The sequence below is a fragment of the Cryptomeria japonica genome, chromosome 11, assembly GCF_030272615.1.
Source record: "Cryptomeria japonica chromosome 11, Sugi_1.0, whole genome shotgun sequence".
Lineage (NCBI taxonomy): Eukaryota > Viridiplantae > Streptophyta > Pinopsida > Cupressales > Cupressaceae > Cryptomeria > Cryptomeria japonica.
In genome coordinates, this window is record NC_081415.1 from 732345175 (window position 1) to 732489353 (window position 144179).

At 37.8% G+C, this 144179-nt stretch overlaps 1 protein-coding gene across 1 annotated transcript; it reads right to left on the bottom strand.

Annotated features, from left to right (window-relative positions):
• Window positions 1-54747: 54747 nt before the first annotated feature.
• Window positions 54748-116014, bottom strand: LOC131072107 (uncharacterized). Its single transcript, XM_058008166.2, has 3 exons — window positions 114705-116014; window positions 55611-56162; window positions 54748-55466 (listed from the first exon to the last, which is right to left on the bottom strand). Exons 1-3 carry the CDS (start codon window positions 115581-115583, stop codon window positions 55356-55358), a joined length of 1542 nt encoding a protein of 513 aa, XP_057864149.2. The 5' UTR covers window positions 115584-116014; the 3' UTR covers window positions 54748-55355.
• Between the last annotated feature and the right edge of the window lie 28165 nt (window positions 116015-144179).

Here is a 144179-nt window from a genome sequence, read left to right on the forward strand (position 1 = left end):
CGCATTTTTTCTCTCTAACCAAGAGTTTCTGCGTAACCAAAATATATGTGTTATGGAGTGAATCATGTATGATTGTTATCTATTTGTTTTAGCTTTATATTATGTTATTGCACTATTCAGTTTATGCATTACAGTAAAGTTATTATTGAAGAAAAGTTTTGGAGTACTGATTCACCCCTCCCCTCTCAGTACATTAGCTTTCCATATTGGGCCTAACAAACATAACACTGACTATGCTCTAAGTCGAGCAAGGATAAGGGTGACATAATTGGGCCTTATGACTATCTCCAAAAAAAATCCATCAAAATAATATAGGCATGCTCAGACCTGTCCAGAACCAGGTGGAGTCGATGCCTTGTACCTGCAAACCTCCATCACTGAGAACACACACACACACACACACACACACACACACACAGATATATATATATATATATATATATATATACAAGCACACCAATGAAGGAGAATCATGACGTTCTATGTCTCACCGTAGCAAGTGACGGAAAATAATCCCCTCACACCCCATACAGACTCAACAAATTAATAAAAACATACACAATAGATATTTCATACATTAAGCACATATGTTAGTCCATGATCAGTAACATAATAAAAACCTCATCTAATATCCATATGATATAATGCATAAATAACCAAAAGTAACATCCAAATAACATAGTAATGTCCTCTCATGATAAAGTATCATCCAAACCACATATATCAAAAGGAAGCATCCACTGAAGTAACACTAGGTAGCATAATAAAGTCTGGTCAAGGGAGGGGTATTACATCCTCCCCCCCTAGAACTAGGCTTACTCCTGGAAGCCTACAAATAGGTACGAGTAAAGATCTCTCATCCACGTCGCATCCTCCCAAGTAGTTGAAGTGTCATCATTTGGGTCCCATAGAACCCTTACCTGCTCTATGGTTTGACCCCTAAGGGTCAAACCTCGATGCTAAAGAATGTGCATGAGATCCAAAGAAAGTTGGCTGTCCTCAACCTATAAAACATTCCAATCAAGAACATGTGTCACATCAGGATGATATTGACTAAGAATAGAAACATGAAAGACATTGTGGATGCAAGATAGGCTCGGTGGCAAGGCGAGATGGTAGGCAACAGGTCCTATCCTCTCTAGGATCTCAAAAGGGCCAACAAAATAAGGCGTCAGATTATAACCCTTACCATAACAGATTGGACTCTTTCACGAGCTCACTCTCAGGAATACTCGGTCCCCAATGGAAAATTGACGATCCACCCTGTGAATATCGAGATACTTATTTTGTCTATCATGTGCTGCCACCAAACACTCGTGAATCCACTCAACCTGTTGCTCCATCTCTCGAAGCATATCTAGACCTATCTGCACCCCGTCCTCTAAATGATCCCAACTTTGAGGAGTTCGGCAAGGATCACCATACAATGCCTGGAAGGGAGACATACCGATAGAGCTGTGATATCCATTGTTATATGCAAACTCCACTAGATAAAGGTAGTCTTCCCAACACAACTGTTGATCCATAACATACATGCAAAGCATGTCCTCCAAAACCTAATTCACTCGCTCAGTTTTACCATCAGTCTTTAGATAATAAGCTGAACTAAAGTTCAACTAGGTCCCCAAGGCATGCTGCAGTGATGTCCAGAATGCAAACGTGAAAATAGGATCTCTATCTAATATGATCCACCGAGGGATTCCATGCAATCTCACTACACCTTCCATGAACACTCAAGCCACCAGTGTTGTTGTATAAGAAGACCGAATAGGGGTGAAATGAGCAACTTTGGTCAACCTGTCAACAATGACCATGATGGCGTTATGACGATGAGAAGAGACCAGCAACCCTACTATAAAGTCCATAGAGATAATGTCCCACTTCCAATCTGGAACCAAATTAGGTTGTAATAGCCCTGCATGGTGTTGGTGCTCGGCCTTCACTTGCTGGCACTCTAAACATTAAGAAACAAAGTCTGCAATATCTCATCTCATACCAACCCAATGATAAATTTATCTCAAGTCAGCATGCATCTTCTTGACACCACGATGTGCCAAGTAAGGTGCACGATGGGCCTTAGTCATAATCAACTTATGAATTCTCTCCAACGGAGGTACAGAGATCCAACCGAGATGACAAAGAAGGCCATCTGCCTCAAGGATGTATCCATAATACCTACCTTCCAATGGCCTCCCTGGTTCTGACTCATCTCTAACCTCCTGATACCATATGTCTCTCAAAAGGACCTTAATAGTTTGATCCCTCAAATCCACACCAAGGGACAATGTTGCAACCTCATGTTGTCTTCGACTCAAAGCATCTGCCACCACATTCTCTTTCCCATGAATATATCGAACCTCAAAATCATATTCACAGAGGAACTCCATCTACCTACATTGTCTAGCATTCAGGTTTGGTTGAGTAAATATGTACTACAGACTACAATGATCACTATAAACCGATGCCCTAATAGGAAACGTCGTCACCTAACCAAACAATGAACTACGGCTGCTAACTCTAGGTCATGGGTAGGATAGTTCAATTCATGATCTTTGAGTTTACAAGACTCATAGGCGATCACACAACCATCCTGCATCAGTACTACTCCTATGCCTTTCAGAGAGGTGTCTATACAAACCATGAAATCTCTAGCTAGATCAGGGACTGCCAAAATCAGTGCACTAATTAGAAGCTCCTTCAGAGTGCGAAAGGCTACCTCACACTGCTCCGACCAAATAAATTATTCCCTTTCCTCGGAAGGGAAGTGATCAGGTGAGCTATCTAGGAGAAAATCTAAACAAAACTTCGATAATATCCAGCCAAACCCATAAAACTTCAAACCTTTGAAACACTAGTTGGTGTTGGCCAATCTACAATAGCTTGTATCATAGAAGGATCTACTACTATCCCTTCTCTTGAAACCACATGTCCAAGATATTTCACCTCAAACTAGAAGAACTCTTACTTTACCAAATTGGCATTAAGTTGATTCTCTCTCAAAGACTGCAAAACTTGTCTCAAGTGGTCCTCATGTTCCTCCATGGTTCTAGAGTAAATCAATATATTGTCTAGGAACACGAGGATGAACCGATTCAAGTAGGTACGCAAAACTTCATTCATCAGGCTCATGAATACTGTGGGTGCATTCGTCAATCCAAATGGAACCACCGTGAACTCATAGTGTCCATAATGGGTACGAAAAGTTGTCTTATGAATATCTGCATCATGGATACGCGATTGATGATACCCCAATCTCAGATCGATCTTAGAGAGCACGTTGGCTCCCTTAAACTAGTTGAAAATATCCTTTATCCTTGGCAAAGGATATCGATTTCTGATAGTCAATTTATTCAGTTGTCAATAATCAATACATAACCAATGATAACCATCCTTCTTTTTCACAAAAATAATGGGTGCACCCCACAGTGAAACACTAGGGTGAATGAAGCCCTTGGGTAGAAACTTCTCAATCTGCAATTTTAACTCACTCAACTCCTGAGTGGTCATTGAATACGGAGCTCTCGAAATAAGTTCTGCTCCAAGAACTAACTCAATGCGGAAGTCTATGTCTTGTTTCGGAGGCATACCGGGAATGTCACTAGGGAACACATCGACATACTCATGAAGAAGAGAATGACTATCCAGAGATTCCTCCCTACATTTCTACTCATCCAAGTCCTTGAGAGAAACTGCAAACAGATAGCACCCCTGATGCATACACAGCTTAAGTTGCATAGCGGAGATCATACAGAGAGATATAGGTCTCTGAATCCCCACTATATCCACTTTCCTGCCACTATCATCTATGCACTGCATTGTCTTCTGTCGTCAGTCAACACAAGCTCTATATGATGCTAACCAATCCATCCCCAAAATAACTCCATACGACCCCAAAGGAATAACATGAAGGTCAACTGTGCTAGAAAAGGGTCCTAAGTCCAACTCACATCTCGAGATGAAGGAATCTACGACCACTTGAGAATCGGTAGCCAACTCAACTTGCCACCTATCCGCCTGTCTAGCTGACACGAGCCCACACTGCTCCACAACAGAAGAAGCTATAAACAATTTTGAGGCTCCCGAATCAAAAAGTACAAAAATAGATATACCACCTAACACACCTGTGGTCTCAATTACGGTTCCTTGATGCTCTGCCTGACGTCTATCAACCATTGCAAATACTATGTGGGGTTTGCCTGCATCCCCAATTATAGGCTTTGATGCTACAAGTCTCTGACTCGCTGCCTGTGATGATCTCTAAGGACAATGCACAACTATGTGACCATACTGACCACAAGAAATGTTGCAAGGTGTGCGCCCTTGGTCTCCTTGTGTTTTGCAGCACAGCGCTCGGGTTTATGACATGGCTTAACCACCTCCTATGGATTCTATAAGTCTAGTGGTTGTATTGGGCATTAACAGGTTGATATTTTGGTGCAACGGTAACTTCACTTGTAACAAGTGGTATCAGAGCTTGGTTACAGGTTCAAACCCCTTGCTTGTGTTGGGGGGAATCGTTGCAAGGTGTGTACCCTTGGTCTCCTTGTGTTGTGCAATGCAGCGCCCGGGTTTGTGACATGGCTTAACCACCTCCTATAGATTTTATAAGTCTAGTGGTTGTATCGAGAATTAACAGGTCAATCTTTTGGTGCAACAACAACCGTACTTGTAACAGGGAAAATATCCTCCTCTACCAAACCCTCTACCTCGAGCACACTGGACTGTTGAAAATTGCCTCTACTAGAGGTCTAAGGTACACTTCGTTTGGCCCATTGCCAGTTTAGGTCCTTCCTGTACTGAGGATTGCCCCCATAATGCCCCTAAAGGTTCTTATTTTTTGGTTGGAATCATTGTTATTGTTAATGTCCACCCTTAGTAGCTGCCTGAAAACTCCTAGAGGGTCCTGCAACCTAAGACTGCCTATCTCTGGTCTCAAAACTTGTTGATGGTGCGCTACCAATTTGTACACCAACCTGCCCACCTAGAGTTGAGGTCAAATTATGTTCCACCAACGGAGCCTTTGTTATAGCTATCTCCATAGTTTTTGGCTCAAACACGCATACTCCTCCACTGATGCGGTCATTCAGACCCCTAATGAAATGATGCACTAACATCACCTCATCATTTTCGACACCTGCATATTGTTTGAGCTCAAAGAATATGTGATCATACTTCTCTACAAACATAGTCAACTATCTCCACTCATGGAACTTGTCTACGCGATGATGCCTCCAATGGTCTGATAGAAATCAAGCTCTGAATCTCTCCAGAAATAACTTCCATGACATTGAACCTATAGCCACATTAATCTTTTGTTCCTCCAGTTGGCACCATGTGGAAGAAAATGCCTTGACATGCATAATAGTGCATCTCACCTTGGTGTTACTACCATACGAATGCATGTAAAAACACCTATCCAAGTCAATCAGCCAGGTCTCGGCCTCCAATCCAGTGCCAGAACCATCAAAAGTAGGAGGACAGGGTCGCAGAAGATCCCTCATGTGAGCTGTTAAAATAGCCTCCTGATCCACTACATCATCTCTCCTCCTAGGAGATCTCTCTCTCTCCCTAACCACGTGCACAAACTGATGTGATTCCCAATGTTGAACATCCTCCTGTTGAGCATTCTCATGTCCAGGTCCTAATCGAGCAAGGACCTTCTGAAGCAACTGACGCAACTGGTCCCCCTCTAGATCTTGTTGAACACTAGGCTACCCTCTATGTCGACCACTATGCTGACTTACACCCCTCTTCTCACTCAGGTGATTTGACTGATGTTTCTCTTCCTCAATTCTCTCATGGGAAACCTGAGGTGAAGGGTTATGTTGAGTGGCCATACGACCACATCCACGACCCCTACCAGGCATCTTCCTAAACAAAACAAGAACACAAACAAACAAACAAACAAGAACACCATTACAAACAAGAACACCATTAGGAAGGTAAACACACTAAGGTTAAGAAACTAGGCCAATTGAATGGGCTCATATGAAACCAGAGTACCCAATGTTAAAACTTGGGCTCTGATACCAAATGTAACACCCCACCAAGAAACCCTAAAGGATTAAACTATCCAACTAGAAAAAAATGAGCAAATATTTTTTTTACGCTTAACAAGTATGCATTTACTTAAAAGCATAAGTTTAAAGTTTATTGTACAAGCGGAAGACTTCTACAACTTTCCCCTAGGGTTTCTCTATGTGGTTACTCAATTTTAACCATGCCACATTTAAATACACAAATCCATCTAAGATTACATCTAGTACATTCATGCATTAAAGTAAATTAAATTACAAATTAATTCCATTTCAAAAAAGTAAAGATTCATACAATACATTTCATACCATAAAGATTTTGAAATAAATGAAATAGTTAATTGTTTAGAACCATTGTTTCTCAGTTGCAGAAATAAAATCCTATCCACTAAGTTTCATTGTTTTTACATCATAATACATCACGAGTAGATCATGTTACATCATTTGCCATGTAGGCATACATATACATTAGTTACATCAATACATAAGGATACAACAAGGTAGATACATAGAAACACCATCTAAAGATACCGAGTTGACCAGCTCCATGAGAATAAGCTGGAACCAAAACAAAGCCATCCATGCAAGACTGGTACAAAATTCATGATGGAAGGAAAAAGCACTACCACCCAATCATGTGGACCGAAAGGACCACCCCTGCATGCTAAGAGATAATCACAAGGCCCTCAAGCAATACAACCAAATAGTACATGGTTTGAACTAACATCACTGGGTCTACCACACATAACATAATAATAGAATGACCTCAACAAGAAAGTACCAGGTGCTTCTAACACAAAACCAACACAAGTGTACACAAGGGAAGAGTATAATCATATAGATTGAGATAGGTTATCCTAGAAGGTCTCCATAGACCCTAGCCCCCATCCTGGGTTATCCTAGTAGCCTCTCCCAACCCCTGACCCCTATTCAAGACTCCTATGGTGCCAGCTTACCTTTCGAGAAGACAAGGTAGTTGAGCATGCCATTACAAGCCTTCCCACTACATCCTGAGTCTATACAAGGACTCAACCATGAGTGGGGCACATTAGTCTTGTTTAATGTTATAAACTACCCAACCCCCTAATACATTATTAGGTTATCACTTTTTAAGTCAACTTCCAATGGGTTATCCTGGCAGCCACTTTGGGCCCTGGCCCCCACTTGGAAGTCACTCTCCCTTAATGACACTTAACCTACTCAAGGTTCTATCCCAACTCATAAAGTTAACATGGACAAAATTCAACACAAAGGAATGCTAACCACAACAATTACATCTTCTACAAGGGATAACTTGACTAGAAGGGATACAGTCAACATATGGTCAACTCTCTATCACATGACCACTTAAGAGGTAACAATTACAAACCAAGTACAACATTACCATAACTTCCACATATGGTAGCCAAAATATAAAATGAAGACATGAAACTACATAACTCGCACATTCCCTCCTTTTTAACATTAACAACTAATTTTTTTCCCAAGACAGAAAATGAAGCCAAGTATTTAAATATCCCTAATTAATAACACACTCAAACAATATTTTAATACTTAACTATATAAAATTTTATTTTTAAAAATAAAGCATTAAAATAAACTTGATTAACAAATAATCTTAATAATGGAAATTAAAAATAAAGCATTAAAATAATCCATTCCTTCGATTTTGGAAATCAAAAATGTTGTTTTTTTCTTTTGATGGTAATAAAGCCCCCGAACCAGATGGTTTTCCCATGTTCTTCTTCCAAGAATTTTGGGACATTGTCGGGAAAGATGTTTCCAACGGGGTCAAGGAATTTTTGGGGGCCATAAGACTTTTGAAGGAAATTAATGGCACCTTCATTTCTCTTATTCCCAAAACCCAAGGTGCTAACTCCATGGACAAGTTCAAACCTATCAGCCTATGTAATTCTTTCTATAAGATCATCTCCAAGGTTCTTACTACCAGAATTCTGACTATCCTTCCTTCTTTGATTAAACATCAACAAAATGGTTTTGTCCCAGGAAGACAAATTCTCAACTCCATTATTACTGTTCGTGAGAATATTCATTCTCTTGTTAGGGCTAAGAAACAGGGTCTCATCCTCAAGCTTGATCTCTCTAAGGCCTATGACCAGGTTGACTAGTCTTTTCTTGTGAAGGTTCTTGTGGCTTATGGTTTTTCCACCAAATGTGTTGACCTCTTCAGTCAACTTATTACCTTAGCCTCTTTTGTTCTTCTTGGCAATGGCTCCCCTTCCCCCTTCTTTTAAGCATCTAAAGGACTAGGGAAAGGGGATCCCATCTCCCCTATCCTCTTCATTATTATGGTTGAATGTTTTGGAAGGTCTATAGAAAATATGGTTATGCGAGGTTCTTTTAAGGGACTTCAACCCTCTTCAGTTGATCTTATCTGCTCCCACCAACAGTTTGTGGACGATACCATTGTCATGGGGGAATCAAATATTTTTGAAGCTAGAACCTTGAAGGAAACTCTTTGCAAGTTTGCCTCTGCTTCTGGTCAGCTCATTAATTGGGTCAAAAGCGAATTTTTTTTATCAATACTCCAAAGAGAAGACAATAGAGAATCAGCAAAATCCTGGAATGTCGGATTGTAGATCTTCCTGCCACTTATCTTGGTCTCCCTTTGGGCATTGCACCTCTTGATTCTTTATGGAGCTCTCTAGTGGACAAATTTCATAAAAAGCTAGCTTGTTGGAAAGGTGCCCTTTTAAGTTAGGCTGGAAAGCTTCAACTTCTAAAAGCTTCTCTTCAAAGCATACCTATCTATGCCCTAAGACTTTTCAGAATTCCTATAAGTATGTTGATGCAATTGAGTAAACTCAAAGAAAATTTCTATGGTCAGGGGTTGAGGACAAGAAAAGAATGTCTCTTGTGGCTTGGGAACAGGTATGCAAACCAAAAAGTAAAGGAGGTTTGGGACTGAGAAGAATCCGGACCTTAAATGAAGCTCTCCTATCCAAACAAGTTTGGAGAATTTTCCACTCAAATAATGAATGGTGTAAAATCTGGCGAAGTAATTACTCTCTTTTTTCCTCCTCTCTTTCCTCTTTTGTCAATTCTGAAATCAACATTAATGGGTCCCACATTTGGAACCATGCCTCTAAGTGCAGAGATAGCATTGCTAAAGGGGTTACTTGGAAAGTTGGCAATGGTAGGAAAGTTAAATTCTGGGAAGACCCCTAGCTTTTTTATAAACCTTTGACTGATATCCCGGAATGGGCCCCCTATGCCTCCTCCTGTATTAGATCTTTTGGTCCTCTAGTTGAAGGGTATTGGACAGCCAATAATTGGCAGAACATTGAAAGCATCCACCCAAGCCTCATTAAGCTTAAGACCCATCTGTCTTCGGTCTGGTTGAATAAAGAGGAAGAATTCCTCATTTGGAAATATGAACCCAAAGGTATCATTACTATCTCTTCAATGTATGGTGTTTTTTCCCCTACGCCTCCTGATAATCCTTTTTGGTCTAAAGCTTGGATAAAGGGTCTGAACCCAAAATCAACTTTTTCTATTGGACTATTCTTCAAAATAAAATATTGACCTTAGATAACCTCAAGGGAAGAGGATTTTCCTTTCCTAATAGATGTGCTCTTTGTCTTAAGGAGGAAGAGTCAGTGAACCATCTAGCTATCCATTGTTCCTATTCTGCTTAGATCTTGGAAAGATTTCTTAAGAGTTTTAGCATTGATTGGGTGTTTCCTAATACTATCAGTGAGTTGTTCTACTCCTGGAATTACCATTGATCTAACTCCTTTTTGAGATCTTTGTGGAAGCTATCACTCCCTCACATTCTGTGGGGACTATGGAAAGAAAGAAACAATCATATCTTTAGGGACACCACTCTTACTCAAGATATTGTGTTCCAGAAAATTCAATGGGCGATTTTGGAGAAAATTGGGATCATTGGGGGCCCCTGTTTTTCGACCAACCCTCTGGAATCTCACATTTTAAGCTCCTGGAATTTGAAGATTGCTGGCAGTTCTGATCCTAAGCAAAACAAAAGACTTGAAGCAAGGTGGCAAACTCCCCCTCATGGTTGGTCCAAAGTCAATTTTGATGGTGCTACAAAAGGTAATCTGGGCCCTGCGGGATGTGGAGCTATTCTTAGAGATGACAAAGGTATATGCAACAAATTGATTGTTGTTCCAATAGGAAGTCAAACAAACCACAAAGCAGAAGCAATGGCAGCACTCCAAGGTATTCTTCTCGCAAAAAGATGGAATTGCCCCTACATATGGATTGAAGGGTACTCAAACAACATCATCAAATGCCTCAAGGGGACCTCTAAGCCTTCATGGTCTATTAATAACATTATAAAAGAAGCTAAAGACCTCATCAACACTTTTGAGAAAATCTACATATCTCATATCTACCGTGAAGCTAATGTGTCTACTGTCTGGGCAGCCAACGCGGCGGTTAATCAAGATGAAATGATTACTTGGCAGGGTGAACAAGGCCTCCTTAAGGAAGTAAGATTAATCATTCTCAAGGACCGATATCATAGCATCCCAAAGATCTTTGATGTACAAACTAATAATGAAATGGATTAAAAGGAGCGATTCGAGCAATTATAATATTGTCAACACTATTTATTATAGCACTCAATCTATCACTTCCCATGCTTTTTAGGTAAATTTGGTAGCTCCGAGAAAATTTTGGTCTAAAGTTCTCTGCAAGTATCGACATTCTAATCTGAATAGAAAAAATGTGGGTGGAAACAGATGTCGATACGAGCCTAGCAGCTACAAGGAATGGAAGCAAAAGGAGGCGGACTAGAATATACTGCAGAAGGGTGGTTTTTCTAAATTTATGGAGAGGCTTCATGGATGGGACGCCATAGTCACCAATTTCTTTTGTAAAAACTAGAGAAAGGGTATTTTAAAGATGGGAGACCAGTCTATTGTCATAGATGAAGACCTTATTGTCCAGGCCATGGAGCTCTGAAGGGAAGGAAGCATTTACTACAGAGATAGAAAAGTGAGCAAGGAGACCATTGATAGATATCTGGAAACTGAAAAGGAGAAAAAATGCCTGGTTAAGCTAAGTAAAACTTACTATCCCCCTAGGGATTTTGTCAAACCATGGAGGGAGCTCCTTTTTGTTATTATGTGATATATTACTTTAGATGGTAGATTGACTAAAGTATACGGTTACCATTTTGTTTTGTTGAATCATTTTAGGCATGACGAGAAGGTTAACATTCCATATTTTCTGTTATGTTCTATGAATGCCACCATAAAAGCCTATAAAGAGAACCCTACGAGGGACACTGCCATGCATCAGGGTTTAATGGTTCTTATTTATGACCATCTCAAGGCTAACCAAATAGCCCACCCGCAGCCCTCTATTTCTGAGTCTGAGGAGGATGGGTCGGACTCTATTTTTTCCTTTGATGAGGGCTCTGATAGTGATCCAACGAGTGAGTCTGAGGAGAGTATGGATGACTCAGAAGTCAAAATAGGTAAGAAGAGGAAACATTTGAAAACCAGGCCTTCCTTCTCAAAGGGAGAGAAACCCAAAGACAAAATTCTCCAGATTAGCTCCTCAGAGGAGGAGGAGGGCTTGGAAGATTCAGAGAAGGTGAAACCCTAGGGTTCTCTGAAAAAGAAAACTAAAGTCCATACACAGACCAGAAATAAACAAAAGAGAAAGGATGAGAATGTGAAGGAGCTGGAGGATCATAAGCAGAAAAAGATTCTGGAAGCTGACCAGAACTTGGAGGAGGTGACCGCTGGAGAAATTCTTAGGGCTGATGACAAAGCTAATGTTGGTGACACCCAAAATAAGGAACAGGACAACTCTGGAAAGATCGATCTCTCTGTAAACCCACCTCCTTAAGGTATGAAATATTTCATGGACACCATGGAATGGTTATGCACCAGTTGCAAGAAAGTTGTGGATGACAACAAAAAACTCAGCCATAGAATCCAGATTCTGGAAACTATTAACACAAGGGAAGGGAAGACTATGGCCGATTATATGGAGGATTTGACAAATACTGTTGCCAAAGCTGAAAACATAAGAGACTCCTTCAACCCCAAATTTGAGAAAATCAAGAAAGACCTACTAGAGAGGAAAGCAAAAGCTAATGCTATGGATCAACTATGTCGGAAACTGTCAGTAAAGTCAGCAAAATTGAGGAATGTCTCAAAATTATCACAAAGCAAAGCTTGAACATTCTGAAGGTCTCTGCTAGCAATACTAAAACTCTCATCAGCAAATTGGATGAGGAGAAGGATACCCTAGACATGGACCCTAACACTGAAGGCACAGGAGATGTTCAAGGACCCAGAACCAGAACCAAAGGAAAAAAGAAAGAGAAGAAGCCTAATAAGGACCTGGATGAACTCAAAGTTGTTGCGGCCTCCTATGACCAGCTGGTGATTAAGGTAGAGGACCTTCTGAAGACTCTTTAATTGTGCAGTGTATTCCTGGTTTCCATTGTTTTGTTGTTCCTATTTTATGATGTCTTTTCTATTTACTGGCTTTTTGACCAATCGTTTTGTATCTGGTTTTTATGTTTTGGAACTCTATGATGACATTTCTTAATATCCTATGTTAAAGGTTTCAGGTCCTGAAAACCTGGTTTTCTAATTAATCAGAACAAATAATCTTAATAATTAAAAATTCACTTATGCTTTTTTTTACAAAAAATCATTTATATATATATAATCCTTTTTTTTAAATCAAACTGCATTGATCAACTTGTATGTATGTATGTATGTATTTAAAAATAAAAAATTATTTTTAAAAAAAACTTTAATTAATAACTATTTTAACCCCTTGCAAAAACCCGCATGGCTCTCTGGGAAACCATAGGCCGTGGAGACCCACGACTGTACCTACAGTCGTGATCTCCACTATGTGGATGCCATAGGTGTGGCTACCATGGTTGTGGTATTCCATAGTCGTGCACACGGGGGGGTTTGTGGGTAGAGCCTCGGCTCCCCACGCCCGCCCAGAACACAGAGCCAAAACAAAAAAATTTAAATAATTTTTTTAATAAAACAAAATCCAATTCATTTTGTTTAAAACAATCATAATTATAATCATAATAAATTTTATGATTAACTTTTTTTAATAAACAAACGGAGTCTGCAAATACAGACAACATTTCAACAAAATAAAATTTCATCAAGCACAAGGGTTTTTTTCTTTAAAAACTCAATATCAAAAGAATCCCTTAATTTCTGGATACAATACCAGAGACAAAACTTTAAATTTTTTTATTTTTTTATCAACACCAAGAAACCAACAAAACACATCCAAAAACCCCATTTATAAATTTCTCTATTCTTCACATGTAATAATCTAGAAAACCCAGATTTAACAATATAACATTAAAATTATAATTTCCTAAGAAGAAAACTATGTTCAACATTAAACAAATAAATTCTTCAACAAACAAATAAATCACAAATTTTATAGAAAAAACAAGCACATGGGGATTCTAGTCCCTACCTTCAAACGCACTCCTGGAAGTGAGATTTGTAGAAGAGTCACCCAAATTCACAACTCAGCACACACACCGCAAACCCCAATTCAAAAAAAATCCAAAACAACTTTTGCTCAACTTCTTCGAGAAAGCAAGTCCTTTTCCCCCCAAAATCATCTGCCCATGAACAACCAACAAAAGGAATCCCTTATTCCGGAATTGTTCCAGAATATAATGGGGATTTCTCAAAAATCTCCTCGGGGAAAGGAAACTTCCCCAAAACACAGCGCACACTCAGAAGGGAAAAATCATTTCCTTTTTTGAAAATGATTCCCATTAGTTATTTAAAATTTCAAGGAATCTAAAAATTCCATAAATTTAAAAATTTAATTAAATTTATCCCTACAAAATAATTTAACCTCATAAATAATTTATTAAATATTTAATGAATTCTTAATTTTAATTTTTTTATTTAATAACTAAATATTAAATAATTACCACATAAAGTATTATATGCACTTAATTACTAATACTTACCCATAATTAATTATTACTCCACATTAATAATAATTAATTAAATTAATCTACAAACTCGAGTATTATTTAACAATAAAATAACAACACATAAACATAAACCAAACTAAACATATTACACACATACCAAAATCAAGGCATCGGTTTATTGCCTAAGTGGCGAACCAATGAGGCTAACATAACATTGACTATGCTCTAAGTCGAGCAAGGTTAAGGGTGACATAATTAGGCCTTATGACTATCTCCAAAAAATTTCCATCGGAATAATATAGGCACGCTCAGACTTGTGGAACCAAGTGGAGTCGATGCCTTGTACCTCCAAACCTGCATCACCGAGAACATACATACACATATATATCCAACATATACAGGCACACCGGTGAAGGAGAATCGTGACGTTCTGTGTCTCACCATAGTGAGTGACGAAAAATCATCCCCTCACACCCCATACAGACACAACAAATCAATAAAAACATACACAATAGATATTCCATACATTAAGCACATATGTTAGTCCATGGTCAGTAACATAATAAAAACCACATCTAATATCCATATGATATAATGCATAAATAACCAAAAGTAACATCCAAATAACATAGTAATGTCCTCTCATGATAAAGTATCATCTAAACCACATAAATCAAAAGGAAGCATCCATTGAAGTCACATTAGGTAGCATAGGGCACATCTTTAATAATGGCATTGTGGGCTCAGGAGGTGAGATTTGTGGAGAACGATCAATCTGGTGGAACCTCCAGTATAATGGAAAACCTCTGGCCCTACTACAGGGATGCTCGGCTAAAACCTGGGTTGCCAAAGGCATAAATACTATTACGAACATTATTCACAATGGGCAACTCCTCAGTTGGTGTGATTTCATGGACAAATTCCACATCCCTCCCTCCCACCGCAAGACTTACTCAATGCTCAAAGATGCATGTTCCTCTCTTGACCTCTCCAAGCCTTGCCATTCTAATACTTCCAGGTTCCTCTCCTTTCAGTGACCTAATGTTAAAGCCAAAGCAGTGTATGTTGTCCTTGTTGATGATCTCGCTATTCTCTCTCATGTTGAATCTTGTTGGAATTTGAATCAAGACCGTAACTACTGGCAAAAAGTCTTTGCTAGCCTCTGGAGTAGACTTATTGAACCTAAGAAGATGTCATTTTGTTGGTTGTTGTTAATTAATAGACTTGCCTTTAGGAAGCCTGATGACAATATTACCATCTATTCTTGTTGTAAATTGCCTTAGACAATCTCACATATCTTTTTTGAATGCCTTTTTACCAGGGAGGTCTGGAATACTTTTGGTTTGTGCATTGATAATAATGTGCAATGTCCAGGGTCTTAAAAAAGCAGCAAATTTGTTTTGGTCTATTTTTTCTTCAGAAGTTTTATGGCTTATTTGGAAGTTCGGGAATGATAATCTATTTAATGGCAAAGATATATCCCTTACTGAGTCTCTGAGGAGACTCATTGTTTATGACATTGGTGTGCAGGTTACAGTGGCTCTGAGACTAGCACGGAGAAAGTTTGATAACTTTCTTCAAGATGGGCATATGCTAGAGTTTTCACTCGGGAAATTTCACATGGTTTTTCCTGGACAAGGACTTCGGTGGAAAGAACAACATTTGAAGAAGGCTTGGAGAACTTCATGAGAGAGATGTAGGCCTAGAAGGACAAAAAAAAGCAAGCTTTTGACATCCCTATGGCAATACCTGTGGTACACCCGTATGTGGATCCTATCCTATGGGGCAGAGAGTTGAAGTGGAAAGAAGGACCACTAGGCTGGACAGCCTGGATCAAGACAGTGGGAGACTCCACCTCCCCACATGGAGACATTAGTTTCTAAAGGAATCTTGTTCAGTCTCTCGATTTCTATACTTTGTACAGCTGGACATCATCCTATATTATTTTGTACCTTTTTCATTGTGAGACTTGGGTGATATTTTTGAGGTTTATATATGGGTTGCTATGGGTTTTTTGAGCTACTCTCAATCTATGTGACACTTTGTATTTGAAACTCTTATATTTAATAAAAAAAATATAATAATTATTAAAATACATAAATAAATTTAAAAAGTTTTAAACATATAATTTATTATTTATATATTATCTTTATTATTTAAACTGGATTAAAATGATATATTATAAGAAGTATCAAAATATTAAAAATATAAATAATATTTAAAAGTTCTAAATATATAATTAAACATTTATACATTATATTTAAATTTAATATAGCTTGCACCCTAATATTTTAATTTTAGATATTTATTTTAATTAATTAATTACATATATGGATTGGATAAAACATACCTAATACATTTAAAGAAATAATATTTCATTATTAACCAAGAAAAAAAATCTTCATAAATTTAATGATAAAATATATAAATATAAATTAAATTAATTTCAACAACTTTTAATTATTATTTGTAATTCCATAAAATAAATTTTAAAATTCAATCTAAATTGAAAATAAAAATAAAATAAAATAATAAAGTTAAAATGTATAAAAATTTAAATAGTAAAAAAATTTTAAAAAATTAATAATAAATAATGTATTTATTAAATTACTAAATAATTGAATTAAATAGTAAAATTACTTTTTAATTTATTAAAATTAAAATATTAATAAAATATGTATCTAAAAATTAATTAACATGGTTAAATTGCCAAATAAATTGTAAAACTATTATAATATTAAAGATAAATATAGTTAACTTCTTAAATAAATTAGCAAATATAAAATTATTAGAAAATGGAACATCAATATAGCTAAATTATTAAACAAGTTAAATTTCAAAAAATAAAATTGTACTTCTAGTAAAAATATTTTAAAAAATAAACCATATTAAATTGTAAAATTATTATTTTTTAGTTTTATGTTGAAAATGACAACTAAAATCAAACATAAGAGATATAATTAATATTTTATTATTATTATTTTTTAAAAACTTTAAAACTTATTACCATTTACCTCTATATATAATAATAATATTAAAAATTTCATATATACATATATAATAGTTATTAAAAAAAAATTAAACATATAATTTATTATTTATATATTATTTGTTATTTTGAAATAAAATAAAATAAAATATATTCTAAAAAATATTATTAAAATCTTTTAAAAAAAAACAACCTTTCCAACATGCATAGCCAAAAAAATAAACCTTTATAAATTTAAAAATCAAAATCCTCTAAGGATGAAAGAATATTGATGTATCCACAAAAGCAAGGAACGAAAATTTGATGAGTTGTTCCCAATGTACCATTCACAAAAAGTAAAACAACAACAATATCAACGCAACTGGTAACTATGGAAGATGGTGACTCGGGGCAAGAAATAACGATAATGAAATATCTGAAATGACCACTATCATTTGGATCATCTTGCATTTGCTCCCTTCTATTGTACACCCTTGATTGTCGAAGTCAAGTCGTTCCTCTCAAATAAGGGAACACCTTCGACATTTATAATATCTTTTACACAACTTCTTTCAAAAATATGAATACAATACAAAAATAAGAACTTAGATCCTCATTTCTTATTAAAAAAATTAGTAAAAAGAATTGATACATTGCACTGCAAATAGTAAACTTTAAGCTTTTTAGTGTGATTGATGACGCTAGCACGACACGTCCTTTGGTACCATGTGGGCTGGGGGGAGACTAGACCTCATGACCAATATATCCTTTGGTGCGATGTGGGTGGGGGGAAGATAGTACCTCATGACCGACACGTCCTCTGGTATGATGTGAGTGGCAGTACCTCATGACCCTGTACTAAGAAGAGACTATACCTCATAATCTCATTCTTTACCACAAAAAGCTCTCGATATTAATCTCCCCTAGATCTTCAATTCCTTATTTAGCCCATCATTAATTGAAGATAAAGAAGAGTCCTGTGTTGGAAGCTAAGACTTATTGTGTTACACAGAATGACATGAAGAACCCACAAGTTAGCTACCTACATCAAAAGGCAAATATTCACAAAACTTTGTTTGTGGGCAAGTAGACATTAATGATTAGCATCGTAAGGACAAAAACATTACTTCAACTTGGCAAATGGAGAGTGAAATACGTAACCTAGGTAGCATATATTTCGCGTGGGAGTGATTTGTGGTGAAAAAGGGCAAAACAAAGGGGAAAAGGGAATATATTATTGTTGTACTTCCTTATAATGTAGGAAACATTTCTCTCATAACTGAAGAAATACACACATAAATGCTTGCCAGATTTTCAACACTCATAAACATGTGTGGTACACACTTTTTTACTGCACTGTAGGTGGATAATATTAAATAATAATACAAATATCATTTAAATCATTATAATACTAATGATTTTTTTTAAATAGTTATAAAATGTAAGTCTTGTAAAAGGACAAAATTTTGAGCAGTACTGAATACAATGTTTGAAATGATTTATTAATGACAATATATTAAGCAATGAATAATTTAAAATTTGTTCTTAGATTTAAAATAAATTAAGCAATGAATAATGTTAATAAAGATTATATTATTCAAGATTTAAAATTAGTTTTTAAATATTTTAAGAGATTAAATATAATGATTAAGAAATGAATTTATTTTTTTAATTTTCTATTAGATTTAATGATATTTTGTTGAATCTTTTAATGAACTTTTGTTTTAAAAAAAATTACAAATCTTATAATTTTATATATATATATATGCATATTAACATTGCTAAATATAATGTTTAAATAATGAATTGATATTAGTAATTAATGACAATTTATTAAAGAATGTATAAATTATAGTTTATTTTTAGATTTGAGATTGATATAATAATTTAAATTATGTTTTTTTAATCTTAAAGTTGTTTATGTTATATAAGAGTTTGTATAAATTATTTAATTAATATTAATTAAATTAAATTATTAAAATAATATATTATTCAAGATTTAAAATTAAATCTTAATTTTTTTAAGAAATTAAACATAATAATTCAAAAATGAATATTAAATTTAAATACATTGTATTAAATTTTTAATATACATTAAGAAGTTTTGTTTTCAAAACAAATCTTTCTTTTAATACTATTATAATTGCATATATTCATTATGAAATTCTATTAATAAAATCTCTAATTTGACAAGTGTCACGTAATGGCATGTACTTACCTTTTTTGTATTGTAATAGTAGCATTTGTTTGTTGATTGGTTGATGAGTCACAGTAGGCTAATCAAAATAAGTCTTACCACATAGTAAAGGATTTCATACCTCTAGAAAGAATTTCATTTATATATTGGTAGTGTTTGATCTTGAGATAAATTTTATAGAAGAATTATCCGCATGGTGCACTAAACTAGTGATTGAGAAGGTTGTAAAGATATTGAAATTATGTGGCTACCTTCTAAGACTCAAACACTATTTAAAAATAAGTAGAAGTTAGAACATAAATAATACTATTTTTATACTTGTAAAGATGAAACATAAAGAAACTTTAGAATATTGTAAATTAGCAATATATGAAGTAGTTAATATCTCAAAATAAGTGATTATCTAGGAAAACTACCTAAAATGGAATGGTGAGAAAATAAGATGAATTCAATTTTAATTATTTGGTCCTACGTGTATGTTTGTAATTTAAGTACTTTAATAGCTGAGGGACATATTACATGGGCAATACCAATGTTTTGACATCTTTCGTCAAAAGTGGTGTAGTCTTAGTGGGTTAACTCACTAAATAAGTATCTAAAACCAATCAACCATGAAAAAAACATGATCCTATAGTTCAAGTAATATTTTAATCAACAAATCAAGTAATAATATATAACAATTCAATGCTTATATTCATATTTTAAATTTAATATGTCGTTAAAATTTTAGGTTAGAATAATAATTATCTTTATTGCAATTTTACAGTATTATTTTTATTATTATAATAATATTTTTTCAACTATTAGAAATCAAATTTAATTCTTGCTAATTAAACATTATTCTTTATATTATAATTACTATAAAAAAATTAAAATATTGACTTTTCTTTACATCATAAAGCATTTTATCTATAATCTATTGTCATTGTTATGGCTTTTAATATTTTTATACTTATAATTTTTTATTTTTTATTTAAATTTCAATATTATATTATCTTTTGTTAACTATTTTGATAATTCTCAGGACCCAATTTACTAGATTTTCATTAACATCATTCTTGTGTTTTAAAAATCTACTACTAAAATGTAATGTCTAAGAATTTAATATCAATTTAATTATCTCTTACATACTACAAGTGTATCTAAATATTAAACTATACATAACAATATTTATTTCTTAATTTTTTTTGTAAGTAATTATGTTCTATTATTTCATTACAATAATATCACTTATAATTGGTAGCAATGCATAGATTATTTTTAAAAACTAAGTACAATTCACATTAATTTTTTATATAAATTAGCCTAAGATGTATTATTTGAGTCACAAACATTGAAATTCAAATTTAATTTATCATTTTATTTTTTTTATAATTAACTTGGCTTTGGGATCGTTCCCTATTTACATTAATAATAGAAAAGTGTTTACATTTCTACAAATTTAGAAGAGATCATAGTTTAGACCATTATTAAAAAAATGGGGATCACCCATTGGTACAAAACATATCTAAACCTAACCTATAGAATCTAAACACTCCAAACTATAATGCAGCAACTATAAATAATAGGATATGAAAAACCTAGACAATAATTTAATCCATGCCCAACCCATCCATACCTTCATCCACCAAAGTTCTCCCTAAGGGAAAAGGCCTAAGCCACACGGTCCAAATCGGTTGCATTCGTAATAGTATTCAAAAATTTAACCCCTTAACAAGCCCTTACCCTATATTTCTCCACATTGTCACCAAGATCCTCACCCAAGAAGGGGATCCACTACCTGCTAGAGGGAGGGACCACCATGGGCTAGATGCATTTCTATGATACCCATATCCCAACACCACATGACCCACCACCTCATTTATCCTCACATGCCACTTGATGAATACTAAGAGGGGGGGTGAATTAGTATACCAAAAAATACTGAACTCAAACACTTTATCCGTCTAGCAATAAACCAGTATAACAGTTTAACTAACAAACCAGTTAACACAAATGCAAACCAAACAGAAAGTAAGGCATTCACCCACAGAAGCACAATCACCATAACACAAGAGATTTTGACATGGAAACCCAAATGGGAAAAACCACGATGAGATGAAACTCACAAGTAACTATCTGCAGAATAGTAACCAGGCCGGTTAAGGTCAGACCGGTTAAGGTCATACAATGTTCTTTACCAGAACAGATCCTGTTAGGAATCTCAATCTTTGTTAGGAGATAAGTACGATTAAAGACTACCTTGTGAGAGGATTTCAAATCCACGGGTGTGAATCACCTTGTTAGAGGATTTACAAAGGCTTTTCTGGGCCTACCCGGTTAAGGGTTTCTGACTTGTCAAAGATGTGAGTAATCAACATGTGAATGATCTAGCAAATGGCATAGTCTGCTTGATTAGATCCATGGTAGCTCATTGCTAATGCATTTCAGCATTACTTCAGTCTTCAGTAAATCCACACTCTGTTACAGCACACAAACTTGATCTTCTCTGTTAAGATCGCACATACAGGAACTCATCAACCACCAAAAACCCTAACAGCTACACACATACTAAAACCCTAGACATGATGTCCTTAAAAGGAATTTGATTTCATGTCGATCCAATAGGATTACATTGCAAGTTCCTAGGTTCATTATATCTAGACACATTTGGTAACACGACACAAAATCATCGTCAAAGTGTCGATGGATGGTAACTCGTCACAAAAATATATCAGTTGGTAACTCATCACAAAGTATTACCAGTTTACACAACTTTACTGATTACCCGTTGGTAACTCATTGCAGAGTATTATCGATTTAACTATTAAACAGATTACCGATTTGACAAAAATGAAGACTGGGAAAATGATAACTATCGCTTTTAGTTCCTTTTCTCTATTCCGCTTGAGATCCTTGAACCGCTTGAGGTCTTCATGCCGCTTAAGATCGGTAAACACTTTCTGCAAAACACCGATAGTCTAAAGACTACAACATAATACCGGTTGAGCATAATTCATACATTCAAAAGGTGATCTCATAGCAAGTGTGTGTCCATCAATGACAATCACAACATAATCATCAAAAATGCCAACAATCTCCCCCTTTGGCATTGATGGCAACACTTAGGAAAAATTTTGACATCTAAGTGTTTTACAAAAAAAAAATGCCATAATAAAAAATACTCCCCCTAAGCATAAACACTATCCCTTTGCAGAAAATACAATGTATACTACTCCCTTACAGAGATAAACATGAGAGTATACATAGCATGCATAAAAAATTTTAAATACCAAAATACTTCTCCCCCTTTGCCAACAATGACAAAATACAGCTGAAAAACCCCTATTTCTATTAGCTGAATAAATGTTTATGACAATAAAGAGTGAAACTTGTCAAAAACAAATTTAAAGTCCTGCATAAATTGCTTCATGGATAAGGACCATGACTCAAGTAATGAGGTAGCAACCTCACTCTTCGTTTGCATCTGGGATACCTATTCCTCCATGGCGTCCAAGGTACTCATCTCTTGAGTAACCATCAAGGCATCCAGATTGAGATAGCACTTCTAAAGTATTTGCAGTCTTGGTAGTAGAACCAGTTGTAGTTCCTGAAAATCCCTGGTTCAGTTTCTGATCTCCGAATCAATTCTTGCAGCCTAAAGTTGAAACCGGTGAACGGTTTGCCCATAAGCGGTAAAGGAATCATATGGCATCTTGAAGGTGCTTATGAATGTCTACAAATCAGTTTGCAATTTGTCTTTCTGGGCAAGCACATCATCATAGAATAGATGGGGTTGACATATCTTACTGAGCAGTAATTTCCCCTCATCCATTGCATCTCTGATGTCCTTCTGTGCCTTCTATAGATTGGACCGGAGCTCATGTAACTTTTTCACCAAGGCAATGTTCAAAGCCTTTTGATGCTCCTTCTTGGCATTCGCTTCAGCAACCTCTTCTAGGCTTTATACCTGGTCCTCCACAACTATGCATAAGAGTTTCAACTGAGCCAGAGAGGAATCGATACTAGGGAGGTTGGTACCAGGTATCAAACCGGTAAGAGTGTCCACCGTAGCTTGGATCACGTCTTGCTCCTTCTTCCTCCTTATCACCTCCAAGCATTCTTGAGAAAGCTTAATGCTCTGCAGCAGCTCTGATTCGTTTGTAGATTGGAGATCAATGGGACTAGTAATATCAGTCGGTTTGGCTTGACTATCGGTTGCCTTTGGAGTCTCCACTTGAGTGCTTTGTGTCACTTCTTCCTTCTCTTTAGCTCTTAGCTTGTCTTCTTCTGCCTTCTTTTTCTCCTCTTCCTCTGTTTTTCTTTTCTCTTCTTCTTCTTTCCACTTCACTTCGTCCTCATCCTTCTTCTTCGTCTCCTCTTCTTTTCTCTTCTCCTCTTCCTGCTTCCTCTTCTCCTCTTCCTTTCTCTTCTCATCTACCTATTTCTTTTCTTCTTCCTTCTTCGCTTCCTTCTTCTTCTTCTCTTCCTCTTGTCTATTTTCTTCTTCCTTTCGTTTCTTTTCCGCTTCCTTCTCTTGTCTCTTATTCTCCTCTTCTTTTCTCCTGTCCTCTTCCTATTTCCTCTTTTCTTCTCATTTTCTCTTTTCCTCTTCATCTACCCATTTCTTATTTCCTTCTTCCTATTGCTTCTTCTCTTCCTCTACCTATTTTTTTTGTCCTACCACTTCAGTTGGTGTACCCGGAGTAACATCTTCACCGTTCAAGACATCAACATCAATGGGTTTCATTTGATCAGTGACCAATACTCCTTCACTGTCATACGCTTCATCCGGTTGATTGATTTCGGGTTCTTGCTCAGCTTTCTTGTTGTCTTCTGCCACTTGGTGCAACTTTAGAGCAGATTGAGCAAGGGAGTGGGTATCTTTTACCACTTCCGGGACTTTCCCTTCTAGCAACAGGAGTCTCCTTCTTCTCATGAAGAAGAGGCCCTTATATCTTTCCACCACTTAATAAAGTTATGTTTTAGGCACATCAAGAAAGTATTGTGCAAATACTCCCTCTCTTATTTCCTGTTCCTTCTCTATGGCAATGCATCATTTGTTATCTAAAGAATTATATAAAGAATCAGGTGTCTCAAATTTAATTTATGATGGCCACCGGTCATTAATACATAAATAATTAATGACTTCCTGTTCAACTTTTTCCTTCTCATCATCATTAAAATCATCAAAGCACTCTTTCAGATCACCAAGCACTTTTCTTCTAATATTCTTAATAGTTCTTTGGCAATGTGTCAAAGGTTTGTAGGAGGAAATATCAATATTTACTAGTGCAGATGTTGCCGGTTCATTCTTTGTCTTTTTCCTCGTTTGCCTAGTCTTCTTAGGTTGTTCTTCAGACACAGTGTCCTCTGAGTCCGGTGTGTTTTCTTTTGTCTTCCGCTTTCTTTCAAAAACTTTGGCAGGTGCAGCTTCCAGTTTCTTCTTTGCTAGTGACCGCTTGGTCACTTTGGGACTTGTTGCAGTAACTGGTGCCGATACTGAAGGCATTGCCTTTCCCTTCTTTACTAAAGGTTCTTCAACCGGTGTAACCCTTTCCAAATAGGTGTCGGTTCTCTTTGTCTTTGGATTAAGGGGCAAGGCAAGTAGGGTAGAGGCATACCCATCTAGCATGTCATATATTACCTCATATCCCATGGGTTCCACTTCTTCCTGTCTAGGCTCAACCGCCTCCATTATGCACTCATCAACTTTGATGGTGAAGCAGATGTCATCTTCATATTTCTTAACAATATCACCTGATATTCTCACTCTTTGGCTCATTTTGCATCTGAACTCATCAAAGTATTTGATCAGAACTTCTAGATAACCGGTTCCAACCACTTGAAGGCTTTCCTTGATTTGCTTTGTAATCGGTTGGTCGGCAAACCACTGAATATCTCTGACTCCTGGGAAGTAACCTTGGAAGTAGAAGAACAACCCAACCAATAGTTGTCCAAACTCAAATCTCAAGGCATTGTCCTGTTTAATCAACTTCGGGTTCACCAGAAGTTGCCTTTGCATACAAGTCCATAAGTCAAATGATGCATCTTCCATGATCATCCTGTAGGTAGCATTTACCGCTACACTAGAGACAGAGTTGATCCTGCTAGCATAAAATGTCCGGTAACCCATTACCATGCAAACATATTTGACTAGATCATCCTTGATGGGATTGATGGTCATTCCCCGTTGGTCGCTCACAGAACCAGTGAGCTTGGTCATTTCCATCTTGCTAATCTTCCTTAGGGCTGGCACTTCACCAATGTTATAGAAACCGGTGATGACATGAATTGCTTCTGGTGTGATGTCATGTGTTCGCTCTAAGTACATTTTATCACTGTGCACTCTGCTTAGAATGATGAGGATGTGATCATTTGAAAACTCTTCAAGGAAATAGACTACATTGTGAAGCTTCTTCTTTTCCAGGATGCTAAATTCTGATTTAATCTTATTATCCTTCCCACAGAACAAACTCAACTGAGAATGGATTACAAGAGATCCTAAGTCTTCAATTTTACAGTCACTATAATTGGAAATGCCTTCCTCCACTATAACACCAGCGGGTATTTGAGATAGGGCATTGTATTTTGCCTTCCATTGAATGAATTCTACTAAATCAACGGGTGCACTAGAGCTAGAGTGTGATGCGAAAGCCATGATAAACGGATAAATTTGAAAAATACCTTCGTAAATCAAAATTTATGGCTTGCAAATTATACTTCGCCACACACTCCTTCGGTTGCTGAAATGCCGCTTTGTGTTCTACACTTGACCGGTTGATATTAGCTTCTGAATCTTCCTCAAGGTTTTGAAAATTCTTCAAATCGCTTTTCGTTGCTCAGTGCTTAAAAACTTCTTCACTAGAGAACTGATAAGTGAAAAAATGACTTGAAAAATCCTTTTAAACAAGGTCTTCACCTACCACAATAAATGCTCCACTATTAGGGCATAAACCCTAATTTTCCTTTTACCATTTCCGGTCTTCTGCTAGTTGACAGGTATCACATACTGGTTAAGGTCTTTTACTGGTGTAAATCGGGGGTTCTAAACATTTCATCGTTTGCTCCCCCTAAGCTTTTCTGATGCTTAGTTTGTAGGTTTAGTGACTTCCACACTAGGTGCAGAAACTGGTTCTTATTGAGACACTTCTTCTGGATTCTTCTTCCAGGTTTTCTTCATATCTGCTTGAACAGTTTCAACATCAATTTTTCCTTCCGAAGTGACCGGTATATCATCCGATATGTTCTTTCTCGTTTTGCAGAATCTTGTTGTATGACCCGGTTTGTTGCAATGATAGCAAATCATTCCAGGTGATCTCCAAGGTCCATTGTTGATGTTTCCATTCTTCCTTCTGCATGTTGCAGCAGTGTAACCACTACCATGACAGATCAAATAGGTTGCTCTCCATCTAGTTGCCGCTTGATAGCCACTGCTTCCTAACTGATAATTATAGGTATTAAACCGATTTGGGTTCTGGTTCCCAAAGGGTTCAGAAAAAACTCCTTGACTCCTTTCATGATACCTTTTGGTGTTGTGCATGACAGACCTGCATTCAAATTCTCTATGCCCAAACTTGTTGCATGCATAACATTTACCATTGAATCTATTGGGTCTAGGCTTATCATTTAGAAAATAAGGAAAATTATTGTAAGCCTTACTTCTACATACATTAGCAGTGTGTCCTTCCTTGAGACAATTAAAGCAAACAGGTTTAAACTTTTGCTTACCTTTATCCTTTGGTGTCGGTTGCCTCTTTGATGCTCCATCTTTTGTTCTAGAGGTCTCACCTTCCTCATAATCAGAGAAACCAAGTCCATTGGTATTCTTTACCGGTTTAGCTGATTCAAGCTTCTGCTCTAGCTTGACAGTGCTCTTATTGAATTTGGCAAGTATTTCCTTTGACTCGGTGAGTTCTTTGGAAATAGCAGCATTGGGTTCCTTTAAGGTTGCATTCTCATAAATAGCCATATGTAGTTCACCTTGCATTTCTTCCTTTTCCATTTTACTTTCATGAAGATGAGCGGTAAGTGCACTGATCTCTTGCTTCAGCTTGAAGATCTCATGATCTTTGTCTTTTACCAGATCTTCTGCTTTCCTCCGATTCTCAAGCTCTTGACACATTCTGATAGTTAGTCCTTCAAGTTCCCTTCTTAGGTTGGCATTGGACTCATTCAGTTTTTCAACTTCTTGAACTAGGGCTTCCATGTCCGCTTCATTAGAAGAACTGTTTTCAGTTAGCTCCATCAGTTTTTCAACATGCTCTCTTCTTTTTGCCTGAGAGGCCTTATATTTGACTTTAAGTTCATCATAGGCTTTCTCAGTCTGAGTGAGCCGATGAGTAAGTTCCCTCACAGTGTATTCCCCCATATCTCTTTCCAAGTGGTTAGACTTATAAAAAGGTTGGCTTTGATACCAATTGATGATTACTAAGAGGGGGGGTGAATTAGTATACCAAAAAATACTAAACTCAAACACTTTATTAGTCTAGCTGTAAACAGGTATAACAGTTTAACTAACAAACCGGTTAACACAAATGCAAACCAAATAGTAAGTAAGGCATTCACCCACAGAAGCACAATCACCATAACATGAGATTTTGACGTGGAAACCCAAATGGGAAAAACCACGGTGAGATGAAACTCACAAGTAACTATCTGCAGAATAGTAACCAGACTGGTTAAGGTCATACAATGTTCTTTACCAGAACAGATCCTATTAGGAATCTCAATCTCTGTTAGGAGATAAGTCTGATTAAAGACTACCTTGTGAGAGGATTTCAGATCCACAGGTGTGAATCACCTTGTTATAGGATTTACAAAGGCTTTTCTGGGCCTACCCGGTTAAGGGTTTCTGACTTTTCAAAGATGTGAGTAATCAACAAGTGAATGATCTAGCAAATGGCACAGTCTACTTGATTAGATCCATGGTAGCTCATTGCTAATGCATTTCAGCATTACATCATTCTTCAATAAATCCACACTTTGTTACAGCACATAGACTTGATCTTCTCTGTTAAGATCGCACATACAGGAACTCATCAACCACCAAAAACCCTAACAGCTACACACATACTAAAACCCTAGACATGATGTCCTTAAAAGGAATCTGATTTCATGTCGGTTCAATAGGATTACATTGCAAGTTCCTAGGTTCATTGTATCTAGACATATTTGGTAACACGACACAAAATCATTGTCAAAGTGTGGATGGATGGTAACTCATCACAAAAATATATCGGTTGGTAACTCAACACAGAGTATTACCAGTTTACACAACTTTACTGATTACCAGTTGGTAACTCAGAGTAATACCGGTTTAACTATTAAACAGATTACCGGTTTGACAAAAATGAAGACTGGGAAAATGATAACTGTCGCTTTTAGTTCCTTTGCTCTGTTCCGCTTGAGATCCTCGAACCGCTTGAGGTCTTCATGCCGCTTAAGATCGGTAAACACTTTTTGCAAAACACTGATAGTCTAAAGACTACAACATAATACCAGTTTGGAACAAATATCAGTTGAGCATAATTCATACATTCAAAAGGTGATCTCATAGCAAGTGTGTGTCCATCAATGACAATCACAACATAATCATCAAAAATGCCAACACCACTTTGATTGAATGAGCTTTTTTACCTCTCATTTCATGTCAATGGACTTCTTTCCTAGAGGTAAATCATCACCACACAGGGTTGGGAAGAGATGGTAGTATTCACCTTGTAGATATCACCATTTCAAGTAGGAAAAGTGTGGCTCAACACTATAAAAATAGCCTCCAACACAATCAATGACTTGGTTCTAAAGATCTTATTGAGTCACAAGTTAGTAACGATCCCATTGAAGGCCATCCACCTCAAGTTTGCATAGAGGAACATGGTAGGCTCCATCAGCCCTATAAAGAGAAGCATTGACCAACCATATAGCACATTGTCAATATAGTAGGATTGAAAATTAAAGCCACTATAAATACACATAATGATGCCACCTTAAAATCAACTAATGGGAGTACTTCACATGCACCCAAACATTCATCACTTCATTGTGCTCAAATTGGGGCACATTAAACTCCTCACTAGGTTATTATTTCCTTATACTCCTCTCCAAAAATGCTAGGATCAATTAACTAAAGATACCTCAATTTCTTCATTCTCCAACACATCAGCCTCTTTATTAGCCTTCCTATACACATAGTGAATCTTGAATTCTTCAAACTCATCCAATAGACTTGTGCATTTCACCATAATACTCCTAAGTTTTCAATTGTAAATTTTAATTGGCCTCAAAGAATTAATTGTAATTAGAGAATCTCCTTCCACAAATATTATTTTAATTCCTCTTTTAAGTCCATCCTCTAAACCAAACCAAATAGCTTGCATTTATTCTTCATTATTGGTTCCCACAAGCAATGAAAAACTCATTTTCAAATCACCCTTACATCTTCATCCCTAAATATTCAACTAGCCTGAAACTATCCTTTCTTTCCCTTATAAGTATCATCAAAGTTCATTTTAATCCATCATTTCTCTAGTGGGGACCATTCAAGGTTGTACCTCTAAAAATCTTTATCGAATTAATTCTACCACCCCCATGAACAAGGGGGATTTTGAGACCCAACCAAATCTTGGTTATTGTATTATCCCATGAGGAAAAGGAGCACTTATTTAATTGTGTTGTAGCACCGATGTTCACCACTTCTATTATTGCATTCTCCAACTTCCTTAGGAATGCATCCAACTCTAGATATTTTTCATGAAAAAAAAATTGGTTAGATTTCCTTCCACAACTCTAAGATTATCAAAGGAGCCACAATCCATAGGCTTCCAAAGATAGATGTTTTTTGAATAAATTGAAACCAAATATTAAAAAGTGATCTAATATGATCCAATGGAAAGGGACATGAGTACTGCAATTTATTCATCACAAATTTCCAACAATCCTCAACAAATTTGCACCAAAGTAAAATATGGTATGTGGATTCATCTTCCATCTTGCACAAAAAAACATCCTTGTGGATGAAGAAGCCCAACTTCTTCAATTGTTCACTTTTGAGGATTCTTTTTTATAGAGCAACCCACATGAAGGACCCAACTTTGGGAAAGCAGTATTTATTCTAGTAGAGGTGAGTGGGCCAATCCATTTTTTCCTCTATGCCTTCCTTCACTAAGTAGCACAACTTGACACTATAATTGCCTAACTTTGCAAAACACCATTTCATCACATTCTCTTCATTAAAAAAAAAATCCTTTTGTTTAACTCAAAATTTAGATCTTAAACTTGTTGCCAAGGTAAGCCTAAGTTCCCCATTTCTTTCCACTTCCGCTTTGTCCTCCCTTCTTTAGAAAATGTGTCAATCTAATCCCTGACATGTACCCCATAGAGGGTCATTATTTTGTCCTTTATTCTATAAAGTCTTGTTTGCATGTGCTAATTTTGGGCCACTATCCCACAAGAAATTTCACTTTCCTACCATTCTTGATTTCCCACAAACAATGATCATTGATAATGCTTCTATAGCTAAACATGAATTTTCAAATCATTGAGCTTTTTGGGGGTGTTAGGATTAAGGTGTCATCTACCTTATAAATCCTATGTCATATTGCATGGTTCCAAAATCCTTGGAAAGTGTCCCAAGGCAGTAAGGACGTATTGGAAAAATATTTTGTAAAAAAAATTATATTGCTTGTAATGCATTCATAAGGGGTGATGGGTTCCACTAGCAACAATAAAGTTGGGTTATGAATATAATTATTTAATATTATTTTTCCCCCATGTGGATGTCTAGAATGGGATAATTAATAACATGAGAAGGGAACAAATGAGTGATCTTTGGAATTCTCCAAGTGGGGACTTGGATGAGGCAACATGTGTCTCTTGTTATTTTTCCATCTATTACAATTAATGTATTTTTTATCTTGCAAGATTGGGCGCCCAAGTTGGAGAGAGAGTATTAGACCCAAAATTTGTGTCCTTTTAAATTATGTTGAGGTAATCCAAGGGTTGGAGTCATTTAGAATGAACAACCTTCTTTTGACACTTTTTTGGTGGTTTTGGAGATCTTGTCATTTTATATCAACAACTCTTTAGATGTAGAAAGTATGAGGAATAGTTGAAAGTAGTTACTTTGTGGGAACAAGGACAAGTGGGAGGCATAAGGAAATTGTTAATAAGTGCACAAGTGTTGCCATGCTGGAGGAAAAGAGGAGAATGGGAGTGAATGTATTGCAATAACATTTATTGTTGATAATGCATACTTGACCTCTCTTTTGGTGGAGCTTTTTCTTGCAAGGGTTTCTCCATGTAAATCTTGTGTTATGATGTTCTTATGTTTCTGATTTGTGCCTCTTTATTTCTATCTTATGGTGATGATATTCTTTATTTATTATTGTTATAAGTTCACATAAGGTAGTGCTAATAAGCATGATGTGTAGGTTGATTTTTGGAATCATCAAGAAGAAGGATCAAAGTATGGTTTTCCACATTAAGGCAATTTAATTTAATTTTTTGTATTGATTATAGAAAATAAATTGCTTTACAAAATAGTTATAACTGCATTAGCAATTCATGTCATCCTTCTAACTAGGCATCCACATCATAAAGTATGTATAGATCAGACCATTGATACATGGGTTTATACAAAATACCAATCCGGTACTACACTCCTAAACAGACATATACAAAAAGCATATGCAGTCCTCAACATCTAAAGAGGCATATACAAAAATCCATCCATCTATACAAGAACATCCACCATGAGATAACCTCGAACTAGATCCATGCAATCCATCCTAGGGGGCCTTCCATCCAGACCAACCTCGGATCATCCATCATTCTAGTAGAGTGTACCATTTGATGGTGAACTAGCTCCCCATTTCCTCTGATATCCTCCATAAGAGCATCTAGGGCATTGACAAAGGGAGTCCTTTTTGTATTCATTCTCCCCCGGGTATAACCATGAGAGAGCTCAAAGATAAATAATCTTGTATGCCCGTCAGTAAGGAACTTGTGAAATTTCTCCTTGTTCAGCCTGATAACCATAGTAACATGCGAGAAGATAAAATGAAAGGTGAGTCTATGAAAGACTTAGTAAGGGCCCTTTCTTCCCCTTGAAATATTTTTATATTTCTAATTCTCCATAAATACCAAAGTATTTCACAAGATACAAAATTCCAAAAAAGATTAGTGTCTTTCTTAATGCCTCTAATAAATCCAATAACAACATCAAGTATGTTAATATGCATCGGTAAAATAGGCCCAAAAATAAGCCAAAATTCCTTAGCAATAATACAATCAAAGAAGATATGCCTAATTGAGTCCTTCACTTTACAAATATTACAAAGATCATCTTTATTATAATCAAATCTGATAGGTAGTTTATCAAGAATTAACAACCATCTAAAAGTTTTCTTTTTAGGAGCCAAAGGAGAGCTCCAAAGAGCCTTAAACATTTTTCCCCATTGAGCAGGGGATAGATCTGAATACCAATTAGCATTAACATGATTAAGAATATTAACATTATACAACAAAGTTCTATAGATAGAGATTGATTTCACATTACAAAGTGGGCTGCCATAAACCCATGAAAAGGATACAAACATGTCATCATTCACATTGCATCCTTTAGGAAGCTGTAAGATACCACATGCATTGCACATAATGTTATATGTTCTTATATTAGACAAGGGAAGCTGATATTTATTGGAAAGATCATCCCATGAGATGAGAGCACCATTAATAATAATATCTTTAAGACAACATATACCTTTGTTGGCTCATTTCTTGGCCGAACACCCTCGAGTGAGAGCGAGGGGTTTACCATTGTGGATTAAGTTCCACCAAATTGATCTTTCCCCACAAACTTGGTTATCCCGGCTGATCCAATTATTGCCAATACTAAGCCTAACGTTTTCCCATGCCTTCCAAATAGACTTGAAGACAACAGAGCCTACAGTAGAGACTAAGAAGTTTCCAACTATAACATCACTAATAGGAAGGGATCTCTGAGATTTAGCCTTCTTGGGAACACCTAGTATGATGTTGTTTTGAATGAGCACTTTCCAAGGTTCATTGCCTTCCAGTGCATGGAAGATCCATTTAGTAGCAAGTGTAATCCCTTGCACTTTAATATCCTTGAGACCTAGTCCTCCAATAGCCTTATCCATACAATACCACTCCCATTTGACTGAGTGCATTTTTGTGTCCTCTACCATCCGACTACAAGAATTCCCTGATGATCGTCTGCAACTCATTGATTTGATAATTACTAAACATCCACACAGAGGCGTAGTAGATACTATAGGATGACAAAATCTTTTGACAAACTTTTACTCTCCCAGCAAGTGAGAGGTAGTGTTTATTGCATTTGGTAAGCTTGGTTTCAATATTGCCCTTAATCCATAACCACATATCTTTGAGACAAGGAGAGATTGCGAAAGGAATCCCCAGGTATCTGACAATTGTGTTAGGTCCTCCCCATTGAAACTCATAGGTGGTAAGCCAGTCTAGTGGTCGCTCAAACCAACTAAGAAAAGTAGATTTGGCTTGGGAAATCTTTGCTCTTGAAGCGTCACAGAACAAGGTGAGACTGGCAGATAAAGAACTCATGTTTTCATTGGATAGTTCAAAGAATAGTGCAGTGCCATCTGCAAACTAAATGTTAAGCAATTTAGAATTATCTAGAAGGGAGATCCCTCTAACTTTAGGGGAGAGATAGTTATCCCTAAGCAGGTAAAATAGAGCATCTGAGGCTATTACAAAGAGGGCGGGGGCTAGAGGGCACCCTTGCCTAATAGACCTACTAAGCTCGAAAGGCCGAGAGATAGAACCATTAACTTCAACCTGGGCATGAGCATCCTTAAGGAGTACCTAAACATATTGATAGAAAAATTCAAGGAGACCAAAAGCTTTAAGTATCATGGAAATAAAGTTCCATTCAATCCTATAGTATGCCTTCTCAAAGTCTAGCAGAAACATGGCCACCTTTTGATCTGAAAGTCTAGCCCCCTCCATAGCCTCCCAATTGGTAATGAGGTTATTTAGGATGTATCTCCCTCTAATAAATCCGGTATATGTGGTACAAATAAACTTAGGTAGGATATTTTATAGTCTAATAGAAAGCATCTTTGCAAAGATCTTATAGGATACATTAAATAGTGTAATAGGATGCCAATTTTTTATAAGAGCTTTGTCCCCTTCTTTAGGGATGAGTTTGATAAGGCCTCTATTAATGTTAGCACCCATAGACCTTGTCTTACTATCTTCCTTGTAGACCTCAAGCAAGTCATCCACAATCCAACTAATGTTAGCCTTATAGAATTCAATGGTAAGCTCATCCGGCCTAGGGGCCTTATCATTATGCAGAGAGTTGATGACTCCTTTGATCTCCTCAACCGAAAAAGGTATACAAAGAGTTTGGCCTTCTTCAAGAGACATAATATTGGGGACAAGAGACCAACAATTGTCTCTAGCAAGCATGGATGCGAGAGAATCCTATGAGGAGAAAAATCATATTATAGAAGTTAAGGAATTCAGCCACGATATATTCTTCTTCAAAGACTTCCCTATCGTCCACCCATAGCTTGTCTATCTTCTCCTTGATCTGCTTTTGCTTCAGTAGTTTGAAGAAGAATTTAGACCCTTTATCTCCTTGAGACAACCACTGCATCCTAGCCCTAGTCCTAGCTCCAATGGCTCTTACATGTTGCATTTTTCTAAGCTTATCTCTAGCCACCACCACCAAGTGAGTAAGATGTGAATTGTTGGGATCTTTTTGAATGTCCTCCTCTACCTTATGTAGATTAGAGAAGAGGATAAGCTCCACCTGTCTAGCATCCGTGGCCTTCTTCTTGCCAATGGTACTTACAAGAACCTTCTGCCAACTAAACACTGAGGTGTTCCACCTAGAAATATTAGAGATAGCTTGAGAGTTCCATTTATTGAACAAGCTCACAATATGAATAGTAGCCAAAACATTAGGATCTTGCAATAATTTACTATTAAGAATGAATTTGTTGTCACCTTTGCTACCAGCATTGATAGAACTCCTAAAGACAATATTGGCAAAAATGGGGTGATGGTCAGATAGGGAAGATGGCCTCACAATCACCGGGAACCCTTGTTGATATGGGACAAAGGAGAAGGTATCCTTATTGGCGTAGAATCTGTCCAATCTAGAGAAAATCTTGTTCCTATCTTTTTGGTAATTGCACCAGGTAAACTAGATTCCCTTGTAAGATTGTTTTAAGCCATCCAAGGGGTCAAAGAGTCTCTTGATACCTTTCAATCTTTCCCAATGTAACTTCTCTCCCCCTTTCCAATCAGCATTGGTTCCCCCTAACTTATCATCCTTGTGTTCAACCATCTTAAACTCTCCCCCCAAGATCCATAGGATATCTAGAAGGGATGCAAGCTATTGCCAGAGGTCGAATATATCCCTATAATCATTGGGAGCGTACACAGTGCAAAGCGAAAAGGTAGAATCACCATCCCCAAAGGTGACCCATATAGCCCTATCGCAAGGGAGACCCTTGAGAAAAGGATAGAGTTTCTCCACTTGGGATTAATAAGAATAGCAGTCCCCCCTTTGTCTTTCTCATGTTTAGTGCAAAATCTGAGGGCATCTCTCCACGCAAAATTAAGATTGATCTCCAATGAGAAACTAATGGCTTTAACTTCCTACAACAAGGCAAAGTCCAAATCCTTATGTTGGTTAAACATCCTTCTCACCACATATTTTCTATCAAGGGACTCCAACCCCTGGATATTCCAAGATAAGCACTTCATGGTAACCAAACAATTCATTATCATTCTTTTCAGCTTTAAAGCCACTAAAACACTTGGGGAAGATGGACTTCTGGTTGGAATTTTTACACAGCGGAGAGTGCTATATCTTATATCCTAAAGGCATGCCTCTCTTCCTCCTAGTGATGGCTTCATCCTCAGAAATATCCTCATCCAGATAACCTTTGTCCCTAGTCCCTTCACCACTAGTGACCGAAAAGTTGGATCTCAACTCAGTCTCAATCTCAGACTCTTGAATGTCTATTGAGGAGGCTTCCTCAGGGGGATCACCCTCAGGTAGACCTAACTAAGAAGGGAAATTAGGCTTAGTATTGTCAATCATTGGAACAATCAGGATAACCTCATAGAAGACACTGTCATCATCAACCAGGGAGTTAGATTTCATAGGGACAAAGCCCGAAGAGGCAATGGTTTGAGAGGGAGGGAGGCAATCTCCATCCCCCTGAAGATCCCCATAACCAGTCTACACTATGGCTGAGTCAGACAAATCAAACAAGACCCGAAATTGATTAGAGTCAAGAGCAGAAGGAGGATCACTGGGGGGAGAGGAGGTTACATCTCTCCTTCTAAAATCATAGCTTCCTCGATCAATCCCTTCAAAATTCTTAATAATAGATTTAACATGAGAATCCTTATCAGAATCATTCATTAATAATACCTCAAGCGGGGGCCTACTAGCATCATCATCCATGGGGGCCTCGACAGAGCATGGCTTCTACTGCCCTCTAGCCCTTTTTTTTCCAATGCCAATTGTTGGGAACTTTTCCTCTTAGACCTCTTATTCTTTCTAGAAACCACCTAAAAGCCAGAGCCCTCAACTCCCTCCATTTGGGAGATGGAAGCAGAAATAGTCGAATGGGGGGGGGGGGGGGGGTCATCATTAAAGGAGCCAAAGGCGGAATATTTTTCAATAATAGGGAGGTTCATAGGCTATTCTTTCGGAAAGCCAGCCACAAAGCTATTAATGGCCTTTATGAGAGAATCCAATTTATCCAAAATAGGAGGGGTTCCTTCAGTTTTAGCAATTGAATTGGGGGGAGCAACATCACCTGACTTGGAAATGGTTTCAGAAGGGTTTACGCTATTTATTTTCTTGGCCGAAAGGATAGAGCATTATCTTCTTATGTGGCCTTCGCGTCTACACAGAAAGAAAGAGTTTGGGCCTCCTAGGGTTTCGATAAAAACATGTGAATGTGTCACCTTGGAGTTTTATCTCAATAAATCTTGGAATATCAATGCCAGGGTTAATGGAGACTATGACTCTAGCATCCAGGTGGGGGACAAGATTCGATGAGTGATCAACCATAATCACTCTATCAAAGTCTTCCAAATTCTGGGGAATAAAATTCTAGAAGATGGGAGGCAATTTCTTAATCAGGAGCCAGCGAGGGCAACAGAGAGCCAAAATATCTTCATTAATCGCATCAAAGGACCATTTAAGGGCCCTGAAAGTGGTTTTACCAATGGCCCAAAATTGTTTTTGGAGGACCTCCATCTATGACTTATTATCATTGAAAAAAAAAATGAATAAACCTTTCTTAATCATTCTACAGAAGGAGAATTTAAACCATAATCTTTTATTCCAAAAATTTTTCATCCAATCATCTAAAAACTTTCTAGCCGAACATCTATCTAAATCAGTAATAGCAAAGAAAATGGCGATATCTTGAAGCCTGATATTTTCCAATTCAATAGTCTTGGTCATAGAGTCATTAGGTTAAATAGAACATGTATAAAGAGGCAAGAAAGGGCCCTTACCTCGTCCCACATCTCTATCTCGCACCCAGAGGAAGAAGCACTTACCAGGTCGAACTTGGCTTCGAGGGGGACCTGCACAGAATATCCAACAATGGCATCTCTGAAAGACTTGCCAATAAGACCTTATTCCACCAACTTTGAGGTCATCGGTTGGGCCAAATTAATGCCCATCCCACTTGAGTCCTCTCTCATCGGGCATTCAATGTGAAGGCCTCCTTCACACACCTACAATCAATCTGAGCAAAGGAAAAAGGCCAGGCAGAATAAATGCAAAAAGGAAGGGTCGCAAAATCAAAAGGAGTAAGGCAAGAAATGATACCAACATGGAGGAGGCCTTACCACCTCCTCCACACGTAGGAGAAGACCCCAACGCCCAACACAACCAGACGGTCCACGTCAAACCCTAGGTTGCAGAGCCTGCTCACCAATTTTTTCCAACTTGAACATTCTCTAAATTGAGAATCATCATCTCCAATTTAATTTTTAGAATTACATACAAGTTTTAGGTTTTCATGTTGTAGTTGTCCAAGCCTTGTGTCTCATTCTTTGATTAATTATTTGGATTTAGATTGAATCTCTCAACCTTCGGTATTAAACTTGCATATTTCACAAAATTTGGTAATAGAGTTGAAGGTTATTTGGTTTTTGGTATTCCTCTATTTTGATTTCTTATCTTGGAAAGCTTTTGGGAATCTATTAGAAGGAACTGAAAGTTATTTAAGGCTTATGGGATTGCAATGAATGTTCAATGAGTTAACTTTGTTTTACAAATGTGTGAAATTGGTAACCTTAGATATTGTCATTGTGATCTATGTTAAGCATTGAAAGCTCATTGTTATGGATATTCATGGAGTTGGTTATGTTTTGGTAACTTAAAGCTCTATTTTGATAATATGTATGTATCCTCTTATTTGGTAGATTTTTTCCTTTACCTTGAGGTCATGTGTAATGAGAAGGTGTTCGAGTTGGATAGCTATTCACATCTTGGTTACATGGAGAAATGTTGGAGCTATTTGGACTATGGAATGAAGTGCTTGTGTTGGGTTCATAGTTTTAGCCCTTGGTTACATGAAAAGCATTGGAAGATAAGTCACTAACCTATTTACAAGTTGTAGAACTAATGATATGTTTCATATGTTTTAAGCTCCTAGACAACTTAATTTTCTTGTTGGAATATAGATTCTCTTGTTTTCATCTATTGATTTTTAGATCTATGCTTATTCTATTGTTCATATGACAAGTATGATTTGAATGTCTAGATGTTTAAGTGGGTTTCAAATTCACAAAGATGGTTTTGTACGTTTTATATGTAAAATAAACTCCATGATATGTAGATATGTGATAAGATTATATTTAGGGTGTTTTAAATGAAGGCGGTTATAGGTTTGCATGATTGCTTAAAAGGTTCTTATTGATCTATGGTTACTCCTATGTGGGTTTGTCTAGAAAATCAGATCTAGCATTGGTTTTGGTGTTTGGTTCTTGGAAATCCACATGTTATACCTAATTATCTTTGTTCTGCATGATACCGATGTGGGGATTGAATCTTTTAGGTATTTGATATTTTAACACTGACTATGTATTTCTCCTTTGAGATGTTGCATATGTGTAGATCTTGTAAATTATATGATGGGAATTCTATTTGGTAGGCATTATTGATGGTCACCATTGTTACATTGGTATATTTTTTATTTAACAAGTAGCAAAACAAGGGTGTTGACCCTATACAAACTCAGGTCGAATAAGCCATTTATAGTAGATCACAAACCATTGTCAGGGAAACATAGGCCAGAACACACCACTAACACACTAGTTGTATAGTCAGAAAACCACAACAAGAGTGGGGAAAAATGCCCACAACTTAGGGAAGAGTATGGGAGAAAGAACTACCTTTCTATCTACAACTAACAACAATTCAAGCAATACTATTGTTTGGACCATCATTACAAGTATTAGATTGTGTTGATTACAATGAGAAAATGATTTCTTGGGAGTACCTAATATAGTTGTCCATATGAATCTTAGCAATAGATTATGGTTCATGAGAAGCTCTGATCACTTTCAATGGATTTTTTATAATGGTCTTGGTCATGATGACGTGTATAACTTGGTGTCACTTTCAGTGGAAGCTTTGTGGAGTTACATAATATGTTCTATTTCTTTTGTTTCAAGATTTTGGTTCTAAGATGTTGCAATGTGTTATGAGTCATGGAAAATATTTGATTAGAAGATGAAGAATATTTTGCAATGGGTCTTGGTGTCATTGTGGAGCTCTTGGATTCTACATTTAGATTGTAGTGAGAGTTTGACATCTTTGATTCTATTGACAAAGGGTGTGCAGTTTTGTATCCTCTTTGGTTTGAAAATCATGGTTTAACTCCTGGGTTCTTTAATTGTATTGGGGTGATAGAGGATTTTTAGTTAAGAGATGATTATCATGATGATTGGAGAGTTGGGTTACATAGTACAGTGGGAGATTTTGTAGTAATGTGAATTCATCATTTGATGATGGATGGTTATCTTCATGTGTTTGAAGATGTTGATACTTGGTTTAAGTGTGATTTTATATTATGTCATTATGTAATCTTGATTACCAATTAGAGTGTTGGCGTGATGTAGGTTTTCTTAAACATCGTGATATGTTCTTTGGAGCATATGATCTTCCTTTAACGAGATGTTAGATCATGATTTCATGATATGTTCTTGATATTATTGTTGGAACTTTGACAATGGTCTTTTTTATTCTCTTTAGTTTTGAGTAGTAGTCATTTGCTTGGAGCTTTACGATTTTGTCAGGTTGCATTTAAAGTTAGAATGGATTGATTGGTGTATTCTCATGGAGACCATAGAAGCTTGGGTGAAGCTACATATGAGATCTCATGTATTTGGGATCATGTATTGATATGGTTACTCTTTGATGAGGATTTTAATAGAATGACCAAGGCGCCTTCACTTGGTTATGGATGTGAATCCATTATGGACGTTAATAGAAGATTGTCATTTATTGTAAGCTTTTAATGCTTGGTGTTGTGTTCTCATGACAATCTTGTATCCAACTCTTGGCCTACTCAATAGTTGAATGATATGAGAGGTATTTCCCACCTAATTATCAAATGTATTATTTACTTTATGTCTTGTCTTCTCATATGAATTAGTCTTGAATATAGTGGTTATGAGGACTAGTTGAGAAAAATGTGCATGGTTTTATGGATTTTCATTGGTCTCCCTATTGTTGGTCTTGAGTTATGGATCTAGCTCTAAGGACTTATTTAGAGAGGCACAAGAAGTGGTATGTGGCTTTAGGCATATTCCCTTTGTTGTGGGAATTATTGGTTTGTTTGATCTACCTTACAATATGAGGTTTACATCTATTAATGCCATGTTTCATTTGATCTAAATGCTACATGTTAATATCATTTCAGTATGGGAATGGTGAAGGATCTTACATTACATGGACCAGTACATGTTTTTTATTTAAAAAGCAGTGTTAACAAGGGCATTGACCCTTAACATAGACATAGACTATAAAAAAGAAAGAAAATCCCACATGCAAAAAGACAGCACATCGGAGCAAATCTGGGATTAACAAGTTTGAACAAAGGAAATTTGTCCAGCCTTCAACAACAAAGACCCACCTCAAGAAGGGGTACGGAGACCTGATCCAAGAGGGGGTGGGGAGGACTTCCCCTTCCGCCTACAACAAACAACAGTCCAGGCGATACTGTTATCGGGGCCATCAAGAGATGACCAAGCGGTAAAGAACTTGCTTGTAAACCATCAATGAAGCAAGCAGCAGGTTGTTGTGAGACAATAGTCAACAGTTGCAGAACAAGAGATTGCAGAACAGAAGGTTGTTGCCAAGCATCAGAAGAAGAACTAGTAGGTGTAGAGAGAAGTTGCAAATCCGAGGCAACAGGGTCTGTTGGGGCAGGAGGAGCCAAAACGGTGGAATCAACACCAACATCAGCACTAGTAGAAGGCACCTCAATCTCCTGAGAGGAACCATCCAAATCAGATTCAGCAGCATAGATGGTCAAGTGATCAACAGTAGCATCCTTCCACCAAGTAGCAGCGCCTTTGTGGCGTGAGATAGAGCAATTCAAAGCAAGATGGCCCATAGAGAAACACTTTCGACAGTGGAAGGGAAGACTCTCAAAGTCTATCTAATGTGTCCAAGGCCAATCACCAACCATAAGAACCACATCTCAAGAGAGAGGCAAAGAGATGTCAATATCAACAAGGATGGGAGCAAAGGTAGTGTGGCCCATAGAAGACATGGCATCATCCACCTTTAAGAATCGGCCTAAAGAGTTACCAATAGTCTCATAGCAAGAAAGCTCCCAAAAATAGAGAGGGAGATTTCGAAGGCGAACCCAAATTGGACGCACATTAAGCAATTTAGTGAGAGGGTTGAACGAAGTTGTTCAAGGCTCAACAGAGGGGATGAACTCCCCAAGCCCACAGCTTGCCAGAAACCAGATCCCTATCAGTCGAAGAAGTAAAAGAAGCTATAAAAAATCCCTTAGCACAAGGAAAAAGGTCAACATTATGAGCTACCAAAGGCCTCCAGGAGTCACTCATCCAACGATGGAGGTCAGGAAGTGAAGGCCAGAGCTCAGAGAATCTACAAACTAATGCATAGCGTTGGTAGAACCCAATGTTGTCCACAACATCTTGCCCACAAACCACCACAGGGGAGGATTTGGCACAGGGAGGCCACACAAGAAAAGCTACACTTGCCAGCAAAAGAAGGCCTGGGCGGAACCATAGCACCAGTAGCAATCAGTTGAGAACTAATGTCAACAGCACTCTCCGGGAGGGCATCCACGAGAGGGGATCATCTTCCGAAAGGGAAGCTCCCACGCGGGGAGCACCAGAACCACCACCAGTAAGCGAGAAGACCACCGCAGGAACAAGGGAGTCACAGGGAAGAGGCAACGCACAGAAAGCGACAGTTGGGTCCCTAGAGAAGCCAACGCGCAAGGGGGGGAAGCAGAGCTAGCGAGGAGGAAGGAGGGACACCGCACCCAGATGAAGCAGAGGCACCACACCCAAGCAACAGTTGAAATGCAGAGGCGGAAACCTGAGCGGGAGAAAACATTTCAAAAAATCAAAGTTTGAATTGTAGGTTCTTTCATTGGTGTTGTTCTTCTTCCTAAATGCTTGTATTCACATGGTTGAGTGCGAAGAACTTGGAAAGCTCTAGTTGTGTGAGAGGTATTGCAACACATTTGTTTGCAAGATGCATATATTCATTGTGTTTCCTTGAAACTACATTATAGAGGAATTAGTCCCATCCTCTATGTGAAAGTGATATAGATGAATTGGTATTCTTTGATCTATTTCAGATTCGGCATTGCTTGTGCAGTGGAAGTTTCTAGATATATGTTTGGTTATCCCCTTTGATATCTTGGTTTGTTGATTATTGACGTGATGATGACTTTTCATGTTTTGTTAAATTAGGATTATGACTTATGCAATTAGGTGGGTTGACCACTCATTTGGTTGTAGTGTTATCAAACAAAGTAGAAATCCTTAAAATAGAGTATGGTTGTCTATCAAAGTATAATTGAGATTATATGTTTTTGTAATGTTAAGTTGCAACTATCCTATTTGAGATCTATGGAAAATGTAGAAATATGGACAAGGAAGAGCTTAAACATGGCACATTAAACCATTTAAAAAGATTAACCTAAAAATGGGGTATGAACATTAATCAAGATAAAGAAGGTAGAGTGAATTTTCATCACACGTTATAATAGTAACCACCGAAGTAGACATATATAGAAATGTATAGAGAGGGTATGTAGGTTTTTCACCTCTTAATATGGTATAAACGCTTGCCAAAGCATAAAGATAGAGAGATTTTGTTTAGTGCTATGTAGTTGCTACCCTAACATATAAACATTGAAAATGTGAAAATAGATACAAGGCATGTGAACTATTTTTCAAAATGTCTCCTCAAAAGCACATATTAAACAAATTTGTTGAAAAGAGCATGGTAACTTTTAAACAAATGTAATCAGCAGATGTAACTACCCCATTAGATATTGATGCAAAATGTGGAGCAAAGTATTGAATCCCACACAACTATAGCCCCTCCCTATCATATAAGTGGCCTTATTGACAAGGTTTTGACCATTCTTAATCAAACAAGCATTTCCTCAATGCCAACTTGATATCTACACTCTTGTCGTGTGTTTATTAAATCTTTGGTTGAAGCTTCTCACTTTGATTATGTTGAGAAACTAATTTTAGAAATATTAAGGAAATGTAATCAAACTTGGTACTTTTGCATGTAATACAATTCTTGATGCATATAATAAAGGAATAAAATAGAAAGGCATGGAAAATGTCCTATTAGAGATGTTGGAAAGAACTAGATTCTAGACTAATGTGAGGATATCTTTGGAAATAACATTGAATTTGAATTGATAGAAAACTACTATGAGAAATATCAATGCATTGGTGTTTTGGTCGTATAATAATTTAATGTATGCCTCTGGCAAGAGACATTTATATAATAAAAAGAGTGGACAGATGGAATATACTTAACAATACTCTTACTTTTGAATTGGCAAACAAGAAACTCATAAACTTCCTAAATAAACACATCGATGAATCCAACCATCACCCAAAGAAACAAATTGATTTTATTTTTTTTTAATCAGTAATTGGCTAAAGCCTGAAAAGCTTTTGACTAGAGCTATGAACCAGTGGGGACACAGTAGGGGGCCCCATCCCCATTACATATCTTTGAATTATTATTATTATTATTATTATTATTATTATTATTATTATTATGTTTGATTAGTTTGACCCCAAGACCTTCCCCATCCTATGGAAGGCCAAGAGTCACAGCTTAGAGTTCCACTTCAGATGTCTCTATTGGGAATTGAACTTGGGTCTCCACAGTGAGAACCCAATGTTTTAACCAGTTAAGCTCAACCCCTTGGATGAAACAAATTGAATATTACTCTTATCTTCAAGGAAATTTATATACCAATCTATATGGCATGTATAGTGTCAAGATGCATGAATTGAAATACTAATTTGTAGACTAAGTTGATTGATTACATGATGTCACAAACTAATGCAAGAGCATATGAGTGTATGAACAATTGTGCACAACCAAAAAAAATGTCTTCATTAATTAAATTTATTTGTTGTGATTTTTGCTTGTCTTGCAGGCTTGATCTCGTACACTCTTCTTACACCTTCCAGCACATTAAAGGTTGAATATTAAACTTTGGAAATTTAATGGTTAAAATGTTTTGGAGATCATTGTTTAATTGTTGCTCCTTTAATTAAATTTATTTGTTGTGATTTTTGCTTGTGTCTCGCAAGCTTGATCTCCTAGACTCTTCTTGTAGCTTCTAGCACATTGAAGGTTGAATATTAAACTTGGAAAATTTAATGGTTAAAATGTTTTACAAATTATTATTTTAATTGTTGCTCCTTTTTTTTTTCATCATTTTCAGGATGGCAAAAACGAAAACACCCTAGACAAGTTTTTGGCACATTTAATACTTCATTTTTCTCCATTTGAATTCCTCAATGCCCCTATTTTGGTTCTTGGTCAAACCCATGCACCTAGAAGTGGAGTTGAATTGAAACTTAGCAATTTTGAGAAGATAGAGGGGAATCTTGCTTGGCACTTGCAAGAGTGGTTATCTAAAAATTCAAAGCACCTAGGAGGGGAAAACAAGAAAAATGGCAGATTTGAAGAAGTTATGGAATGTTCAAAATTCCATACTATGGTATTGATGGAAGCTGGAAATGGTGAATTTGGATATGATGAAAGAAGACTATAAAGAGGGAACTCTGGCACCTAGATGAAGAGATCCCCAGTAAAATTTGTTAGAACTTAGAAATGAGAAGCTAATTGGAATGTGTTAGTTTCAAATTTTCCATGAGTTTCCTATAGTTGTGATTGTATTGAAGACAAATGCAAGGTTTGAGAAAGTAAATTTGCTTTAGTGTTTCTTGTATCTAGTTGTAGAAAGTGAAGTTTTATGGTTTCCTAGAGATTTTGGCTTGAAAATTAGCATGGTATTGCTAATAGAAAAATTATGACCTAATTGCAATCTTATAAATGAAGGTGGGAGCATCTGTTGCCAAAAGTTATACAACAAATTGAAGATGTTTGCATATTTGTAATATTTTTTTAAATTTGGCCTATCAAGAGATTGATGTGCACGTGTAATTTTAAATGAATTGAAATTTTGAACTATTGGGTTCACATATTTGTCTCTTAAGTATTCATTTTTTAGTTGAATAGATTAATGGTTTGAGTAGTGGTTGTGATAATCAACACTCTATCAGTCTTGGTCTTTGATTTACATCACAAACTCAAAATCTTGAATTGCCCCTTGTTAACCTTCAACAACATTTCCATTTCATAATTTCATTTGACCAATTATCAAAATGTTTTTATCTCTTCTAGTAATCTTTCTTAAAATGTTAAAGCTCTAATATAAACACATTTTGTGAGATTTTGCCAAGATCAAGGGCACAATGAAAAGTATAAAAATAGAGACAAAAGAACAACAAGAACAAACTGTATTCTCATCAATATGAAAATGATCAACTAGATTCATCAATACAATGAATATAGGCCTGCTTATATGCAAAGTTATGATGCCAATAGCTAACAAGATGAGAGGGAGGGGTGCGGGGGGGGGGGTGAATCATACAAACTTAATCTTCCATAAAATCAACAGATTCAACCTCGGTAACTTAAACTTCAGCAATATAAAAACTGCTAAACATGCTATCTCATAAACACATAATCATCATAACACATATAACACCAAATTTAACGTGGAAACCCAAATAGGGAAAAACCACTGTGGGATTTCAGTCCCACTAAGAAATATACTCTTCTAGAGTATGCTCGGTTAAAAGCAAATCCTATTAAATATTACAAACACATTGCTAGATGTGACCCGGTTAAGGGATTTCTCTCAGATCTGTTAGGATCTTCACTTTGTTAGAAGTGACCTTGTCAAAGGATTTCAAACACTCATTTAGAATGTTACCTTGCTAGAGGGTTTACAAATAAGACTGTTAAGTCCACTCGGTTAAGAGATTTTCTGTCACTTACAAAATAACAGTAATAAAAATATATCTGCAACTTCACATCTAAAATGCTAAAACAGATTCTATTTGCTCAAAACAATCTTGTCATAGGACTTATCTTGTCCCTCTGCTGGGCTCCCTACTCTGTTATTCAAACAGGTCTTCAAGCTTCTATGCTCGGTAATCACTATGTAGCATCCTTGTGCTTACACTTGCCCGCATGCATTGTTCATCAATAATTTCTTATTTATAAACAATTTGCTAACCACTGAATCTCCTTGATCACATTTCCCATGATCAATTTTAGCTGTCAGATCTTCAATCTTGACTAGGTTCAATGTATCCTTTGATCTGAAAAACGTTTTATCTCGCCTTGGAACTTGCATACCTTCCTAGGAACTTGTGCTAGGTTATTGCGGTTCAATCTGCGCTGTAGATCTTCCTCCTGATTTTCCATTGCCGTAGATCCTTAACAAACTTCATGCGCGGCTTACCAATCATTTATACATCTCCAGCTCATCAGCATCCTTCATTAAATAATGTTTTTATCCATCCAATGTGATTTGTCATAACTTGGTTGCAACTCGGTAAATACTGAACTTTACTCAGTAGACATTCCGCCTTCATTAACCGATATCGATAACATTAGGGTTTTATCGACTAGGTTTCTTAGGGTTTACCGACTAGGTTCTTTGCTCGGTGACATAGTATAGTATTAACCTTACAATCAACAACATATGTAGGATATCAAAACAATCTAAACATCATGATCTCATCATTATCTAACTCGGTAATAGTTGCCCATTGAATATCCTATTTCTCCCCTTTCTTATCACATTCTTTTTATGTCTTTTACTGACATCTTAATTCTCTTCAAATCAATCTTCTCAAGATATGGCAACATCATACTGAATCAGAAAATCAATTTCTTGGCATCAATGACAAAATAATGTTATAAAGATAGTTATCATCTTTTTTCAGTTATATCAAATAATCTTCAACAACCTTCTCAATATCCTTAATGAATATCAACAATCTCCTTTCTATTGAAATGCCAACATTATATAGGCAAGGCCATATGGATGTACGAGCACACAATCATGACATGTGGCTCAATGAGAAACAAGGGTAGGTAAGAAATACTAGGGGTAGGTAGGAGAAATAATATAATATTCCACAAGAGATGGATAACCCACTGAATGTGGAGTGTAACAGCAAAATAAGACCACAAAAGGTGGAATTTCTCCTACAAGCTCTATCCCTATGTGCACACTTCCCTAAGTGTCTCAAATCCAAACTACGAAGAGATGCATTATCCTAAGTTAACATAAGTAAAGTGTAATAATATCCATAATGAATATTTATTTACACCAACACCCCCTCTTAAGTGCAACTTAGGGGAATGAAGACTCAAGTCAACAATGCAAGATGGGTCCCGGCTACTAGGCCATGATAGGTACCCATGTACAACATGCAAATGCAAGCAAAACTATGCAATGCAATCTCTCACAAACGGAGAAAGGGAGAAAACTCAGTGGGAAAAAACTCCCCCCCAAAAGAGAGATGAAAGTACAAAAGACTCTCAAAGAAGAAGGACAAAACCTCAAAGAGGAAAAAGTTCCCCCCCCCCATAAGAGAGGAAGGAGAAGTCAGCTGACCCCCCCAATGACACATCTCGCGCCCCCAAGAGAGCTCGCAACTGTTAGAACTTACTCTCGATGAAAGGTTTGGTGAATATGTCTGTAACCTGCTCCGTTGTAGGACAATACTGCAAATCAATGACCTGCCCCTAAATCAGCTCTCGGATATAGTGCATATGAATCTCGATGTGTTTGGTCCACTGTTGTTGGACCGGGTTCTTTGAGATAGCAATAGCACTTTGATTGTCGCAATGTAGAATTGTCGGTCGTGGAGTGGTGAACCCAAACTCTGTGAGAATCTGTTGAAGCCAAATAGTCTCAGTCGTTGTGTTAACAGCTCCTCGATACTCAGCCTCAGTCGAAGAGAGAGCAATAGCATGTTGCTTCTTTCTCTACCAACAAATGGGGCCTGAACCAAGGTGAAAACTACAACCTAAAGTAGACTTATGATCATCAAGATTGCCAGCCCAATTGGAGTCTGTGTAACCAACCAAGTGAAGTCTTGTGCTTGTTGCATAGTGAATCCCATAGTGATGTGTACCCTGGATGTAATGGAGAATGTGTTTGGCGGCTTTCCAATGAAGCTCATGTGGTTCTTGCATGAAGCGAGAAACCATGCCAACTGCAAATGAAATATCAGGGCGTGCATGAGTCAAGTAGATGAGACTACCCACAAGCTGACGATACAAAGTGGCATCAACTGGTGGAGAAGAACACTGAGCCTCAAGCTTGACTCCTGAAAGAAAGGGAGTCGACGCAAGCTTACAATCAGCCATATGAAAGCGTGCAAGTAGATCAAGAGAATACTTGGGCTGCGATAGTGTAATCCCGAAAGGTGACTGTGAAATCTCTATCTCGAGAAAGTAATGCAAAAGACCCAAGTCGGTCATAGAAAATCTGTCATGCAAAGCAGATTCGACCCTGCTAATGATGGATGTGGTACTCCCTGTAATGATCGAATCATCAACATAGAGCACAAGTATCAAGTGAGAGTCATCCTATCGCAAATTGTAGACATTCGGATCAGAATGACACCTGGTGAACCTTGCGGAGAGAAGAAAGGAATCCATCTTGGCGTACCAAGCCCTAGGGGCTTGCTTAAGGCCATAGAGAGATTTCCTTAGTCTGTAAACCAAGGAAGTATCCTGGATGAAACCCTGTGGTTGCTCCATATAAATCTCCTCATCAAGATCACCATGAAGAAAAGCACTCTTCACATCCATTTGATGTATAGCCCAACCATGAGTTGCAGCAATAGCAAGTGTCAAGCGAATGGAGTTCATTTTGGCTACGGGCGCAAAGGTCTCAGTATAGTCAACACCTGCAACTTGAGAGAAACCTTTCGCAACAAGCCGAGTCTTATACTTATCCACACTACCATCCGCAGCATACTTGGTCTAATAGATCCACTTACATCAAACCATCTTTCTCCCCTTAGGGAGATGGACTAAATCCCATGTGTTGTTCCTCATCAAGGAACTATACTCTTCCTCCATAGCTTGGTCCCACTCAGGAACCCCTAATGCCTCCCTAAATGTTTGTGGATGGGAAGCGATAGCAATGAATGCATGTGGAAGATCTTGATGTTGTGATCAAGTTCTCCGTGTATCTAAAGGATCCCCAACAAGAGAACCCGCAGACTCAAGTGTCTGTCGAGCCCAACGAGATCTAAGGGGAGGTGGAGAACGAGGCTCCTCAACTACAAGTGGACCCTGCGGAGGTGTAACCTTGCGAGTCGGAGTTGAAGGAGTCTCATCATCTAAATCACTAGCATCACTATCCACAACGGAGGAAGGTGGAGGAGGTAGAGAGGCTAAGCTAAGAGAGCTTTCCTCAAAGTGAACACTCCTCTCAATGAACACCTCATGTGTCTCAGGATCCATCAATCTGTATGCCTTAACACCCTCAGGATATCCAACAAATATTCAAGGCCGACTCTGAGGTTCCAATACCTTGCGTTTCTGCGGAGGTATGTGAGCCCATGCTAGACACCCAAAGACTCTGAAATGTCTCACAATCGGTTTCCTACCAACCCAAGCCTCAAAAGGAGTAACACCTTGCAAAGATTTGTGAGGAACCTGATTCTGGATGTGTGTGGCACACTGATAGCCTCTGCCTAAAAAGCGGGATCAAGAGATCGTGCATGAATCATACAGCTAGCCATTTCTTTCAGAGTTCTATTCTTGCGTTCTGCAACTCTATTCTGCTATGGAGTGTATGCTACAGAATGTTGAAGATCAATCCCCTCAAATGTACAAAAATCCTCAAGTCTCTTGTTCACATATTCCCTTCCATTATCTGTGCGAAGAATCTTGACCACTTTCCCGGATTGCTTCTCCACACAAGTCTTGAAGTCCTGAAACCTGTCAAATACTTCACTCTTATGAATGAGAAAGTAGACCTAAGTGAAGCAATCCTAGGTTCCAATGCCTTGCTAAATGAAGGAGCTGGAAATGGACCTGCTACATCGTTGTGAACAAGTTGAAGAACTTCCAAAACTCTCCAAGCTTTCCCTTTATCAAACTTCTCCTCGGGATACTTGCCCATGGAACAACCTGAACATACACCCTCTGAAAAACTGATTCGAGGTAGACCTGTGACCATGTCTTTAGTACTGAGTTGTTGAAGATAGCGATAGTTGAGGTGACCAAACCGCTCATGCCATAGCTTACTTTTGGAATTTGAAAGAGTAAGGCCCTAGAAGGTGAACTTGGCACAAAGTGGGAGAATGAATAAAGCCTTAAGTTGTCATTGACTTGTCCCACTGCTACCAAGGCATCATCATCAAGTTCCTTTACCACAACTGAACTTAGTGTAAACTCAACCTTTTTCCTATTCCCATAGTGAGTGATTTGGTAGATAGAGAGAAGGTTGGTAGACAAGTTAGGAACATAGAGAACATTCTCAAATGTTCCATCATCCATGTCAACTGAACCTTTCCCTTCAACCTCTACTTGTGTATCATCACCTATGTAAATGTGAGGTACCTTAGATGGCTCCAATGAAGAAAACTGCTCCTTTGTAGAACCCATGTGATATGAGGCACTTGAGTCAAGTATCCACTGTTGTGAAAAACCTGTTGTAGCCACAAATGCTTGCCCTTTTCCCTTAGAATGTAAGGAAGAGGAAGGAGATGAATCCTTCTTTGTGTAGGCAGATGGAAAGTTGATGTTTTTCTTAAGAAGATTAGTTAACTCATCAACTTAGTGCATGTACAATGGGCCACTTGCAAAAAATTGACAAAGTGCACTTCTAATTTCAATTTTACAATTGTCTCAATAAGGCCAAAAGAGACTCAAACTAACAGTGCAAGAGATCTAAACTAAGATCCAAACAATTTACAAGTACCAAATAGGCCAAATAAGACCAATATCTGAAAGTACAATTTCCACTTAAAATCTCTAAAATATGATCATAGATTATGAAAGTAAATGAAAAAACATGCACTTTCAAAAAAAACGACACCTGAAAAGGAGGTCGTATGAGCTCAAACGAGGCATTTGAAGTTGCAGAATTGAAGATTGGGCAAGTACAGCTGAGAGAATCTGAAAATTCTGAAAAACCTGTGCACCAAAACTAAAAAAAAAAAAAAAAAAAACCACACCACTGCGAAGAGCACGAAAAATTAGCCCAAATCAAAAAAAATTGCACCAAAAAAGGAGCAAAATTGAGCAAGTTATGGGCCTCCAAAGTTGACCAAAAAATCCAAATTGTTCAACGAAGAGGGGTCTAAAATTTTCCAAAGAAAATGTTGACTAGGCACTGACTGTAAGTTGCTAACTGGGCAGAAGGTACGGATCCAAAAAATAATTTTCAAAAAATACATATATATATTTTTTCTCAAAAAAATCTTTTCAAACTGGAAAAAAAAAAAAATTCTTTTTGGAAAAAAAATCTGAAAATTTTGTACCTTACCACCCGAATTGGGTAGAAAATTTCCTCCACATCCAAAAATTGATTTTCACCAAAATAGGTCAAATTTATACTTGATTTTTATGGAAACGGTCTCCCGGACGCAATAGTGAGGTCAAAAACGTTCCAAGATGCCTCCAATAAACGCAATTCCTCGGATCCGAAAATAGAAGTCTTCCACAATGTTTCCAAAAACCAATCAATGAAGCACGAATGGCTCTGATACCATGTGAGATTTTGCCAAGATCAAGGGCAAAATGAAAAGTATAAAAATAGAGACAAAAGAATGACAAGAACAAACTGTATTCTCATCAATACAATGAATATAGGTTTGCTTGTATAAGCAAGGCCATATGGATGTACGAGCACACAATCATGACATGTGATTCAATGAGAAACAAAAGTAGGTAAAAAATACTAGGGGTAGGTAGGAGAAATAATATAATATTTCACAAGAGGTGGATGACCCACCGAATGTGGAGTGTAACAACAAAATAAGACCACAGAAGGTAAAATTTCTCCTACAAGCTCTATCCCTATGTGCACACTTCCCTAAGTGTCTCAAATCCAAACTACGAAGAGATGCATTATCCTAAGTTAACTTAAGTAAAGTGTAATAATATCCATAATTAATATTTATTTACACCAACACATTTCAACCTTGACCTCTTGTTACAAATTTTGTAAGATTCAATGAACAACTAGCATTGTTTTGTCTACCTTTACTTCTAAATCATGTAGTAAATGTGAAGTCAATACTTTTATCTAATTATACCTAAACTCAATTTTCAAAATGAGTGTTGTTACCTTTTAAAAATTAAGCCCTTGAATCTCTTCAATCAGATGTGTCATGCTTTCTAAAAATTAAACCCTTGAATTTCTATAATCAAATGAGTGTTAATAACTTCTCAAATTAAACCCTTGAATCTCTACAACCAAATGATGGACTCAATAAATGAATAAAAGGATGTTGTTGAGTTATTCAAAACCAAAGCAACAATACCTTGATCATCTAATTGCTTCTCACTAGCAACCAATCGATCAATCAAATCCTTTAGTTAGGAAAAATATTCAATTATTAACCCTCCTTATACAACTTTTTAAAAAAATATCTTTCAAATGCAATGCTAATATAGCTTCCAACACATAATACTTAGTTTTGAGATCCATCTACAATACTATGCCACAATGGTATTTTTTAGTTCTAGTACCATTGTGTTAAAAGTGGTAATTTTAAGAACATTGAAGCCTTTTAATGTCATTTATCATAATTCTTTAGATCGTGTGCTAGTATGTATTTGTTCTTTATTCAAAATGAATTACTCCAAGATCATGGATTATAAAGCTTCGTGGTCAATTTTGTCAAAAGTAAAAGAAAATGTTGCATACCAAACATACTACCACAAAACTACCCCTCCGACGACCAACAAAAACAATTAAATACATAAAACTGAACCTTTTCAAACAAAACTTTCACCACTATCATCTTCGCCGAAGTAACATGGACAAACTAACAAAAATTTATCCGAAACAACCTTCTTTTAAAAAACCTAAAGAATTAAAACCTTCTCGAGCTTATAGAAGGAAAAGATTTAATAAATTCTTTAGTTTATAATAAATAGTAAATAATAAAATTGTTATCTACAAACTACAGAACAAAAAAAAAAAGAAAAAAGTTTCTCTTGCTCATGACTTCGTCAAATTTTATAAATTCATCCAACCTCCACCTGCTGGGACTTGAACTATTGAACAATACCAAGTAGCGTTGGATTGAGGTCCCCCAAACCTCCACGGTCACCTTGCCAGTGTCCTACAAATCACCATTTACATATTTATTGCAAGTTAAATATCCGCTTCATTGTTTTTCCACTCGTCTCAAGTGCCTTTCACCTTCTACAAGTTGTGTGCCATTCATCATGCCCACATCAATGCCTCACACTCAAACACCAAAACTTGAAGCTATTCCCTCGCTTTGCCCTACACCTGTGAGCCCGTTTCTCTCTTACTTCTAGTGCTAATAGATTTAATGGGCTAGATGAGAAGAATTAGTGCAAAAACCACAACTAAGAATCCTCCTATCTCTGCTACATCATTTAACAACACATGATTCTAATATTGTCATCCCTTTTCCTTTCTGGGCTATCATCATTTGGGGAGCCATCCTTGTAATCTAGGATTTGCAACGGCCAATGATTTCTATAAATACCCAACACCAAATCTGTCATGCCCAAAACAAATAGTCCTACACCTACCAACACTTATAAGTCTGTGCACAACACTTGCTACCATTGTTGTTCTTACAACCTCGGGATTCAATGCTCCCGAGACAATTAGATTTTACTTTCATCTTTGGATTGTTATGTAACCTACTGTTCCTAACTCTGCATCTTTTATCGAAAAGCTGTTAAAATTTCATGACTTGCGATTTCACATAAGTGAAAATGAAAAAACTAATCAGCAGTGCGGTTATTCTACAGCTGCAAGCATGATTACAAAAAATGTATCTCAGTTCTACAGCTGCAAGCATGATTACAAAAAGTGTATCTCAGGGACTTATCGCTCATCAAGGAAATTTCCCCGTAGAATTACATCTCTTTGGTACATTTTTGGCCGGCAATTGCCCTTCTCAGCAACTGCATATATGAATTACACGTACATAAGAAGTGTATCCCCCAGATAAAAAGGGGAAGCAAAGAATCAATTCAACTAAAATTTGGGAAACTGAGCACAAAATGGTGTGCCCAAGGTATTTAATAAATCATACAGGAAATAATTCTCTCCACCAACGATGTAGATGCACAACAGGGACCAGGTGCCAATGGCAAAGAAAGATAACAGTAATAGATGTTATCTTATTGAAGAAACCCATTGCCAATGAGCCAGACCATCAAACTGAGCCAGGCTGAATAGGAAATGGATCTTCTAGAACCAAAATTGTTAGGTAAGTTACAAAGGTGCAAAGGTCCTCAGAACTACCTAGAAGAATAGTTTTGCTCCATGTAATGCCATCTGCACATCTTAAGATAATGCCAAATTCAGTTCAAGCAAATGCCAATGCAGAGCTAATCCGTCTTTGTTCGCATGGACCAACCGTTAGTTCTCGAACTTTATTCTTTGTTTCTGTCGCCCGACAGCATTGTCTTCTTGGCATCTGATACATTAAAGCAACGATTTACAAACATATATTAGCATGTCTGTTTACTATATGATACCATCCGCATACAAAGAATGACACCAAAAGTAACTTTATGCCACAACTGAAGGAAAAGGTCAGATCTGATAATGAAAACCATACCCAATGCCAATATTCATCTATGGGTTTGCTGACAACATGGATCCTCTGCACTTTATCCTGGGGTAGAGCCCTCGAAAAGCAAATGCCCCTTCCTTTCAAATTATCTCTTCCCTTGTCTCTAGTGTAGATGCTTGAAGTCATGTTTCCTGCTTTATGGATATCCTCCAAAAAGAAAAGGAATGGCATTTTGCAATAAGATCTCTGTGGTGTTCTAGTATCAAAATCAAATTCAATACTAGTGTCTAATTTATTCCATGCTGTGTATGTGCGCTCAGAACGTTCTAGTTCTCGGGGAAGGACAATTTTTGGAAATACTTGAACAGCATAGCCCAATGAAATAGAATAAGTCAGCTTCTCTCTATGATCATAGCAAATTGATCGCTGTAAGAAGCTACCAGGATCTGTCCTCATTGCTTTCATGAGAAGTCTCAAGCCATCCATTGAATTATGTTGAGGAAAAATGTGATCGATTGCTTCCACATGGTGAAAGGATACAAATGGGGTAATTGGATGGGCAGACAAAAGCCCATGTGCATTGCCTCGAATATCCCACTGTTAAACATGGCCATGAACAAATACTATAGGTTAACAATGAAACTTGCACATCCAACTTATAAATCATGACAAGAAACAAATACAATAACTTAACGACCAAACTTAAAGCAATAAATGAGACACACAAAAACAGAAACTTTAAGAATTTACAATGATCAAAACCCAAGAAGCAAGTTCAAAATGCAGACCGATGGCACCTTTCATGAATAAAGTGCCAGATGTAGATTAAAATTATACATTAAATAACAACCCTAGAAGGATATTTCCATTATTATAATTTAGGATAAAATTTTGTAGCAGCTCCAAAGGTTTTGACGGATAGTTTAAATGTGGGTCACAATGGAGAGGCAATTTCTCCATTTTTTATGCCCCAATTTGTCCATAAATCCTGGTTAATTCTAAAACGGCAGATATAAAATACTAGCCAAAAGCCAAAAGATAATAAGTGCCTACTGTTCAAATTTTTACCTCGAGTTGTTCTGTTAGTGATGGCACAACAGTCCCAACAAACAGATCCAGATCTGTGCTCAGCGGGAACATCATCTTGGAGACGACATAGTTACATAGGAAAATAGGGCACAGTTATGTAGGAAGTCTTCTTTGAGATAAGTGCCTAGTTAGCTATTTGAGACATAATTGATTTGTCATGTAACTTTGTCTCAACAATTTTAATTAGGAGTTATTAGTTGTTGGACTATGTTTATTGACTAGTCAGACAAGTCAATTATTTAGTTACGCTGAGTGTCATTTTAGTTATAAGCTTAACTTGGAACTTTACTTGACAACTAATCTAGTTTTGGTTGGTTAGATTTATGGTGCGCTTGTGTATTTAAAGGGCACATATTCTAATTTTAATCATAATGCATATAGAGACTCTACTTAAAGTAAAATTTCATACTTGTGCATGTATTTCTTTTCAGTTTTAACAGATTCAAAGAAGATGGATTCAGTTTTGATAGTTCAGATCTATAATAATTTGCTGTTTATATTTTCAATACCTTGTCTTTGTAGATTAAAGTACTCAGATCTGATATATCCGTTGGACTTATCAATTTAAGTTCTTTGTAGTTAAAAATAAATTTTCGTAGACTACATTTTCTGAGTGTAGAATCTACCATGGTTTGAAAACTATCATGGTATCGGAGCACATAATCTCAAATATTCCAGATCCATGTATGGAGTGGGCTCTCCCTGTAAGAGAAAGCCGTCAGAGGATTTCAGCAGGTGTGATGCCTTGCTTTGGTGATAAAAGTGATCCAGACTTGCGAGAGGTTGTAGATCTTAGTTATTTCCAGTTGATCTATTTGGTTTCAGCATGTTCTAGGAGCTGCACATTTGACTAACCTCGTTCTCAAAGGATGTGACCATCTAGAAGGCACTTCCAACTTAACACTTTGGAAGTGCAGATTGCAGATGCTACTACAGAAGGTTGGTCTTTGGAGTTTTGTGGAGACAAAGGGTGAAGCTCCTACCGACTCTGTTCAGTTGGACATACATAACAAAAAATTCAGCCAAGGTGAAAAAAATCATCCTAGATTCAATGAAACTTTGATACCTCCAATCATAGAGAAGAAAATAATGAAGGAAATGTATGGTGCCTTGATCACCCTTTGCCAAAGTGTGACCACTTCTGCAAAATGCTGCTAAAGAACGGGCTCAATACTACTGGTGCCCATTGTGCTATAAATGGCTAATCTCCATCTTGGGATCTATTTGTTTAAGGTGTTCATGCTCATGAGAAGTTTCCCACTTTTGAGAAGCTTTAGGATGATTTCATCCAAGCAGATACCAGACTAAATGGGTTATCTCCATCTTGGGATCTAGTAGTTTGGATTTGTGCAATATCTAAACTTTATAATCGATGACATATATGATGAATTGATGGGAACTTTTTGAATTAAAAATTCAACAAAAACTACTCTAAATCCTAACCTTTACTGTTAATTTTGGTAATGTATGTGTATGATCTGATCCTTATAGATAGCAATGAGAAGCTCATATAGCATGCCGCAAGGGGTAGTTGATCCCTGAGTTTGATATGAAAGACTTCAGCCTTATGCACTAAAATTTTGGGTGTTGGAAATATTGTCATTGATGTCAAGGGCACTCAGTTGCGATTGTTAGATTTCATCATCAATGTCAAAGGTAAGATTGAGATTGTTGGAATGTCGCCATTGATGTCAAAGGAGTGAAGACAAGGTCGTCATTGATATCAAAGGATTATGGCCAAGATTGTTAAGTGTCATCATTAATGTCAAAGAAAGAAGACCGTCACAATTGAAGAACTCATTGAGATGGAAGAACGAGATTGTTGGATTGATTATCTATGTTGTCAAAAGTAAATAAACGAAATAGTTCCCATCATTATCATTGATGTCAAAACCATATGGACGAGATTGTTAGCAAGATAAGCATTTTGTAAATAGAAGAAATGGTAAATCTTAGAAGGCCTTAGGCCACTAATCAATGGACAGGTTGGTAATATACATGACCAAGCAAAATCAAATTACAATTATGAATTGATGAAGAAATGATCATATCTACATTATAATCTAGAATAAAATATCAAAAAGACAAAAGACAAAAAAAAGAGGAAAAGACGAGATAAATAAGACAAAAGTGTTATTTATTAAAGATAAAGTGATTATGTAAATAACAAAAGACATTTTTTTTTATTAAAAAAAGCATTTAATGAAAAAGACAATAAGTCAAAGTGCTGCATAAGACAAAAATAATGAAAATGTATTCTAAAAAGCTACGGTTAGTAAGAGTTAATAAAAACATTAGAAGACAAGGCTGCGATTACATAGGCAGAAATTAGTTTCCAAAAGCTGTGGTTTATAAGTCTAAAAGGCAGTGATATTATCATGAAAGGAGCAACAATAGAAATGTTTATAGAAGATAAAATGGGCTGCGATTCTTTAAAGACAAAAAGAGCAGTGATTCATAAAGTTATTAAAAGGTTTGAGTTTAGAAGGCAGCAATAAATATTTTGAGGATGATAAAAGGAGTTTAGAGGGCAGCGATTAGTGTGAGGGATAGTTTATAAAGGGTTGTGCCTCTTCTAAGAGTTATCTCTTTTCAAAGAGATACATCTCTTCCTGGGTTCATAAAGTTATTAAAAGGTTTGAGTTTAGAAGGCAGCAATAAATATTTTGAGGATGATAAAAGGAGTTTAGAGGGCAGCGATTAGTGTGAGGGATAGTTTATAAAGGGTTGTGCCTCTTCTAAGAGTTATCTCTTTTCAAAGAGATGCATCTCTTCCTGGGTATATGAAGATGTAAAAGGCATTTGAAATTCGTGTTGAGGGTGTGTGAAGAAATAAAAGATATATCAGATCTAGACATTCAGACCTGTACATGAAAGTAATAGAAGATCATCAAGGCAGACATAAAGAGGAATTGAAGGCGGATTTCTGAGTATGAGAGTAGATTGAAGCAGATTTGTGACAAGGGTTCATGCAAGGTTAAAGAAGAATATATGAAAACATGATAAGAATATGAACATACAGATATCAACATGCATGTACTCTTTATTGTGTTCTTATGTGCATGATTATTGGAAATTAGTAAATAATACTATTAGGAAATCATTATGCACCATGTCTCCAGGCTTGATCTAGAATAATCAACAGGTGATCGAATTAGGGCTTTTGCATGCTAAATGGGTTAGAAAATAGAGCTTGGTAATATGATTGACAAGTGAGGGGTTATCGTCCCACCTTGTATAGAATCTGAGGTTTTCATCCCAATCCCAATTCATGTGCAGAGGCAAATCAATTATCCAAGCATATCCAAACTAAGTTCCACGCCCTCCTTAAATAAGAAGCTCGTGTTGTGTTAGAAGACCTGATCTAAAGTCAGCCCAAGGAACAAAAACAAGAATTTTTATTTAATTTTACTAAACGAAATGTTTAGCAAGTCATCCTAACCTGATATAGGAAATTTAAATAATTTCATTTATTTTAAATTTCCAATTTATTTAAAATTAAAAGAAAACACAAAGGCAGTTGTTATAAAACGCCGCTTAGGGCTGATTGGCCTCCTTTCTTATTGGGGTCATTACAATCCTCCCATCCTCTAATTGCTTGACCTCAAGCAATTTCAAATTGGGATTTTCGAAAATCTCTATCCCCTCCTAAGTTGCATCTTCTAGTGGTAATCCCTTCCATTTCACCAAGTATTCGAGAATCACCTTGTTCCTTAGCCTCTCCTTTCTCATGTTCAACATCATGTCAGGTTCAAATATTAGTTTGCCCTCATAATCAAGTATTGGTAATTCCATTGAAGGGGTAATTTGTTGTCCAAGGGCCTTCTTAAGGCATGAAACATGGAGTATTGTGAATTCTGATGTTAGGTGGTAATTCCAGCTCATAAGTGTTGATGTGTTTTTCATGCACATGCGAAAATAGAGTAAAATACCAAGGTATCTTATCCTCTCTTGAACAAAGTTTCCCGACTACTGAAGATCTCACCGAAGGATCAATCGAAGTAACTCCAAGGTTCTTGTATGTAGGGTCTCTACGTGTGGATAAGCTTCTCGCGGTATGATGTGATTTTGCTGGAATCACAAGAGGACTTACATTCGACTAACTAAGCGTTTGATTTGCTTTGGATATCGTTGGAATGTGGGACTTTACTGGTCCTTGATTTTCAAAAAAGGAAAAAAGGATAAGGGTTTGAAAGGATCTAATTCTAACACTAAGAATGTAGGAGCAATGGATGACCTTTGATAAAACTCTAACTAAGTCTTGCTTTGACATGCTAGGATCATCTCCAGAAGGTTAGTGCGATCTTCTAAGGATGGCTTTATGATGTTCAGATCACCGCTACAAGCATAGACACCGTCAAGTTCATGCATATCAATGAAGATGCGATAATTGAAGTTAAGCTTAAGTTGAATGATTCCAGATGACTACGCAAGGCAAGTCTGCAATCAACAAACCGCTCGTAGTATGGATATACGAATTTCACCATTGATCATACAAATTTCTTCCATTCACCTAATAACATGAAATCAAATTTGAGAAGTATAGAGACCATGCAAATTGTTGAATCAACCCATAGAATTCACCATTTCTTCAATTAAGTTTACAAGTCTTTTGCAACAATATCTTAGCAACAATCTTTGCCTTCTCTTTCTACTCTACTCTAACTATTTCCTACTCTCTGACTATTAACTATTAACCAACTATTCACCGACTATTAACCTTTACAAATGAGGAGCCAGGGCTTTATATAGAGAGCCCTTTACAAATTGACAGCTCTAATTGACTTAGAATCAATGGCTAGGATTAAAGGATAGAAACCCTAATTAGGGTTTGTTATAACAAACTTCCTTAGCCAATGAGAAAATTACATTCCAGGAGTGAGGACCAATAGGAAGCAGGGGTAGTGTTGTGACCATTTCACACATCGCCCCATTAGGATGGGGACCCCCTCTTTTTTCTTAGGTTTTGTTTTTCCCTTAGCTAGGTTTTCTCTCTACTTGTTAAGTTTTGAGTGAGTGAGTGGTCGTCTGGGCTGGGTTGATTAGGGTTTCCTTCAAAGCTCAGTGTAGTCTGGATTTGGGAAGTCAGATGTTGTCTACCTTGAACCCTAAGGTTGTCGCAAGAGGTGTTTTACCTTTCAAAGGAATAAGGATGGATAGAATGAGTGAAGAAGTGGTAGGTCTCAACTCAGGGTAGGTCTGGATTGACGGTTTTCTTGTCAGAGTCTTGTTTTCCTCCCGGTCAGAGCCTATTAAGCAGAGTCAATGGCCAAGGGGAGACTCACGAGGTGATTTCAGGGACTGGAATGCATTTTTGCCTTAGGAAGAAGGTTTGAAGCGATAAAATGATGGAAGTTAGCCTAAAATAGGAATTTCGCTCCTGACCCTTCCAAAGGGTCCAGAGCGAATTCCTCTACAAGACACTCCACCTTGACCCAAACTATGAGCTAACCCATTCCTACGCTTGAATGAAGGTAAAAACACTTGTTTGAATGAAGAAAGGTGAAAATAAAACCAGGACTTGAGCTCAAAGAGGAATTTCGCTCCAGACCCTTCCAAAGGGTCCAGAGCGAAATTCATGTAAACCTTACTTTCTACAAAAACTGGAGCTATATGTCAACCTAAAGGATAAATTTGCATGATCATGATGGAAGGAAGCCTAACAAAGTGTGTCCAAGGCATGAAAAGGAGGAAGCAAGTGGAAGATTAGCTCAAAATGAGAATTTCGCTCCTGACACTTCCAAAGGGTCCAGAGCAAAATTCCTAAAATCCATCTTTTCCTCTCAATTTTGTGTCTAGCCAAGTGTGGATCAAGATCGAAGAAGTCCTTAGGCATGGCTTTGAGTTGCTTATGATCACCAAAAGTGAAGGAATTAAGCTAAAATTAGAATTTCTCTCCTGACCCTTCCAAAGGGTCCAGAGCGAAATTCTTGAAGGACACCTATTTTCCCTTGGAGATGGTCGAATCCTTGGTTTTTATGGCATAGATAGGTATGGGGTGACATATCCTGGCCTTTTGAGGTGGATTGGAATTGAAAGAATGGAGAAATGTGCTCAAAATTAGAATTTCGCTCCTAACCCTTCCAAAGGGTCCAGAGCGAAATTCATATTTCCTCTATTTTGCTCCTTAGCTTGACCAAGTTTGGAACTTCTAAGGCATGGTTTGGTAGGTTTTGATGCAAGTTTGCCTTAGAGAAGAGGTTTTAGACTTTGAGATGATGAAAATCAACCTCAAAGAGGAATTTCGCTCCTGACCCTTCCAAAGGGTCCAGAGCGAAATCCTCCATTTAGCCTTCTTTTGGCCTTAAAAACCTAGTTTGACCTTGCCTAGACCCAGTTGGATGGAGGATTGTCTAGATCGCGATGAGAGGATGTTGAATTGATCAAGTCTGGAGGAGAATGAGATGAAAGGAAGTAAGAAACTAGCCAAGAGTGAGGATTTCGCTCCTGACCCTTCCAAAGGGTCCAAAGCGAAAATCCTTGAAGACCTCAATTTCTTCCTTCTCTAAGCCAAATTCTTAGTTTCTAAGACATGTTTGGAGGTGTTTTGAATGTTCTAGCCTTAGGGAGTGACTTGAGGTGGAGGAGATGAAGGATTTTGGCCAAGAAAGTTAATTTCGCTCCTGACCCTTCCAAAGAGTCCAGAGCGAAATTCTTCAAAACACTCAATTTTCCCTTAGCCAAAGTCAAGACCAAGATGGAGATGAAAGGAGAATGATCTATGTTTGCCTCCCAGAGAAGATTGAAGGTGAAAAAAAATGGACAATCAAGCCCAAATCAAGAATTTCGCTCCTAACCCTTCCAAAGGGTCCAGAGCAAAAATCTACCTAAACCTCATTCGCTTCCTTGTTTGACCAAATTTTGATTTGCAAGGCATGTTGAAAGGAAGAATGGACATATTTTTGCCTTTGAAAATGTTTTAAGGCATTGAAAAGTGAGGATTTTGACCAAGAATGGAAATTTCGCTCCTGACCCTTCCAAAGAGTCTAGAGCGAAATTCCTTGCAAACCTAGTCTTTTGACCTTGCTTAGGCTTAAAACCTTGTTCCTTGGATGAGAAATGGTGAAATTTATCTTGTAAGGAAGAATGAGATTGAGAAGATGAAAAATCGAGTCAAGAATGAAAAATTCGCTCCTAACCCTTCCAAAGGGTCTAGAGCGAATTTTCTCAAAACCACCTTTTTTCCCAATTTTGTGCTAACTAAGGCGAGTTCAAGAAAGAGAAGTCCTTAGGAATGATTTCAAATTGCTAATGATTATCAAATTTGAAGGAATTGAGCCAAATAGTGAATTTCGCTCCTGACCCTTCCAAAGGGTCCATAGCGAAATTCCTAAAATCACTTATTTTCCTAGCAAAATCAAGTCAAACTTAGGTTTTTATAGCTTGGATGAGTGAGGAGAAGTGTTTTCTTGCCTTTTGAGGTTGATTCAAGTTGAAAGGATGGAGGAAGAAGCCTAAAACAAGAATTTTGCTCCTAACCCTTCCAAAGGGTCCAGAGCGAAAACCCTAAAAACCATCTTTTCCTCCAAAATGTGAGTGAAGTCAGGCCTAGACCTAGGTGAGATAAGCTCTTTTGATTGCCTATGAAGGATTTTTGATCATCAAAAGTGCGGATTTTGAGCTAAAACTTGAAAATCGCTCCTGACCCTTCCAAGGGGTCCAGAGCAAAATTCTAGATAGGTCTTGTCCCTGGCTAGGTTTTTGAGCGAATTTTCCTTTTTAGGCCTTGTGAAGATCAAACCAATTTTGCCAAGTTGAGAAGTGGATTCAAAATGAGGGAGTCTAGATGAGTTGAAGTGAAGAAAGTGAAATTGAGTGTGAAATAGCAAGCAAAGAGTGAATTTCGCACCTGACCCTTCCAAAGGGTCCAGAGCGAAATTCACAAAATGTCATGTTTTCCTCCAAGGTAATATTGAGCCAAGCTAGTGGTCAAGGTGAATGGACCTTGGAGATTGCCTTAGAGAAGGTTGTCAATCAAACAAAGGTGAGTTTTGACCTAAAGAAGGAATTTCGCTTCTGACCCTTCCAAAGGGTCCAAAGCGAAATTCTCATTATCACCTAATTTGCCCATGCGAGAAGCTAAAAGGATGGATCCCTAAACTTTGTTAAACTAAAGCTAGCATATGCTCACTTTCAGGAGGATTTTGAAATAAAAAAATGGGGTAATTGAGGCCTAATCAAGAAAATCGCTCCTGACCCTTCCAAAGGGTCCAGGGCGAAATCCTTGGAGATGCCTATATTTCACCTTATTTGGGCTAGACAAAGACATGATGACCAGATCAAGGTTGTGAATGTGCTGTAGTGGCAAATCAAGGTTGTGAAGATGATGGTAGATGGAGTAAATAAACCTAGGTTGGAAGTTCAAACAAGCCTCCTTGAAATAATTTAAGCCTTCCTCATACTTTGAACATTCTAGTGCCTATGGAGAATGTGCCTTCATCAAACCTTGATCAAACTTTAGCATCCACTAGGCTTACCTATATCTTTTCACTAAATTTGCTAATTAAATCTCATTTGGGGGACTAAGACAGATTCGCATGAGCTAAGGCACTTATAAATTGATTAATTCATTTTTTCTAAGCCTTAAAATAAAAAAAATCAACCTTTAGGCTTTGAAATTATCCTAAAAATCAAAAAATCCCCACTTTAGCGCTCAAGACATCTTATTTTTGCTTTATAATCAAGTCGGCCAGCTTGTAGAGGGGTTTTTATTTTATTTATTTAAGCATTTACCAAGTCGGCCTAGTGAAAAAATTAGGTGAGCGCCCTATAAAGGAGAGGTGTGTTTCGAAATCATTAATCAATTATTCATTTTCTCCTATGCGAATTTAGAGAGCAGATCTGAAGGTGCGAATTCCAGCAGATTTAGGGGTGCGAAATTGAGCAGATTGAAGGCAAATTTCCAGATTTTGAAGAATACTTGAAGGCTGGTTGAAGGCGAACTCCTTGCTGGAAGCTGATTGAAGGTTAATTCATCCAAGGGAAGAGTCTGAATTCAGATCAAAGACCTCTTATCCAGCAAATTCTCATTTTCCTTTATCCTTTTTCAAGGTTGATAGCTACAAATCAAGGAAAAGGTATGTATAATCGGATTTTTGAAAGCTTATTCAAGATTTGATTTAATTTTCCATATCAATCCTTTGTAAGGTTAAGTCTTTCACAATCTGATTTCAATTCACAATTAATATTAATTTAAAAATTCATAATTCTAAGGATTTATCACATTATTTTCAAATTAATATTTATTTATTTCCTTGAAAAGACTTAAATCCCATACCTTAAGGTATTATGCTCAAACCTAACTTTAAGCCTTTTGTGTAGGTATCAAATGACAACCCCCAAAGCCAGTGGATCCACTACCTAGCAGGCTCTCATCAAGGAGGATCAGAAGAATGATGATTTGGAGACCAGGATCATGTCCAAGTGGAGCAATATCGAAGACACCAATCTAGGAAACTTCAATGTGAAAAAGTTTCAGGAAGCACCTTACATCGGCAAGTCGTCACCTGTTGTGAAGAGGAAAATTGAGAGTGGCATCATCAAGGCCGCAAGTTTCCCTCCTGCAATCAAGTGTCACGAGTTGATGATCGAATGTGCCCGACACTATGATTCACATTCAAGGATGATCGTAGCTGAGGATGGTACTATCTTAGGCTACCTTTCAGAGGAAGCTATAAGTGAAGTTTTTCATCTCCCAGAGCAAAGAGATATGATCTACAAAAGTCTGGAAGGAGCTAGGTCTATCTACGAGGATGATCCTGATTCCTGTCTAAACTTCATCAACAAGAATTGGTTGCTCAAAAGCAGACCTCACCTGAACAAGATTCCCAATACGCCGCACAGAATTGATTTCCAGGAAGAATTCAAGGACTTGATAACCATGCTCAATCAGGTTACTGGTGCCTCTCAAGCCTTCTTCTTCGACAAATGGATGTTCTTCTTCATACAAGTGATTGTGCAAGGAAAAGGAAAGCTCAATTGGGCTAGAAGCATTAGTAATAACTTGGACGTGCAGTTGAGGAGGCTAGCCCCTACCAAGTCATTTCACATGAGTTCATATGTTATATATTCCTTAGTTGGGAGTTTTGAGTATGCAAGGCTACCACACAGAGGAGTTGTTGGAAGAGGACCCAGAGAAATAAGAGTTTGTGATTCTTATGTTCAACTACATCATCCGCCAAGGAATGACTACAAGCTAATCAATGACACCTTCACAATGTATATCACCTAGACATTGCAAGGAGGGATTCATCACCGATTTTTTGCGGAGGCACAAGAACTCGTGAAGAAGCATGGTGCATGGTTCATTCAGTTTCCAAAATTCACCTATATAAGGGTCCATGGATGCCCTTCACCTCCCTATATGTTGCCAAGGTATCCTACAGATAGGATAATATTACTTGAGGTGACCAGACAGTTGGCAGCCTATGCTAGAGCATCAAGACATAAGCATGGAAATGGAATCCCTATACCTATTCTACTAGGGAGTTCAATTGAAGTATGTCCTAACTCTCGAGCCACAGAGGATGCAAAAAAGGAATTATCTCTATATTCGGTCACATCCTTTGCCTCAAGGGAGAATTTTGACCCTCATGGTCACATGGAAGAGATGGTTGGGACGAAGTACAAGCATGAGTTTCAAGTAGAGGACTTCTGGATGAATGTCCAGGATGATGTAGAAGTCAACAGAAAGATGCATTCCAGATTACCCTTGGATCTCATCAGGAAATGTAAAATTTACAAAGTAGCCGATCAAGCCCAGGACAGTGGTAGATATCTCCAATCTTCCTATGAGAAGGAAGATAAAGAAGTGAAGGTAGATTGGAACAAGCCCAAAGTTGCAGACTTAAGAGCATTAATGGATCCCTTTTTAACTTGCACTCGCAGATGGGTGGACATAAAGCATCAAAAGTTGAAAGAGCAGAATGTATCTATGACATTCACCCTGGAAACAAGAACAGAGGAAGGAGAAGCAAGTGTGAGTGACAATGCTTCTCATTCCAAGGGATCAAAGAGAAAGGAAGGACCTGAGAAGAGAGAACCTTCCAAGAAGAAGCAAAAAGTGAATCATGATCGTCCACCGAGTACATCTTCTAGGAATGAGAAGGAAGCAAGTCAAGGAGAAGATCAGAGACAAATAGTGTATGAAATTGATGAGTCTATGGAATCCATGGTGCAGAATGATAAACAAGGTAAAGGACAAACACCTCAGCATTCATCGAGTCAATCTCTCCAAGTTGGTGCTAATGAACAACAAGAAGAAAAGAATGATGATGAAGCAACATCTCCTTTCAGGGAAGATAGACCTCTGCCTAAAGAAATACAAGTGAGGGAAAGGAAGTCTTCCATTCCAGATTGGCTAAAAGAAAGGCTAACAAGGGTAGTTGTGGTCGAAGAGGAAGTTCTCATGAAGAGATTGAAAAGAGGAAGGCCACAAAGATGTCAAAGGTAATTAGAGATGAAGCAGGATCCAGAAAAGTACAAATAGCTACACCAGTGGTAGACAAGTATGAGGATGAGATTCTAGCAGAAGAATATGATCTAGAGACAGTTGATCTTGGTCCACTTACCTCCGAGCAGGCTATGGAAGAAGCGACTGATTCAATGAGAGCACTTAATGACAAACTCAAAGAAGAAATGGAAAAGAATAAGAAGCTAGAAAGAGAGGTCAATGCTTGGAGGAATTATTTTAGCCATCTTAATCAACCTTTGAGACGACAGGATCCAGGAATATCTCCTTTGCATGCACTTCCTCTTGAATCAATAAATGAGGCAGAAAGGGTAAAGAGCTTGGTCCAACTCATGAGTTCTTGGATTGATGAATCTTACAAGGTAGCCATTGAATTTGCAACAAGAATGATGAAGACAGTCCATCAAGCTATCCAGGTCCTTGAGATCATCCATAATCTAATGATAAATGTGGATGCATTCACTCACACTAGAGACGTTATCATCCCAGTCTTGCAAGTGATAAGGAGGACACCGAGACAGATTCTAGCACAAGAGAAGATAATGGATGGAGAAGCCCATAGCCTTCTGCAGTGGTCAACTTTGCTCCAGATGAAGGAAGTTCTTTTCGAAGATATCAATACCAGATGCAACCGAGTCGAAGACACCATCCACCCTATTCAAGACAAGGTGTTTGATGTATTGTGTACAATTCTTGACAGAAGGATAGAGATCGAGACAGATGTGGATGTCCAAGAGTTGGAAGGCAGGATCAAGAGCATTTTCTACAAGGAAGAGAACATTGTCATAGAAAGGCAGCGAGATCAGATGAATGCTACTATGTTCCTAATTGAGAAGACAAAAGAACTTGAGCCTGGATGGGAGGCGACCCTTCTCACAGCTTTTGATCAAGTCCTTCACTTGGAAGAACGAATGAAGAATCTTCCTAAGATTCCCATTGCTGAGATTGAGAAGATTACGTCTAGATTCATTGAATATGCTAGAAAAGAGCATACGAAAGGGAACAAAGTTCTAGATGAAAAGTTGTTATAAAATGATGTGGCAACTTAATTCCTATTGGGCTAAGTCTCCTCGTTATTTGTGCCAATTCCTATTGGCTATGGATTGATAATGTTTATCTACATGGGGGCTTTTTGTAACAAACCCTAATTAGGGTTTAGGTGTCAAAATCTCAGCCGTTGATCTTCTTTTGATCCAGGTCGTTCATTGTATTTGAGAGTTCTATATAAGCCCTCACTCATTTCATTTCAGGGAGAGTTAGAGAGAGATTTAGAATTTATAAGTTTAATATTGTCAGCAGTAGAAAAATAAGTAGTGAAGAGAGAAAGTTGAACAATTGTTGTTTTATTTGGCTATGAGATCAATGAAATATTAAAGTTATGGTGTTTTATTGCAATTCTTGTGGCTATTTTCATGGTTGTTTATCTTCTTGAATCACTCTTAGTAGAGATAGCATTTAAGTTTTAAGTTTGAAGGACGAATGTTGTGCTTGATCTTTGATAATACTCATATTCCAAACTACTAGCTCCTTAATGATTGTAAGAACGCCCTGTGTGGTCAACTGGAAACATTGAGATTGTTTAAGAAGTTCAATCATTGTTGGAGGCATTGATATGTATCTTACTGATAGTATCTATCCTCTTGGTGATTTGAAAATCATTGAATCCCCTTTGAAGATCGCACCAATTCCAATGGAGTTGTAATCTTTTGGCAATACTGAAATTGGTAGAGTTCTATCAAGACCAATCATCACTGAGTCATTCTTAGGATTAGTTTAAGTATAGCCTCCTTAAAACCTTTATCTTTTGATCTTTTTGAAACATCAGTTAGTTCTAAGAGAATCCTGTTTCCTCATTAGAAAAGTAATCACACGAACAAGCTTTCCTTGAAAGCACGTAAGGCCCCTTGTAAAACAGCAAACACAACAACCACCAGTGCTTATCCACGAGTAGAGATACTACATAACAGAACCTTGAAGTTCTTCTGATTGATCCTTCTACGATATCATGAGCATTCAGGAACTTTACTCAAGAGAGGATAAGATACTTCTGGGTATTTTATTCTATATTTGGTCATGTACAAAAGACACATCAACAGGTAGGTACACCGAATTTTGTGCCGCCTCCGATGAGCCAAGTACATTGAATCTAGACATGCTGAGGTGGACCAATCTGACTAAAGGAAAAGTGACTGGGATGCCACCTTGTCTGACGTTTGTATCTTGGTTGATCCTCCTCTGTCCTTGATGTGAAGAATGATGTACCTCCTTGACTTCCATGTGCTTGATGAGGCTTCCTCATTGTCAAGTGTTCTTTCTCTAGTAGCATACCTCGCCTTGAAGTATCATTCTTCGTTGTCATCATGTGGTAGAATGAGTTCTTGAGGCTAGCTTGCAACTCCTCGAACACTTGAAGTCTTCCAACGCTTCAAAACACCTTGAGTCCTCCTTTATGCATCCGGAACGTCCTTGATGGTGATGGGCTGGAAGAGGTCGTCCTTGCCTTGGCCTGGTCTTCTTCCATCTGCAAAACCAACCAAAAGGTGATTAAGGACACATAATGAATTCATTTAACATAGCATTTTCTACCTTAAATCATCAATAAGAGTTATCAAAATGAAGTTAGCTTGAAATCCTTCCTAGGGACAGGCCCCATAAAATTTCACCCTGGACCTTTTGGAAGGGTCAGGAGCGAATTTTGCATTCCTGGCCTAAATTCTTCTCACTTTGTGACCATGCTTGCTTAGATGCATGCCTAAGGATCCCTTTAATCTTAACCAATACCAAGTTTGAGGTAAAATTGGAGCAAGATGGAGTCTTTAAGGATTTCGCTCTAAACCCTTTGGAAGGGTCAGGAGCGAAATTTGCATTTTAGGACAAATTCCATCATGTTTCTACTCCAAAATGCCTTCCAAGGCAAGCATACGCTATCCTTCTCCTCACCAAAGGCTAGAATCCACAACTTGACCTTCATCATGAGCAAACTAGGTGAAATTGAGAATTTCGCTCTAGACCCTTTGGAAGGGTCAGGAGCGAAATTCTTGATTTTGACTTGATCCTTCATTTTCTTCATTCTAATTTACTTCAAAAGACAAGAATACCTCACCCCTCCTTCAAGCATGCCATAGGAATCAACATTTTGGCTTCACAAAAGGAGAAAACAGGTGCTTTGAGGAATTTCGCTCTGGACCCTTTGAAAGGGTTAGGAGCGAAATTCTTCTTTTAGGTTGATTTCTCTTACTTGGCTCCACTCTTCTCACTTTGTTCTTCCTTGACTCTCCATTTGGATCCTTCTCTCATGTTTACAACACTTTGTTTGACCTCAAAATCGCTTGCTAGGAGAAATTTGCTAAAAAAAAATGGCCAGGGACAGGACCTATCTAGGATTTCACTCTCGACCCTTTGGAAGGGTCAAGAGCGAAATTCTTGATTTAGCCTAAAATCTTCATTTCTGGTGGCTAAAATCCATCCAAGGGCAATCCTAGGGGCACCTCCCAACTTCTCTCACCTTGGTCTAGGCTTGGCTTGGCACAAGTTTTGGAAGATAGAATAGGTTTTAGGATTTTCGCTCTGGACCCTTTGGAAGGGTCAGGAGCAAAATCCTTGTTCTTGGGCTCATTCCACCACTTCAATTTACCTCAAAGGTTAAAGAAACACTACTCCATTCCTTCCTAGGCCATAAAAACCAAAATTTTGACTTGATTTGCAAGAGAAATAGGTGATCTTAGGAATTTCGCTCTAGACCCTTTGGAAGGGTCAGGAGCAAAATCCTAGTTTTTGCTCAATTCCTCCAAATTTGTTGATCACTAGCAACTCAAAGTCATTCCTAAGGACATATCCAATCCTATCTCACCCTGACCCACACTTGACTTGGCACAAAACTGGGAAAAAGAGTGGTTTTGTGGAATTTTGCTGTGGACCTAGGCCAAGGACAGGACCTATAGGGAATTTCGCTCTGGACCCTTTGGAAGGGTCAGGAGCGAAATTTCCATTCTAGGTTGATTTTCACCATTTCATCGCATCAAACCTCTTTTCAAAGGCTAGAACACCTAAAGGTCACTCCAACCATGCCTTAGAAGTCCAAAACTTGGCCATATCAAGGAAGATAATGAAGGTTATGTGAATTTCGCTCTGGACCCTTTGGAGGGGTCAAGAGCGAAATTCCTACTTGGGATCATTTCTCACCTTTTTCCTCCCTTTCTTGGCTTGAATATGACTTCTTACGCCTCCTCCTACCATCATCAAGTAAAATTGCTCTCAAAGTGGCATTTATTTCAAGGTCTAATTGAGAAAACAAGGTCATTCAAGAATTTCGCTTTGGACCCTTTGGAAGGGTCAGGAGCGAAATTCATATTTAGGCTCAAATCTTGACTTCATTTCTTACATTTCTTCATCCAAACAAGTGTTTTGCCCTCAATAATGCCTAGGAATGAGTTAGTTCTAAGTTTGGGTCAAAGTAGAATGTCTTATGGAGAATTTCGCTCTGGACCCTTTGGAAGGGTCAAGAGCGAAATTGAAATTTGCTTTGGACCCTTTGGAAGAGTCAAGAGCGAAATTTGACATTTTGGTCTCTCCGTCAAGATTCATATATGGAATATAACATTTAAGTATAAGTGATAATTTAAGTTATATTCCATACTGTCAGGATGTTTGAGAGTGGTTTCAGACCTCCAGGAGTTACAATGCAAAATCTAGTTTTTGGAGGATTCTTCAATTTTCCAAACTTAGTCGAATTTCAGGATCAGGATGACATTCCAGACTTAGCCAAATTTCAGGACATTTGAAGATCAGGACGACATTCCAAACTTTATCACTCACCAATTTGACCTAGCTCAGACCTTCAAAGATGATATTCACTCACCAAGTTTCATTGACCTCCTCAAACTCAAATAAGACACAATTAGCAACAAGAGCAAAACTTTGTCCTAAGGAAGACTTTCAAAGATGACCCTAACCCGGAGCATCCACTGACTCACCTTTAGCTAAAACAGAGCCTGCTCTCTTAGTGATCCCTCTAGCAACACTCAACATGCAAAGGCTAATAGACAAAACCCTAAAAGACCTAGAAACAAACCCCAGAAAGCAAAAAAAATAGGGGTCCCCATTTGCAATGGGGCGATGTGTGAATATGTCACAACAATAAATCACCTGCCCATTCTTTCTTGTGACCTTGTAAGGTCCATAAAAACATGGCTTCAATTTTTCTACTCCACTTCCCTTGATTGAGACTGTCATTAGGGCTGCAATCTTAAAGACATCATGCCTCCCACCTCAAATGTCCTTTCAGTTCGATGCCAATCAGCATACAACTTTTGTTGATTTTGAGCCTATTGCATTTTTTCTTGAGGGACTCCATAATGTCTTTGCTTTGCTGAACCAGATTTTTTGCACTTGGCACTCTACTATCAATAAGTAGTAAATCCACAAATCAAGTAGCATCATAACCATAAAGTGCCTTAAAGGGGATCATGCCAATTGACATATGATAAGTTGTGTTGTAACCAGCGATGTAAAACTCGACGATTTTCTGCAAAACTCGCGAGCCCTAATCGGGCGCAAGGCACTCGCAGGAAAACTCAACGTAGTGCTTTTTTCGTGTTTTGCTCGCCGAAAATTGCATTTACCCGTCCAAAAACGCGGCGGTAAAAAATGAAAAAGAATATGTATGTTGCAAAAGTAAAAAAAAACGAAAAACCTATTTCGCATGCCATTTTTTCGCAGCACAACGGCTGGTGCAAATATTCACGTGATTCCTCCACGACGACGACACAAAAAATCACTATTTCCATCCAACTAGGCCATTAAAAATTTGCGCGATAAGGTTTCGGATTCAAACAAGGTTTTTTTCCTATCATTAAATAATTTATTACACTGCATTTTTAACACTGATAATTAATTTAACATTGCATTTTTTAGATCTTAAGAGTTAAAAGACTGTTAAAAAATTAATAACAGTTTTACACTATTATTTAAAAATAATAGTTATTTAATACCGTTAGTCTGTTATTATTTAATAATAGTGTTACTGTTAAAAAATTAACACTATTATTTTTTAATAAGAGTTAAGACTGTTATTTTTTAATGTGTTACTGTTAAAAAATTATTAACAGTTTTACACTTATTTAAAAATAACAGTATTAAATAATAGTTATTTAATACTGTTATTTTTAAATAATAGTGTAAAAAATTGTTAATAATTTTTTAATAGTAACACTATTATCTAATAAGTTATTTAATAACTTATTAACACTATTAATTTATAACTTTATATTGTTATTTTTTAATAATAGATTATTACATTTACAATGTTAATAAGTTAAATTAGTTAATATATTAAATCGTTATTAACAGTTAACACAAATTAGTTAATATATTAAATCGTTATTAACAGTTAACACTATTGGCTCTATGTTTTGCAGCTTGCTAGGTTCCCTTCCTACTTTGCTTAAAGCAAACGGCTTCTATAGGTAGAAAGAGAGACCCTTGTTGGAAACATGTGATACCAAGCAACAAACAAGGAGAGGTCATTTGTATCCATTGCACTAAGCTTATGAAAGGTGGCATTAATCAGCTCAAATATCACCTTGCAAAGATTGAATGTTGAGATATCAAACCATGTACTAAATGTCTTGAAGAGGCTACAAAGGATGCAATAGCAACACTTGATGCATATGATCAAAGGAAGGCAACAGAAAAGAGAACAGCAGAGGCAATGGCAGCCCCAAGGGTAGATTTGAGTTCTACAGGCTCGCATACAGATGTGGGGACATCTAGTTCTTCGCTTGGGCCACGGATACGAGGAACAGGAAGTGTGGGCAGCCATATGGAAAACTACTTTGTTCCACATAACACTCCTAGTGCACAACCTGGATTGCTAGGCATTGCATGGAGTAAAGAGGCTCACCAACAGGCAAAGGTGGCGTGTGCTAGATTTTGGATCTACAACGATATTCCATTAATGTTGTTTCTAGTCCATATTGGGACCATTCGGTCACCGCATTGACTGTGCAGGTAAGGGGTTCAAGTCCCCAAGTCGTTATGAGATGAGTGGGTTGTTATTGCAGGATGAAGTCCAAAACACTCACGCATTAGTGGAAGAGCAAAGGAGTATTTGGGAAAAGAATGGCTGCACCATTCTTTCTGATGGATGGACGAATGGTAGGAATAGGACACTCATCAACTTTCTAGCTGCTTCACGGAGACAGTTAGTATTTTTAAAATCAATTGATGCCTCCAATGAAGTGAAGAATGCGGAGACCTTGTGCAACATGTTGGATTAGGTGGTGATGAATATGGGAGCGCGGAATGTCGTCCAAGTTGTGACTGATAATGCAGCTGCATATGTGGCAGTCGGCAAACTTCTAATGGCTAGGCATTCGACATTATTTTGGAGCCCTTGTGCTGCCCATTGTCTTGACTTGCTCCTTGAGGACATAGGGAAACTAAGTTGGGTGAAGAAAGTGGTTGAAGATGGAAGGAATATCACAAAATACATCTACAATCACACATGTGTCTTGAAAATTATGAGAAAGCACACTGATGGTAAGGATCTTGTGCGATAGGGGGTCACACGCTTTGCTACCAATTTCCTCACCTTGCAGAGCATACTAGTTGGATTGCCCAACCTGAAGCAAAAAATCGTGAGTGAGAGATGGTTGGGGAGTCCTTATGCTACAAAGCCTGAAGCAGAAAAGGTTGTGGTTGCCATTTTTTATTCTAATTTTGCCAAGATGGTGGAGGAGATCATCAATGTAAGTTCCGAAACTTTTATTGATGAATTGTTATTTAATTTTCTAATATTACAATCTGCTGATTTTGTTAATTTTTTTATATCTAGGTGTCGGAACCATTGGTGAAGGTGCTACGAATGGTGGATGGGGATCATAACTCCATGGGGTATCTATATGAGGCCATGGATAAGGCCAAAGAGGCGATTCAACACTTGTATGGGTCAAACAAGACCAAGTATGAACCCATATGGTGCATAATTGATCGAAGGTGCAACCATCAACTCCACCAACATATTCATGCCGCTGCCTACTTCTTGAATCCCAAGTTTTTCTACTCCCCAAGTTTTAGAGCAGATGCAGAGGTTAAAGTTGGCCTTGACACATGCATTCGGAGATTAGTTGATGATGAGAACCTTCGAAACCTGATACTTGATGAGTTGCAAAGCTATAAGAAGGCCACAGGGCCTTTGTTTTCTTCACCTGATTGCAAACGTAGGAGAGACACCCTACAACCAAGTAAAAAAAAACATAGGTTTAATTTTATTTTACCATTTATTTCTCTTTAAGATTTTTTAAATCTTTACAAGTTATAAATGACATTTTTTATCCTTGCAGATTTGTGGTGGGAAGATTATGGTGCCAAAGCACCTAATCTTCAAAAACTTGCCATCCGCATATTATCGCAGCCTTGCAGTGCTTCTCATTGTGAGCCCAATTGGAGTGTTTTTAAGGCCATCCACACAAAAAAGCCCAATAGGTTGACTCAACAACGCTTTAATGATCTTGTCTATGTGCGCTACAACCTTCGATTACATGAGAAGAAGGTGCAAGGGCAAGATTCACATGAGGCACTTGACTTGGATGACATTGATCCATATGAAGCAGAATGGGTTACTGCTCCTGATGATGTTGATAATGATTTGGATCCATTCCTTACTAATGAGCAGCTTTGTGAGTTGGAGAGGGCAGGAGAGGAATGGGATGCAGAAGTGGAAACAAGAGGAGGAGCACGAGATTGATCATGCAACAAAGGCACCTATCGAGGCACATATTGAGGATGTTGCCACTACTTCAGCACCACCCCCCTAGTGGCAACAATCTGTTTTGAGCTTTAGTCATAGGCGCAGTTTATGATTTCTCATTTTCATTGATACCAAAACTTGATATGTAATCAGAATTTCAGAGGTTGTTGTTTTGTGGTCTATTATGACTCTATGACTCTATGTCACTATGATACATTGATATGTATTGAACTCTTATTCGTATGTTGCACTTGTTTTTTGGTTTATGCTATGTATTTAACTCAAACTTTGATTCATATATCATGGAAATCAGTATATGTTATGCAATTTGGTGTAAATGTGTGTTTTTGAATAATTTTTTTTTTTAAATGTATTTTCACATGTTCGATAAAGTTGCCGAGTATTGCCGAGTTTTTCCTTGAGTTTTGGCGAGTCCCGAGATTTTAAAAAAAATTGGGCTTGTCGAGTCCGAGTTTTTCAACTATGGTTGTAATAATACTCACCTAAATGCAACCATTTAATCCATGCTATTTGTTGGCCTGTTACATTGTTTCTCAAGTAGCCCTCAATCCACTTGTTCACTATCTCTATTTGTCCATACGTTTGTGGATGATAGCTAGTGCTAGGAGTTAATTATGTTCCTGTCAAGCAAAGTAGTTCCTGCCAAAACATACTAAGATACCTATTGTCCTTATCACTGACAATTGTTTTTGGTAATCCGTGAAGTCTGAAAATCTCTTTAAAAAACAAATCTGCCACTTGTGGTGCCTTGAAGTCCGATGATATAGCATGAAAATAAGCATATTTTATGAGTCTATCAACCACAACATATCAACAATCTTTACCTTTAACCTTCGGCAACCCCATGATAAAATCCATTGATATGCTCTCCCATTTCTGATTTGGGATGGGCAAAGGCTGCAATAACCCTGCTGGAAACACATGCTTTGCCTTATTTTGCTAGCACTCCTTGCATTCTTTTACATGCTACATTTCATTACCTTCCAATAAAATCACTCCCTCACTTGTTTGTATGTCTTGTAGAATCCTGGGTGGCCAGCAAGTGCTGTATTATGGCATGCTTGCAAAATCCTCACTTTCATTTTGGATTCGGGTGTAATGTACACGCGCCCATTATAGAGAATCAGCTCATTCACCAATTTAAACCTGTCATCTTGCACTTTTTCTTCCAAAATATCATTTGCAAGTGAGTTTTTTTGACATGCTCAACTGTAATCAATGACCTCCAATCAGCAGATGTATCAGAAATAAAATGCAAATGTGTCTTCCTAGAGAGTGCATCAGCCACTACATTGTTGTTCCCTTTTACATATTCTATGTCAAAATCATAAGCCTGAATCTTACTAACGCAATTTTGTTCCCTATCATTCAGTTCTCTTTGGTTAAGGAAGTACTTCAAACTATTATGATCAGTTTTAACCAAAAACTTACCACAAACCAAATACTGCATAAACTTGGTCAAATCATGCATTATGGCCAACATTTCTTTATCACAAATTGAGAACTTATGCTCAGCCTCTTTGAGCTTCCTACTTTCATATGCTATGGGATGTTTATTTTGCATCAAGACAGCCCCTATTCCTTCTCCTGAGGCATCACATTCCAAAACAGAAGGTAGTGAAAAATCTAGAATTACTAGTTGTTGTGAGGTATTCACACATCGCCCCATTGCAAATGGGGACCCCCACTTTTTGCTTTCTAGGGTTAGCTCTTTTAGTTTTGTGGTTGGTCGTTTTAGTGTCTTAGCTTTTGCATTGAAGGGATTGAGTTTCTCAAAGGTGGGTCTCCTCAAGGTGGAGTGAAGTAGGTCAGGTCAGTTGAGTGATTAGGGGTTATTTAGATCATTCCTAGGGTTTTTGTGTACTATTTGGCCAAGCTTCAAGTTGCTAAATCAAACCTTGGTTGAATGCATAGTGTCTTCTTAGGTCCTGTCCTTAGAAAGGACAAAGAGTGAATTTCATTTTGAGTCTTGTCCTTGGGTCAGCCATGGAGCGAGCTGCACTTTAGGTGTTGTCCCTAGTAAGGATATGGAGAGAAATCTTCATCAAGGGCTTGGAGCGAGTTTTTTTCACTTAGTATCTTCCATCAGCTTAGACCTTGTCTTTGCAGAGATCATGAACCGAGACTTGATAGGACCTGCCCTCAAGGTTGTGGAGCAATTTTCAATGATAAGCCTTGTCCTTAGAAAGGACAGTGTGCCAACTGTCATGTAAGCTTGTCCTTAGGCCGGTCATAGGGCAAAATTCTCATAAGGAACATTGAACGAGCTTCTTCACTTAATTATATATCTTGCATCAACTTAGACCTTGTCCTTGGATAGAGCATGAAGCGAGTTTTGATAGGGCCTGTCCTCCTTGAGGTCATGGAGCGAATTATGTTTTGAAGACTGTCCTTCCAAAGGACATTGGGCGAAAGTGTTTATAGTCTTGTCCTTGCTGAGGGTTCGGGGCGATTTGCATGCCTTCTCCTTGCTGATATGTGTCTTAATTTGAGCTTTGTTAGAATCAATTGCCTTTTCCTTGCTGATGGTATAACAAACTTTATGTGGAATCATACCCTTTTCTTGCTGATGGTCATTGAGCGAACTTGAATGTGTCTTTGCCTTGTCCTTAGAAGGGTCAGAAAGCGAATTAGATCTTGTCCTTGGGCTGGTCAAGGAGCGAAATTAATCATTCGACACCCTGTCCTTACCTTGGTCAGAGAACAAAGTTTCAATATAGGTCCTGTCCTTAGGACGGACAAGGAGCGAAATTTCTAATTTTGGTCTTGTCCTTGGGAAGGACAGAGAGCGAATTTTCATATAAGGCATGTCCGTGGGAAGGTGCATAGAGCGATTTTGTTTTCAAGACTGTCCTTACCTTGTTCCAAGAGCGAAAATTAATCATTTAATCTTGTCCTTATTACGGTCATTGAACAAACTTGACTTCGTCCTTGAGAAGGTCTTTGAGCGAAAATGATATATAGGGGACATTGGGTGAAATTGTAAGTCTTGTCCTTGCTAAAGGTCTAGAGCGATCTGCATGCCTTGTCTTTGTTGATGAACGAACTAGAAGGTGCCTTGATCTGACCTTTATTCATATCTTAACCCTGACCTTAGGTCGGTCACCAAGTGAACTTAATCAATATAAGTCTTTCCCTGCCAGGGACACAAAGGGAACTGTCATATCAGTTTTGTCCTTGGGAAGGACATGGAATGAGCTTGACAAAATAGGGCCTATCCTTCGAAAGGACAAGGAGTGAACTGCTTGTCTTGGTCTTGACCATCCAAATGACATTAAGAAAATTGATGACAGCAAAGGTCAGCCAGCGAATTGGTATAGGTCCTGTCCTTAGTAAGGTCAAGGAGCGAAAGTTTCATATCTGTCTTGTCCTCTCAAAGGACAATCAGCAAAATAAATATAGGACCTGTCCTACCAAGGGCAGTGAGCGAACTTTCCCATATAGTTCCTGTCCCTAGCAAGGACAGAGAGCGAATTTTCCAAGCACATGTACTTCACAAGCAAGTCATAGAGCGAATTTCATCAAATAAGGTACCTTGCTTAAGGATAAAAGTGAATTTCTCCAAGACATACACTTTGCCTCCCTTTCCCAAGCGAACTTCTCTAATACAAATGGTTGGCGCCAAAGCCTATTTAAAATTTCAAATTCAAAGAAGAGAAGTTCAAGAAGTCGGCTATCATAAAGAAGCTATTTGTTATTACCCTAAATCGCATATAAAGGGAAGGTCAAATCAATCATTCCAAGCATCAATTCAAACATTTTTTTCTTTCCATCAGTGGCAGGTCAGCGAATTACTCCAGCATGACAAAGAATTTCATCAGCATATTTGCAAATTTCATCCAGCCTATAGGCGAAATTCATTATTGAGGATGCAGGTCTGATGTCTTGAGAAGGCAAATTTATCATTTGAGTATTGAGGAAAGGTGAATTTGCTCAGCTAGGAGACTTATCAACCAGCAAATTCATCTTTAGATAGCCTAGATTTGCCCTAGGGCATTCAAATTACCCAATAAACTTATTGATTGCAATCATTCAAAATCAGAGATTGTGTCAAAATTAAGAGATTATATAAGATATATGTCATATGAGTTTGGATTATACTTGCTTTGTTTTGCAGATATGGAAGGAAAGATCATACAACCACCCTAAGGCAAGAGACAAGCAAGGATGGAGGGATAACTCGATCATGACAAACACTTCCTATCACCATTATGTAAGATCAAGAGGAAGCTTCATCAAACACAAAGGTATTTAGGAGGGAAGAATTTCAAGTATTCTCACCACACCTTGGAGGCATGAAGAAGATTGGAGTAAGGATCTAAAGGAAGAGATCATGCAATCACCCTAAGGCAAGCAAGCGAGGATGAAGGAATGACTCAACTACCTATTGAGCTTGTAATGTCGAGTATCAAATCTTCCAAACCTACAAATGCAAGTTGAGATGGAATCCTAGTCATCGTTTGAGTCACCACTCACCAATCAGGGAAGGTCTACATCAGCATGTCTAGATACAATGTATTTGATTCCTCCATGATGGCACAAACTCCGAGGCACCTACCCCTGATATCTATTGGTCCACACTCATGAAATGTAATTTTCTCATTGGCTAAGGAGTGTTTGTTGTAACAAACCCTAATTAGGGTTTTCATTGTAAAATCCTGGCCATTGATCTCAAATTGATTTGAGTCGTTGAATTGTATTGAGAGCACTATAAAAGGCTCAAGCTCTTCATTTGTAAAGGTTAATAGTTGGAGAAGAGTTTATAGCTAATAGTGAGTTAATAGTCAATAGATAGTCTTAAGAGAATAGAATAGAAGTTAAAGTAGAGTAGGAAGAGAAGGCAGAAATTGTTGCCTAAGTTGTAAATGAACTCCATTTTCATTGAAGTTATGGCGAAGTGTGTTGTTTCATTACAATGTGCATGGTTTCTTGTTGGATCTTCACATTAGATAATAAATAAATTAGATTGAATGTGTCATGTCCCCTTTCTAGAGTGGACATCGGAGACGGAGGAGTTGGCCTATCATTGGAGTCTCGTAGGCTAGCAGAGGTTGATTGGGACTCATTCAGTGCATATAGTGATTGGATTTTGGCTTTACAGGCAGTTTGGAGCCAGTTTGGAGCAGTTCCTAGATTTTAGGGGGTATCCCTAAATTTTAGGAGGTCGTGACAGTTGCCAGTCGTGAGGTTATTCATGACCTTTTACATGGTTTCAGTTTCAAAGAGATTGGGCTTGTTTCCTAAATTTTAGGAACATCCCTAGATTTTAGGGATGAGACTACCAGTGAATCCTTGATTTCCGACTTCAGTCACAGACAGGTGACAGGATGATTTTAGGGTTTGTAATGTCAGTTGGGCATTTTGTGGCTATTTGGGTTATATTTTTAATATTTCCTAAGTTAGCGTTTAATAATTAAATAAGGCTAAGTTGTTAGCCATTTTGGGGTAATAAGGGGTTTTTGGTCTCATCTGGATGCGCATCCTATTGTGTGATAGCTCGTTGGAAAGATCTTGAAATTCTTTAAATCTTTCTCTTTGGTCTCAGGGCAATTCAGTGAGCGGATTTCTGTCTATGGGGAAAAAGGTCATTTTCTAGTAACATGACCACTTTAAAATAAGAAATTATAACATTTCCACTAGACCACGCCACTTGGAGACAATTAGGGTTCGATTTGCAATTGAGAGGGGTTATAAGGGGATAGGAGCTTCATTCTATGATTATCTTTTACACATTTTACATCTTGGATTTGAGATTTGGCTCTGGAAGAGCTTTTCAGCATCTGGGACGCCAACCCCAATGCCTTGCCTGTTTGGGACGTAGCCCCCAATACAGTGGTTTGGATTTGTTTGCAGCTATTAGCATCTTGGAGATTGTACGGCATTCTTTCTGGAGGTTCAGCAATTCTGACAGAGTTCAGCGTGGGGTTTGGGGTTTCTAACCAGTTGGGTGTACTTGGCAACCATACGGCTGTACCTGGCAGCCACTTTCCTTCCCACGTGCAGCACTTGGAGGGCTGGAATCTTGCCACAACTTCATTCCTAGTTATGTTACTCTTTCAGCATCCAGGTTGGAATTATTCCTGATTGTAATCTTCCTGAAATTATTGGAAATCTTCATCTGGTCAAATATTTGATTTTATATTCAGAAATCTGCCTTGAATCGAATTTGTTTTGGCTATATATGAACTTCATTTTCAGTACTTTGTTCATGTACTTGTACTTCATTATTTACTTGTTGAAAAATCATCAAAATACAAAAAGAATTCAACCCTTCTGCAACTTCTGTCTATTTCTGAAAGAAAATATTAATAAGCAGGAAAAATCAATTTAAATAAATAAAAATTACAGCAGATTGGTAAAAGAGATCCATCAGGGATCTTTCAGTGGTATCAGAGCTTTGATCTTGCCAGCCTGTTGGGTGAAGATCAAGAGTTCTAATTCAGATTTGAGTTTAGTTTGGTTGAAAATCAAATTGGACATCATGACAGGGTTGTTTAGAAATAAACAAGCAGGAAAAGAATTTGAACAAACACCTTCAAGGAGTTCCAGACAGTCTAAGGGTACAACTCCTTCAACAAGTACAAGGAGAAGGTCTCCTGCCAAGACATTCAATGATATAGTTATGAACAACTATGATAAGTATTGCTCTCTTCCTAAAAAGATACGTGACCACCTTTCGTTCACACAATTCATGGGTGTACCAGTTGAAGATGACTTGATGTTTTCAAGTCCACGTCATCAACCAAGAACAAAACAAGAGTCAATTGAGAGCAAGGGAAGCAAAGGAAGAGGAGCAGATATGATGTTTACCAGTGAGATTGGTAGGAAACTATTTGAAGATTTTGAGAGACATGTAGATCCAATTGGTGCCTCTTTGGTTGGTTACAACGCTGTCCCATCATTTTTGGTGGAAGATGTGAAGGAAGAGTTTGTAACTTCAAGCAATACACAAGACATTCATGAGAGGTTTGATGAGTTTTCAGATTGCCCAAAGACTGATTTTGAATCAGCAATTGATGAAGAACATGAGGTTGAAATGGACAGCGTAAGTTTGGATTCATTTCTCACACTACTTCCTCTTCTCAATTGGGAAGACCATGAGGAAAGTCGAAATTTAATGGTGTGTAGTGAATCCAAAGATTTGTCACCACAGTATGATCATAATTCTGAAGTCCATAATAGCAGTGACGTAACTTATCTTCCTCAAGATATGACAGCCTTTGGTCATGAAGAGAATAGAGATTTGCATTCTACATTTGCGGGTGCTTATGGTACAAGCATGGGTTATGCTGATGCAAATAATACAACTCACCATAAGTCTGATTTTGTGTACTTTGGGGCAGCTAATATAAAACATTGCCAAAAGTTGAACGAAGATTGGTTACATAGAGCTGCCCAAGCAAAAACGCTTGCTGCCCAAGCAAGACACCACCTCCAAAGAGTCAAAGAGCGTCACAATCGGTTAGATGACGCAAGGATACAAAGAGAATCATCCATTAGATCTTTATTTCTTCCAAGGGAAGAAAAGGACAGCGAAGATATATTGAATGGAAATAGAAATCAGTTTGATTTTCTGAGTTTGATCAGCAATTTTCCTTCATCTAATGAGTCAAATTTGAAACCTTGCATTGAGAACATTCAAGTTGGGAAGACTAGGTGTGAAGTTTATGAGTTGTTAGGTGGCATTCATAGTGGACCAGCCACTGAAGGTTTATCCATGTTGCAGAACAAAAACATCTACTATTCATTTGTGGACTTGTCACCTCTTTCATATGATAGGGCAGCGATGTACTTATTAATTGGTGACTCAGTTTTCTTAGATGTGATAGTGGGCTATGAAGATCAGCGTGTAAGAGACTATATTTGGTGCATGGCTAAACAATATATTTATTTGGCATCCTCCAATGAAGACATACTAACTTGTGGAGAAATTGGGCAAGTTGCAGCCGCTGATCAAAGGTTTTGGAGAGGTTTCCATCACACTTTGCTTGTTGGAAATTGTCTTATTGATGGGTCCATTTCAACATTGAAGATTGGTGGTATTTATGGTTTCACAGTGGCTATAGAGAGACACGGTATCGACGATGCCTCTTACTATCATTGTCTCTTCATGACAGATGGATGTGGATTTAGTTTTATTTGGGATGTTGATTCATTTGATACAGCGTCTTATAGGGATTATAGTATGTTGCTCCAGATATTAAGATTATATGGCACTTATATCAGAGGAGAGCAGCAGGAGCAGTTTATGTCCTACAGGTGGTTTGTGTGGGATCATGGTATAGACATGTGTAGTACCTTCCTTTCGTGGATCCTACATGGGTTGCTTCACTTCAGATGTATAGATGTAGTCGTGGGTGTACAATGGTTGTTGACACTTGGACGGTATGTTCGGAATATCACGAGGATGGAGCTGGAGTTTACCCACTATCCATCTCAGTTTTTCGAGCAGAGTGGGACGACAGTTGATCCACAGGTTGATTGTCATCAGATAGCTGGCGTGGATGAGTTATGTGATGTTACTCCTAGTGAGTACTTTGAGCCAGTTGATGTGGCAATTTCACCTGATTCTCTAGACAGGGTGATTGTTTCATTGCTAGTTGGTGATTACATATTTTTAGATGCCAGCTTGGACAGTGATGATTTTAGTCAGTATTATATATTGTCTAGTGAGTTGGCATTAGATCTTCCGGCACATCAGCAGCAGTGTGTGGCAGTTGTGTGTCACTTGTGTCAGATGGGGTCAGATCACAGAGGGTCTTCCATGGATTGGCATTCATTGGATATTATGACGGATGTTATGCATGTTGGTGATCACAAACACACTAGTGGTCTTGGCATTTATGGATATTTGATCTATGGAGATGATATAGTTTTCCATTGCTCACTTGAGGTATTCAGCGGGAGCTATGCTTCGCTCTGGGACCCAGACAGTGTTGATTTGACAGCACAGGTGCTTCAGCATTTTGAGGAGCCATTCCAAACCGGGGCATTGCATGTTGTTTATATCAGAGATGAGCAGCAGTTACATGCAATGATTTGTTTACATCTTATTTGGGATGGTGGAGGATTGGTGTTTCAGTTGCTTGTGGGCAAGCAACTCCGAGAGGGGAGGCTTGTCATGTCCCCTTTCTAGAGTGGACATCGGAGACGGAGGAGTTGGCCTATCATTGGAGTCTCGTAGGCTAGCAGAGGTTGATTGGGACTCATTCAGTGCATATAGTGATTGGATTTTGGCTTTACGGGCAATTTGGAGCCAGTTTGGAGCAGTTCCTAGATTTTAGGGGGTATCCCTAAATTTTAGGAGGTCGTGACAGTTGCCAGTCGTGAGGTTATTCATGACCTTTTACATGGTTTCAGTTTCAAAGAGATTGGGCTTGTTTCCTAAATTTTAGGAACATCCCTAGATTTTAGGGATGAGACTACCAGTGAATCCTTGATTTCCGACTTCAGTCACAGACAGGTGACAGGATGATTTTAGGGTTTGTAATGTCAGTTGGGCATTTTGTGGCTATTTGGGTTATATTTTTAATATTTCCTAAGTTAGCGTTTAATAATTAAATAAGGCTAAGTTGTTAGCCATTTTGGGGTAATAAGGGGTTTTTGGTCTCATCTGGATGCGCATCCTATTGTGTGATAGCTCGTTGGAAAGATCTTGAAATTCTTTAAATCTTTCTCTTTGGTCTCAGGGCAATTCAGTGAGCGGATTTCTGTCTATGGGGAAAAAGGTCATTTTCTAGTAACATGACCACTTTAAAATAAGAAATTATAACATTTCCACTAGACCACGCCACTTGGAGACAATTAGGGTTCGATTTGCAATTGAGAGGGGTTATAAGGGGATAGGAGCTTCATTCTATGATTATCTTTTACACATTTTACATCTTGGATTTGAGATTTGGCTCTGGAAGAGCTTTTCAGCATCTGGGACGCCAACCCCAATGCCTTGCCTGTTTGGGACGTAGCCCCCAATACAGTGGTTTGGATTTGTTTGCAGCTATTAGCATCTTGGAGATTGTACGGCATTCTTTCTGGAGGTTCAGCAATTCTGACAGAGTTCAGCGTGGGGTTTGGGGTTTCTAACCAGTTGGGTGTACTTGGCAACCATACGGCTGTACCTGGCAGCCACTTTCCTTCCCACGTGCAGCACTTGGAGGGCTGGAATCTTGCCACAACTTCATTCCTAGTTATGTTACTCTTTCAGCATCCAGGTTGGAATTATTCCTGATTGTAATCTTCCTGAAATTATTGGAAATCTTCATCTGGTCAAATATTTGATTTTATATTCAGAAATCTGCCTTGAATCGAATTTGTTTTGGCTGTATATGAACTTCATTTTCAGTACTTTGTTCATGTACTTGTACTTCATTATTTACTTGTTGAAAAATCATCAAAATACAAAAAGAATTCAACCCTTCTGCAACTTCTGTCTATTTCTGAAAGAAAATATTAATAAGCAGGAAAAATCAATTTAAATAAATAAAAATTACAGCAGATTGGTAAAAGAGATCCATCAGGGATCTTTCAGAATGGAAGAATTTGTTGAATGCATTTGCGTGGAATCCGTTAGTCCATACCACTAGCCTCTTACTGATTGTGAGTGTGCTTTGTGTGGTCAACTGGAATAACATGAGCTTAACCTCGAATCGTCCTACACTCATTGTTTATGCATTAACTTGAATGGTGATCAATGTTTGACGGTATTGGCTCAAACATCTTTGAAACGTCCTTAGAAGATTGCACTGAGCTTGTGTCGAATTGTTCAAGTTGATGGTGAGACCTGGCTTGTAGGATTCCACCTAGTCGTTCATCTATCTTTTTGCAATCTAGGACCTAGTATAGACTCTCTCAAGCCCTACCTCCTTTGCTCTGTTTTATCGTCCAATTGAGTAGATATGATATAAGTTCCAGTGAATCAAGCATTTAGGCATTCAAATTTAAGTCCCCTTGTGATTCCAGCATAATCACATCAAACCAATGAGCTTATCCACACATAGTGACCCTACATTCATGAACCTTGGAGTCATCTCGAATGATCCTTAAGCTAATCTTTAGCATCTAAGAGATTTTGTTCAAAAGAGGATGATATACTTATGGTATTTTTTTTTGTGTTCGCATGTTCGTAAAAAACACATCAACACTAGTATTGGGCATGAACTCATTACCTCCTTGATCTTATCCAAGGCTTGTTGGGTGTTGGAGTCCATACAAATTCTTCTTTCTTAGTAAAATTTGTTAATGGGGCAGCAAGTTGTGAGAATCTCCATACAAACCTTCTATTGTAGCTACACAATCCAACAAATCCTCTCAACTAGCTTAGATTGTTAGGTCTAGGTGTTGGAGTCCATACAAATGCTCCTTTCTTTGTAAAATTTGTTAATGGGTCAGCAAGTTGTGAGAATCCCCTTACAAACCTTCTATAGTAGTTGCACAATCTGACAAACCCTCTCAGCTAGATTAGATTGTTAGGTCTAGGCCAATCTTGAATGGCTTTGATTTTATCCTCGTCCACACTTACTCCTTGTGCACCAATTTTGAATCCCAAATACAAGATTTCTTGCAGCACAAACTCACATTTGGATTCTTTGGCATAGAAAGATTGTTGTTCTAAAATGCTCAACACCTCATTCAAGTGTTTCAAATGGTCTTCCCAAGTTTTGCTATAAATCAAGATATCATCAAAGAAGACCAAAACAAACTTCCTCAATTGTAGAATAAATACCTGGTTCATACATGATTGGAAGGTTGTTGTTGCATTTGTTAGAGCAAACAGCATTACCAAGAATTATAGTGCCCATTATGACACCTAAATGTTGTCTTGTGCACATCCTCATCTCTAACCTTGATTTGGTGGAATCCCGAACGTATATCAATCTTGGAGAAATACCTTGCCCCATGTAGCTCATCAATTCGTGGGATTGGGTGATGATTCATGATTGTCCTCTCGTTGAGAGCTCGGTAGTGAATACACATCCTCATTGATCCATCTTTCTTCTTGACCAGCACTATGGAACATGCAAAAGGGCTCGAGCTAGGCCTTATATGCCCCATATCCAAAAGTTCTTTAATTACTTTTTCAATTTCTTCCTTATACACCTTTGCATGTCGATAGGGTGTAATCATCATTGGTTTTGCCCCTTCCTCAAGTTCAATTATATGTTGGAACCCTCTTTTAGGGGGTAGTCCTGGAGGAATATCTTTGAACACTTTACCATGCTTATCTAAAATAGACTGAATCTGCATATTGCTGACTTCCCCTTTCTTAAGAGAGCATGTATCGGTGATGACACATTCAGCTGCTCATGCACTAGTCCCTTACAAAAGTCTCGTTCCATTCTCTTAGCTGATATCTCCATACGTCCTTTACTAGATAGCCCATGTAGGACTACCTTCTTTCCATTGTGTTGGAAAGAAATCCCCATGGTGTGATGGCTGGTCTCATATTTATAGCCATTGACATCACAACACTACTTTCATGTCCATACTAATCACATAAAAATCTTCCTTCAACATGTAATCCTCTATTGTCAACTCCATTTGGGGTACCTTCCTAGTGCGTGAGAGGATTGTTCCACTAGCTACCTTCACATCAAACCCTTCAATTGCTTTTGTGATCAATCCAAGTCTCTTCCCCACTTCTTCATCAATATAATTATAAGTGGCTCCACTATCAATGAGAATGGTTACCTTTTCTCCCTTTAAGACTCCCCTTAGGCAGAAGGCATTATAGCGTGGTTCTCACATGAGTGCTGCGAGCGTGCCTGCCAAAGGCCCTTCTCCTTGGTGTGAGGGCTCTACCTTTTCTATTTCAGATTCAGCTTCATCACTTTTTGTGTCTTCATCAAAGATAACCTCAATGTAATGTATTTGCCCTTTTCCTAAGCATTGGTGCCCTGGCTGCCAAGGATCCTGGCATGAAAAACATAACTTCTTCCTCCTTAGTTCATTCTTTGTGACATCCATTTGCTTTGTCTTTGTTGTAGGTGTCCTAGGAGGCATTGCATTTCTTTAAAAATGCCTTTAGGGCATCATAGATGGAGCAGTCTTCTTACTACTGAAACTGTCCCTTGCAACTAAATCTTCTAAGTTAAGAGCTCTTGTGATGACTTCTTGGAGAGTTATAGGGTTTGGGCTTTGAGTAAACCTTTAAGAAGCTCAGCTAACCCTTCAACAAAGACCACTATAAGTCTCTTTTCTATCACATTAGGCACCATGACAGCAAGTTTTTGGAACTCTGCTACATAATCCTCCACCTTGCCTTCTTGTTTCAATTGTGCTAGATCTCTTAAATGTACTTTTGGGTCTATCCTGCCAAACCTCTCAATCAACCTTTAACTGAATTCCTCTATAGTGAAGATAAGAGTCATGCCCATGAGTCACTATTCCATGGCACCACCATTCAAGAGCTATTCCTTCCAAATGCCCCTTCATGAGCTATTCCTTCCAAATGCAGGGTAGTGAATTTGATAGCGTCCTCTTCAAGCATTGGGTTCAAGGAGAAATATGTATCCAATTTTTGTAACCATGACCTTGCTATTGTACTACTTGTTTCATCTAAATTGGGGATGGTGATCTTTCTCAAATGGTGTTGGATATCCTTCCTCTCATCATACCCTTTCATCCTATGTCCTCCCTTTGATTTCGATCCACAATATTCGGTGAAAGTAGTATCGTTCTTGACCACCTCACTCAAAGCATTGTATTCAGTTTGGAGGTGATCCATTTCATTGGCTTGATTATATTGACCCTTGCCAACATCTTCATTTGTCAAGAATTTGGCCCTAAATGATCTGGTACTGACTGAAGCTCTTTCTCCATCAGCAACAAACTTCCCTCCATTAGAATTGCTTTCCTCACTCCTATCATTTGCAGGCTTATCGCCATTCTGATACTGATTGAGTCCTGTCAACAACTAGGCCACTTCTTTTAATGTTTCTAACATGTTGACGTGCAACTCTTTTCAGATCTCTTGAAGAAGGCTTTAGCATCTCCCTCTCCATCACCCATGTTCATACTCTTCTTCTTCTCTCTAAAGATACCTTTGTGCTCTTTCGCTCATAAATTGCCTCACGAGCTAGCAAGACTTTTAGCCTCTGATAGCATTGAAATATTCTTACTTATGAAAAGATTAAATTTTGAAACAAACTTTTTTCAGTACTCTAAAATCATGAAAATTTGCACTGTCCAAATGATGAAGGAAATAGTAATTGCCCAGAAACTCAGATATGAATACCAATAAAGACTCAATGTGCATTCACCTCCAAAATATATATCAGTTTTTACATTATTCAGGAATAGCCAAACTACTCTATTGAAATCATTATACCAATACATTCCACAGCAAAAGAAAATATCAAATACAAATCTGTCCTCAATAGATATGTGGTCTGAACCAATAAGTCTCAGGTGTGAGAATTCATTGCTGGTAACAAGGTCCCCTCTGTCCTAAATTGAGTGTTGTCCTGAACTTCTTCCTATAGTCTGATCGCGTGTGACTAGAACGACAATCCCAAAGCTTATAGATCCCTTTGCCTGTCGATGACAAAGCAAAGGGCATTAATTGTTTGCTGATGACACCCCCTTCCAGATCGCCCTTTAACTTGCTCCTTGTTGCATGTATCTTCACACCATTATTCCTATCATCTGAAAGGTATGCTCCTTGTCACCAGGCTCAATCTAGAATAATCAACAGGTAATCGAATTAGGGCTTTCGCATGCTAAATGGGTTAAAAAATAGAGCTTGGTAATATGATTGACAAGTGAGGGGTTATCATCCCACCTTGTCTGGAATCTGAGGTTTCCCTCCCAGTCCCAATTCGTGCACAGAGGCAAATCAATTATCCAAGCATATCCAAACTAAGTCCCATGCCCTCCTTAAAGAAGAAGCTTGTGTCGTGTTAGAAGACCCGATCCAAAGTCGGCCCAAGGAGCAAAAACAAGAATTTTTATTTGATTTTACTAAAAGATATGTTTAGCAAGTCAGCCTAACCCAATATAGGAAATTTAAATAATTTTATTTATTTTAAATTTCCAATTTATTTAAAATTAAAAGAAAACACAATCAAAGGTGGGTAAGAAAACACAAAGAAAGGTGGGTGTTATAAAACATCGCTTGGGGCTTCCTTTCATATTGGGGTCATTACAAATGGAGGGTTGATGTTGCGTGACTTCATAGATTCAAATTTGACAAGTGATGCTGGTGCTAATGTGATGTCCCCAAATTGAGGTATACCTGATATTTGCCCAAAAGAACAATTCCACAACATAATTTGTTTACAAATAGTATCTATTAAAAAAACATATAATAGCTATTGAACTTTTAAAGTAAATAAGCAATTAAGTTAAATAACATCACATACGTGGATCTAATCTATAGCTTCATTTCCAATAATCAACCATAGTAGGGATTGCAGAAAAGAGCACGATAGGGTGCCCAGAACATTTACCACAACTAAGCCCAAGAGCATGATATAACACCCCTTGGCCCACAAGTGACAGGAACTCTTGTCCATCCAACATGAGGTGAGCTACTAAGATGGGGAACCCATCTCTGCACTCCCAATAGTGTCTCCTTACTAACCCATACATGATTGCTTCTATTTTTCAATTCCACTTCCAACAACCAACCATCATAGGGATTGGAGAGGAAAGTGCAATAGGGTATCCCAAAACATTTGCCACAACTAAGCCCAAGGGCATGATATAACACTCATTGGCCCACAAGTGGGGTGGGCTACTTAGATGGGGAACTTGTCTCTGCGCTCCCAATCATGTTTCCTTTCTAACCTCTACATAATTTTTTGTAGGAGAATAAATAGATTGAATAAATAATTAAAGAATCTAGATAGATTAGCAACTCTCATTATTAACTATATCAAAAATACAAGAAATTATATGTTAAATAATATCATCACATTGCATACCACAACACTTGCTAGATCACAAGACTGCTGTATTCATCAAATTTGATCTCCTTCGATGCCTTCCTTGAACTGAGGTTCTTCGTTATTTATCCCCCAAGGGGGAATGAAGAGTCATACTCTTTGCTACGATCACCACCCTTCCAAAAGTGGCATCTCTTCTAATCTGTCCGCTACCTCTTCTAATAGGAATTGGTGCTTGTTGGTGTAAATAAATATTCATTTTGGATATTATTACACTTACTTAAGTTAACTTAGGATAATACATCTCTTCGTAGTTTGGATTTGAGACACTTAGGGAAGTGTGCACATAGGGATAGAGCTTGTAGGAGAAATTCCACCTTTTGTGGTCTTATTTTGCTGTTACACTCCACATTCAATGGGTCATCCACCTCTTGTGGAATATTATATTATTTCTCCTACCTACCCTTAGTATTTCTTACCTACCCTTGTTTCTCATTGAGCCACATGTCATATTTGTGTGCTCATACATCCATATGGCCTTGCCTATATAAGCAGGCCTCTATTCATTGTATTGGTTAATCCAATAGATAATTTTGCATATTGATGAGAATACAGTTTGTTCTTGTCATTCTATTGTCTCTTTTATGCTTTTCATTGTGCCCTTGATCTTGGCAAAATCCTACATGGCATCAGAGCTATTGGGGCTTCATTGATTGGTTTTTGGAGACATCATGGAAGGCTTCTATTTTCGGATTTGGGGATCTTCATTTTTTGGGGGCGTCATACAGCGATTTGGACATCACCGTTGAATCCGAGAGGCCGTTTCCATAAATTTCGACTATAAAGTCGACTTATTTTGGTGAGAAAATTTTTTTCCCCATTTTGGCTATTATCGTACGGGTTTCGAAATTTTTTTCAAAAAAAAATTCGAAAATCAGAAAAAGGGCGATCAATTTTTTAAAAAAAGAAAAAAAAAATTCTTTTTGGTTGTTTGGGGGTCCGCAGACCCCCCCGTACTCTGTCGTTTGCAGGAGCTGACAGCGCCGCCCATACCTCCCGATCTCTGCGCCCGCTCTGGCCGTGTACCCTCCGGAGCCCACCGCCGTCGTCGGTTGTCCCGTCCTCCTGGCTTCCACCGCGCCCCACTCGCTGCCACCGGCCACCTCGCTAACGCCGTTGGCTTCGCTTGGCTCCCGGCCACCGGTCTCCGGCCCTCCGACGCCTCGGCTCCCGGACGTCGAAAACCTCCGGCGACGCCTTCTCTCTGTCGACGCTACAAACCAAGCGGAAACTGCGCCCGCCACGTGGCAGGCGGCCACTGGCCCGCGATCAAAACCATACACCTACACAGTGCCACGTCAGATCCGTACGCCCTGTCGGCCGTACTGCACAATCACCTGTCCAGTCAGCAATCCATACAGTACAGACGCCCAGTCAGCAGGGCGGCGAAGTTTTCGCAACGGTCATACGGCCATCAAATTTAAGATAGTGACCTGCTGACATCAGCGCCACATCAGCAGCTTTTTGGAAAATTTTTGACCCCTCTCCATTGAGCTTTTCAGTTTTGCAGTCCAACTTTGAAAGGCCATATCTTGCTCATTTTTGCTCCTTTTTTGGTGCAATTTTTTTTGAAATGGGCTAAAATTTCGTGATCTTCGCAGTGGTGTAGTTATTTTTTGATTTTGGTGCACAGGTTTTTCGGAATTTTCAGATTCTCTCAGCAATACCTGTCCAATCCTCAATTCTGCAACTTCAAAGGCCTCGTTTGAGCTCATACGACCTCCTTTTCAGGTGCCGTTTTTTTTTAAAGTGCATGTTTTTTCGTCTACTTTCATAATCTATGATCAGATTTCAGAGATTTTGAGTGGAAATTGTACTTTCAGATATTGGTCTTATTTGGCCTATTAGGTACTTGTAAATTGCTTGGATCTTAGTTAGATCTCTTGCATTAATAGTTTGAGTCTCTTTTGGCCTTATTGAGGCAGTTGTAAAATTGTAATCAGAAGTCCACTTTGCCATCTTTTGCAAGTGGCCCATTGTATACGCACTAATTATAAAGTGTCAAATCATCACATTTGGGGGGGGTTCTTTGATTGAGTGAATTTGGGGGGGTGTCTTGTGTGATTGTGCCTCTCTTTGTGCTCTTTCCATTTTTGTTGCAATGAGTCCTAATAAATTTCCACCTTTAACTCCACATAATTATGCATCATGGAAAATTAAAGTATGGAGTAAATTAATGGAAAAAGGTCTAACACATTACATAGATGGAACAATAACAGCACCACCTGATCCTAAGGCTGATCCAAATGCTCAATTAGAATGGCTCACAAAGAATTGCATGGCTCTTGGAACTTTACGCAAGTATGTATCAGATGACCTCATTTTTCACATTGAGAAGTGTAAAACAATCAAAGAGGCTTGGGATATGTTTCAGAAATTGTATGGACAAGTTCATGAAATCAGAGGCTATCAGATTGACAATGAGCTCACCAACTTGGATCCCAAGAGTTTTGATACAATCCAAGATTATGTCACCAAAGCAAATGAGCTAAGAGCAAAGCTTAAGGATTGTGGAATTGACAAAAAGGATGCTCAGTTGATATTCAACTTGTTGGACAAGCTTGCACCAGAATATGCAGCATTTGTGTCTAGCTTCCAAACTCATCGTTTGACAGTGCGGAGTTCTTATGTTATGCCTTCATTTGATGCTTTCACAGAAATGTTAATATTGGAACAATCTAAGTTGTTGAACATGGGGTTTCTCAAGTCTTCAAAGTCCAAGGCTTTGGTGGCTAATCAAGGGAATCAAGGAAGTCAAGGCAAAGAGTCCAACAAGAAGAAGAAGCAATCTAAGTCTAAGCCACACTAGGAAAAAGGACAATCATCCTCCCCATCACAAGGCAATTTTTCATCCTCTTCCAAGAAGGGGACACCACCTAAGAAGGATAAACCAACTTGTGCATATTGCAAGAAGTATGGTCATGATGAGCATCGATGCCACGCAAAGCAAGTTGATGAGTTAACTAATCTTCTTAAGAAAAACAACATCAACTTGCCATCCGCCTACACAAAGAAGGATTCATCTCCTTCCTCTTCCTCACAGTCTAAGGGAAAAGGGCAAGCATTTGTGGCTACAACAGGTTCTTCACAGCAATGGATACTTGACTCGGGTGCCTCATATCACATGGGTTCTACAAAGGAGGAGTTTTCTTCATTGGAACCATCTAAGGTACCTCACATTTACATAGGTGATGACACACAAGTAGAGGTTGAAGGGAAAGGTTCAGTTGACATGGATGATGGAACATTTGAAAATGTTCTCTATGTTCCTAACTTGTCTACCAACCTTCTCTCCATCTACCAAATCACTCACTATGGGAATGGGAAAAAGGTTGAGTTTACACCAGATTCAGTTGTGGTAAAGGAACTTGATGATGATGCCTTGGTAGCAGTGGGACAAGTCAATGACAACTCAAGGCTTTATTCATTCTCCCACTTTGTGCCAAGTTCACCTTCTAGGGCCTTGCTTACTCATTCAAATTCAGAAAGTAAGCTATGGCATGAGCGGTTTGGTCACCTCAACTACCGCTATCTTCAGCAGCTAAGCACTAAAGACATGGTCACAGGTCTACCTCGAATCAGTTTTTCAGAGGGTGTATGTTCAAGTTGTTCCATGGGCAAGCATCCCGAAGAGAAGTTTGATAAAGGGAAAACTTAGAGAGCTTTGGAAGTTCATCAACTTGTTCACAGCGATGTAGCAGGTCCATTTCCAGCACCTTCATTTAGTAAGGCCCGCTATGTTCTCACCTTCATTGATGACTATTCCCGCTTCACTTGGGTCTACTTTCTCATTCATAAGAGTGAAGTATTTGACAGATTTCAGGACTTCAAGACTCGTGTGGAGAAGCAATTAGGGAAAGTGGTCAAGATTCTTCGCACAGATAATGGAAGGGAATATGTGAACAAGAGACTTGAGGATTTTTGTACATTTGAGGGGATTGATCTTCAGCATTCTGTCGCATACACTCCACAACAGAACGGGGTTGCAAAACGCAAGAATAGAACTCTCAAAGAAATGGCTAGTTGTAAGATACATGCACATTCTCTTGATCCCGCCTTTTGGGCAGAGGCTATCAGTTGTGCCACACACATCCAGAATCGGGTTCCTCACAAAGCTTTGCAAGGTATTACTCTTTTTGAAGCTTGGGCTGGTAGGAAACCGATTGTGAGACATTTCACAGTCTTTGGGTGTCCAGCATGGGCTCGCATACCTCCGCAAAAATGCAAGGCATTGGAACCTCAGAGTCAGCCTTGCATATTTGTTGGATATCCTGAGGGTGTTAAGGCATACAGATTGATGGATCCAGAGACACATGAGGTGTTCATTGAGAGGAGTGTTCACTTTGAGGAAAGCTCTCCTAGCTTAGCCTCTCTACCTCCTCCACCTTCCTCCATTGTGGATAGTGATGTTAGTGATTCAGATGATGAGACTCCTTCAACTCCGACTCACAGGGTTACATCTCTGCAGGGTCCACTTGAAGTTGAGGAGCCTCGTTCTCCACCTCCACCTAGACCTCGTTGGGCTCGACAGACACTTGACTCCGCGGGTTCTCTTGTTGGGGATCCTTCAGATACACGAAGAACTCGATCACAATATCAGGATCTTCCACATGCATTCATTGCTACCGCTTCTGATCCACAAACATTTAGGGAAGCATCAGGGGTTCCTGAGTGGGACCAAGCTATGGAGGAAGAGTATAGTTCCTTGATGAGGAACAACACATGGGATTTAGTCCATCTCCCTAAGGGGAGAAAGATGGTTCGATGTAAGTGGATCTATCGGACCAAGTTTGCAGCGGATGGTAGTGTGGATAAGTATAAGGCTCGGCTTGTTGCGAAAGGTTTCTCCCAGGTTGCAGGGGTTGACTATACTGAGACCTTTGCACCCGTAGCCAAGATGAACTCCATTCGTTTGACACTTGCTATTGCTGCAGCTCATGGTTGGGCTGTACATCAGATGGATGTGAAGAGTGCTTTTCTTCATGGTGATCTTGATGAGGAGATTTATATGGAGCAGCCACAGGGTTTCATCTAGGATACTTCCTTGGTTTGCAGACTAAGGAAATCTCTCTATGGCCTTAAGCAGGCCCCCAGGGCTTGGTATGCCAAGATGGATTCCTTTCTTCTCTCCGCAGGGTTCACCAAGTGTCATTCCGATCTGAATGTCTACATTTTGCGACAGGATGACTCTCACTTGATACCTGTGCTCTATGTTGATGACTTGATCATTACAGGGAGTACTTCATCCATCATTAGCAGGGTCAAATCTGCTTTGCATGACAGATTTGCTATGACTGACTTGGGTCTTTTGCACTACTTTCTCGGGATAGAGATTTCACAGTCACCTTCTGGGATTACACTATCGCAGCCCAAGTATGCTCTTGATCTACTTGCACGCTTTCATATGGCTGATTGTAAGCATGCCCCGACTCCCTTTCTTTCAGGAGTCAAGCTTGAGGCTCAGTGTTCTTCTCCACCAGTTGATGCCACTTTGTATCGTCAGCTTGTGGGTAGTCTCATCTACTTGACCCATACACACCCTGATATTTCATTTGCAGTTGGCATGGTTTCTCGCTTCATGCAGGAACCACATGAACTTCATTGGAAAGCCGCCAAACGCATCCTTCATTACATCTAGGTACACATCACTATGGGATTCACTATGCAGCAGGCACAGGACTTCGCTTGGTTGGTTACACAGACTCCGATTGGGCTGGCGATCTTGATGATCGTAAGTCTACCTCTGGTTACAGTTTTCACCTTGGTTCGGGCCCCATTTGTTGGCAGAGCAAGAAGCAACTTGCTATTGCTCTCTCTTCGACTGAGGCTGAGTATCGAGGCCCTATTAACGCAGCGACTGAGACCATTTGGCTCCAGCAGATTCTCACAGAGTTTGGATTCACCACTCCACGGCCGACAGTTCTACATTGTGACAATCAGAGTGCTATTGAGATCTCGAAGAACCCAGTCCAGCACCAACGGACCAAACACATCGAGATTCATATGCACTATATCCGAGAGCTCATCCAGGAGCAGGTCATTGATTTGCAGTATTGTCCTACAGCAGAGCAGGTTGCTGACATATTCACTAAACCTTTCACCGAGAGTAAGTTCCAGCAGTTGCGAGCTCTCTTGGGGGTGCAGGATGTGTCATTAGGGGGGGTCAGCTGACTTCTCCTTCCTCTCTTATGGGGGGGACTCCTCTTTGAGGTTTTGTCCTTCTTCTTTAAGAGTCTTTTGTACATTCATCTCTCTTTTGGGGGGGAGTTTTTTCCCACTGGGTTTTCTCCCTTTCTCCGTTTGTGAGAGATTGCATTGCATAGTTTTGCTTGCATTTGCATATTGTACATGGGTACCTATCATGGCCTAGTAGCCGAGACCCATCTTGCATTGTTGACTTGAGTCTTCATTCCCCTAAGTTGCACTTAAGGGGGGGTGTTGGTGTAAATAAATATTCATTTTGGATATTATTACACTTAAGTTAACTTAGGATAATGCATCTCTTCGTAGTTTGGATTTGAGACACTTAGGGAAGTGTGCACATAGGGATAGAACTTGTAGGAGAAATTCCACCTTTTGTGGTCTTATTTTGCTGTTACACTCCACATTCGGTGGGTCATCCACCTCTTGTGGAATATTATATTATTTCTCCTACCTACCCTTAGTATTTCTTACCTACCCTTGTTTCTCATTGAGCCACATGTCATATTTATTGAGCCACATGTCATATTTGTGTGCTCATACATCCATATGGCCTTGCCTATATAAGCAGGCCTCTATTCATTGTATTGGTTAATCCAGTTGATCATTTTGCATATTGATGAGAATACAGTTTGTTCTTGTCATTCTATTGTCTCTTTTATGCTTTTCATTGTGCCCTTGATCTTGGCAAAATCCTACAGTGCTGCTTATGAAGACAACCATCTTATGCGTTGTTTGTTTCAGATAACTATCTTAACAAATCACCGATTTCATATGTGGATGCTTCTTGTTTAAACAAGGGAAAGAATATCATGGGATGATTAATTCCTTTGCTTCCATAACATAGAAAATTGGGGAATCTTATTAATAAGACAATTTTCTGAGCGACATTAATCAAAGTCTGATCTTATTTCTTCAGATCTGTCTTCTATTTTCAGAACCCAGCTTCTTGATGCTCTCCCACAAGCAGGTACATCCCATTTATATCCTTATGTCTCTCTGAAGAGAGACACCCTTTTGAAAGGTGATGTCCCTTTAAAAGGACATAACTTTTGCTAACTAATATTTATGCTGCCTTTTCACACTTATTAATCCTTGCTCGTTTACTCATTTCTATCACTGCCTTTGCACTTACAAACCATTGTCTTTTGTTTATAATAATCGTTGCCTTAAGAACATGCTAATCGCTGCCTTGGAAATCATATTAATTTCTGGCTTGATAATCACTGCTCTTCCTTTTAAATTCTATCACTACCTTTTAATATATGCATAGGCAACTTACTTAGGTGATCAATACCTATTCATATATACCCTTAACTGGAGTGTTTAATAGAGAAGTCGGCCCCCCTTTTGATTTAATAATTTAGTTATACGACAAGGGCTGTGATCTAGTCTTCCACTAGGGTTGATTATACTTAACTTGGCGGGGTATTGATTTCTCTTTTATTTTATTAGCTAGGCCTTATGGTTATTCAGGTTTCAGTCTGATTGAAAGGCAACAATCTCAAGGTGGGGCATGACAGCTACGAGGAGCATTCCAAGTTTTTGTTTCAGCTTAAAGTCAGCCATGATATCTTGGTTCAGTAAGAAGCAGGTGGCAGTGGCATTGAGTTCAGCAGAGGCAAAGTGCATGCCAGCCTCATCTCCTAGTTGCGAGGCTATTTGGCTTCACAAGTTGATAGGAAACATAATCAATCATACATTGGAGCCAACAATTGGGTACTGTGATCATTAGAGTTGCATTAGGCTCTCTGAGAATCCAGTGTTCCACAATCGCTCTTAGCATATCAACATTTGATACCATTCGGGGACAGTGTTACTTTAGTATGTTTGCTCAGATTCACAAGTTGAAGATATTTGAAATGTTTTGAGAGAGACTTGGATTAATGGAGAATACTTTTTTACCAAAGAGGGAGTCATAAAATTTTTACCTTGAGTTGCTCAGTTAGTGTTTGTTAGAGTAAAAGGTTAATTTCACTTAATTGGTTTAATTAAGTCACCTGTTATTCCTTCTTAAGATTCTCTTAGTTATGCATTGTATGTATTTAATAATTATTCTAATTATTAAATACATTCTCATTTAGGGTTGCACAATCTCCTTTTATAAGGATTGTATTGTATTTCTTTTTAATTCCCTCTCTGAATGATAGTCTCCACTCTTCTCTTGTGACAGGTTTCCTTGCATACAGGTGATCTTGGGTTGTGAGAAGTTGGATTTCTCAACTTTTTCATGGTATCAAAGCCAAGTTTTGCTGCTGGTACATTCTATAGCCATTTGAAGTCAGAGGTGTTGTTTTCAGTCCCAAGCTCATATCTTTTCACCAATTTCTCCGTTTTTCACGATTTCAGTGGCGTTGGGACAGTGTTTTAGAGCTCTTATACACTTTTTCTAGATTTTACTCCACGTACATTTTATTCAGTTTTTTGTGTTTTCAAACTGGTGAATTACTTGGACATATGAGTTTGGTATTCAATATTTGTTCCTATGTACTAGGCGGATGCAACAGCCGGTTACCCATGCATTTCGGTGAAATGGAACACTTACCATATGGACACTCTTGCATTCCTATTTATGGAGGCGACCTTCCATTTTTTCATTTGATCAGTTCTTCAGACTGTTGGTACTCGTGCCATTTGTATCTTCGGATTCCAGATGTTTTGCCTGTGTTTGCCATCTGATTGGGATTCGAATAGTGTCATTGAGGGCACTCATGCAGATTCATGTCTTCTTGATCCTGGTCACCTTTTGTTTCAAAGGAGGTTCTTATTTCAGCATCATAGCAGTCATTCAATGACAGTGTTTGCAGCTTCTTCATGCTTGAGTGATTCTTCATGCTCGTCTTTTGTTCCTATCTTTTGGAACATTCTTATTTGGAGGCTTCTTAGTCCTTCACTTGAGCTTTCATCTCTTTTTGGAGTAGAGTTTTTCCCACGTGGTTTTCTCTATTTCTCCGGTTTATAGAGATTTGGTTGTGATTGGGTACTGTTGTAACATTTTCACACATCGCCCCATTGCTAACGGGGACCCCCTCTTTGCGAGCTTCCTGCATTGTTAAGTTAGGGTTTTGGCTGCTTAGTGGGCAATTTTGCGTTTCCCGTGCCCGAGTCTTAGAGTTTTGATCATGCCTAGTGCTGTTTAGGGTTTTTGAAGTGTTAGGATCAAGCTGCAAAAGTTAATATTTTAATGATCCTAAGTTTTGCTAAGTGTTCAACCATTTGAGCGTTAACGTGTTTTTAAACACGTGCATCAAATCATTTTTAGAGTGCCAAGGTATTCACAGACCTTTTGGAGTTGTTTTCTTGCTCCTAAGGTAATATTTAAGTTGGTTTCGCACTTTATTCCAATATTTTCCTAGCATTTCGCTCATATTTTTGGAAAATTAGTCCAAGTCCAGTTAAATTTAAAGTCGCTGAGTGATTTTGAGTGGTTAAAATGTTAAAATCCTAAGGGAAATCCTTATTCCAAGGGTTAAAGGGTCAAAATCCATGCTAGAGGTGTTTTTCCCCTCACATTCCAGACTACCCAACCCATTCCCCCACTCAAAATCCATACTACACATGGGTTTCCCCTGGAATCCATACTGGCCACTAATTTCCCCCATTGTTTATTCACACCTGGAGCGATTTTCCCCTGAAAATGCTAAAATTTGGCTGAGTGTCAGGATTTATCCAAACGGCCATCGAATTTCCCCTAGGAGTGCGGACTGGAATGCAAGGATAATTCCATACCTGGGTCGATTTTCCACCAAGATTTTTGTGACAACTAAGTGAGGATTTTTGTCCGGATTTTTATCCAGACAGGCATCGATTTTCCCCTGAGCATTTTTGTGAGGATTTTTGTCCGGATTTTTATCCAGACAGGGATCGATTTTCCCCTGAGCATTTTTGTAAGGATTTTTGTCCGGATTTTTATCCAGACAGGGATCGATTTTCCTCTGGGAACATTATGAAGAGTTTTGAGTCCGGATTTTTATCCAGACTGAGGTCGAATTTTCGCCAGGGAGGTATTTTTTCAAGTTAAGTTTGTTTTGAGTGTGGATTTCTGTCCAGACACCCATCGAATTTCCCCTGGGGGGTTATTTTTGCAAATTGAGTGCAATTTTGTCTGGATTTTTGTCCAAACTCATATTGATTTTCCCCTGGGATGGGTTTTTATGTGCATTTTGATGAATTTGAGCATGGATTTTTATCCAAGCATGGGTCGAATTTCCCCTATGGGGCAAATTTTGACACTTAAGTGAATTTTGAAGGGATTTTTTAATCCCAACCTATAGCGATTTTCCCCTGGAGGCTTTATTTTGGATTTAAATTACAATATTTTAATAAAAGGCCCCATTTTGATTGCTTTTAAATAATTATTAAATGATTATTTAAAATTTAAAAGCAAATTTAATAACTTGCAATAATTATTAAATGTTTGAACCTTCTAGAAGCAAGTTAGGGTTTCACCAAGCAAGTATTTATACAAGTGTTTTTTTTATCCCACATTGTTTGTGTGGTGAAAGTGGAAGATGAAAGCAAGTATATGAGAGGAACTTCAGCATTATTTTATTATTATTTCTGCCAGGTGTCTCCATGAAAGCGATTTTTTCTCCAAGTTGGGTGAACTTTTAGCAAGGCATTTTTGTGAAGTGTGGGATTGAGGATTTATTTTCCTCCATTTTTTCCAGCTTGTTGATCTATCCTCCTTGGCTGCCATTAAAGACCAATTTCAGATTTTCGATTTTGCTAAGTTTGGCGATTTTTTTCCAAATTTAGCATTTTTTGGTAAAAGTTGGCAAATTCATGATTGGAGACTTGGGCAATTTTTCCTCCACCATTTTTGCTGTTGTTCAGACCTTCATTGCTGCAGATTGCTGCCATTAGCAACAATTTTCAGAATTTTGAAAATTTTGATTTTTTGCTAAGGCGATTTTTTGTGTTTGGGGTATCCAACCCCAACTTGCACGATTTTTCCAGATTGCTGCCATCCTTCATTGCTGCAAATCAGAGCTGCCATTGGCATCAATTTTCAGAATTCCATTTTGGCGCTAGACTTGGAGAAAATTCGATTTTGCTTGGGAGGCGTTTTGGTGCCATGTTTTGATGATTTTCATGCATGTTTGGTGGCTGCCATCACTTTCAGCCTGTTGATTCGCTTCAGATCTGAGGTTTGCTTCAAATTTTGAAAATTTCGATTTTTTGCTAAGGCGATTTTTTGTGTTTGGGGTATCCAACCCCAACTTGCACGATTTTTCCAGATTGCTGCCATCCTTCATTGCTGCAAATCAGAGCTGCCATTGGCATCAATTTTCAGAATTCCATTTTGGCGCTAGACTTGGAGAAAATTCGATTTTGCTTGGGAGGTGTTTTGGTGCCATGTTTTGATGATTTTCATGCATGTTTGGTGGCTGCCATCACTTCCAGCCTGTTGATTCGCTTCAGATCTGAGGTTTGCTTCAGATTTTGACCTCCATTAATGGCTGCCATTAATTTTCAAACTTAAGTTTTTATTACCCAGCCAATTCCAACTTAAACATTTAGCATTCAAAGGTGTTTTATGGAGTTTTTTGTGCATTTTTTAGACCATTTTATCACTGTTGCAGGTCTGAAGCTCCATTGTTAGGCGGTTGTCCTCGGAAATTTTCATTTCCAACCACCTAACCAATTTTGGCGAATTTGCTTGGGACTATTTCCTTAGCAATTTTTCATCATTTTCAGGGATTTAAACCACTTTGCAAGGTGCTGGTAAGTCTGAAGTGTTCGATTTTCAGACTTGTCCTCAGAAAACTAAATTTTACCAGCCATACTTACATTCTAGAAAATGATTGTTTTCATCAATAAAACTGATTTTTATTGATTTTATGCACATTTTGAACTACATGATGTTTTTGAAAGTCTGATTTTTCAGATTGTCTTCAGAATTTTGACCTCCATTGTTGACTGCGGAAGGTGTCTTCAAACATTCATTGTGTGAAAACACAACCTTTCACACCTTTCCTAAGTCATCATCAATCCGGTATACTCCTTTGCATTTTTTGCTTGCATATTTTCTAAGTATAAGGAGGTATAAATGAATTTTATGGAAGGCTTCCATGCCTTAGTGTTGTCACACTTTGAACGTAATTGCTAAAACTTACCAAATGTATGGATTATTTTCCTGACTCCATGCTCTAGACTAGCTAAATCTTTAAAAAGTCAAGAATTTTATTACAAGTATTTATTTTTATCCTAGGACTAACTTCCAACTTCGTACAGGTGCGATGTCAAAATCAGGATACAAGGAAAGGAAAGAGCTGCTGAAGACGTTGGAGACTGGATTTTATCCAGAGTTTAAGATTTCATCCAAATGGAAGGAGATCACTGATACCAACATGCATTTCTTGGACTTCGACCAGATGCAGTGTCGAATGTTCGGATCCAGAGATCAAGTTCCTTCCCCAACATATGCAAATATTATGAAGAGTGGCATTTTCCATGCCGCTGGGTTTCCACAATCCATATAGTGCAGTGAGTTGATCCTGGAGTGTGCACGATGTTATGATCCGCTCACAAGAATGATCAAGAGTCCGAAGGGCGTTGTCATCGCCTACCTTGCTGAGGATGCCATTGCTGACCTTGCTGAGGATGCCATTGCTGAGGTGTTCGGAATTCCACGCAATACAGACATGAAGGATGTGACCAAGGAAGATTATGCAGACAAATACACAAAGAAGATGGGTGTATGCAAGAATTTAATTAATAAAGAGTGGATGATTGAACCTAGGAATCATCATTCCAAGGCTCCCAAGACACTTATGTGCGTAGATTTTAAGGAGAAATATAGTGATTTGATATTCCTACTCAATAGAGTGATGGGAATGCCGCAGGGAGCAATATTTCATGGATGGATGTTCTACTTCATCCAGGATTGTCTTAGAGGAACACTAGTGAATTGGTCCAAGATCATAAGCGACAATCTAGATTTTCAGTTGAGGAATGTAGAGCGGTCCAAGTCATTCGCCATGACTTCCTACCTGGTGTACCTGCTTGCACGATTTGTTTCATACAGAGGATTAATATGCACGGATGAAGTCGGGAATGGGCAAGGTCAATTTAAGAGTTATGAATGCTACCCCCAGCTGAGTATGCACAGAATTGAAGACTATAAGAGAGTGAATGATGCATTCACTATGTACATCACACAGATGCTGCAGGCCGGAATCCACAGAAGATTGTCCAAGGAGGCAACCGAGTTAATAGAGAAATATGGATCGTGGTATATACAATTTCCCACTTTCACATACCTCAGGATTCATGGGTTTCAATCCGAACCCTATAGACTTCCTAGGTATCCAACTGACAGAATGATATTGTTGGAAGTGGTAAGACAACTTCTAGAGTTTGATGTTATCCAGAGAGAGAAGCACAGGATAGGAATGACATTCCCTATTTCAGTTGGGAAGACGTCAGAGGTCTGCCAATCCGCCATAGCTGCCAACACTGCAATTGAGGAGATTGCATTCTACAGATTTGCTACCTACAAGAAAAGAGAAAGATTCGATCCAGACAAGAAGGTTGGAAGGATCAGAGGAGAGAAGTTCACTCATAAGGTTGACATAGAGGATTATTGGGCTAACTTGATGGACGAACAAGCAGTGAAGAGAAGAATGTGGTCCAGAATGTCAGTGGATTTCATGAGGAAGTGTGGACTTTTCCTCATTCTTGATCAGGTATTAGATGATAGAGATCATACACACCCACATTATGAGAATGAAATGAAGAAGGCAATCCTATTGCCAAATTGGTCAGAGTCAGAGGAGATTGACCTGAATGTATTGATGAGAGAAGTCTTGAATTTCTCCCGCACATGGGTGGATATACAGATGAATAAGTTGGTTGACATGGGTGTTCCCTTCACTTATGAAAGGATGAAGCTGGAAAAGTCTACTTCCGAGGATCAGAGGACTGTCAGTGATGTCAGGATTCATGCAGACGAAGAGAGTCAAGCTCCCAAGAGAAGGAAGAACATGCCTGGAGAAGTCAAGGCTAGAGGGAAGAAGATTGAGGATGTGAAGAAGAAGTAGAAGACTATCACTTCACTTATCATTCCTTCACCCCCTCCCAGTGTCTCATCAATTGAAGTGATTGAAGTAACAGAACAGAATAAAGAGACTCAGCAGTGTTCCAACACAGTGATATTACCAGAGAATATTCAGGAGTTCCATGCTACAGCAACATCCGCACCTCCTGATGAGAATAATGATCAGCCAAAATCCCCTACTGTCCTTTTGGAAGTCAGCTTGGAAAATGAAGTATATGATTGGACTAAGGATAATCCTGATGATAATGAGGATGTTATCTCGGCATTGAAAGGACCGGATCGAGAAGTATGTCTTGATGATGGTATGGAAATGGCCGCTATTCCTGAATGGCTGAGGAGAAGCATGGAGAAAAGTAAACAAATGATAGAGGTACAGCCTATTGATGATATTGATGACTACCTAGCTAAGAGTACTAAGAAGAAAGAGCCCAAGAGAGCGGAGATTTTGTCGCACATAGCTAGAGATGAGACAAGAATGCGGATTGCGCAGATTGTTGTTCCTAGAGTCGGCGTGACAGCAGACACTGCTACTCCCATGGATTTCCAGATCACTTCAGTCGCCCTTGGTCATCCATCCACAGGGCAAGAATTTCAGGAGATTGGTGACAACCTCCATGCAACACAACGATTGCGGAGAATGAAAGGTACAAAGAAGAAAATATTAGACTCAGAGAGTATATTGCAGGGACAAGGCGTGGAGATCCCACCTTTATTTCCCCTATTGCAATTGACCATGGAATATATTCACACTGCGAGGTAGCGAGAGGTACACACTCAGAGGTGGAAAAGTGGATTGAAAGCACAAGAAAGCAGGCAAATGATTTCCTTACTCAGTTTGTCCAAGCATATGATAAGACAACAACGCTCATATTCAGAATCCAGTATTTGGAGGGAGTTTGGGAAGAATTCCGGCCTATCCAAGAGAAGACTATTCCACGCCTCCTGGCATTGAAGAAGGTTCCTAATTCCACCTTCGTCAACGAGAACATTGTGCACATTGGAGACATATATAATTTCCATGGCTGGTATTGTGCATTAGCCTTGAAGAAATCATCTTATGAGAACGCCTAATCGAGTTGTATGGAGATGGAAGGATTAATTCAAGACATTCAGATGAAGATCCTTGCCTCGATTGAGGAATTATTGGGTGTTGATGTTAGTGATGCTAGTGGTTTACACTTAGCCGAATTAAGAGACGAGATGAAATTTATGTATTTTTGCCAGTTGGACTCTTTAAAGAAGAGTCAGATAGATGACTTGGTCTCTTTGTTGATTCATGTTCATAATTTGCAGAAGCTCGTGCCTGAATGGGAGAACACTTTGAATGCTTGTTTCGATTCATTGGATGTGATTGATTTACAGCAGGATACCTTGCCTAGCATTTCCATGGAGGAGTTAGATTCAGTATTGGCTAGATTCTTGGAGTATGCTAGGAGAGAGAGAGATGCAGGGAGGAATCTTCTAGAAGATTCTCTATATGATGACTAGGTATCTTTTCATTGGGCCATATGTTGGTGGCGCCATTTTTTATGTAACCCTAATTAGGGCAATTCTAGGGTTTTGTTGGCATGATCTCGGTCGTTGATCTTAGATCAATCTGGGCCATCCATTTTTGTAAGAAACTCTATATATGCCCCTTTGTCTCTCATTTGTAAGAGAGAGTTTTTGTAGAATTGTTGGTATATGCTACAGCTATTTGAATCCTAATCATTGTTCAGTTGTTGGTGATTTTACTCTTCAAATGTTGTCTTTGCATTCATGGTTCTCAATTCCTCCAAGTTAGATTATAATTTAGATTAGAATTTATTTTCATATATGTTAGATTGAGTGAAAGATTTGTTGAATTCATTTGTGTGGAATCCTTAATCCATACCACTAGCCTCTTGCCGCTGATAAGTGCGCCTCGTGTGGTCAACTGGAGTTTGAGTAAGCATAACTTCAACTATTATGCGTCCGTTGACAAGCATCAACTTGGATGGTGTCTACGTTTGATGGTAATAGTCTGAAAATCATTAAGTATACCTTGGATGATTGCACCAAGCTTGTGTCAATCCCTGATTGTGAGACCTTGCCTGGTTTGATTCCATTAAATCCATTCATCATTTCCTACATTCCTAAGATTAGAATAGATTTCCTGAACCCTATTCTTTTTCCCCCCTTTTTAGTAAGAACTAAATCCAGAGCCTTATTGATAAATCTTAAGTTGTCAGCACACCTATTCCGCATCATTCATGATAATCCAAACATTTGCGTAAGTCCCCAAAGTGAAACCCAGCAATTCACATCAACCACTGAACTTACCCACTCGTCAAGACCTGACATGTAGAAACCTTGGAATCATTTTAGTTGATCTCATTCTTAGCATCTGAGGTGATTTTGTTCAAGAGAGAGTAAATTACCTCGGTAATTTATTCTGTATTGTTATGTGCATAAAAACACATCAACAGGTACCTCATCAAGCTTTGTTGCCGAGACCCAAATTTGCTTTCATCATGTAGTTGCATTTGCTTTCATGCATTTAGTTTGCGGCTTCTCCCTAAGCTCATCTTAAGGGGGGTGTTAGAGTAAAAGGTTAATTTCACTTAATTGGTTTAATTAAGTCACCTTTTATTCCTTCTTAAGATTCTCTTAGTTATGCATTGTTAATAATTATTCTAATTATTAAATACATTCTCATTTAGGGTTGCACAATCTCCTTTTATAAGGATTGTATTGTATTTCTTTTTCAATTCCCTCTCTGAATGATAGTCTCCATTCTTCTCTTGTGACGGGTTTTCTTGCATACTGGTGATCTTGGGTTGTGAGAAGTTGGATTTCTCAACTTTTTCAGTGTTCTTACAGTGATAGCAGAACATTGACAGCAGCAGATTCAAACCTGTGCACAGCAGATAGATCAGCATGGAGAGGAAATAGTTATATAGGAAACTAAGGTCCAGCCATGTAGAGAGTCTTCTTTAAAAATTTGCACCCAAGTTAACTATTTGAGATTTGAGTGATTTGTGGATGTAACTTAGTATGCATACTGGCATACTCAATATGGATGTGAGTGACACAGCCCAGATACAGCTTGGAAACCATGCCCACCTATACCCAGAATTAGGATGATTTCAAAGCTGCACCAAATACATCTGCACTTGGCGTTCTGAAAATTTGTGTCGTTTGTAGGTAAAAGCGTGTATAATTCATCACCAGACAATTTCCTTCTGCCCTCGTTTTATCCTTCCACTTTTCATCACGTATATAGGGGAATATTGTCTCAAAATTAATGGTGAGTAGAGGAGGATGACTAACTGCAAGAAGAGTGAACAATGGCAATGAAAACAAAAATGAACCCAGAATGATCTATTCAAAACTCATCCACGAGTCCCAATCTACACAAGTGATGAATCATTTCATTTGGTTGTGTGTTTGCTCCAATTCAACCAAAGAAGCAATTCGAAATGGTCACGCCATTCACCAAATATAGTCAGGAGTTGCTCCATATCATCAAAGCTATTGCCCATTCCTCCACAACTGTAATGTCCATGTCCCCATGTTGAAATAGAATTTAATAACTAAATATTAAAAATTAAATTAAATATAAAAGAATATAATTAATTAAAATTTAATTAATTAAGTTAATGAATGGTCAAAAGACATGGAAGGAAAAGTTGTGACTCCCTCAACGATGAGATATAAAAGAGAGAAGAGAACCTCATTTGAGAGGGGAATAATTTGGAAATCAGAAGTGCAGATCTGATTTAAATAAGAAGTGCAGATCTGATTTTGAAAGGTTATGTCCCTTTCGAAGGGTAGTGTAATGTCCCCACTTTGAAATAGAATTTAATAATAAATAATAATAATAATAAAATTAAAATATTAAAAACTAAATTATAATATAAAGAATATAATTAGATACAATTAATTAAAATTTTAAAAAGTTAATGAATGGTCAAAAGACATGGAAGGAAAAGTTGTGACTCCCTCAACAATGAGATATAAAAGGGAGAAGAGAATCTCATTTGAGGGGGGGATAATTTGGAAATCAGAAGTGCAGATCTGATTTAAATAAAAAGTGCAGATTTGATTGTGAAAGGTTGTGTACCTTACAAAGGGCAGAAATAATGAAGAGATGCACTCTTTGAAAGGGTGCTAATGGTGAAAGGGTGTGTCCCTTGCCAAAGGGCATACATGATGAAGAGGTGTGACCTCTCCCTCACATTGAGAGATATAAAGGAAAAGAATCAAAAGCATCTAGTAACATCACCATGGATCAGATCAGATCATAACTGTTATTAAGTTCCAAGCAGTAACATCTTTGTTCTTGGTGGTATGCATGGGAATGTGTTTTGTATGACATTTACACTGTATTTCATTTATATTCATAATACATAAGAAATTAGTATACTTATAGTCTAAATCATTTTATTACTGTCAGTATTTAAGAAGATGGGAATGAGATGTTCCAAAGAGGGGCAGTCTAAATCCAAGCAATAGGTTAAGTCCCAAGATAGGGTGGGGATCATCGACCCATGAGCCTTGAGGGCATAGACCCAAGATGGGTAAGGGCTTGGATCTGTAAACTTTGAGGGAACCTATTGTATTTGGTTTCTAAGCGCTTTGGTAACGTACATAGACCCTTCTTCCTTAAAATTGAAGTAGTAGCAGGGTCTGATGTCTATATTAAGAACTATGAATAATAAAATTAATCATCTAATAAATAAATGAATAAGCACTTGTTAATAACTAATAAATTGAAGAATATCAATGACTGGCTTCATGATTAGTCTCTCAATCAATTTTAGTATATTGAAATAGATTAATTATGTTAATCAGGTAGGGGACATTACAAACAGAAATAATGAATAGTTGCACTCTTTCAAAGGGTGCTAATGGTGTAAGGGTATGTCTCTTGCCAAAGGGCATACATGATGAAGAGGTGTGACCTCTCCCCCACATTGAGAGATATAAAGGGAAGGAATCAAAAGCATCTAGTGACATCACCATCAATCAGATCAGATCAGAAGTGTTATTAAGTTACAGGCAATAACATCCTTGCTCTTGGTGGTATGCATGGGGATGTGTTTAATATGTATGCATAATATAAGAAGCCTGATAATGTTCTTATACAGAATTTAATAGTAATATTAATATGGATTGCAATATGTATCATACTTAATTTCATATATATTCATAATACATAAGAAGTTAGTATACTTATAGTCTAATCCATGTTATTTATGTCAGTACTTAAGAAGAAGGGACTGAATTGTTTCCAAAGAGGGGCAGTCTAAATCCAATCAATAGGATGATTCCCAAGATAGGGTAAGGATCAGCGTCCTGTAAACTTTGAGGGCATGGTCCCAAGATAGGGTAAGGGCTTGGGTCCATAAACTTTGAGGGAGCCTATTGTGTTTTGGCATCTAAGCACTTTGGCAACAAAATCATCTCCTTCTTCCTTAGGACTGGGTAGTAACAAGGGTTGAACATGCATTAAGAATTATGGATTAGGGATAATAGAATTAATTATCTAGTATGATAAATTGACAATTTATTCATTAATGATTGATAAATTATTTGAACCATAGATGGCACACTCGCAGAGTACTTGGCGAGTTTCAAAAACTCGCCGAGTTTTTGAGCTCTACGAGTTTTTATGACTTCAACTCGCAGCAAAAACTCAGCGAGTTTCTTTTAAAAACTCGGCTTAAAGAAACTCGGCTAGACTAAAAAAAGAGGCCCAAACATGTCAAAAATTATCATTTTTTGTTTTTTCAGGTCAGTTTCATTCTCTTCATCAGAATATACACATGAAATATAACATTTAAGTATAAGCGGCATTTCAATATGTCTTTTTCCTTTCTTATACTTTATAACACCCGACGCCTTTATAGAATAGTAAAAGTATTTTTGGCCTCGCGGGGCGCTGCCCCTCGACCCCACCCTGTATCGCGACAGGGAGCGCGCAAGGGGCGATGCCCTTTGACCCCAACTTGGGAGTGCTGCCCCCAAACCCCGGTCGAAAAATATAGGGGGAAACTGCGCTGATGGAAGTAGGGAAAATTTAACCTCCGAGTCTGATTAGGCTCCATATAACAACATAATTAGCATTGAAGAAATCTTGGTATTATACATTTTAGAGTTGAAGGTTTGAAACTATCAGTATGAATGATGAAATTTCAAATATTGCGTGTTTGTAGATCTCCACCAAGATCTAGACCTATCTCTCTACCCCTCTTTTTCTCACCCTCAGAATTGGGAAGATCTCCACTGGGAAGAGGAAGAGGAATAGTAAATAGTTTTAGCTAGAGTTGGGAAGAGGAAGTTGTAATTGTAATTTGTAATGATGTATTTACTTTTGGTTTTACAAAAACTATTTACTATTTTGCTTCCAGTCATCAGCATTCCTCATGAGGATGCGATTTTGTAGACACTTTGCATTTAAATATATCTAGAATCAGCTTGTTTCTTTTGTGTTATCATTTATTGACTCATTGGATGCATCTTCTCATTAAATTTTGCAAAAAAAAATGCATTTTTTATTAAAATTAAGCGTGTTTTTACGTTGCCGAGTTTTTCGCCGAGTTTTTCCGAGTTTTTCCCAAGTTTTTTTCTCAGGGGCTTGGCGAGTCGAGCCGAGTCGCGTCGCGAGTAGTCCAACTATGATTTGAACTATGACAGCTTCAAATAGGGAACATTACAGATTTTATTTATGTTAGAACTAAGAATAGAATTGTCTCCTAATCAATTTAGTTTAAGTCATAAGTATTGAAATAGATTAATTATGGTTAAAACAGGCCTAATACTATTAGGGGATATAACAACAGCATGATTGTAAAGTTTTCAGCTTTTAATTTTTTAATTAATAGTTATAATTTTATTTATATGTAATATATTTAAGTTGATTTAAGAATAAAATGTATTTAAATTTCAATATTTATCGGATATTGTACTATAATGCGCAACTGTATCCCTGTATATCCCCCTCTATGGGACCACCCATAGGCCAGGTACAATTTAGTTAACTCTAACTGAAATTATCCTCAACAGAAACTTCACAATGATGCAGTAACAAGGGTTGATTGCTTTGCCAAGTGGAATACTGTCATCAGGAAACACACACACATACAGATATGCGAATGAAAAGATCAAAACCTGGAAGGTGCAAACAATTTCAAGTATGGTTGGTGGGCAATTTTTTGCATTTCATGAAAATATAATATAAAGATAGCATAATTTAAAATTTAAAAATAGGCAAATCTAAGTGTTGATTAAAAAATTAGCCAACTGAAAAATGGAAATTGATAAAGAGATGCTATGATGTAAACACGCTGAGAATTCAATAAATCTCTTTCGTTATCAATGAAGTCCTTGACCAAAAAGTCAACACCCTGTCTGAATAATAAATATTAATGGATGAAATTTTGGCAAAGCTATGACTTCACGTACGGAAGACACTTGCTTCCACACAAGAACAATGAGAAACCATTTTCGCATGGAAATATCAAAAGTTTTAAGAGCATTTCATATGAAAATGTGGAAAATCATGCGGAAAAGTTGCTAACTGATTAATCTAATTTTGAAGAAACATAGCCCGTAAAAAGAATTGCATGTTAAGAATTACCTGATGGAAACCAGGCTCTCGTGTAAGAGGAACACCAATCTCAGAAATGCATGCATGCAGCCGATCATCACTACCGAACAATCTGGGGTACCGCTCGAAGCATTCATCCAACATCTCAGAAAGCGCCTCTGCCAAGGGATAGCTGATTGCGATCCCCCCTCCACCAAAAGCCATGGAATGACTGAAAAAAGTGTTTGCAGAGTGGCTCTCTGAAGTGCTCCCAATGTAGAACATCTCAGAAGAATCATACTTGCTCAAAACCCTGATCAAATTTTCCACGTTAAAAATAGTATCATCGTCCCCCAACACAAACCATTTGACATCAGGTAATCCAAGCTTAAAGCTCTCGCGAATAATCCGGGCAATCCTTACCCCAGAAGGATTGCCAGTGGGGTTTGTGTAAGAAAAACTGGAAATGTCCTCCGAAACCCTAACAGGAGGCAAATTAAGATCATCCGAAACCACTTCTTCTAACCAGACATGGCCTCTCATTTCATCCGGCCTCCACCATAGCCTCACAAACTGCTTCCTTACAGGCCAAAGGTCCACCGATCCCGCTATGCCGAAAACCACCTGACTTAGGGTTAAGAAACCTCGAGTCGAATTCGGCTTCGAGGAAAAATACCGTGTGGCAGGGATACCGTTATAATCTGAGGAGGAGACCTCGAAAGCCTGCCATGATAATGAGGCTATTGGGTTTCCTTGCCATTTTTCCGTTTTCTGAATACAGTGGGTTTGTGACAAAAAAACCAGGGACAACCATGCAATTATGGAGAGAAGAAGCATGAAGGATACCACAATTGCTGTACCTGTTCGGCCATGCCGGCACCTGGAGTTCCTGTGTCGAGGAATTAGCCGGTGTTCTTCGTGATTAAACATTGCAAAACGTTAAGCATTTACATGGGATCGCTGTGAGCACAAAAATGAGTCGTGCAGATTCAGTGTTCGCTCAAATTCAACACGAAATAGCTCGTTGGAACGCGATTTTTTAAGGCTGCAATCTCTGCCTGCCCACTCCGATGAGATATATTGTGGGACGGAAACAAGGGAGGATCGCGATAGGCACGGAGTTGGACAGATTTGTTTTTTGTTATTTTTTTTCTGATTTTATTCAAGTTTTTGTTTTTCCTATGTATTTCTCTAGAAATGATAGCCAATAGAATAAGAATGGCAGAGTGGTGTGACTGTACCGTGATGGAAAAAGAATACAACACCATGTGTCCAACGAAGCAGGGAAGAGGGAAGCGCCTTTTGCTCATACTGATACACTACCAGGGTCCCACCAGGGCACTCCATTTTCCTAGGGCAGGTAAGCCAATGGCTAGATTGAGTAATGCTTTTTTCCTAATGTATAAAGTTAAGTGAAAGATTGCTTGGTGGAGGTCAAAAGTAACGGTATATAAATGTCTCTCTTACTAATATAATATTGAGTGAAAGAATGCCCGGTGGAGGTTGACTATATAAATATCTTAGTAATATAAACTTAAGTGAAAGAATGTTTGGGGGAGGTGGCCCAAAAACTTTTGGGTCAAAAGGCAATGTTTTTTTTACAAGTTTAGAAAAGCATAAATTATGGTGAAGTTTAGCAGACTTTCTATAGAAAGTTTTGATTATTTCTCACTTCGTATTAAAATGGTATGTTTCAAGGTTTCATAAGTGGATCAAGTATCAAAATCAAAATCTCACTGTTTGTTGAAATTTAAGGCTTTTACGATGAAAAATAAGGTGAGGGAACACGGAACTCTGGAGAATGACAATTCTAAGGGTTTAAATAATTCTAACATACTCGCTCTTTTGGATGATACTGATATTTTAGACACATATAGATCTTAAGAACTTGAGAAGCTTCTGAATTAGGTCATGAATCCTCAACTTGATGGGGATCCATCTAGCACTCCACCTCTATCTAATGACAAAACAGACAAAATGCTCATAACCCACATCCCTTGGCTCTTCCTAAAAGCTAAAATAGTGATCTTTTTTTTTCGGAGGAACAAGATTTCTTCATATGGACTCAAAACAACTGGAACTAGAGGGCTAGGACATAGAATCATTTAGGGGTTTGGGTAGGGGTTATGTAGACTACACTTTTGTGGACCCAGAACATTCCCATGTAGTCCTACAACATGGATCATGGATAATTTGTGTGAAAGCTTGTTATAGCTAAGATTGAGACCTTGACTTTCACTTTGAGGCCATTTCAAAATCAAAATATCTGATGTGGGTTGAGTTCCCATTCTTAAATCTTGTAATTTTGCCTTTTTTGAATGATATTTAACTTCTCGACTAGGCAAAGTTTTATGGTGCAAATAGAATGATGATGATGATAAGTGGTCTAGTCTGCATGTTCAACCTCATGCTTGCATTGAAATGGACCTAACTCAACCTCTTCCAGATACCTTTAAACTTGTAGGTCTAGGTTTTGAGTTTGACCAGTGAATCTCTTACCTTAACAAACCAAATGCATGTTTATACTATCATCATGAAGGTCATCTTATCTGAGACTACCCTATTCATAAATCGAATTCTATACCTACGTCCTCCAATAATTCTCACCCTATTAATCCTTCTTCTTTTCTTACTTCTCTAAAACCCATTGCTACCACCAAAGCTTCCTCTCTAACTCCTAACAACTCCAGTCACCCACCCTCTACTACCCTACATCATTTTGTAGCTCCCTCCTTTCCTCAATCTCTATCACCACACAACTCTCCTTCTTTTAGAGATGTTATCCTCAATGATAACTCAAGGGCAAGTAAGAGATAGAAAGAAGTCCCTTCCTTGAATTCCCTCTAATTATTTTGAGTTGTATTATCCCTCATAGACATCTCTCCCCTTGTGTACTTGAGCTTGATCCTAATCCTCCTCTCATTAAATCTAATTCAAGGGACTCTTTGGCCCTCTAGGCATGTTAAACAAAAAATTAGTTCAATTCTCTTCCAGTGGATGAGGAAACTCTCCCCAACTCCTCTCTATGAATTGTAACATTAGTTTTGGAATGTGTGAGGATTAACAATCCCCTCTCAAAAATATCATGTCAAATGTTCTATTCAATTTAATCACTCTTATATTGTCATGCTTCGAGAAGTGAAAGTTAGTGGTGTTCATTTAAAAGCCACCCATGCTTCCATTTGGCAAGATGCACTTTTCTACCACACCATCCATAATGATGGTTGTGATAGAGTTGTGCTTGGCTTGGCCTCTTGGCTTGCAAAACATGTCTAGTGGCTTTCAAGGGTGGTCATAATAATTGCTACACTTGGCTTTTCTTCATCATTCATGGCACCTTATATGGGTTTTTCTAACTTTATGCTCCCAACACACCTTCAAAAATAACTTTACTTTGGGAATGGATGTATATTTACCTCCCTAATGTTGATTGGGTATTGGGTGGTGATTTCAACATGGTGGAACACCCCCATTGACCACAATTGGGATAGGCATTCCCACTTGTCTCAATTAGAATTTGATGCATGGACTCTTATTTGTAATGCTTTGGGTATGTAGATCCTCTTTTGGGTAAAAAATACTTGTTAGGATATTTTGTCTACTAGGTGAAATAGTCTTTAATAGGTCAATCATATGTCTTTAACCTTGATCTAGAACCTCTCAAAAATAATGAAAATATTGTAAAAGAAAGAAAAAATGCTTGAATATTGTGTCTTGTCTATAGTAAAAATCTTCAAGTAATGTTTTAAAGGCTTTGACTTGGTCAAGCCCACATTGCATGAGAAAGAGGGAATTTTTTTATTAAGAAGGTTGAGTTTCAAAAGGAATGGGTCGACTGCTTTTATTTTTTCAAGCATTTTAGGGTTCTCACAAAAATTTCAAACTTATCATGGAAACCAAGTATGTTACAAACCTTGATGGCGAAATACAAGAAAGGTCATGTTGGTTTAAATGCCTTCACATTCATGTTCCATCATGACAAGTTTTGTAGTTGCTAATTCTTTTAGATACAAATATTGGGAGTTGTGTTACAAGTAGTTATACATTAAAAATGCATCCATAATGGTGAGAAAGGAGTAAAAAATGATTTATTGGCTCCTAGATATCATCAATATTCAATCATGCAAAAAACTTGTAGAGATAGCTACATGGCATTCAATTTTAAAGGATAAAGGATCATCATTTTTCCAAACACTCTTGCATTACCATTGTCATAGGAGAATGTCACGCATAGTGTTGTTGGAAATGAGGATTCTTCCTTGTTCTTTTCTGGGGAAGACATGTATGATAGTTCTCATGAGATTGACACAATGAAAAGACGATATAAATGCTCCTAGTAATAGCCATAAGCTTTCATCATGGGTTTGTATATATCATATGGGACAATATGAATAGCTAAGTGTTTTTAGGAAGTTCCATAATACATCTGATAGAAGGGGATTAGCCTTATGGGTAATTCAAATGGGCTAGGGTTTAAATGTTAGGTTTTATCTTTTTCATTTGAATCTACCATGCAGTTGTCAAACACTAATAAATATTTTGTCAAAACCAAAATCTTGATGTTTTTGTCTTTTTATTGTCACATGTGTGAACAATGGACAAGAGATAAAAACACAATGTAGGGCATAAGGGTTAAAAAGAATTCAAAACTCTAGGATGTAGGGTATAGTCATGAGAAAGGAAATCTTACATTCATACTGACTACTTTAAAAGCATGGTAGAAGTGCATGGTATAAAGTGGATAATCAACAAGAGAAAATGGTGGAAGAAAACCAATGACAATCAATCAACAAGCTAGAGGATCAAAAGAGACAATATTCATGTCAAGAGGCAGTCAAGATAGAGTATGATGTTTTTCAAGAGATGGACTATATGCAAGTGGCTTCATAAAGATGGAAATCATGAAGTATTGAACAATGATGAGTAAAGGTCAAAAGACAAACATAAAAGCAAAATACTTGAATGAAAAAGGGGCAAAGAGGTCAAAACATCAGCCATAAAGAGGTATGACAACATTTGATGTGAGTGTGCGTAATAAATTGACAATCATACTATTGTGCATAACAGTCCCAAGCAATATATTTCAAACCTAGAAGACTGAGAAGTGAAACGGTGACATAGGCATGAATGGACAATGACAATGTCATGGCAATACAAAGAGTTTGTGTTGAGTGGACAAACTCGGTCACAATCGCAATGCTAGATTGAATAAAATCATAAGGTGTGGTATTATGGTTAAGAAGATGACAATGATCTTAATACAAGTACATAAGAGAATATACGACAATCCTTAAAATAGGACAATCCTCATTGAAAACGTAATGCCCTGTTTGGAGGACCAAGGCAAGACCAAATAGAACAACTTTTATTTGAAAAAACAACAACCAAAACATCGAAGATACAACATAACACGTTATATTTGCACTACAACATGCACACAAGTGTCAAATGGAACGCAACAATATGAAGCCATCACCAACAAGATTGACCTTACCACTACACAATAAAGGAGGCATCAATGAAAGGCTAAATAATCATGGGACAATTCACCACAACAAACCTATGAGAAAGGAACATCACCTAATGACAATCGGGCACTATCCCAAGATTGTGTTCTCTTGCAACACCACACAAGGATAGGATGAGGGAAACATCATCCTCCAATCCACTCGACAAGATCAAATATGATCCTCAAACAAGGGCCAACCTTACTCCCTTTCAACCTCGTCAATCCTTGATGGTCAAGGTTTTGGCTTAACTCTTTCCCCAAGGATGTTTAGATTCAAGGTGAAGGGTTGACCTCTAAACTTTGACAAGCTACTAACAATTGAGGTATCGAGGATAGGCCTTCAACCTTACCCCTGACGTTGCAAGGTATCGAGGGTAGGCCTTCAACCTTTTCCTCGATGCAACAAGGTACCGAGGGTAGGCATTCAATCTTTCCCTCAATATGACATAGATATTAAGTTTTAGGGCTTGGGATTTCAAGTTATCTTGTTTCCCTAGAAACATAACCAATAAGGTCAAACATTGAGGGTTGAAGCATGATGAACTTAGGAACTACATAATCCAAAAGATGACTTTTTAGAGAATCAAGTGTCAAGTTCTAGCTACCTCACTCACAATTTTACTAAAGTCTACAAGGTGAAAGCTTGACACCCAAGATCTAATAAACTTTAAGAAAAAATGTTTTTAAGGCATACTTTAGGGATCAAATTTGGCAAGAAGTTCTTCCTCATACCAAGAAAAGGATTAACTGTTGGGACAAAATATCGAGGGCTAAAGCCTAATGGTTCTAGGAAAAACTATTCTACTAAAATCTCATTGGTAATCAAGGTTCAGTGTTGAGCCTTCCCCATTTCAAAAAGTTAAAGAATCCCTTAATGCAAAGGTCTAACAAGCAAAGCCTGAAATAGTTAGAATTTTTTGCAAATTTAAAGAACTATTTTTTGCAAATTTAGTTGTTAAATGGTACAAAGATGGATTCCTTAGTGAAAGCATTATGGAATGGTGGAAGAACAATTTCAAAGGAAGGTAATCATTCACCCCCTCCTAAATCATTTCTTCCTTATTGAATGTATAGACTCTTCCTTGAAAAATGAGATTCTATATGGAAACCCTCTTCTTTTTAGGGATCTAGCTTTCGTTACATTAATTAGATCCCAAATTTTGGTCTAATAAAATAAAATGTTTTTAAAAAACCCTCTATAAACTAGCCTTGTTGGCCTACCCATAGATTTTTAGAATATTGATGCCTTAAACAAATTTAGTGATGCATTGGGCTCCTTTTCGAGGATTAAATAAGATTTCCTCAATGAGAAATTTATGTGTGTGTGAAAAGTGGACTAAGAATCTGTATCTGCAAGACACAAGACTTCAATCAAGTCATTACATGCATGGTTAATCAGATATAATCAATGAATAATAAACCATAACAAATTGACCCATTGCCTTCTAAAAGATGCGAGTATAAGATTTCTCTCAGATTATAAGTAATACCAGTGACTAGACAACATCAAGACGAAGGATTTTATCTATATGAACATGATGAATGCTAGATGGATGCCATATTAACCTAACAATATTTTTGCAATATTAAGCTAAATGATTTAATCAATATGAAACAATTAACATGCAATATATCAATGAGTCTAGAGCAAAAACAACATAATAACAATATATTCTCCAGCCTCCAGGATCTCTGAATGAGAGATGAGAGCCTGAATTTATAGAAAATTCAGAAAGAAACCAACGACTAAGATCAAATGATGACGAGCAGTCAAGATTTTTCAAGAGGAAGCACAATCCAGGTGAATTGATGTAATTGAATGATTTTCTCGGTTTTAAAGGAAATTGAACTAAAATTAAGATTAAATTAGAAAAAACTGATTTATTCTCTATTTCATTCAATTTTAATATTTAATTGTTTTAATTGCTTTCTTTGAGATTATCTATCAATTTTTGATTTGTTTTTCAAGATTATCTCCAATTGATTTCTTTTCTCAAATTTTTAATTCTTTCTTGGTCAATTAATTCCTTTTTCTGATTTATTTCCATTTTTGAAGATTTGTGCTCAATTGATTTATTTAATTAAAATTAATTCCTCTTTCTTGATTTGATGGCAAACTGATTTATTTAATTAAATATGCTAGGATATTTAATAAAATAAATAAGATAATTGTTTAAAATGATTTACTTGGAATGATTTAATTAGTTAAATAAATATTTAATTAATATTGGTTGATTAATTTTGCCATGTGACATTTGATGATTTAGAAATTAATTGTGTGCTCAAGATTTATTTAATTGCCTTTGGTTAGGACCTTGGTGACATTGTCGAGATTAGGGGCCCATGGTTTAGATGACCATTTTTAGGGTATTACATTTGCCTCTCTTTGAATTAATGTGCGAGTAGCGCGTTGGTTCAAAGAAAAAATGACGTCTAGGAGATGCTAGTTCTGAACTTGATTGATCACAAACTAGATGAAAAGCGAGGTGTTGAGCTTGATTCGAAGCGACAAAGCTGAATGAAGTCTAATTAAAGTGATACCATTCCCGAACTTGATTGAACTTAGGAATGATAGAAAACAAAAGATACCGAACTTGAACTTGATTGATCAAGAAGTGGATCTTACTGATCTAGAGCTTGATTGATCTAGACACAGCGAGTGATGATAAAAAAAAACAATCTTGAACTTGATTGATCAAGATAAGATAGAGATAAACTGTTCAGCTTGATCAAGAAACGAATATTGAACACCTGCTTAGATTTAGTGTGATCAAAGAAACTCTTTAACGTTAAGAGATTGATTTAGATAAAAGACAAATATCAGTTTGATATGAAGCGATGAAACTGATATGCTCCTAGCGATGAGGTCTTATTTGATTGATTTTCTTTAGTTGAAAAAGATTTTTTGCTCAACTTTTGATGAAGATTTGAAAATTTTCTTGACATTGAAGAATGTGAGGTCATAAGGTCACGAGTATGCCCCCTCGGGAGCGAAATCGAAAGATAGCGAGGGTACATGATTATAGGCAATTTTGAGCGATGATAAGTTGTTTGAGCAAAAATTGAATCAGAGGAATTTTTGAAAAATTAGTGAGAAATTGAGCGCAAAGTTGAAGAAGAGAATGAGCTTTTGATGAAAAGAGCGCTAAGTGGTCCAAATTCTGAAATTGACTAGCAAAATGATCTTGAATTTTGATTTCGATCCCGAAAATGGAATCAGAATGGTCAAATTAGCTAAGGGTACAATTTTTGTGTCCATCGGAGCAAGTTGAAAAATTAGGTTTTTGGCTATATATGGGACAAAAGTGTCATTTTCAATTCATTTTAACCCTCCAAGTTTGAAAAGTCAAAAAGCCTTCTGCGAAGAAAATGGTGGTCCCTACTCGTCAACATTGATTCGAGCACCAAAGAAGACATAATCGACCTCGAAACTATGAGCCAACAGTAAGTGATCGATCTTAAGCCTGTTTGTGTTTCCAATTTTGAATTTTTTTATGCATTTTTCAAGTTTTCCACGTGTTTTGGGTCGGGTATCCCGGTTTATCATGCGAGACAAGATCCTATCTCGTACGAGAAACTGGTAAAAAGTCTTTTATCATTTTAGCCCATTAGTTTTGTCATTCTAGGGCCACCCATGTCTCATACGAGAGGTCTATAACAAGACCATTTTGTCGTGCAAAGTCTAATGAATTGTCATTTGACTTATTTTGTCGTACAAAAGCTATTCCTGGCTCGTACAAAATGTTGCTTTTCTATGTTTTGTCGTACGAGAGACAGTGAGCATTTTTGAAGGTGTAAACGTGAATTTTTTATTTTGCATTTGACTTAGTTGGATTTGCATGATGTTTTGCTTCTCTTGTAGGCTCATTTGGAATGTTTTCTGATGCTTCGTTGTTGGGTTTTTTTATTTGTAGATTCGATTACCTCCTGTGTTATTCAGATGTGTGTATCCTCCTACCATGGCATTGGTGTGACATTTATCTGAGGTTGAACAGGCTCATGTTGATTTGTGTGGCTTGACTCATCTGTTGGGATTACCTGATATTTGTGTGAATCATGGAATGCTCACGACATTGGTAGAGAATTTTCATTCAGAGCATAACACATTTCATCTGTCGGTGGGAGAGTTGACTATCACTCCTAAGAATGTATACAAGATCCTCTATATCCCTTTTGCTGGGGATAAGGTGGATTATGATTCAGGGCACCTTCCAGGATTGCAAGCAGTCAAGCATGTCTTCGGGGATCCTGATATTTTGACTCGTTCAATGAGTTGGGATATTCTTATGAGTAGGTACAGTGAGGAGTATCCTCTGGCATGCATCCTAGCAGGATTCATAGGCTATTTTCTTATGCTAGACAGAGAGCAACAAGGCTTTCAGTGTGGATGGGGCCGGATGTTAGAGAGGTTGATAGAGACCACTCAGAGACTTGGTTGGGGCTCTTGTTTATTGGCCCACATGTATCAAGAGATGCATGAGATCATATACAGAGATGGGTGGAGCATGGCTGTTGGGTATATATTTTGCAAGTGTGGGTGTGGGTGTGGGAGCACCTTCCCATGTGTCAGCCGATAGTAGTTGATAACAAAGAGCTTGGGCAACCGATCATTTATAGGTATGCCGGATATATTACATAGCCCCATCTAGGCAAGACATATTTCTGGAGATGATAGCTTGATGACTTGATAGCCATCGTGTGGAGACCATATAGAGGTTTGGAGCCGTGGGATGACTGATAGCTAGTTCGCAGGGACTTGTTTGTTACACGCCCACTGATTGGGAGGTCACAGACCATTGTGGAGTGATTCGTCATTTCTCGGGTGATGAGGCAGTATGGCCGACCTCAAGGGATCTCATAGGAGTATACAACTTATGCTTGGTATGCTGATTGGGAGAGACAAGGATGGTCTCTGCAGTTGTCATGTGCTTTGGCCATGCAGGAGTTGACAGGGTTACACCATCTGAGGTGGGATTACTTGGACGATGTAGCGGATGCGTGGGTATAGAGATCGTTTTCAGCAGCATCCATTCCCACATTTTACAGATTCAGGTGAGAAGGGTCCTCAGATTGAGGATGTTGAGGAAGATGCCTCTGCACCGACACAGGGACAGGGCCAGAGACAAGGTCAGGCACAAAGAGCAAAGGCTCCACGATGGGGTAGTGGTGATCCAGGTGCTAGTAGTAGCAAGGTGCTAGCTAAGGGAGGACAACAGAGGGGTGAGGGTGGATCCCTAGGAGGAGTGGGTGTGAGATTGGGTGGGATAGAGGAGGCTCCAGCAGCACCTAGGCAGGTTTGGCAACAGAGAGAGGAGCAGGGTGGAGCTGGAGGTGGAGAGCCTATGAGAGAGCAGGGGATAGACGTTGGACGGTTGATGAGGGCACGTCTTGCAGAGCTGTAGTCACAGTTGCTAGTGGCTCAGACTCAGCTGGCAGAGTGAGACCGACAGCTAGCCGAGATGAGGACTGAGCGTGATCACCAGATCGTCGAGGTGAGAACTGAGTGTGATCATCAGATTGTAGCGCTGAGAGCGGAGATGAGAGAAGAGATAGATTCCCTACGACAGGAGGTCCTTCACCAGTCTAGTAGGGCATCTTACTATGTTGCATCGTATAGTGTTATAGTTCCTGTTGCGCAGTAGGTGATACCTTATTCACAATATATGGCACGGTCATAGGGAGCGTAGGTGCCTCGTCAGGATCCCGGACATCAGGCTCCTCCTCCACCACCAGGCGATGAGGGAGAGGGTGCTAGTTAGATGATTTCTTTTTGTAGCTCAGATATTTTTTGTAGACACACCCATTTTGTGTAGCCTATACGATTCTTGCTTTGATGGGAGTTTGTATATGTCCTTTGACATCATTTTGTACCTTAGACTTATATATATATATATATATATATATATATACGAGATCCGATTTGACTTCATCGTACTTGTGTTGATTCGCTTATGAGATGTCCTTTATATGCTTTATTCTATATGTATGCATTTCTTTTCAACATGAATGTATGAATGCAAATGGTCATGGATGTCTATTTTTTTTTCTTCTTTTTATATGCAAATAAATAAATAATACAATCTTTTCATTTTCTATGCAATAAGATGAATGCAAATGAGTAAATAATGCAATGTTTTCATTTGTCTATGCAATAAGATGAATGCAAATGAGTGATAATGAATGTATGAATTTATATGAAATGTTTATGTATGCAGCTAACATCTCAAAACACAAGTACTCGATCGGAGAAATGATGAAAAGAGACCACTTAGAGAAGAAATGATGACGCTCCAACTCTCATTCAAAAGATAAGGAGAAAGTATTGTTACTATACCGAAATCACTCCAAATTCACAAAATGCAGAATGAAATGCAAAATGAGATGCAACCTAAACCTAGTCACTAGATTTGAACAACTTAATTTTCATCATCAAGCGTTTTACAATTATAGCAGACAGAATAGAGTTCATTTCTTTTCATGTGCAATATTAATTATCTTGTTCGCAATGACCCTTTTTTCGTTCATATCCTTGGACAAATTACGCATGGACCCGAATTGTACAATAAAGAAATGCCCTCAAAATAGACAAAGAAATGATGGGAACCTCCCTGTAGCATTCAAATAAGCGGAGTTGAGGTATGTGAGGCAATTTCACCTTGATGTGAGGGCTCTTATCACAAACACCCAGCTAATTTAGATGTTTTCAGATCATCAGAATCATTCCTACAAGTAGAAAACAAAGAAAATATTATGCCCCCAATCCTTGCTCCTCTTAGTCAAGATAAACTTCCTCGAGTTACTCAAAGGGATAATAATCAAAAACCAATATAAAAGACAACACACAAAGAAAATTTCATGCATATCTCAAACATTTTAGTGATTGTTTTCCGTTTTGTTTTGCTTGTTTACTCAGTGATAAAACTCTTCAGTAGTAGGGAGACAAGTGACTGACTCAGAGTGGACAACCGGGTTTCATTAACGTAAGGTTGACTTGGTTGACACTGCTTAGGACATGTAATGTGCTCTTGTCAATTAGCCTAAGACTAGGACAATGATCGGTTTCAAGCCATGAGGGTTCCAGTGAACTAGGATTCACAAAAGTGACTGAAATATGTACAAGCGAAAGCAAATATGTATGAAAGCGGAAATGCCAACGTTGCGTTGATAGATGGAGTGCTCGAGTACAAGAGGCGCATGTTTACCAAGTTTTCACCTGCTTGGCAGAGATTCATATATATATATATATATATATATATATATATATATATATATATATATATATATATATATATATATTTACCAAGGTGCCTGTTTACCAGGTTTTCACCAGGGCATTTTTTCTCTTTTCCCCTTTTTTTCTTCTTTTTTTCTTTTTTTGGGGAATTTCTTCAGGACTTTTTCTAATTTTTAGGATTTCTTCAGGACATTTTCTGATTTTTCTGATTTCTTCAGGATATTTTCTGATTTTTATGATTTCTTCAGGACATTTTCACTATATAAGCTACTGGAGCAGAGAATATTTAGGTGAAGAATTTCTTCAGATGGATGATGTTAATCGGTTCGCAGAGCTGTTCTCCTTCCGATGTTGAAAGTTGATAAGCACCAGAGCCAAAAGCTGCAGTAATGATATAGGGACCCAGCCAGTTGGGTTCAAACTTCCCTTTGTTATCTCGAAACTGTTGATTTTTAGGATTCTCTCTTAGAACTAAGTCACCAACCTGAAATTCTCGGTGTCGAACTTTCTTGTTATATCCTCTGGACATTCTCTTTTGATACACTCTGAGATGATCAAACACCACTTGTTGATGCTCATCCATCAATTTGAGCTCTTGCAATCTAGATATTCTATAGTCTTCATCAGTAACAAGACCTTGCAAGGAAACTCTTAGAGATGGTATTTCTACTTCAATGGGTAATACTGCTTTGGACCCATACACCAAAGAAAAAGGTGTAGCCCCAGTAGATGTTTTGATACTTGTTCTATAAGCCCACAATGTAGGATTGAGCTGCAGATGCCAATCCTTCCTAGATTTGTTCACCGTTCTGTGCAAGATAGTCAGTAGGTTTTTGTTAGATGCCTCTGCTTGTCCATTACCTTGAGGGTAATATACTAAGGACTAGTGTTGTTTGATTTTAAACTTCTCACATAGTTCATCTAGATCTTTGTTCTTAAACTATCCTCCATTGTCTGTTATAATTGACAAAGGTATACCATAGCTGCAGATGATATAGTTAAGAATAAACAGAGCTACTTATTTTTCGGTTGCCTTGATGAGTGGAACTGCTTCTACCCACTTAGTGAAGTACTCAGTGGCAGTCATAATAAATTTATGTCCATTAGATGACGCAGGATAAATTTGGCCTATTAGATCGAACGCCCACTGTTGGAAGGGCTAGTGTGTCACAAAGGGTATGAGATCCCTTGCCGGAGTGTGTATAAGGTGTCCATGCAACTGACACTTTTCACAGGTTTTAGCAAATTTAATAGCTCCCTTCTCCATGTCTGGCTAGTAGTAGCCAGCCCTTAGTAGTTTGCATGCTAAAGTCAAACTATTCGAATGAGATCCGCAAACACCTTCATGAACTTCAGATAATGTGCTTTGAGACTCCTCGGTTTCTAGACATCTAAGCAAAGTATTATCTAAACCTCGCCTGAATAGGTCATTAGCGATGATGATGTACCGTGATGCATTTTGGATTAGGTTCCTTTTTTCATTTTAGGAAAGATTAGCAAGGACGACTTGGTCACGCAGGTAAGAGAAAATATGGCTCTAACGAGATGAGTCATGTCCAATAATAGAACAGACTACCTGAGATTCAGGAGAATCATAGGCAGGGTAATGTAACTCTTCCACCAGGAATTTTAAGTGAAAATTAGACTCTTGTAGCTGTGGTATAGATGCCAAAGTGGCCATTGTATCCGCTGCTCTATTTGTTGTTCTGGGGATCTGCTGAAATGATACAGAGGTAAAATATTTCTTGAGCTCATCCACCATCCTCTTGTAAGGCATTAGTTTCTCATCTCTCGTCTGATATAGGTCATTAATCTAGTTGATAATGAGTTGAGAATCTCCATAGATGTGCAATTCCATGATCTTCCACTCGATGGCTAGCTTGATCCCATTTACCAAAGCTTCATATTCTGCAATGTTGTTTGTGCAAGGGAAGAGAAGTTTGTAAGCTTTTGGAATTGAGTATTTTTGGGGAGTAATAAATAGTATCACAACACCAGAACCATGTTGAGTGAAAGACCCATCAAAGAACATCTTCCATGATTGTTCAGTAAGGTGCATGATTGATTCATCTGGGAATTCTATATGTAGAGGTTGATCATCTTCAAGTGGAGCTTCAACAAGTTGGTCTGCAATAACCTGTCCTTTGATGGTTGTACGTTCCACATTTTCAATGTCAAATTCTGTAAGGACCATGACCCATTTGGCCAGTCTTCCTATAAGCGTTGCTTTACTGAGAAGATACTTGAGTGGATCAATCTTGGCTACCAGCTTAATAGAGTGTGCCAACATATAATGCCTTAATTTTTGTGATGCAAAGACCAAAGCTAAGCATGCTTTCTCTATTATAGTATAATTCATTTCATATGACACCAATGTTCTGCTGATGTAATAGATAGCTCATTCCTTTTTATTATCATCCTGTTGTGCCAGAAGTGCCCCCAGTGAAGTATCTGTAGCTGATATGTACATGATCAGTGGTTTACCTTGAATCAGTGGCATTAATATGGGCGGATTAGAAAGATATTCTTTGATTTGTTGTAAATGTTGTTCACAATCTTCATCCCAGTTGTATTGAATCCCTTTCCTTAATACCTTCATGAAGGGTTGAGCTTTGTCAGCTAGCTAAGATATAAAACACCTTATGGACTAAAGACGACCTTGTAGACTTCTCATTTGACTGATATTCTTTGGTGGAGGCATTTCCATTATAGCTTGGACCTTTTCAGGGTCAACCTCAATTCCTTTTCTGGATATTATGTACCCAAGCAATTTTCGTGATGTTACCCCAAATGCTCATTTCTTTGGATTTAAGCGGAGCTTGAATCTTTCCATTCGTTCTAATATGAGGCCTAGCTCTTGAATGTGTGTAGATCTCTTCATAGTTTTTACCAGGGTGTCATCAACATAATCTTCCATGTTTTTATGCATCATATCATGAAAAATAGTGGTTACTGCTCTTTGGTAAGTTGCTCCTGCGTTCTTTAGACCAAATGGCATAACATTCCAGCAAAAGGTTCCCCATGCACATGTGAAAGTTGTCTTCTTTTGATCTTTAGGCGCTATCTTGATCTGATTGTAACCAAAGAATCCATCTATTAATGAATACATTTCATATCCAACAGTCATATCTACTATCATGTCAATGTTGGGCAATTGAAAATCATCTTTTGGACATGCCTTGTTGAGATCCCTGAAATCTATGCAAACTCTAATAGATTTGTTTGCTTTTGATACAGGTACTATGTTGGATATCCATTCTGAGTAATCTATAGCTCTGATAAATCCAGCTTTTAGCAATTTCTCTAGTTCAGCCTTGACTAGTAGTGCCACATGAGGATGCATTTTTTAGAGTTTTTGTTTGACTGGTTTAACTCCTGGCATAATAGAGAGATGATGCATGATGAGATCAAGATCTAGTCCTGGCATATTTGAGTAAGTCCATGCAAAGTTGATCTTCTTTTCTAAAAACAGATTGTTGAAATCTTTTAACTCTTCTGCTGACAGTGATTGAGCTAAATGAATGATATGCGGTATCTCTTGACTCCCAATGTTCACTAGCTGAGTTGGATCGATCAATATGGAAGATCTCTCCTGATATAATATGTATCTGCAAGACACAACACTTCAATCAAGTCATTACATGCATGGTTAATCAGATATAATCAATGAATAATAAACCATAACAAATCGACCCATTGTCTTCTAAAAGATGTGAGTATAAGATTGCTCTCAGATTATAAGCAATACCAGTGACTAGACAACATCAAGACGAAGGATTTTATCTATATGAACATGATGAATGCTAGATGGATGCCATATTAATCTAATAATATTTTTGCAATATTAAGCTAAATGATTTAATCAATATGAAACAATTAACATGCAATATATCAATGAGTCTAGAGCAAAAAAAACATAATAACAATATATTCTCCAGCCTTCAGGGTCTCTGAAGGAGAGATGGGAGCCTGAATTTATAGAAAATTTAGAAAGAAACCAACGGCTAAGATCAAATGATGACGAGAGGTCAAGATTTTCCAAGAGGAAGCACAATCCAGATGAATTGATGTGATTGGATGCTTTTCTCGGTTTTAAAAGAAATTGAACTAAAATTAAGATTAAATCAGAAAAAACTGATTTATTCTCTATTTCATTCAATTTTAATATTTAATTGTTTTAATTGCTTTAATTGCTTTCTTTGAGATTATCTATCAATTTTTAATTTGTTTTTCAAGATTATCTTCAATTGATTTCTTTTCTCAAATTTTTAATTCTTTCTTGGTCAATTAATTCCTTTTTCTGATTTATTTCCATTTTTGAAGATTTGTGCTCAATTGATTTATTTAAGTAAAATTAATTCCTCTTTCTTGATTTGATGGCAAATTGATTTATTTAATTAAATATGCTAGGATATTTAATAAAATAAATAAGATAATTGTTTAAAATGATTTACTTGGAATGATTTAATTAATTAAATAAATATTTAATTAATATTGTTTGATTAATTTTGCCATGTGATATTTGATGATTTAGAAATTAATTGTGTGCTCAAGATTTATTTAATTGCCTTTGGTTAGGACCTTGGTGACGTCGTTGAGATTAGGGGCCCATGGTTTAGATGACCATTTTTAGGGTATTACAATCTAGACCCGTGGAAAATTTATATGTTTAAATTAACTTGGATTCAATGGTTTTGGAGGAATTAGAGATCATTTCTAAATATGGGAGGTGGTTTCAAAAGATGATCAAGGCAAAAGGCCAAGCTATAGGTCGTTGTTGTAGAAGTTGATGATCAACCACAGGAGCCAAGAATCATCTACAAGCAAAACACCTATCATACAAAAGCGATCAAGCAAATATTGTATGCTTTACTACAACCGATGAATTTTGTATTATTACACAAAAAATGATTTAAGATACAATATTAGAGGTACAATCACAATGAATGAATGAATCCTTATAAAAGATGAATGAAACTCTAGGAGCAAACCCTAATTCTAAAATCATGAGAACTAAAGCAATGCAAAGTAGGAGCTAAATTAAGCTCAACTATTGTTGAATCCATGACAAGACTGAGAGAGCAGTGAATCAATCTGAATCTTCTTAAAATGATCAATCAAATTATAAGCAATATTTAACCATTCTATAGCAATACTGAAAAGCATCAACCATGAACACATGAACACCATATTTACATGGAAAAACCATGGTGAGAATCATGTTCACAATATAAATAAAATTAATTACAATATTTTAGGCTCATTTCCAAGGAGCATCATGCACCTAATGGACTTGCAAGACTAAGGGGCACTACCTTAGGGCAAGATAAATGGACTTGTTGTTGTTACAAGGTAGGGTTGTCGTTGAACCAAAATATTGGCTTATCAATGCTCGATACAACCACTAGATGTAGAGAATCCACGGGAGGCTGTTAAACCATGTCATGAATCCCCACAAGGGACATTAGCCCACTGCCAACAACCCCCTCCCAGGGTCACTTGTCGTGACCTACGTGATTTGAACCTGTGACCAAGCTTTGATACCACTTGTTACAAGAAAATGTTGTTGTTGCACCAAAAGATCGACCTATCAATGCCTGATACAACCACTAGACTTATAGAATCCACAGGAGGCTGTTAATCCATCTCACGAATCCCTGTGAGGGATGTTGGCCCACTGGCAACAGTTGTTGGGTGATATTTTTGTAAACTTGGGGATGTTTACAAAATGTGAGTTTCACAATAGTATGTAAGACAATATCTCTCAAAAAGCAAGATACAATCTATCCTAATTATAAGGGAAGGCTCTCCCTTTTTATTGTAATCTATATCTAATATTATTCTACCTGCTAACTTTACAAGTTAATCCAAGATAATACATGTTTACAGTGAAAAATGACAAGACGATTTTAGGTGTCTACAATACAATTACTTCACTCTCTTTTTTCAGAGTAAGTATTTGTAGCGTCCTAAAATTGTGACACTTGCAATTTCGACCGCATTTGGGTCTTCACGATGGCGATACAACACGGAACCTGAATGGAGACCCCGAAACTTGTCCATGACATCAAAAACTGCATTTTTCAGCACCCTGGCCTGATCCTCCTTGCACCCTGCTGTCCCTGGAGGTGGGACCATGGCGCCCAGCACCCTGGTCCCTGGCCCTATTTTGGGCCCAGTCTCTTATGGGGCTTCGGGTCTTTTAGTTTGCAAATTGGAAAATATTGTTTCCTGGTCGGCCTAAGGTCGAAAAAATCAGTCTATCAACCCTAATTGGCAAGTATATAAACTACATTTCCTCTCCCATTTTGGTAAGATGGAAAAAAGGCGGAAGCGACATTCAAACATTCAAGCATTCAAGCATTCAAGCATTTCTTCAAGCAATTGAGCATTCTAAGTCTCCATTCAAGGCTAAGTGTTGCATTCAAGACAAGGATTCAACCATTGAAGAGGAGATCACATACCACATACAACATACAACATACAACATACAACAACATCTACACCTTCGCATGTAAGAATACAAACATTCTTACAACAAGGTACTAGTACTTGTTTTACATTACAATCATTTACATTTACAGCATTTCTCATTTCTTGGTTAATTCCAAAACCTGGGTTTGACCTAAGGGTAAACCCCTAATCCCTAACCCCCTAATCATCTTCGCTTTTCTATGTGTAGGTTGCAGGTACGCGGTTGTAATTGAAGATCTGGAATCCTTGTGCAGAGACGAACAGATCCCCCTTCGTTTCGCGGATTTTTCGGAGGACCATGTGCACATCGGGCGCCATCGTCCCGTCAATTTTCACTCAAATTTGCAGGACAGCACCGTCTCGACATTTTACTGCTAATTCCACGTCCGCAACTTCATCCTATATGCCTATCTCCGTTTACAAGTGAATCTTTCTCACTTTTCATGCATTCCTAGCTTAATCCTTCTATCTACATTCTTTACAAAAGAGGGTAGCCTTGCTATCTTAACCCTTGAAACTCATTTAGAATCCAATCTTGCATTGTGTGGGATTGGATCTTGTGGGTTTCAACCCCTCTTTTGAATGTAAAGTCTCCCTTAAGTGAAAACCGTCAATCCTAAGTGACCTCCTTCCCCTCTTCTCGGAGTGGTGGGGGGAACACTTAGGGTTCGCTCATGATTTTCTACTTTACATTTTGGTGAACCTAACGTGAACATCCTTTCTGATTATTCATGGTTAGATCTGAAAATTGGATTCCTTGATTACATTTCCATGTTTGATCTTGTGCAAATTTTAGAGGTTAATTGCATAAAAACCCTAAATTTTCTTTTAAAAAAAATTGAACTTGTGAAATGTTTAATTGTTAATACTTGTTTCAGATCTACCCTTTTGTTACAAATTATCAATTCATATTTGTGCTTTAATTTTGAAAATTAAGTGGTTAAGTGTCAAAACCCTAATTTTTGAAACCCTCCTGATTCAACCTTTGACTGATAATTTCACTGATCAAAACATCTCCAAATCGGCTGTAACTTTGGAGTCCGCAACAAAATCATAATATCTTTCATCCCTGAAAATTTGGAAAAAAGTTGCGAGGACCGTGTGCACCCCGAGTGCCATCGTCCCCGACATTTTTTTCAAAATTTCGAGAGTTAGATCTTACTGTATTTTTCTGCTAAAATCCAGAATTTTGGCTGATTTTGTCAATTCTAACACTTTCAAAATTAAGGTCAAAGTTGGTCTAGGGATTGCTTAGATTAAGGCTTCTAATCATTCAAAAATTGTTGAAACTGAAATTCATGTCAAAATTGTGCTTCTTACTATCCTAAATCTGAAAAGTCTGTTGGCATTCATTCGAAATTTCAGTGCTTTATTCAAATTCTTGCAATTTGTGACTTTTGAAATTAAGTGTTTAATTACACCAACTTTGATTTCCGCTTGCAAAATTGAATTTTGCGTGAAATTGAGTCAACTTTTAAATTTCAAAACTTGCATTGCTTTTGGTATTCCCTCTAAAATCATAAAATTCAAAATTTCAGTTTCCCTCTCTTTTTCAAAATTCAAATTTTGCATTTTTCAACAATCTTGGTAGGGTTCAATTTTGAGATTGCAACTTTAATTTGGCCTATCTACAGATCATAAAATCACTCAATTTTTTCAGATTAGCTTTAAAATCATCATAACTTTCATCCCTGCAAATTTCAAAAAAAGTTGCGAGGACCGTGTGCACCCCGAGCGCCACGGTCCCTGACATTTTTTCCGAAATTTCGGGAGATTGTCGTAATTGCATTGAACAGCTTAAATCTAGGAGATTGGCTGATTTTACTGAAATTTGCTACCTCTAAATTCAAAATCTTCTCTCTCTCTCTAGTGCATGAGTTTTACAACAATAAGCCCTACTTACACTATTCCCGTTAGACGAAGCCTTAGAATTAAGTCTTTCCAAGGTTTGATTACCGAGGAGATGGAACCTAATTTGAATAGCCTTTTTAACGAGGACATGGGTAATTCCTCTAATCCTCTTAATGATGAAGAAGCTCTCTGTGAGGTTTCTGTAGAACAACTTTCGAAATTGGATAACCAATTTGATGATTTTCACCAATGGATGTCTCATGAATACCCCGATAGTCAAGCTCTTCCTTTAATTGAGGGTCTAAAACGTATGCTTCAAAGTGATAAGAAAGGAATTGATATTTTGCGTGGTATTGCACACATTGTGGATTCGAATGTGATGCCTATGAAGAGTTGTGCCGAAACTTTAGGTTATACACAACCTCCTACTCAAGTCAATCATTCTATTCCTTTGACAACTTCTATTGCTAGTATACCTACCTTTACATCAAACATAATGACTACTTCAATACAAGACATTCCGCCTATGATCACCAGTCATGGGGGCAATCCTTCTTCTTTTAACCCTCTTCCTTCATTTAATCCGACTTCTTCATTCATTCCTTCAATGAGTGTTCCTATTACATCTCCACAAATGAACATGACACAAGGGGGCAATTCATTCAACCATTTCATTCCTCCTTGTAGTGTTCCTCCTTTCCAATCCTCTCCTATGACTAATTATCATAGTGTCCCGCCACCTTACTCTCTACCTTCTTTCAATAACATAACACCTCCATCTCAATCTAACACGTCTAATATGAACTCTTCGACTGAAGCGACCATTAACAATCTTGCACAAACTGTCTCTTCTTTACAGCAACAAATTGTCTCTATGAATCAATCTAAGTTTAGTGTGCCCACATTTGATGTTGCGAGCCCACTTTCTCTTGACATTGTTTGAGCTATCCCTCCTAAAAATGTTGAAATCCCGCATTTGGAGCTTCATAATGGTAAAGGTGATCCTCTAACACATGTTAAGACTTTTCAAACAATATGTACCGATTTTGCTTATGACCAAAGGTTGCTGGCGAAACTGTTTACTAGGACATTAAGAGATAAAGCCCTACAATGGTATTGCTCATTGCCTTCCTATTCTATTACTTCTTTTGAACAACTTGCAAATGCTTTTATTCAACAATTTCAAAACAATATAAGTCCTAAAGTTACTTTGATTGATTTAATGCATTGTAAACAAGGTGTTAAAGAAAAAGTGACTGATTTCATTGGTAGATATAAGCATTTGTATGCTCAAATTTCTTTTCCAGTGCCTGACAATGATATTCAAAGAATCTTTATTTCTAATTTACAAAAAGATATTAGAGAAAAACTTCTGTTTTCTGAGTTTACTTCTTTCCAATAGTTGTGTGCAACTCTTCACAATTATCAACTGACTGTGAGTCAAATGGAACAATCACATCCTATGGCTCCGAGTGATAAGGGTGATAGTAGTCAACAACCATTTGGGAAGTTTAAACCGAATAGAGAGTCCATTAAATTCAATGAAAACATCATCAACAACAATGTGAATGCAGCATCAGGTGTGCCTCCTATTTCTAAGTTTTTCAAGAAAGAAAGAAAGTTTACTCCTTTGAATGAATCATTGCATAGTATTATGAATAAGTTATTGGAACAAAATGTGCTTACTCTTCCTCCTATAAGGCAAATCGATCCTACAAAGATTAATTCACCCTATTTTGATAACAAATCTTTTTGTCAATTTCATCGTCAACCTGGGCATGATACTGAAAAATGTTTTGCTTTAAAGGGTAAAATTCAAGATTTGATTGATAATAATACTATCTCTGTTTCTGGAGTGAATGATAAAGGCAACACATATGTAGCTCCTCCTAACCAAAATCTTCAAATTTTTACTGATCCATTACCTTCTCATACCTGTAATGCGATTGAGGCTAATGATTCCTCTTTCTCATCTGATGGTCTTGTGTCTATGACTCCGAATGTGATTAACTTTGTAGAGCAGCAAGAAAACCCTAAAGAACATTCCATCACATTTGATTCTAGTGAAACTATCAGGGCACCTGATGGTCCTTTATACATAGTTGCAAAAGTCAAGAATACACCTTTCCGTGGAGTGCTTATTGATCCTTCGTGCATGGTTAATGTTATTACTGAAGAATTTCTTTTTACTTTGCAATTGAATCAAGTGATCTATGACAAAACAAATGTGGTTGTGAAATTATTTGATGCATTTTCTTCTCCTGCAATTGGTTCTATTACATTACCTATTGAGGTCCATAACAAATCCCTTGATGTGAACTTTGCTATTATTCCTTCGTCCGAACAATTTCGTGTGAAGCTTGGCTATCCTTGGCTATCTTCCATGAAAGCTATTGCTTCTCCTATTCATAAGTGTTTGAAATTTCCCCATAATGGTGAAGTTGTTACTATCAATCATAGTCTCTTTAAACCAGCTGAAAGAACCTCTAGCGTTCCTATTGATTATTTTTGGCCTAAACAATTCCAATCTCTTCCTCCGCGAAGTGATCATCTTTTCAAATCTTATCAAAAGTGGAAAACAGATATGATCTTATCTCTAAGTGAACCTAGAACACCCAAACTTGATATTCCTATCGTTCTTGAGAAGGAAGTTCTTCCTTTGAAAGATAAAACTAATGTCTTTCCTCAAGAAGATTCCCAACCCATCCCTATGGATGTGACTATGTCTATGCCTAATAAACTTTCTAAAAGTAGACCTATACCTCCTCGTCATGATGGACTTGGTCTTCTTCCTAAACCAAATATTCCTCCTTTATATGGAGCAGTTCCTCCTCCTTCCTTCTATAGAGAGAAGAGACCTTCTTCTTCTCCTATTATCCAGCCTAAGAGACCACAACCTAAACACCCAAGTGATAAGGATGAGAACATTCCTCCTCCTCAATCTCTTCAACTTCCTACTAAGACTAGACGAAATCGTTCTGTACGTGAACGCCGATGAAAGCGTCGTCTTAGGGCTCAAGCAGCTGCTTCTCAAACTTTGCAATCTCCAAAAACACCTTCAACAAGCATTATTCCATTTTCTCCAAAATCTCCTAAACATAAGATGCATGATGGTCTTGATACTGTGTGAGTTAAAGACCCTATTTTTATAATTCTTGATGATGATATAGATGAAAATGTTATTCATGATGAAAATGTTACTTCTCTTGCTTATGATAGTGAATATGAACTTGTTGATATTGATAACCATTTATCTAACGAATTTTCTAAAGCACTTATCCTAGCTCCTAGACAAGAACAACGTGGCTTGGAACATGAACATAGCCCTTGTTTGGATCTTGTGATAGCTCCATCTGCTGTGTTGGATGTTCCTCCTCTAGCGTGTTCCCTGCCTTCCTGAAACATTGATCAGCAAGATCGGGGGGTAGATGACGTGCTAGACTAGTTTCATTAGCATAGTAGATCCTCTCCTCCTCTCTTTTGTTACTTCTTCTATGTGTTATTATCATTCTTCTATTTGTTGTCCTTAGTGTTGTCTACTTGAGGACGATGCAAAGCATTGAGATCTCTTTTGGTCTCTCTCATGTTGACTCAAAAGACACATGTGTTCCCTTCTTCTAGGTGACCTTCCTTGATTGGGGAATGAAGAACAATTATGCATACATACATATGATATACATGAATTATCATATAGCATACTGACCCCGAGGAAAGCGAAGTCACCTCATGCTTTGTGTTTTGTGTCTATTATCCTTGGGTTTATCTCACACTTGGGGGCTAAATCTTTGTGATAATGTGCTCCTTTCCCTTCTCATTTCTTATGTGTATCACTACCTTAAAGCAATCACCCCCGTTGAGGCATGTGCGATCGCTTTAACGTAGGGGGGCATACACCCCGTCTATCCCTTCAAGATACTTGAAAATTTCTTGGTGAACTTAGCTTTGCCTTGAAATTTTTTGGTATTTTTCTTACATGACTCATAGTGAGGGAACCTTACTACTGACAGTCATGGTTCTCCCTCGTGATCTTCCCTTTTACTTTGTCAATCGAAGTCGTAAGATCCTTAGTCCACTGGGGGCTTGGTGTATCTTGCCTCCTTGACGTGGTGAAAGTTTTTCAATATTGTTTCCTTGTACTTTACCGGAAGTATGAGCGTACGCTTATACTCCCGCTAAAGTGGGGGCTAAATGTAGCGTCCTAAAATTGCGACACTTGCAATTTCGACCGCATTTGGGTCTTCACGATGGTGATGCAACACGAAACCTGAATGGAGACCCCGAAACTTGTCCATGACATCAAAAACTGCATTTTTTAGCACCCTGGCCTGATCCTCCTTGCACCCTGCTGTCCCTGGAGGTGGGACCATGGCACCTAGCGCCCTAGTCCCTGGCCCTATTTTGGGCCCAGTCTCTTATGGGGCTTCGGGTCTTTTAGTTTGCAAATAGAAAAATATTGTTTCCTGGTCGGCCTAAGGTCAGAAAAATCAGTCTATCAACCCTAATTGGTAAGTATATAAACTACATTTCCTCTCCCATTTTGGTAAGATGGAAAAAAGGCGGAAGCGACATTCAAACATTCAAGCATTCAAGCATTTCTTCAAGCAATTGAGCATTCTAAGTCTCCATTCAAGGCTAAGTGTTGCATTCAAGACAAGGATTCAACCATTGAAGAGGAGATCACATACCACATACAACATACAACATACAACATACAACAACATCTACACCTTCGCATGTAAGAATACAAACATTCTTACAACAAAGTACTAGTACTTGTTTTACATTACAATCATTTACATTTACAGCATTTCTCATTTCTTGGTTAATTCCAAAACCTGGGTTTGACCTAAGGGCAAACCCCTAATCCCTAACCCCCCAATCATCTTCGTTTTTCTGTGTGTAGGTTGTAGGTACGTGGCTATAATTGAAGATCTGGAATCCTTGTGCAGAGACGAACAGATCCCCCTTCGTTTCGCGGATTTTTCGGAGGACCGTGTGCACGTCGGGCGCCATCGTCCTGTCAATTTTCACTCAAATTTGTAGGACAACGCCGTCTCGACATTTTACTGCTAATTCCAGGTCCGCAGCTTCATCCTATATGCCTATCTCCGTTTACAAGTGAATCTTTCTCACTTTTCATGCATTCCTAGCTTAATCCTTCTATCTACATTCTTTACAAAAGAGGGTAGCCTTGCTGTCTTAACCCTTGAAACTCATTTAGAATCCAATCTTGCATTGTGTGGGATTGGATCTTGTGGGTTTCAACCCCTCTTTTGAATGTAAAGTCTCCCCTAAGTGAAAACCGTCAATCCTAAGTGACCTCCTTCCCCTCTTCTCGGAGTGGTGGGGGGAACACTTAGGGTTCCGCTTTACAGTATTTTCCCAATTCTTTATCTAGAATGGATTTATTTCTTAGAACCAAAAATAATTCTCACTTGTAGTAATTCAAAAATATAAACTAATTGGTAGCAAAGTTTCCATAAGAGTACAAAGCCTCTCATTACGTCCAATTTTGAAATTGATTTATGGGATGAGAAAATAGCAAAGAAACTCAAAGTCTTCTTCTTACTACTATCCTATTAACCTCTTTACAAATAACTCTTTTAACCAATATTTTTCCAAATAACAAATAAAGCACAAAGTCTTTATATTGCTACTTGCATACAATTTATAGCTTTCTCCAAGAACAACAAAGCAAAAGCACAAAGTCTTTGAATGGTTATCCACACACAAATCCTACTTTCAAATCCACAAAGTCTACCTAGCACCAACAATATAACATAAATGACATAAGAACATATAAATCATAAACAAAGATGATTTCAACACAAAGTTTGAAAGGCAAAATTTGTCTTCTCATTTTGATTAAGCTTGTAAAATCATAATTTGAACACAAAGTCTCACTGTTCTTTTCACTTTGGCAGATTTTTGTTGCATAAAATAAAGATGATAATTACAATGAGCACCCTCATATATATAGGTGAGGTGAAATGACCCAAAATAGGAAAGTTGCAACTAATTTAAGACTAAGTCAAAGAAAGAGTTTGATTTGACTTAGGACTTATGCACTCCTAAATGCAAAACTATTATGTAAAATGACACTTGAAATGCCAATCGAAACTACAAAATGACACTAGTCTAAAAATGTCTAATTTGTTGGGGCTCCATTTTGTGTCTCATCATCTCCATCTTTCTTTAGAAATTCATCATACTTCTGAAGAGAAGCTTGGATCTCTACATCATCAGGTTCATCTTTATAGCTAGAGATAACTTATATTCTAGTAACTGAATTCTCTAATAGAGTGCATTCTTTCTTGGATTTCTTCAAGAGAGATTCTAGATTATCCTCAATAGATTGAATTTCTATCAACTTATCAAGTGAGGAAACTGAGAAACCACTTCGCTCTACTTCATCCTGGATGAATAAAGTGAAAAATTGAATAACTGAATCCAGGGGCAATAGATTGTTTTCTTCATTGAACATTTTACAAGGAAATTTTGTGATCTTGGTTAAATCTCTTTGATAGTGTTTTCACTTGTCTTTCTAGCCTTTTTGATGTCTTCAACTAATTCCTCCAAAACTTTCATTCTATGTTTTAGAAGTTCCTTATGTTGCACATGGAAATTTCTAGAAGGAACAATATCATTGGGTGAATTCACAATAATGGTTCCCACTTTTTTGCCACTTTTGACACTGAGATGTACATTTTTAAAATAATCTTCAACTTCTGAGAACTATAACTTTTAAACTATTAAAAATTTGAAGATGATGTAAATTAGTGATTTCTAGCATTTTGTTTTTAGATTCTATATACATTTTTTTCAATTTTTTTAAAAAATTTTCCATCTCCCTCGAAAAGTAGTTTTTTACAACAAACTACATTTTTTAAGAGTGATGTGCCTCCCGAAATGCATAACTTTTTTTCTATAAATGATAAAACTCAATTCTTTTGAATTTTGGTTTGTAACATCAATATCCAGGGCTTGTATTTGGTTTTATAGTGATATGTTCAATATTTTTCATTTTATAAAGTTTTGAAGTCTGACTAGTCATAATTCAGACATAGGTTTACGTTTGAACACATAACTTGTTTTATATAAATCGAAATTCAATTTTTTTTTTTGCTAGAAATAAAACATCAATACTAGGGGCATAGATATTTTTTAGATTTTTTTTTAATTAGTTTCTTATTTTTCCCAATGCATTGAACAGAGAAGTTCATGTTCAGTGAAAAACCAATTTTCCATAAAATTAAAAAAACAAGAACATAATAAATTCAAAATATAACAAAATTATACTCATTGGAAAGCTTGCTCCGAGTATTGCCATCTAATATTTTTGGGTTATCAAGATTATTTCATTCGCATTTTGAACTAGAGCTCTGAAGTCATTAATTCTTCATAACTCTGAATTTTTTTGGGAAAAACTTCTAATTGGAGGGTTCAAATGAACAGTATTTCGAGCGAATGGGGTTCGAGCGAACCCCCATTGGCTCGAACCATTGGGCTTGATTTTGGCTCGTACTTTTTTGTAATGGTCATGTTCAAACGAACCCGACCATTTTTAACTGTTGGGTTTCGTTCGAACTCTGGCCAACGCATTTTTTGTGTTTTTTTTCATTTGTGGAGTCATATAAATGTCCATATTTTTTTCATTTTTTATCACACAAATGATTAAAATAATTCGCATTTTTGGATGAGAGAAGACATTTGAAAATTATTTTCAGGGCAATAATTTGAAGGTTTTTTGTAAAAGCATGGGGAACAAGAAGAGAAGGCAAAATAAGACTTCAAGGAATTATTCTCCCGAAACGGAAGAAAGATATCGAGAATAAAGAAGACAAAGATATCTTGAAGCAAGTATGTATTTTTAATTTTATTTTTATTTAATTTAATATGTATTACGTAACAATTAATTAGTTCAATATTTTTAATCTAATATTTTTAATGAAAATTAATTTAAAAAATCTTAATTAAATTAATTGGAAATAATAGGATTAAAAATAATCTTGTTTTAATTGGAAAGCATAATTAATTTGAGATAATACATGTGTATTTGCAAATTTCAAATTCCATCAACTTGCTTGTTGTGTAATTGCATTTTTCTCCTATATAATTAAGTCCATTTATAATAGATAAGACCTATTAAGTCATAAAATTAATAAGACCTATTATGTCATAATTTCTAGGTTCTAAATTATATATATATATTGATTATTTAATCTACATGTACAAGTAATTTCATGTGATAGGTCCTTTAATATCACATAATATATCTATCTTAAGGGGAGTTAAGTATATTAATTGTGAAATGTTTTTTCATACGTGGTCATATTGATTTTAATAATAAGTCCTATTAGGACTATTACATTGATTATAGGTCTTAAATGTGACATAAATTTATAAGGTCTATTAAACATGTTGAATAATTTAGGTGAACTATTTATATGACTTCACG

What these genes read in the sequence shown, in the direction of transcription:
- LOC131072107 (XM_058008166.2), bottom strand. Translation starts at nt 115,583, where the DNA reads ATGTTTAATCACGAAGAACACCGGCTAATTCCTCGACACAGGAACTCC. An exon ending in GAGAGCCTGGTTTCCATCAG is followed by an intron (nt 56,163 to 114,704) that starts GTAATTCTTAAC and finishes CATGTTTAACAG; the next exon opens with TGGGATATTCGAGGCAATGC. An exon ending in TAGATGAATATTGGCATTGG is followed by an intron (nt 55,467 to 55,610) that starts GTATGGTTTTCA and finishes TTAATGTATCAG; the next exon opens with ATGCCAAGAAGACAATGCTG.